The sequence below is a fragment of the Hyaena hyaena genome, unplaced genomic scaffold, assembly GCF_003009895.1.
Source record: "Hyaena hyaena isolate Hyena2069 unplaced genomic scaffold, ASM300989v1 scaffold_327, whole genome shotgun sequence".
NCBI classification, from domain to species: domain Eukaryota; kingdom Metazoa; phylum Chordata; class Mammalia; order Carnivora; family Hyaenidae; genus Hyaena; species Hyaena hyaena.
In genome coordinates, this window is record NW_024080962.1 from 1,265,920 (window position 1) to 1,410,098 (window position 144,179).

The 144,179-nt window shown below is 42.4% G+C and overlaps 1 protein-coding gene across 1 annotated transcript; it reads right to left on the reverse strand.

Annotated features, from left to right (window-relative positions):
* Positions 1–12,090: 12,090 nt before the first annotated feature.
* On the reverse strand, positions 12,091–98,195 carry RAB2A (RAB2A, member RAS oncogene family). The gene is made up of 8 exons (XM_039249125.1): positions 97,864–98,195; positions 63,463–63,534; positions 54,354–54,421; positions 43,894–43,976; positions 43,391–43,483; positions 34,810–34,921; positions 15,437–15,505; positions 12,091–13,419 (listed from the first exon to the last, which is right to left on the reverse strand). The coding sequence occupies exons 1-8, from the start codon at positions 97,907–97,909 to the stop codon at positions 13,324–13,326; spliced, it is 639 nt and encodes a 212-aa protein (XP_039105056.1). The 5' UTR covers positions 97,910–98,195; the 3' UTR covers positions 12,091–13,323.
* Between the last annotated feature and the right edge of the window lie 45,984 nt (positions 98,196–144,179).

Below are 144,179 nucleotides of genomic sequence, written 5' to 3' on the forward strand. Positions count from 1 at the left end.
GTACACTTCTGGTGCTTCATAAAAATGAACCCATTTCATCAACAATCTCATGGAGTAGGTATTACTGGCAGCCCCATTTTATCAAGGAAACAAAGTTACAGCAAGGTTAAGTACTTGCTCAAGATCGCACTGCTAGTCAGTTGCAGAGTAGATTAAAATTTTACTTGAAAATTCCCAAATTGATAGGCTTCAGGTGATTCCAATTTTTTGCTCTTTCACAGTGTGCCACAGTGAATGGCCCAGGGGACAGCAAGAAGCTTGAGGAAGGGCAGGGCAGGAAGTCAGGCCCAGAGGGGCTGAGAAGCTTCGAAGGAGGTAGCAAAACAGGCAGAAGGAGGCCCGGGGCACTAGTAGGCTGTCTATGGAAAGAACACGTCTTTACAGCTCTTCTAACAAAGGAATAGACCATCGAGCCAATCAAGTGCAATTTGTGTTGAGGCCGAGGTTAAAAGAAACCAAAAAGAGCCAGGCTGCTGCAAGGAATTCTACGTGGAAAACTTGATTATTAAGCCACAATCAAGAACTCTGATGCTCATTATTTTTCAATAATTTGGATGCTCCATTTGAAAGAGTATCACATTATGTTATTAAGTAGCATATTAATGTGACGTTACTCTACTTGGCAAATACTCAGTATTTGCTGAATGTTCACTCATATTGAATCGAATCAAATGCATTCAAATGGATGTTTATTTTTGGATGACATTTTATAGCTAAAAGAGAAAGGCTATTTTTTAGGATGAAGAACTAAGAGATGTGTAGAAGAGAAAATAAGCAGTGAAAAATAAAAGTCGATGAGAAATGATAAAAATTAGTGGAAATTGTGAAATGCTTTAGATTGGTCAAACAAATGGCAAGATGGGCAGAAATTTCCTCCCTAAATTGCAATGAATTTGAAAATGCAGAAGTGAGATTAATTTTAGATTTTGAAAACAAATTGAGCTCCTCAAAATTCTATTTCTAGAATGAATATCATTACCTTAAAAGTCCTTGTTAGGGGGCGTCTGTGTGGCTTAGTCGGTTAAGTGTCCAAGTTCGGCTCAGGTCATGATCTCGTGGTTAGTGTGTTCGAGCCCCACAAGGCTCTGTGCTGACAGTGAGGAGCCTGCCTCTGATCCTCTCTCTGCCTCTCCCCTGCTCGTGCTCTCTCTCTCTCAAAAGTAAACATTAAAAAAAAATGTCCTTGTTGCACAGATAGACATACCTTTTTCCTGAATGGGAGCATTAAATATCACGACAATATCAACTTTTCCCCAAACTAAACTCGACTAAGCACAGTTTTTAAAAATTCTTTTAGAATTTTGGAGGTTCTGAGAGGTGGTGCTAGCAGAAATGTATAAATCTGTAACACAATAAAAATGTCAGAAACAGGACTGAAAATGCACAAATTTTGCCATCTGAAATTAAAGTATTTCAATGCAATGAGGGGAAAAGAGGCTTAATAAATGACACTAAAAAAAAAAAAAAAAGATTTGAGAATGGCCCATCAAGTTGCAAAGAATGGTTTTAAAAAAACATTTCCGTTGCTGGTAATCCAGTACAGAAACCAGAATGCGCTCAAGGTCTAGTTGGATATAAAATGGTGCATTTCTGGAGGGAAATTACATATATAGAATCTTTAAAAATGCCTATCCTTTTTGAACCAGTACTTATACTTCTAACAATATATTCTAAAAAAATCATTGGTTACGTGTCCAAAGAATTAGCTGTAATAATGTTAACTGAGTCTCTCTGTCTTTTTTTTTGGGGGGGGGGGGAGAGAGAGAGAGCGAGCATGCTGAGTGGGGGAGGGGCAGAGACAGAGGGGGAGAGAATCACAAGCCGGCTCCATGTCCAGCTCAGGGCCCGACTCAGGGCTTGATCTCACAACTGTGAGATCATGACCGGAGCTGAAATCAAGACTCCGTCGCTTAACCTACTGAGCCACCCAGGTGCCCCTTAACTGAGTCTGGATTATTGTGTCGAAACTATTTATAAAGTGAGTCACCAGAAGGAGATGACGAGGTACATTTGAGCACATCCACACAATGAAGTGCTATACAGGATTCAAAATCATGTAGAAAATCAGTGAGGGTAACATTGATTGAGTATTCACCTTGTGCCAAGTAAATTTCTAAGAACTTGTAAGGCTTGTAATGGCGTATTTCACCCTCCCCACCAGCCTATGAGGAAGGGCAATTATTACTTCCATTTTATAGATGAGGATCCCAAATGAGGGGCTCCAATCCTTGGTGGTAAGTGGTGGAGCCGGCATCTGAAGAAGACAGTAAGGCCCCTGAGCTACACTCCTCATCACTACGACTAAGGAGGTCATGTAAGAACATTGGCACATTTATTGGAAAACAAGTGATGTGCACAGTGTGTTTCCATTTTCTTTTTTTTTTTTTTAGAATTTTTTAAAAATATTTTTATTTATTTCTAGGAGAGAGAGAGAGAGAGAGACAGCGTGAGCAGGGGAGGGTCAGAGAGAGAGGGAGTCACAGACTGAAACAGGCTCCAGGCTCAGAGCTGGCAGTCAGCACAGAGCCCGACGTGGGGCTCGAACCCACGAACCGTGAGATCATGACCAAAGCGAAAGTCGGACGCTTAACCGACTAAGCCACCCAGGCGCCCCAGTGTGTTTCCATTTTCATAAAAGAGCATACATCTATGTAACCAGAGAAAGAAGCTGAAAAGAAGTACTGCAGGATGCTAAGTTCTCTCTGGGTGCTAAGAAACTAGGTCATTGAGCAGATGCTTTTGGTGCCCTGGTCCCCACCCCCAGATCGTCACCTGCAGTCTTTTATCACAGGCCACAGGTTTCTGAGTGTCTCTGCCTAGTGAGAGACACACGCCTGCCTCTCCGCACTGCGAGGCCGGGCGCCAGTACTATTAGGCTTTCTGGAAACCATGTGCATACGTAACTTTAGTAATTTATTTAAAATGTTTTTTGTTTTTGAGAGAGAGCGAGAGCACAGCAGGGGTGCAGAGAGAGAGAGAGAGGGAGACAGAGGATCCGAAGCAGGCTCTGCGCTGACAGCGGAGAGCCTAATCCGGGGCTCGAACTCACAAGCTGTGAGATCATGACCTGAGCCGAAGTCAGATGCCTAACCGGCTGAGCCACCCAGGCGCCTTTGAGTAATTTTTAAGTAAAACACCAAAAGGATGTTTCTGTTACTTAAGTGTGGGGAAATCAGACCTAGGCTGCTGACAAGGACTCGTGGGTAACGAGCCTGATGCGCGTACACACTTGTTCGTAAGGGCTGTCGTCCTGATTGTCCAAACGTGGAAACAGGCCAGACGTCCGTCAGTGACTGAAAGAATAAGCAAAGTGTGGTAGCCACGTGCACCGGAGTGTTGCCACGTGGAAAGGAACGAAGTGCTGATATGCACTGCAGTGCGTAAGAACCTCGGAAACATTATGCTGAAATAAAAAACAAACCACACACAGAGGCCACGTATCATATGAGTCCGTTTATACGAGGCGCCCAGAGCGGGTGTGATCCACAGAGAAACAACCCGGGTCCGTGGTCGCCAGGGGCTGGGGGAGGGGCTCATGGGGAGGGGCTGCTGAATAGGTCTAGGTCTCCTTTGGGGCTTGAAACTAGATAGGGGGTGGTTGTATAGACTGTGAATGTACTAAATACTGCGGAAATGTTCACCTTCAGATGGCTAGTTTTATGCTATGTGAATGTCACTTCAGTGTAAAAGAAAGAAACAGGGGCACCTGGGAGGCTCAGTCAGTTAAAAAAATTTTCTTTTTTAAATTTATTATTTTGAGAGAGACAGAGACAGCAAGAGCAGGGGAGGGGCAGAGAGAGAGGGAGAGAGAGAGAGAATCCCAAGCAGGCTCTGCACTGTCAGCACAGAACCCGATGTGGGGCTCGAACTCATGAAACCATGAAATCAGGACCTGAGCTAACAATGAGAATCAGACACTTAACCAACACTGGACGTGGTGTTAAGTCTCCCTGAAAACAAAGAGAGGCGCCTGCGAGGCTCAGTCAGTTAAGCGTGTGGCTCTCCATTTCAGCTCAGATTATCATCTGGTTCATGAAATCAAGTCCCACATCCAGCTCTGCGCTGATAGCTCAGAGCCTGCTTGAGGTTCTCTCTCTCCCTCTCTCTCTGTCCCTCCCCCATTCTTGCTCTTTCTCTCTCTCAAAATAAATAAGTAAACTTAAAAAAAAAAAAAAGGGGGGCACCTGGGTGGCTCAGTTGCTTAAGCATCTGACCTCGGCTCAGGACATGATCTCAAGGTTCATGAGTTCGAGCCCCACATCGGGCTCTGCACTGGTGGGCAGATGCTGCTTGAGATTCTCTCTCTCTCCCTCTCTCTCTGCTCCTTCCCCACTTGTGCTTTCTCTCTTTCAAAATAAATAAATAGGGGCACCTGTGTGGCTCGGTCAGTTAATTGCCTGACTTCAGCTCAGGTCATGATCTCATGGTTTGTGGGTTCAAGTCCCGCGTCGGGCTCTGTGCTGACAGCTCAGAGCCTGGAGCCTGTTTCAGACTCTGTGTCTCCCTCTCTCTCTGACCCTCCCCTGCTCACGCTGTCTCTCTCTCTCTCTCTCTCAGAAATAAATAAAACATAAAATTAAAAAAAAAAGCAAACAAGGAAAAGGTATTCAGGCTGAGAAAGAGGTGGGAAGGCAAGGAGAGTGAGGGGGCACAGCACCACCACGGGTGCCATGTTCTGAGGAGTCTCGCTGTGCAGACAGGATGACCCCAGGCCCTCAGACCAGCCACCCCACAGAGGGAGACATACACATGCTGTGAAGTCGCGGAGGTTCAGGTGGCAAAGGGCCTTTTTTTTTTGGTGGGGGGTCAAATGGGTCTCTCTCTCTTTTTTTAAAGCTTATTCATTTATTTTGAGAGACAGAGGGAGAGCATGTACAGGAAGGAGTGGGGGGAGGGAGAAAGAGAGAGAGAGAATGAGAGAGAGAGAGAGAGAGAGAGAGAGAGAGAGTTCCAAGCTGACTCCATATTGTCAGTTCGAGGAGCCGACATGGGGCTCAAACTCCTGCACTGTGATATCATGACCTGAGCCAAAATCAGAGCCGGACGCCCAACCAACTGAACCACCCAGGCACCCCCCAATGGGTCTTGATTACGTAGTAAGATATTTGGAATTAGGAAGAGGATTACCCCATTTGCTGAGTTTTTCTCTAGATTTAGCAGCCACAGAGGAACACAAGGCACATTAAGGGACCGCTCTTTACAATCTCCTCACACCTAGCTTGTTCATGTCCTGTGTGGCGCTCCCCAAGTCCCAGCTTCGTCATAAACACGCACCGCGCTGATTGAGGAGCTGAGTGCTGGCTTACTCCCTAAATCCGTAATCCACAGCCGAGTGTGTTATGCTCCGAATTGTGGCCCCTCCTCCACCTTCCAAATTCGTCTGTTGGAGTTCGAAACTCCAGGGCAGCAAAGGGCGCCCCTTACTGGAGACAGACTCTCTACAGAGGTGATCCAGTTAACTCGCGGTCATCGGGGTAGGCTCTAGTCCAGTATGACTGCTGTCCTTACAAAGAAGGGGAAATTTGGATATGAAGCCACACGTAGAGGGAAGATGGTGTGAAGAGACACAGGGACAGATGGCCGTCCCCAAGCCAAGGAGGGAGGCCCGGAGAAGATCTCCTTCACGGCCCTCAGCAGGGGCCAGCCCGGCCAACACCTTGGTCTCAGATTTCCAGCCACCAGAACTGTGAGACGGTACATTTGTTGTTTGAACCACACAGGTTTTTTTTTTTGTTTGTTTGTTTTTTAAAGTAATCTCTATGCCCAACGTGGGGCTTGAACTCACAACCCTGAGATCAAGAGTCACACGCTGCACTGACTGAGCCAGCCAGGTGCCCCTAAGCCACACAGTTTTTCATACTTTGTATCTCAACCCTAGGAAACTAATACACCGTTGTGTATAATAACCCTTGCTTTTCATCCCTAACAGATCCATTGTCCGCATGAATATTTTACCCATCGTGCGGCGACTGGCCGTATGTAATAAGCTCCCTGTCCTTTTAGATTGTAAGTTTTTAATAGGACAGGTCCTAGGAAGGGAGAACTCTGTGGCCACAGCCCCTGACTGACCCGTCTATGAGGACAGTCCTCAGTAAGTACTTTAATGGTACTAATTGCAAAGAAGAGGTTGGGATATCAGTGTTTATCAGGAATCACGACCTGCTTGAGGGAAAGGTATACAGTGGAGTCCCGGGCACCTGGGTGGCTCAGTGGTTGAGAGTCCGACTTCGGTTCAGGTCACGATCTCACGGTTCATGAGTTCGAGCCCCGTGTCAGGCTCTGTGCTGACAGCTCGGAGCCTGGAGCCTGCTTCGGATTCTGTGTCTCCCTCTCTCACCGTCCCTCCCCACCCCACCCCCCCATAAATAAATATGTAAAAATTAAAAATAAATAAAAAAGACACAGCAGAGCCTGGCAAGCTTGTATGCCAGCCACTCCCAAATCACGTCCGGGCACATGTGAAAAGATGTAGCAGGGGCTGACTTTGTGGCCATTTACCAAGTTCCTCCCGGGGACTGGAATGTGGCTATTTTAATGCAAAATTAATTGTGAAATGTAGGACCGCAGCGGCCTGCTGTCTGGTGACAGTGTCTCCCTCCAGCCAGGTGCCTTCACTCTGTCCTCAGTGCCTTGCGGCTCGCTAGCAACGCTCAGCTTATCTTAAATGGTTTTGGGAGCTCAAACCCCAAACAACCGTCTCGGTCAGCTTCCACCCACTGTCCTTTCTGGACCTTGTCTCCACTTAGATCCCATCGTCATACTCATCAAGTCACGGTGTGATTCAATTTTGAGCTGAATTCTGGGGCTAAGTAACGATAACAATTCCATCTTTAATGTCATCTCGAGAAAGACCTGTATGTTGCCTCTGTGGTTTTTTCAGGAACTCTCTATGTACAAATAGCTCATATTCTGAATGGCCTCTTGATGTGGCAGTTAATTTGAGGCAGGAGAATGTAACAGCCGTAGAGACTAACTTTCCTCCTCTCAGGATGAGGCCTAAATGTGCCGGGCAGTGAGGTGGCCGTTACGCGCCCACAAGTCCCTGGCATCCATCACCACGCCCTTTCACTGAAGGTACACAGGCAGCCCATCAAAAAGTGTCTTTATTCATAGGATACAAGAAATGTATCCATTTTCTAGGGTGGCTGTAACAAAGGAACACAGACTGGGTGGCTTAAAATAGAAACTTAACTCTCTCACAGTTCTGGGGGCTAGACCAGCTCCGAGTCAAGATCTCAGCAGGGCTGTGCTCCCTCTGAAACCTGGACAAGAATCCTTGGCCTCATCCCAGCTTTTGGTGGTTGGCTGGCAAGCCTTTGGCATGCCTTGGTTCGAGGCTGCGTGACTCCAATCGGCCCTCATCATCACGTGGCCTCCGCCCCCCACGGGTCTCTGTCTTTGCATGGCTACTATCTTCTTACAAGGACACTGGTCATATCGACCGCATCTTTAACTGATTACATCAGAAACGGTCCTATTTCCAAATAAAGACATACTCTGAGGTGTCCGGAGTTAGGACTTCAGCATATTCTCTCGGGAGTTGGGCACAATTCAACCCAGTAGAAGGGGATCAAGGTAAACGTCACACATTTATGTTTTAAGAGCAGCTCACCAAGCAGCATTTTTGTTTAATGAGACAAATTCTTATTTACGAGAAAGTAGAAGTATAGTTTAAAAACCATAAGGCAAATGTCCATGTAACCCCCACCCAGGGTAAGAAACAGAGTCTTGCTAGTAGCAGAGAAGCCCTCTGTGCTCCCTCCTTGGTCAGAACCTCCTCCCAGGTCCACCTGGCCTCCCACATTGAATTTGGTGGTCACGTTTCCTTATCTCCTTCAATCTGTGATGGCTTCTCATTCTTTTATCTTTCATTACCTTGACATTTTTGAAGAGTATTGGTCACTTATTTTGTAGAACGTTCCTCAACTTGGACTTGCTGAGGGTTTCTAATGACTGGGTTGGGGGTGTACAGTTTTGGCAAGGACCTCGCAGGGCTATGCCCTTCTCAGCACGTCCTGGCAGTTGGTGCATGATGACCTCACATCTTATTATTTGACGCAGGTGGTGTCGGTTGGCTAGCCATCAAGTTAGTAGTTTTCCTTTTGTGAGAAGATCTTATGGGGATACACTTGTCATGCTTTTGCCCACTACATGTCGCATTCATTAAGGATTCCTGGGGCGCCAGGGTGGCTCAGTCGGTTAAGCGTCCGACTTTCGCTCAGGTCATGATCTCACGGTTTGTGGGTTCGAGCCCCGCCTTGGGCTCTGTGCTGACAGTTAGCTCAGAGCCTGGAGCCTCTTTCAGATTCTGTGTCTCCCTCTCTCTCTGACCCTCCCCTGCTCACGCTGTCTCTCTCTCTCAGAAATAAATGTTAAAAAAATTTAAAAAAGTATTCCTATCTTTAAAAATTACTGTGTTTTTAAGGATTTTCTGTTTACATCATGCCTTCTAGCTCTACTAACTGGTATTCTGCTGTAAAGAAAAGCTGTCTCTTTACCTCATGCAGTTTTTTATTTATATCATGGGTGTTTATTCCATGGTTTATAATCCATTACTAGCATGAGTTATTTTTTTTCAAATTGTTTCAGATTTGGCCATCAGAAGCATTAAATTGGTTCTAGAGTCCATTTTCATGGTACCCTTTCCATCCCCATTATTTTAAGAGCACTCTCTTAACTTTTTTTGGCATCACAGATGTTCTGAGCTTGTTTTATAACTTCCCTGTCCCAGCCCTGGGACCAACTCTTTCTCCTAGGAGCCATCGTTCCTTTTATAGAATGGCACTTAGAAACCAGTATCTGCATACAAGGTGTGCTCACTGCTGTGAGGGTGTTGCTTCCTTTCAGGCCCTGCCCTCAGTAGACAAAACTAGGAAGGCTCTGTATCTTTCTATCTGTATATTTCTCTATGCATCTGTACATACACAAACCATGAGTTCCTAACATCTCCAATTTCAATTCAACACCACGGGGTTCATTCTAGTCTTTCCCAACTTTTATTTGTAACTCCTTTTTAAAAATAATGAAAACCTTTGCTTTCATTATAGATCTTTCATTATCTGCAGTACACTTATTTGCTCAATCTAAATAGGCAAAAGGTTGTTTTTAGAATTGCTCACCCATACCCTTTTAGTAGTTTCGGTGTGTTTGTGTGTAGTTCATTATGTTCTTAGCCTTAGAGTGTAGAGTCAGATCCTGTTTTTCAAAGTTGCTGGTTGTCTGCACGTTTTCTTTCCCATCCCCTTCAGTATGGTACTGTCACTCATTTGTAATATAGGCAGGCTCATTCATTACTTTGTTATCTCGAATTCCCTGAACGTGTTCAATTCTAATGAATTTTGGAGTACTAGAAACATTACTATGGCTCTGAGTCAAGAGCTAAACAAAAATGTATACTCAAAGAGAGGCCACTTGTCCTGAATACCTCATTCCCAATCCTTACTTTACACACAAAACCCACTCATAACCCATCTCATTAGTTTCTAGTTTATTCTGTTTTTTGTTTTTGCACAAATGAGCAGACACCTGCATTTTTTTTAAGTTCACTTATTTTGAGAGAGTGCGCACATGTGAGCGGGTTGGGGATAGAGAGGGAGAGAGAATCCCAGGCAGGCTCCACACTGGGAGTGCAGAGCCTGACACTGGGCTTGAACCCACGAACCGTGAGATCATGAGCGGAGCCAAAATCAAGAGTTGGACGCTTAGCCAACTGAGCCACCCAGACGCTCCCATGCATATTTTCTTATATTGCCTCCTTACGTAATGGTAGCCTCTAGACTCTTACACTTTGCGCTTCTCAGTATGTCCTGGAAATGACATCAATTCATAGGGCTCTTCCTCATACTTATTTTTTTACATCTGTGTAGGCCTCCCTTGCATGGATGTCATAGTTTATTCACTCACTCTATGTGTAGACATTGAGGTCATCTCCGAGTATTTTGCAGTTACAACCAATGTTGCAGTGAGCAACTCTGTGCATATGTGCTTTTGCATTGTTGGAAGGGATCATCAGGGTTATTTTCCTAGAAGTGAGATTGCTGGGTCAACATTTTGGTGCATTTTGGTTTTAATAGTTATAGCCAAGTTCCTCTCCAGAAAGGCAATACGAGTGTGCACTTCCACCAGCAACATCTGAGAGTTTCACCAGTGGAATGTGTTGTCATATTTTTATTAAGTTTCTTCTAGCCTCCAACCTCATAGGTGAGAAATAGTAACAGAGAGAGAGAATATTGTACGTATGCACTGACCCTTTGAAGTTCCCCATCATGACTTCAACCAAGGAAGTACTATTATGTAGTAAATCCCGATATGAGATGCTCTACTACGGGGCTAGCTTCCATTTTCATTTGTGCACCAAAGCACATGTAAATTCCTATTTCTAAGAAACCCAGGTTAGATATATCTGTTTGGCTCTTTGTATAGTCAGACTTGAAATGGCTTTCTTTCATTGCATTATTTTGATTTACTTCTTGTATTTTATGGACTATAATCAAACCCTATGCTGTCAACCTTAGTACTGAGCTTCCATACGGTTTAACTAGCTATGAGAGAATGAGTATTTAATGTGTTCCAAAGCCAGACATAAATCATTGTTTGAATGACTGGACACAGTTTGGTATCATTTACATTCCCACCCTCCTGACTGTTACAAGATAAATAGGGACTATTTCCCTGTTAACAGGCTACTTTAAAATTAAAAACAACCTATGTATGAAGATCCAGTTCAGCTCCCATGTTGTTTGAATTATAGACCAAATTATATGCTACTTTTTCAAAAAGCTGCTCCTCATTCAGTGGTCTTTAATTCAGAAGAAAAACAGGAACACTGCCTGTATGAAGATTACAGCTTTGGAATGTTACAGAAAGTTGTGTTAATTTGTTAGTGACTGATTTTCTAGCTCTTAAGTGTATCCACAGTTGCTGCAAAAATCAGAGATCAATTAAAGACTCAATTATGGCATGAGACATTCAATGACAGGTGCCAATATCACATGTTAATGACAGGGAGAGGAAAATGAGTGAAGAGTAGAAGCCGGACACTAACACTGGTTTTGCTAATTAACGTAAAGGATTCATCACATAGATTATTTAAAATTTTCTTAAATGTTTTGGTTCTGAGAGAGAAGGAGGGGGAGAGAGAGCGGGAGACCCAGAATCCAAAGGGGGGCTCCAGGCTCTGAGCTGTCAGCACAGAGCCCGATGCGGGGCTCGAACTCATGGGCCGTGAGATCACGACCTGAGCTGAAGTCGGACGCTGAACCGCTGAGCCACCCCGGCGCCCCACATGTATTTCTTACAGTACACGAGGCTGGCAGAGAAAGAGGTAATGAACTATCGAAGTCCACTACTCACCCCTGCTTCCCAAGACTGAAGCGAGGAGGTTGCTGTGGTAGGGCTCCATGTTTTCTTAGGGCATTAAAATAGATGTGCTCATCTGCTGTCTGCTTGTTTCTACCATTAGTTTCCCCTCATATACTTAGGGGAGGCGGCATGGAAAAGAAGCACATTAAGCTTAAAAGTCACAGTTTCCAAGAACCGCCCGTCCTGGTGCGGAGCATCAGGAGTCCAAGCTGTCCTCCCTGCTCTGCCCTCATTCACGAGCGTGAGTTGTAAGGGCAGCAGATTTTATATGAGCACTTTAAGGAAACACGAGTTTCTAGTAACAATACTCCGGAAACTGGACTTTCTCTACCTGTCCGTCTGGCCTCCAGGAGCTGGTTAACACAAACCGAAGATAACACTAGGTGATTTCCCGCGAGATGATGTCAGAGCTTTGAATCTGCAGGGAAGACTGGCAGAAAGTGGTTGAAGTCACTGAGTGAATTCAAAGTAGCTTCATACTTAGAGCTTCCTTAGAAACCCTTCTTGTAGTTTGAGTGCGCTTTTGTGTTCACGGAGAAGCCAGAGATGCTTGCTCCCAGCATCAGCAACAGAAAGAATTTCAGTATCGAAAAGGGCGATCACATCAAAGCCAAATTTTTACAGACGGCGTTAAGCATGCTGACCCTTTAAAATATGTGTTGAAATACACGAAAAACCTGTGGACTGAGAAAAGACATTAAAAAACGATGTGGTCGTAATAAGAAAGGAACACTTTTATACATAGGATTTTATTTTGCACTGCTGTAACAATTTCATTATAGACCAAGGGAGAGGAAAAAAGAAAAGGATAAAACCACCACACTGAGTAAATTACTAAAGCTTTTTCTACGTTCAACAGGATTTTCCGTCCGGTAGATTTATGGTCATACCCCCTTCAAAACAGACAAGCTGCTTACCCTATTTTAAAGATTATAGGCTGTCACTGAAAGAAAAATGTTACACAGTCACTGTACATCAAGGTTGAAAAAACTGTCCTGCGTGAAAAATATACTTAGAAATCATGGGAATAAAAGCAAAAGAAAACATTATTGTGTCGAAGGAAAGGCTAAAGTCCTCGTAACGTGCCGTCTAAGTGCGGACGTTCACTCTCCTTGGAGCCGCTCAGGTGCAGGGGGCTCTTGCTTCTGCCCATCTCGCTCATCATACTGTGTTTTTACCCAACAGTGTTCATTAAGGCAAACAAACCCTTTTCCGAAGAGGTCTTTAAGAAATTGTGGACATAGAGCAAACTTTTGGCATTAAAACAGGTAAACACACACACAGCCTTTAGTGATGTACGTTAAGCACATTTTCTTGGACTAGTGACAAGAAAAGATGAACATGCTTGTTAACAATGTCAAAAAGTTTAAAATTCGGTGTCCAAGCAACTCCTAACAATGCTTCTGTAGCTTCAAGCTCTAAACAGTATAGAATTTATGCAAATGCATTAAAGAATTCAAGCTTGGCAAAGTACACCCAAGCAGGTGAAACTGTATGTACAGAAAGTAAGTGATAAATACAGAATTAAAAGAGTCCTTCTGGTTTTCCTTATAGCCTTGAAAATGGAAAAACTTTTTGAGGACAGTTCTAGGATATTAAACATTAGGTCACCGCGGGTGCTGGGAAACCTAAGCACACAAACTGATTGAAAATACTCAGGATGACTCTGTAGTGTTTAACACAGTTCAGTTCATAGGTAAGGGCACAAGACAACATTTAACAAAAATAATCACATCAATTGACCTAGAAATCAAATGCAAAGAGATATGAATACAATCTCCAAAATCTGTCTTTTTAAGTGAACATTAACCATTTATTCAAAGTTATACAAGAATCTGAAGGATGAAAGTCTCCTGGGACATGAAGCCATTTCAAACAGTTTCATGTCGCAGCTGAGCAGGAGGAGAGAGAGGAAGAGGGAGTGAGCGGCCACACGCGGGCAGCGAGACGGTAGAAACGGACTCAGCAGCAGCCGCCTCCCGCCTGCTGTCCTCCCTGATTGCCTGCGTGTGTGGCATTAGTAGCAGCGTGCTGAGGGCCGATCTTAATGCCGTTTGCCTGAAATAAAAGGGGGAGAGGGATTAAAACACGGGTGTTAACGGGAGCCAACCAGGTGACACGGCTTAACTACACTTCAAGAGCTCCGCGAAATTCTCACGACGCAACTTTACCCCACAACGCGGAAAAAAAGATGGGAAGCGGGTTTCCACGGTAATTAAAAACAGCATCTCTTGGGGGATGCTCCTTCCTTTTAAAAACAGTCGCGTGGAAATAATTCGGGAAGGAGCCCTTCATCCCGCCAGGCACTCGGGAGGGCTCCGGCGGCGAGGCGCTGTCTGAAAGCGGTACCGCCGGGCATCTTTAAAAGATCAAAACAGGCCAGGCCCGCGCTCCCCCCAACACAACGTAAAATCTTCTCTCGAGACGGCGTTTCTGTTCCATGTTGAATCAGCTGCGCAGGCTCAGGGCACACGAGTGTTCTGTGTCATCAATAATTTCTATGATCCCCGAAGACATGGCAGCTTGCCAAGAACCCACACACAGAGTAGTTCTTTCATTCATCAAACTCACACTTCTGTCTTAGCCCTCACTCCCTCAAGTGGGTTTTACCTAAAAATACAACACTCTGAGCAAAGTAATACAGTAGCTTCAGAAATTAAGCTCTTAAGGAAACTTCCCGTCACAGTAAATCTCAGATTTACGGGCCTGGCAGCCCCTCTGCGGCCCTGGCGGCCCTGGGGTTGCTGCCAGGAGCTCCGCACTGACAGCAGCTGATGTGGTTTCTTTTCGCTCTTTTGACTCCTCTTTAATAAAAAGCACGCCCTATGGCTCATTGGTTTCGCCCCCTCTGGGCTGCTAGCAACTTCTTGAGGAATCAAGGAGTCAGGCCTGGCACCAGGCCAAATAAATTGCACGGCCTGTTGGCTCCTGACAGCACGTTCGCCTCCGGGCCGCGGCGGCCCCGCAAAGCAGTCAGCTACTATATGACACCAGACAGCGACAGTGAACGCGCCCTTTGAAACAGAGGCCCAATTACTGTTCAATTTATACGGCATCGGTCTCCGAACGGTGTCGTCTTTAAATTAACTCCAAATCTACTGCCGCGTCAGCTCAGAAGGTGGGATTTAGAAAATATACTCCCCCCAGACTGAAAGAAATGAGAGGATCGAGTACTTTTTGGAAACCTTACGCAAATGGTTGCTTGTTTTGGCAAAGGACACTGAGGCCGATAATGAAGAGCCTGGTTTACGTGCAGGCCGAGGGCCACACGTGCAGCACAGGGTTTCTAACACAGTTTTCCCAATCGCAAGCGGGGCAATAAGAGGGGCTTCTCTCCTGAAGCACAGTGTCTTCATACGGGAATGGCGACAGTATTTATGTAAAAGTATAAAAGTAAATAACACACTATTTATCCACGTAAACTTGTGAAATAAATACGAACAAATGCACAGTGGGGATTTAGGCCAGAATGATGACCTTTGATAAACACTCTGAATCACATGCTTCGGGGCTTTATATTGTATCCTAATCATATTCATCAAAACTGGCTCAAAATAATTTCTACATAAAAGACAAAAACAAAACCTGAAACAAGGCTAACTGCCAATTACATAGATTAGTCTCCTGCAAACATCCTATGCTACACGGGGAGTCATTTCAAAACTGAATATGTCCCTCCTTCATACTAGACAGCAGACAGAGCACCTTGCATTAGTCACACAGTACGTGCATTTACACACTAGAAAATTATTCCCCAAAGCAGATGACACCATATGGACGTGTGGATGAAAGTGGAATTTCTCTCTTTGGAGGATTCATCTTATTCTGCACTGCTTGCAATAAATGGATAGGGTCACTTATTTTAATCCATTTTCAGACGATGATGCTCTATTAGAACATAAACATTTATCCATTATAAGCATATAACACATTTTCAGTTAGATGATTATGAACTTACTGTGTTAACTAACATACATTCATTTTAGGAAATAAAAAGAACAAAACTGTGAATCTGTGTAGTAACTAAAATTCAATCCTAAATTAGTATTAGTCAGCACTATGTATGTATATTTACCTCATTATTAATGTCAAAGACTCCTTCTTGGATTTTTTCATAAATTTCTTTTGCTGTATTAATAAATGCCTGAAATATAAAGTAGAGAAATTGATTCAAATCATTTAAAACCACAGCAGTAAAACATTACATAGAAACCCTGTAGAATATCATTATGTTCCCTATAAGAAAATCAACCGATGTAATACACCATATTAATCCAAAGAAGGAAAGATAAAACCCATACGATCACTTCAAAAAAGGCAGAAGCAGCATTTAACAAGATATAACAACCTTTCATGATAAAAACACTCAACAAAACAGGACCGCAAGGGGACTTCCTCAATCTGATAAACAACGTCTATGAAAAATTCACAGCTAACATCATACCAAGCGGTGGAGACTGAACGTTGTCCTAAAGATCAAGAACAAGGCAAGGATGTAAATTCTTGTTCGATATTTGCAGCAACAGCCAAAAAGTGGAAACAACATAAATGTTAGTCTACTGATGAATGAAAGCCAAAATGTGATATAACCTTATAATACAGTATTACGCGGCCATTAAAAAAAAAAGTGAGGTACTGATTCATACTATAATGTGGATGAACCTTGATGACATCACACTAAGTAAAAGCAGCCAGACAGAAAAGACCAAATGTAGTACGATTCCATTTACTGAAATGTCCAGACGAGGTCAATCCATGGAGAGAAAAAGTAGATTACTGGGATCAGGAAAAAGAGCAGAGGAGCTGCTCACACATACAGGGTTTCTATGGGGGTGATAAAAATGTCCTGGAATCAGACAGCAGTGATGGCTGTACCACTCTGTAAATACACTAAAACCACTGAATGGTGCCCTTTAAGAGGTTATATTTTATGGTGTACGGACTATATCCCAAAAGAAAAAATCATCACTGAGGGGGCGGGGGCACCGCAGAAATACCACAATGTGACAACAGCACACATGAGGAAAAGATGTCAGTTAGGATAAACTGCATGAAGTTCCAGGTTGAAACTAGCATTACTTGTAGAGGCCACTGTTCCACACAGGATCCTTTTCGCCAGGACAATGTATTAGTTAATACACAGCTTAAGAGGGAAAGAATCAAAGGAAACTTATGATAAAGAGATAAAAAGCAGCTCAACTCTTATGCCACATTGAATAAAGTTTCATCTTTTTTCCATATAGCACACTAAGTTGACAAAAAGAAATCAGTGTTAAAATACTAAACCAAATGAAGCCTCTAAATACCAAAATTAACCCACGAGCATTCTATATTTCTGTAAAATATTAACCTATTAGGGTGCAGTCGGTAGAGCATGCGACCCTTGATCCTGGATTTGTGAGTTCTAGCCCCACGCTGGGGGTAGAGATTACTTAAAGAAATATATAAATAAATACATATTAAGGCATTTTATATAAACATTGCCAATGCTACAGAAGGGGTTCATAAACTCACGCTTTAAACAATCGGATCCGAAAGATCACAGGCAATAGCATTAATATAAGTCAGGTCCTCACTGGGCAGTCTATGAAAATTCACGAAACCAGGCTATTCTCCACTAGCACTGATACAGATTTAAATCCACATTTAAAAAGTAAACAGGTTCACGGAGAGGACCAATCATACCTTTCGTCTTGTCTACACAGGAAACACTTTGACTGCTGAACTTGCCACCGGAGCTTTTGTTTCCTAATTAACAGGACTGATATGTTTTCACCTTTAAAGGCCTTACAGCTCCCCAGAGTAATCAATCTACTGCAGCTCAATTACTGCACCAAGAACACACCAGTCAGCGAAGGAGCTGTGAGCGACTGTAGCAGGAGCACAGAGATATGAATATGCATAAACTCTAAGTGGCTGATCGAATCATCAGAGAGGGTCATGAGAACTTGCAGCAGAATAATGAGAAGAATTAATCACTGCGGATTCACAAGGCACTCCGAAGCGAGCACGTTTTCGTGTGCGCGCTGGAGTTACAGTGAAGGAGAAACTGGCTTCCAGCCAACTGTGAATTGATTCACATTCTTCAAAATTGAAGTTAACCCTTATAAATAAGGAGAAACTTAACTTTATTTCCAATAACATGTCAATTATGGTGATGGCCTTAGAAGCCAGGCTAACTAAATATTGAAGTCAATAGATTCATAAATTCACAGGGCTGGAAATCCTTAAAAGGACACCCACACGTGTACACCTCCCCAGAACATCAGACAGAACTATAAGATCCCAGAAATGAGTTCAAGTATTTGTATACAAGTCATTAAATGTGCCAAATTATGTAATAAATTGACATTCTTTTGCTAATCTGTTGATGAATTATTTTAAAAACGGACAAGAGAGCTATGCTATATGAAGTTTCCTAAGTCACTTTTAGTTTTATTACGAATAGTACTTAATAATACTTTATTAAGCACTTTTAAGAACAGTTATATCCAATGAACCTAAGATGTATTTTGGATCTGAAAAAAAATGGAGTTAATTTTATTACAATCGAAATGTAACAAACGGTTAGATTTTCTTTCATGATTCCCATCACCTCAATGAAATCGTCTTCAGACAAGGCTACATCTACTTGCCTTCCAACTCACGGTTATACACTGAAAACACTGAAATATCTTCCACTCCCTCTAGGCATATATGATAAAAAGAACACTATATATGTATACATATATATATGTATGTATATATAGGTGTGTGATTATATATATCTATATTATCAGGATACACATATATATGGGTTGTTTTATCTACATGGCAGCAAAATTAACATTTAGTATGTATTAGTAAATGATTAAGGATCAATTTTAAGGAGACTTCAGTTTAAAACCCAATGTAATAAGTATAGATGTTAGTTCACGTGTTATAAGAGTCTGTAGCTACAGACAAGTTGCTGAATCCCCAAGTATAATGAAATTAACCAAACTTCTAGATAAGAGCCGTGGCCGTCACAGACACGGCTGTCCCCTAAAGCTGCCAGCCTGTGAGGAACTCGGAAAGACAAGCGGTACTTCTACAGTAACTGGCGAGTATTTTAATTGCCCACGTGGTTCTAGTCGCTAAAAAGCTGTCCCCACATATAGTTTTCAAGGTAGAGATGTAACAAGGCGAAAGACGCTGGAGCAGACGGAAGTGAGGAGAGGAGGAACAAATGAACCATGTGTGACAAAGCCTTTACAGGAAAACTCATCGTGCTTTTACAGGACAGCCTTAAACTTGAAATTCCTTCCAGTTTTAAACAAAATGTGAACCAGTTTCAGCTTTTTGCTACCCCAAGCTACAGAAACAAAGTCTGAGGTGGGGGGAGGAGAACGAAGAGGGGAGGATGGGAGGGCGTGTCGGGGGGCGGGAGGCGGGATGGGCTCGGCAGGCAGAGGCAGAGGCGGTGCGGGGGCTGCTGGGGGAGGCAGCTGTGGGCGAGGCCTGTGCACACGTCCCAGCTCCCGCCGGCGGCGGCGTTCAGTGCTAGTGACCATGGCTCATGTCATTAAGGAGGGAGGCTGTAACGTAGGGAATTAATCTGGAATACTTCCTTCTTTATCAGAAAAATGAAGCAAGCTGACGGCACACCTACAGAAAAATGTTAACGTTAGTTCGTGCAATACTTTCAAAGCATGACGACCCGAAGATCTCTGCAGGCTTTGTGACACGTCAGTCAGAGCTGTGAGCTGGACCACCACACAACTATAGTCAAATCTGAATATTAATAATGAGGTTGCAGAACAGGAAAAAACCCATTTGCTGAGAAACCCAGGTCAAAGGACTGCATTATCAGCACTGTGAAACAATCACTATCTGGGCAGATCCTCAGTTACGAGGCAGAAACAGATTTCCCGGTAGCCATGTGCATTTGGAGCCTCCTGCTTTCCCGTGTGGGACTCACTCCAGTACCAGAGGCCTGGCTCTCCCTCTCCGCCCTACTTTGATTAATTGCCATGGTCGGTCCTTTACCTTCATTAGCCATTAATTGCCTTCCACCTCTCACACTAATCTTTCAACCCTTGGCAGTAGTTATCTGAACGGTCCTAACACCTAAACTGAAGTAAAATTTCAGTGACTCCCATGGCAAAAATGAAAATAAACATAACCACAAAGAGCTATAAATGCATTCAATTCAAATAAATATTGAACACACACGCTGATGCATACCCTATCATTCACATTCACCCACGGGCACCTATTAAACTGTTGCCGTAGCCTCAGCACCTCGCTAGGTACTACGCAAGATGCAGGGAGGCCGGAGATGCAGCTGCTACTGCTGACGCACTAAACAGCCTGGGTGGGAGGGTCTGAGCGCAGGGGCTGAAACCTCTACCGAAGAGGCAGGAAAAGCACACGCACTGCAGAATGCGTACAGGGCAGGGCCGAAGCAGGCCTAGATGCAGGCCAAGGCCAAGGCGCTAGGAGGGCCTTTCTTTACAGCCGATGAGACAGAAGAGAGGCAAAGGGGAAAATATGTCATTTTTATTACGGTTTCACAGTTTTTAAAGCAAAATACTGAAAATAAATGGTCTACAACAGATTTAAATTACTTCCTTATGTAATGTGCTGCCATCTGGTGGCAAGAAAAATTGTGGACCATCTGTTAGGTAAGAATTCCAAATAAGTCAAAGTATCTTAGTTTCATTTAAATCTCTTGAACAGGTGCACTTGGCTGGCTCAGTCCGTGGAGCATGTGACTCGATCTCAGGGTTGTGAGTTCAAGCCCTATGTTCAGTGTAGCGATTACTTAAGAATAAAATCTTTAAAGAATGAAATAAAATAAAAATAAACATCTTGAACAGATGCTAGACAGTAAAGTATCCTGGGAAATCAGTGACTTTTTAGTATCCTTCTAAGAACTGGGCAACATGAAGTAACAAAAATGTTTAATTTTCTTCTCATTTCCTAATCAGTGCTATGAACATTACACGTAGGCGTCCATCTGATGAAGCCAATGACAAGCAATATTTACTTACTCACTCTGGGCCAGTCAATGCGTTAAGTAATTTGCATAGGTTTTCATTATTTCGGAAAGTAGTTCACAGTATGTAAAAAAAAAAAAACATATAAGGAAATTCATTTTTATTTTCTTTCATTTGCTTCTAAGAAAATCTGTGGGATGAAGGAGTGACGCCAGTAAGATGAGCAGAATGGCCATAGGTGGGGCTCTCGAACGAGACCATCCAGGTTCAAGTGCCAGGGCCACATCTTACTAGAGCTGTTGCCTTGGGCCCGCATGAGGACGAGAACGGTGCCCACTTCACAGAGCCGTCGGGAGGCTGAGCACAACCACTGCGAAGAGTGCTGGGCAAACAGGAAGCACTCACTTCCGGCTGGCTTTCGTCATCTGGGGTGCGGGCGGGCACTGGCGGGGGGAACAACACAAGGGTTCACACGCTAGATGTGAATGTGCCCCGAAACACCGCAGACTGAAGGGGAGAGACCGTGATTAATGCCCTTCGGTGAATTAAAACACCTTGATTAAATAAATGTTCAACATTTAAAACGTGAGAGGGGCGCCTGGGTGGCTCAGTCAGTTAAGCGTCCGACTCGATTTTGGCTCAGGTCATGATCTCACTCATGGTTTTGTGGGTTTGAGCTTTGCATCACACTCCGTGCTGACAGTGCAGAGCCTGCTTGGGATTCTCTCTCTCTCCCTTTCCCTCGGTTTCCCTCCTCCACTTGCTCTTGCTGTCTCTCAAAGTAGATAAACTTAAAAAATAAAGTGAGCAACATAAAACGTGTATGGTGAGTACTGAAGAATCAAATATACTGAGAGAAGACTTAAATATTATGCAAAGATGGGGAAATCCTGTGAAAAGAACATTAAACTAGAATTCAAGAGCAGGCAGTTTAAACACAAAGCTCCTTCAAATTCTGTGGCTTTAAAATGTTCTGATTCCAGGAGCGCCTGGGTGGCTCAGCTGGTTAAGCATCTGACTCTTGATTTTGGCTCAGGTCATGATCTCACTGCAAGACGGAGCCTCGCATCAGGCGCTGCGCTGACAGCACGGAGCCTGCTTGGGGTTCTCTCTCTTCCTCTCTGCCCCCCCCCCCACCCCCGGCTCTTTCGCTCAAAATAAATAAATAAAATAAAAAAAAAAGTTCTGATTCTATTTGATTTAGTTTCACTAAGAGAGAACTCATACATACATCACCCAACACAACGGCTTTCAAATTCTATTTCATGTGGGGGCTACCTCTGGGGATGAGGAAGGAAGTAGTGAGAGCACTATGAACCTCCTCTTTCCTCATTTTTCATGGCCTATCATTCTCTGCTTTCATTCATTTATTTTTTTTAAGTTTATTTATTTTGAGAGACAGAGTGTGGGCAGGGTAGGGGGAGCAAGAGAGAATCCCAAGCAGGCTCCGCACGGTCAGCACAGAGCTTGATGTGGGGCTCAAACTCACTAACCGTGAGATCATGACCTGAGCCAAAACCAAGAGTCGGACGCTTAACTGACTAAGCCACCTGGGCGCCCGTCTGCTTTTTTTTCTTTCATAGTTTTCTGTGTTTCATTAGAAGAAAGAGGGCCACTGCTAAAACTACCGATCTGCAGAAGCTCTCATTTTATAGAGCGAGGACTCTCTACTGAGCTGCAGGAGGAGAAATGACTTGCCCGAGACCACGCACAGCTGTAGCAGAAACAACATCAGGAGGATGAACGTTCTGTCCGTGATTCTCTTCCCTTTATGAGGATCACTTCTTCTCTTTAATACAACTCAAGGGAATTTTCATTTATTTTACATTCGCACTTCCTGATGGAGTTGAGGAAGAAAGGTTGGCTGGCAACAAGGAGACCAGGTCAGTCTAAATCAATGAACCGGGTAAGAACCGAAGGCCTGCAGAATCAACAGCGGTGACAAGAATAGGAAGCAGAGATCGGAAGTAACGGGACGTGGTAAGTAACCGGGCAAGAATGGTAAGGCGTTTAAGGACGATTCTGCTTTTGGCTGAAGGGACTGACACAGAAGTATGCTGTGAATGGAGATAAATAAAAAAGGAAAAAAAATCAGATTTCAAGGAGAGAATGCAGAGTTTGTTTTTAGAAACATGGGGTTCTAATGCTTATGTCATACACAAGTGGGAATTCTTGGTAGCTGATCTATATAACCGTGTGCCTATATGTGAATATGCACGATGAATGTGTGAGTATGTAAGTATGATATGCACTTATCAGCATGACTTTTTCCAGTATTGTTTAGCTACTTTGGTTTAGGAGAGGAAATGGTTAGAACTTTCAAAATTAGTTTGGCTTAGATGATCCTTCAAGTTCCCTAAGGGTGATGGCCAAATAAGGGGGCAAGTCAGCAAAATCTTCCAATCAGGGGATGAGAGTAATAAATATTTATTAAATTACTCCTCCAAGGATGCTGGAAGCCTCATAAGGTCAAGTCAAATTTCCAGTGGAGAGCTGTGTGGTATCCTCGACACTGAGAACAGGGTGAAGGGGAAAACAAAGCCTTCAGTCCACACCACGTTCCAGTCCTACAGCGAGACCATACCACCACTCATAATGCAGCGCAAGGCAAGGACGATGTCCTCTCAATGCAGATTAAGTCTGTTGGTGTTCAAGTACTGGGACAGGACAAAAATATTAGCAAAGGGCCTTGAAACTGTTTGTCTTCTTAGTTACACAAGTCATGTGTTTTCCCTACACATAGAAATCCACCTATCCTATCAGTGTAGACGGCTTGGCAAGTTGCTGCAATCTCTCTGAGGACCATTAGTTGACTGTGCTTTCAGCTATTATCTTGGCTCTATCTTTTAGAATGTTAGCAGCTAAGCCAGGAATTTCCAGTCCTGATTTTCCAATGTTTTATTTTTTTAATTTGATTTTTTTTTTACAGTTTTATTTAGGTCATCTCTACACCCAACATGGAGTTCAAACTCATGACCCCTTGATGAAGGGTCATGTGCTCTTCCAAGCCAGTCCTAAAGATTTTACTTTTAAGTCATCTCTCCATCCAAAGTGGGGCTCGAACAACCCCATGATGAAGAGTCACAGGCTCTACTGACTGGGCCATCTAGGTGCCCTAATAGTTTTAAGATATTTTATTTTAATTAATTAATTAAATTTTTAATTATTTATTTATTTTTGAGACAGAGAGAGAGTGCGAGCAGGGGAGGGGCAGAGAGAGAGGGAGACATGGAAGCTGAAGCAGGCTCCAGGCTCTGAATTGTCAGCACAGAGCCTGATGCCAGGGCTCAAACCCACAGACCTGAGCCGAAGTCAGATGCCCAACAGATTGAGCCAGGCAGAAGCCCCTAAGATATTTTAAATTCCTTAACAATTTTTGGTGTTTACACGCTTTCCTGGCTTCCATAAACTTTCAATTCTATGTAAAACTGATGAACATAGGGAAAAATTACCCATCAGATGGCTAAGAGAGTGAGAATATCTGATAAAGACACAACTGTTTAGAAAATGGCAGGTCTAACCATTATTCACACCACAATCACGTGTAGGTCCTAGAAGGAATATACTACTATGAGTTTGGGTAATGTACAACTCTGAGAAAATGAAATTTTACTTTACAGCAAAAATACACAGGGAAGGAATTACAGGTTTTTATACATGTATAGTTGTATATAAAACAATAATTTATAGTTATATATATATATACATACAATTATATACATAATTACATATATATAATTATAATATATCACTTCTGGGGTATTTTGCAATCATCAGAAAGTCAGTATGGGTCTTCTGGGAAGGGGTATTTTCCTAGCCTGCTCTAATCTCTGCTACATTTATCCCGGAGTCTAAAAAAAATCTTTTCAAAGTACAAAGACCCTAGGCAGCTACTGAAGGAAGCTCCTGATCAGAGGAGGAGCCAATCTGATCATCTGGGTTTTCAAAAATCACACAGGTTTTAGAACGCTTAGGGCAAAGAAGATTTGGGACAGAATTCCACCGACATGTTAACAAGTGGGACGAAGGCACGGTCTGATTAACGACCGAGGAGGAGGGCAGGGCTGAAGTAATGAAACTGGGGGTCGCGCGAACACGTGCCGCCTCCCGTGCCGGGGGGGGGGGGGGGGCTGTGCGAGGCGCGGGGGATGCAGAGATGAAAAGACAGCCTGGGTTTTCAAGGAGTGCGGCTGCCCTCACGCTGAAGCAACACGAGAAACAAGTGCCGTGACGGAGCGCTAAAGACAAACTCACGCTCAGGAGGGGCTGGAATGAGCGCAGAGAAGAGGGTATAACTGCGGAGCGCGCACGCGCGGACGTGGTGGCCGGGGGGGGGGGGGGGGGGGGGGGCAGGAGGGTGCGTCAGGGCATTCCAAGAGGAGGTCCCGGAAGGAAAGGGTAGGAGGAAAGGGCGTTCCAAGGGCAGGCAGAGAGCACTTTGCGTGCAGGTGGGCTTGAAGAGCGCCCCCCAGCGGATGAGCGCTTAGTGTAATACAGGGAGCACATCGCGTGGCGTTGGCAAATAAGCCGACCGGTCTTCCAGGCTAATGAGTTTGGTTCTGAAGCAGTGGGAAACCCACCACATGCTTTTAATAAAGTCGGGGAGTGACACTCAGTTTTCATTGTCAGGAAGACCTCAGAGGAACCAGTGCGGAGGGCTGCAAGATGCAGACGGGGTGTCAATCACAGAGGAGGGTAACTTGGAGAGATGTTCAGCAGCGGAAACAAGAAGACACAAGTGGAACGCAAGTTACATTAACCGAATAAGTGACCGTAAAGGGGTAGGAAAAAGGACAGAGGCTACTGAAGAGTCAAATTTCCTTAAGGGACTGTTTAACGTAAGAACAGATGGCTAGGATGGGCAACTGGGAGGTGCCGGGTGACCGTGGCCATGGGAGAGGAGTCGGCCTGTGAACCGAGGTGTCAAAAAGAATGAGGCAACGGAGACGGATCTTACCAGAGGGTGGAAGAGAACATACATATCCAGAACGGAGAATGATAGGTTTTTGTTTTTCAAATGGTTAAAATTTGATTATGTAATTACATGCCGAGAGCCAAGAATCACTAGAGAAAAGAGGAGGAAAACGTTTGAAGGAACGTCCCTGAGGATCAGGAAAGGACGGCAGCCAGCCAGGTCCTTCTGGGCAGGCAGGGTAGGTAACAGAGCTGAAGGAACTTCAGTCTCTACACCCCCCACAGCCTGCCCAGGGGCAGCACCGTGACAACACCGGACAGCCAGTTCCAAATGCAGCCTTTCAGGCCACACCCTGACCCACCGAACCGAATCTGCATTTTAACAGGATTCCCAGGCGATCTGAGTACACATTAATGTCTGAGAAGCACAGCTCTAAATACAACTGATTTGACAAAAAAAATTTCCTTTTTAGTTACTAAAAATTTTTTTGGGTAAATGTTTATTTCTGAGAGAGAGAGGGGGGAGCAAGTGGGGCAGGGGCAGAGAGAGGGAGACAGAGGATCTGAAGCAGCTCTGTGCTGACAGCCGAGAGCCCACTGTGGGCCTCGAACTCAGTGAGATCATGACCTGAGTTGAAACCCAGAGTCGGATGCTTAAGCGACTCAGCCACCCAGGGGCCCCTCGGATAGATGTCTCATTCTTTTAACTGCTCAAATGATCCACTTTCCCAGAAATGGGTCCTCCAAGGTCAGGCAGTAAGCTGAGAAGCAATTCCTGTCTGGGCCCAGAGCGTGAGGTTCAGCCCACCCTGTCCCACCTCCTCTCTCACGGAGGGCGGCATAATGAGGCGAATTCGCGTCTTACAGAGCAAAAACCAGAAGACGCAGTACTTCCAGCAAACTTCCTGAAACGAATTCCTATGTGCTCCAATGCCAAGTCTAAGCCACGAAGAATCTTTGGACCCTGTAAAACTAGCATATTTATCTCTTACGTTTCATCACGAATCCCCCTTGGATCTAATTCCAGTGGGCTAATTCCTGCTTAAATCCCGGTGATAACATGGGGCAATTTTGCGAGCTGTGCGCGTTCCCACTGAGGTGCCGGCTTTGCCGCAGGCACTGGCGCGAGCACCTGTCGGCAGGCCAACGCCGGACAAACGCTCAGCTCTCCCTGCCCACTTCTCACAGCAGACACAATCCCTGCTAGTCTTCTCTGACCTCAAAGAAACCAAGTACTTGTTTTCCAGCAGTAACTGCTGAATGCAAAGAAAAAGGGTGCCATTCGTACTCGATAGCAGTAGTATTATTAAGGAATTACTGCTGTTTGTTAGGTATAATCATGGTATCGCGTTATATGTTTTTAAATTACTGCCAATGAAATATTTATAGGTAAAATATTTCTGGAATTTGCTTAAAAAACAGAGGACATAATAAAACAAGATCATCAAAATGTCAAGATGGTGTTAACTTCTAACGCCTGGTGACAGATATACGGGTTTACTTTTTTAAATGGTGACAAGTGTTTAAATTGATTTAAAATAGCAGTGCCATCAATCTTAGTGTGAGCTGACCAAAATGCTTCAATACAGCTGATGTAGAAAAATAAACTAATGCATAAACATACACCGTCATAAAAATGCTCTTTACTTTAATGATATACCTAATTGGGTTTTAAAGGCAGACATGCACAAAGGTCATGAATGAACTCAGTTTAAATATTAATATAATTTCTTCTTCAGTTACTTCTGAGCAATCTTACTAAGAAAGTCTATGTATGCATAATAAAAATCCCACGTAACTTTATCATTTGTTAGGCATAAGCTAAAATGCAATATTTAACATGGAAGAATCTGGTTGTTTGTATAGAAATCTGCTCTGTGCAGAAATGAGACTCCGCAAAGAGACATATTTAACACAAAAATTAATAACTTAATTTGAAAAAGAAATTGTGCTCTTTGTAAATTCAAAAAATATCACTTAAGGTTTTATAACTTTTCCACCTTCTCACATTAGTATTTTTTCACACTACTGTAAGGCTTCTTAATTTTCTGTGTTAATTCTCACTATGATCTTTAAGAACAGGTTAACTTTAAAGTTGCCTGTATGTGGTTATTGTGTGTGTGTATTTTAATCAAACTTTTTGAGGTAATTATAGATTCACATGCAGATTTATGAGATAATACAAAGCCATCCTGTGTAACCTCTACCTGGTTTCCCCCAAGGGCAGTGCCTTGGAAATGTATATAGTACATTGTTACAATCCAAATGTTGAAAAGGGATACAGAACATTTCCATTATTGTAAGGTTCCCTCATGTTGTCTCTTTACAATCATGCACACTTCTGTTCCACCCTCCTTAAACTTGGCAGTGACTAATGCTCCCATTTCTCTAATTCTGTCATTTCAAAATCAAAATCCTATAAACAGAACCAGACAGTACGCAACCTTTTGGGACTGACTGTTCACTAAGCACAGTTTTCTGGAGACTCATCCAGGTGGCTGCATGTATCAATAGTTTCTCCCTTTTTACTTGTTGAGCAGTATTCCATGGTATGGGTGTACTATATTACTTAGTCTAACCCCTGGTCTGTTGAAGGGCATCTAGGTTGTTTCCAGTGTTTGGCTACTGTGAATAAAGATGCTATGAACATCTATGTACTGGCTTTTGGGTTAAACAGAAATCTTCATTTCTCTGGGATAAATGCTCAGAGATACAACCGGTAGGTAGTTGAATCTCTAGGTTTTTTTTTTAAAATTTTAAGTAATTTCTACACCCAACGTGGGGTTTGAACCCATAACCCTGAGATCAAGAGTTGCATGTTCCACTGACTGAGACAGCCAGGCACCCCTAGTTTTCTTTTTAATTTTAAACATATTATTATTATTTTTATTAAGTAAACTCTATCCCCAACAATGGGGCTCAAACTCAGGACTCCTGAGATCAAGAGTCGCTTGCTCTGTTGACTGAGCCAGCCAGGCACCCCTGAACTGTTTCCAGAGTGGCCGTATCATTTTACACTCCCACCAGTAACGGATGAGGGATCTAGTTGCTCCATATCCTTGTCAGCATTTGATGTTGTTGCTTTTTTATTTTAGCTGTTCTAATGGGTGTGTAGTGTGCTATCTCATGGAGGTTTTACACTGCATTTCCCTAACAGGTAATGATGCTGAATACCTTTTCAAGTGCTTCTTTTCCATTTACATATCCTTTGTGATGAATCTCTGGTCACATCTTTTGCCCATTTTCTATCTGGACTGATTTTTTTTTTTAACTATTGAGTTTTAAGAGTTTTTTTATTCTAGATACTAGTCTTTTGTTGGATATTCACAAGTATTTTCTCCCAGTCTGTAGACTGCCTTTTTGTTCTCTTACCATGATCATTCATAGAGCAGAAGTTTTAAAGGAGAACTTGCCAATTTTTCCTTCTATGGCTTATCCTTTTAGTTGACAAGCATGACTACCACCAGATGAAGATTTTCTCCTTTTTTCCCTACAAAAGATAAATATCTGAATGTTTTACATTGGACATATGATCTGTTTTGAGTTAGTTTTTGAATGTTTTTTCTTGTTCTTTCTTTCTTTTCTTTTTTTTGCCTAAGGAGTCCAATTGCTAGAACACCATTTATTGAAATGGCTATCTTCCTCTGTGAGTTGTTTCTGCACCTTTGTTAAATCAGCTGGGCATATCTGTGTGGGGTCTATTTATGGGTCCTCTATTCTGTCCTACTCCCGTACGGATCTATTCCTTTACTAGTATCACACAGTGTACATTAAGGTTTGAAATCAAAGAGGGACTCCCCTACTTCATTCTTCTCCAAAACTGTTTTCACTATTCTAGGTCCTCTGCCCTTCTACTTACATTTTAAAATAACGCTGTCAAATATCTACAGTAAAATCTTACTGGAATTTTGATAGGAATTGGGTTATATCTCTATGTCAATTTGTGAAGAAATGACATCTTTAGTAGGTAGGATACCCCAAACAATGAACATAGTACATCCCTCCATTTATTCAGATCTTTTTAAATTTCTTCCACCAACATTTTGCAGTTTAGAGCACACATGTCTTGTCCATGTTATTTTTAGATTTATGCTAGGTATTTCATTTTCTTTTGGTGTGATTATAGATGGTATTATATTTTAAATTTTGGTGTTCATTGCTATATACAGAAATACAACAGATTTTTTAAAAGTAAACTCTATGCTCAACATGGGGCTTGAACTCATGACTCCAAGGTCAAGAGTTGCATGTTCTTTTTTTTTTTTTTCTTTAAATGTTTTATTTATTTCTAGGAGAGAGAGCGCGCGACAGCGTGAGCAGGGGAGGGTCAGAGAGAGAGGGAGTCACAGACTGAAACAGGCTCCAGGCTCTGAGCTGGTAGTCAGCACAGAGCCCGACGCGGGGCTTGAACCCACGAACCGCGAGATCATGACCTAAGCGAAAGTCAGACGCTTAACCGACTAAGCCACCCAGGCGCCCCAAGAGTTGCATGTTCTACTGACTGAGCCAGCCATGCACCCCCCCCCAGAAACAGAGTATGTTTTATATATTTGTCTTATTATCTTGTAATTTTGCTGAACTCACTTATTAACTGTGCCTTTATCTGCCTTTCCTGCTTTATTGAACTAGCTATAGTTTTCACCAATATCTTAAGTAATGATGAGCACAAACAGCCTTGCCTTGTTCCTGATCTAAGGGATAAAACATTCAGCCTTTTATCATAATTACAATGTTAGCTGTGGGTTTTTGTAGATGCTTTTTAATAAGCTGCGAAGTGGTCTTCAATTCCTATTTGAGTATGTATGGTATGCTGCAGTTTCATTTTCATTCAGTTCAATGCAGTTTTAGATTTCCTTTAAGATGTCCCCTTGACCCAGATTATTCAGAAGTGTGTGTTGTTTAGTTTCCAGATCTCTGGACATGTTCTTTCCAGTTATCACTTACTGATAACCGGAACTAATAGAACTGAAGGGAGAAATAGACAAATCCATAATCATCATTGGAGACTTTTATTGACTTCTGGTTTAATTCCATTGTCTAGTTTATTTCCAGTTGCTTTACTGGTTTTTGCTTCAATTATCTGATAGGTCTGTTATTTGATACATCCATATTTAAGACTGCTAGGTTTTCCTGGCAGACTCTTTTGGTACTATGTAATGTCTGTCTCTGGCAATTTTCTTTGTTCTTAAGTCTAAACAGAGCCACTCTTGCCTTTCCCTGGTTAATGTTTGTATGCGTTATCTTTCCCATACATTCTATTTTCAACTTGCCTATATCATTATACTTGAAGTGAGTTTCTTGTAGACACTCAGATAGTTGCTCTTTAATTCTTTCTGCCAATTTCTTTTGATTTGTGTACATTTCATATAATTATTGCTATGTGAGGGCTTAAGTCTGCCATTTGGATTTTTGTTACTGTTTTTGGTGTTCTTTTTTCTGCCTGAGAGTTAACTGAACTTTTTGAAAAATTCCTCATTTATCTATGGTTTTTTAGATACTCATTTGCCTAGTGTATCCCTTTGGATATTTTTTAGTAGTTATTCCAGGTATTGCATTTATATGTATAAAACTTTATACATCCCAGTCTACTAGTGTTGTCATTTTACCAAATCAGATGAAGTATAGAAACCTCACCTCCCCTGATGTCCCCTTTCTCTGCCATGGTTTATGATATTTCCTCTATGTACAACATTATCTATACTTTTGCTTATCAAAGATTCCTTCTTTTATCATTTCATTTCTGTTAGATAACTTCCATTAGCCATTGTTTTAGAGTAGATCTTGTATTAACAAATTCTTAGTTACCTTTCACCTGATAATGTCTCCATTTTCGTTTATTCTTGAAAGGCATTCTTGGGGTGCCTGGGTGGCTCAGTCGGTTAGGCATCCGACTCTGGCTTGGGTCATGGCCTCACAGTTCGTGAGTTCAAGCCCCATGGCAGGTTCCGTGCTGACAGCTCAGAGTGTGGAGCCAGTTTCAGATTCTGCGTCTCCCTCTCTCTGCCCCTCCCCTGCTCATGCTAAGAATACATAAATATCTAAAAAAAGAGAAAATTATTTTTGCTAGTTCTGGCATCCTGAACATTATTCTCTTTCAGCTCTTGAAACTGCTGTGTATTTCTTTCTGACCTTCATCGTTTCTAATGAGAAATCTGTCATTGAACTGGGTAAGGTGTTTCTCACTGCTGTCAAAATTGTCTTTAGCTTTCAGAGATGTGACTACGGACAGAAGTTTGGCTTGGTGTGGATTCATTTGGGTTTATCCTGTTTGGAGTTGGCTCAGCCTCTTGAATCTAGAGGTTTATGTCTTCTGCCACATTTGGGAAGTTTTCAGTCTTTACTTCTTTCAGTACTTTTTAGGACATCTTTCTTCTCTCCTTCTAGGAATCTGATAACACAATGTCAGGGTTTGTGTTACAGCTCCACAGGTCCCTGAGCGCTGCTCATTTTTGTTTTCCAGTCCATTTTCTCTCTGTAGTTTAGACTGAGTGGTTTCTATTATTCTATCATCCAGTTCACTATTTCTTTCCTTTGTCCCCTTCATTCTGCTGTTGATCTCATCCACTGTGCTTTTTTATGTCAATTATTATATTTTTCAGTTCTAAAATTTCTATCTGGTCCTTTTTACCTATATCCTTTTTAAATGTTTATTATTATTATTATTATTTGAGAGAGGGAGAGAGAGGGAGGGAGGGGGAGAGAGAGGGAGGTGCACAGAGAGAGGAAGACAGAGAATCCCAAGCAGGCTTCGAGCTGTCAGCGCAGAGCCCTATGTAGGGCTCAAACTAACATACTGTGAGATCATGACCTGAGCCGAAATCAAGAATTAGATGCTTAACCGACTGAGCCCCCCTTACTTCTATTTGTATTGCTGAGACTATTTTTCACTTGTTTTAAGTGCTCCTAGTTGTTGAGGCATTTTTATGACGGCTGCCTAAAAAATCTTCTTAGATAGTTCCAACATCTCTGTCATTTTGCTATTAGTATCTACTGATTCTTTTTTTTTTTTTTTTTTTTTCTGTTCGGTGTGAGATCTTCCTGGTTCTGGATATGAGGAGTGATTTTCTAATGAAATCTGGCCATCTGGGCTTCTGTATTATGAGACTCTGGACCTTATTCAAACCTATACTTTTGCTGGCTTCCTCTGACCCCAATACCACAGGACAATGGTGAGTGTGGGAGAACCTTATTAGGGCAAGCTGATGGTAGAAGCAGCACCGTAATTTTCTGTCATGTTTGGCTGTAGTAGAATGGTTATCTTCTTCCTAATAGGCTTTGCTGGTCCTCTGACTAGAAGGCAGGCTTCTCTTTTTCCCCCAGCACCTGCTGGCCTTTCTGGATTGCCAGTTTCTCTAGCGCCTGATCTGAAGAAAACCAAGGAAAATCAGTGCTGGGTCACTTTCCCCAGACTCCACAGTCCCTAGCTGGTCCTCTCACCACCTTTCAGCCTTCCTGTGATTGTTTTACATACAATGTTCAGAGTTTTACCTCTAGTTGGCAGGTGGGAGAGGTGAGTAAGTCTACTCCATTTTTTCTACATGCTGAAGCCCTTTGGTTATTGCTTTGTTGGTCAGTAAGTTGCTAAGTCATGAGAGATTCAGGTTTGATTTTTCCCTTTGTGGATCACAGAACGGTCCTCTACCTTCTCAAAATACTTTATCATGAAAGATTGTTAGCTGTTAGGTAAAATCTCATGGATGATTATATTATGTAATGCTTGTCTGTAAGTCTTTTAAAATGAGATTTAAAAAGATTATTTCTTAATATCCCTGGCTTTTGAGAGGCAAATTAATTTACAAAGTTAAGTTCTCTCAAGAGTATGGGAAATTCCTGCCCAGATAAAATTTAAATAATTATTATTATTAACCACATATACAGGATTTCTGTAATACATGCGGCCAAAACATTAATGGAATTTATTTAAGTGGTCAGCCAAATGTCAATAGTAATTTGCTGCTTAGAAATAAAATACCTACTATTTCTGGCTAAGAATAAGGAAAATGAACACAACATCATCAGAAACAAAGCTAGAAATCCAGGATTACTTTATAGTAGTTGATGTTTTGTTATCTGACTTCAGAGTAGTTTTATTAACTTAAGTAATAATCTCTACGCCAAATGTGGGGCTCAAACTCACAACCCCGAGATCAAGAGCTGTATGTCTTCTGTGCCGGCCACATGCCTCACAGTATGGTTTTTCTTTTAATTAAAATGTAGACAGTTTTGGCTTCAGGGCTCTCAAAATCAGTAAGAAAATCAGAGATAACTAATAAGGATATGTTTTGTAAGTTCTGAAATCTCCACATTGGCCCTTACGGTTTCAAACGCAACACCTCTTAAAGGAGGAGCTCTCTCAAACAGGTAGCTTTACGTGTCTATTTTAAGTTGAACGAAGAGGCGGAATAAATTTCTCTCTGGGTCTGCTGTGCAAAGCGCAGTGTTACTCTTGCCTGTTAGCAAATTGTAATTCCTGGACACTGGTAAAGCATTAACTGGTGGCTGTAGGAAACGCATGAAGGACAGCCACAGAGCACATCTTCAAGTATAGACAAGTACAGTATCTTACCTAAGAACGAATTTTCCAGGGAAAATACCAACGCTGTTGAATAACTGTAGTCTACTTCTGGGTTCAAAAGTTAATGAGAAGAGCTCTAAGTACAGTCCTAATAAATATTTACTCACTGTTTACTAACATCAAAGGCATAGTGTTAGCTGCGACCTAGCACCTCATCTCTGCTATCCTCAGGAAAAGGAGATTTTAAAATCATTTACTCTTGAGAGTCCCTTTTTGCAGCTACTGCTAAGATTCTTACCCAGAAGGTGGCAGTACTCTAGGCAAACTACTTATCTTCTTGTTGTTGTTGTTGTTTTAAGATACTGTTTTTAAGCAATCTCCACACCAAACGTAACACTCAACCTCACAACCTCGAGATCAAGAGTCGCATGCTCCGCTGACTGAGCCAGCCAGGTGCCCCAGCCTTTTTCCTGCCTATTATAAACTAGAATGTAGCAATACTTTTACCTTAGAGAGAATTAACTGCCTGCTCATCTGTGTATATTATATAAATACCACATCCAAATACAAAAAGCATAAAAGAACATGATGTGTTCAGAAAACTGGTAGCAGTTCAGGCTGATCAATGAAAATAACGGAGATACTTTAAATTTTACTAAAGATGACAAAATTCCCATGCTTTTTTTTGTTACACAGCAATAATATAATATTTTCCTTATTTAAGAAAAAGTAGATACAAATAGCTACAAATGTTTATTGTCTTGATACATTTCCAATTTCATTAGTGCTATTTCCTTTTTCCCTCTCAGAATAATTACATACAAAGATGTGTTAAAGCATTTTGGCTTAGAGAGAAGGTTCAGGATATAATTTAAGAGTCTTTAAGAGATTTAAGATGAATGCTACAAGACAAGGCATTTCAAACAGAACTTATCCTACTCCATGATAATAAACACTAAAAAGGTTACGGGGGATAGACCAATAAATGAATATGAAAGCACATAATACGTTTCAATTAAGTAAAAAGATGAGAAACATTTAAAAGGGCCTTTTATTTACCTCTTCTACATTGGAAGCAGTCTTAGCAGAAGTTTCCATGAAGATAAGTCCATGTTCTCGTGCAAAAGCTTCACCTTCTTCTTTTTTTACTTCTCTTCTAGATTCTAAATCACTAAATATGGGAAATAAAAGGTCCTGTTATTAACAAACACAGTATAAACAGAGGCATCTGTGGAAAAGTGTACCATGAGATTCAAAGTTGTGATGACTATTCTTTCAATTAATTTTTAACACATAACCATCAACTGCATTATTCCGGGTCTTATGAAGGTCAAAATAGAGCACAGTGGTCAGTTTCAAAGAACAAACAACCCAACAGAAGAGAGACTCTGAGTTGGAGTCCTCGAACGCTACAAGTAAGAGAAACCTAAATGGAACGTCTACCCAACATTCTGCTTCTGAGTATAGTGGGTTCCCAAACAAGGGGATGGTTTTGTTCAAAATAATAACTCAACACAGTACAACGACACTAGTCTCATCATTCAGCCAGACTGAGTTTCTACGAATGTGATTAAAAAATAAATCACATAATTTTCAGAAGCTCTAGGAAAGAAACTGCTTAATAAAACCCAAAGTACTAAAGAAACATTAATTAGATTATTAATCTCATTTGGTTTCACTCCTAGTAAAACTGTTAACAGAAAAAGAGAGAAAGAAACAAAAGTCTAGCCAGAAGTTTTGGGGCAAGCACGATACTCATTTTATCCTACAGGAATCGTACTGGTAAGGTGGGGGTGGGGGGAAGTATCAGTGTCCTTTAAGTGTTTTATTGTGAATGTTTAATCTTTATTATAAAAGAGTTTAAACACATAGAAAAGGATGAAGACTAGACTAATCACGTACTTCCATCTAGCCCTGACATAGTATTTTGACATTTGTATCAAATTTCTTTACTGTTAAGAAATAAAGTCAAGTTACAGTTGATTCACCTCCTGTGTGCGTGTGTCTGTTCCTCATCTCATTCCTTTCCTTCTTCCTTCTGAGGGAACCACTTGTCTGTATTTGGTGTTTTCACTCTCATGCTGGTTATACAGGTACTTAATTTTAAAGCCATATAGTAAACTGGGTACTTTGCACATTAAAAAAAATTCGGATGTAGCTATCATTCAACAACTTGTTAATTTTGGTCAACATGATGTTTTCCAGATTTATCAATACAATATATGTAGATCTAGTTTCTTAATGTTTTCCTGCTGTATTATAAGTCCACTGAATGAAGGCAACACTATTTATTTTTTATTTTTTTTATTTTTTATTTTAATTGTTTTTTTAGGTTTTATTTATTTCTAGGAGAGAGAGAGAGACAGCGTGAGCAGGGGAGGGTCAGAGAGAGAGGGAGACACAGACTGAAACAGGCTCCAGGCTCCGAGCCGGCAGTCAGCACAGAGCCCGACGCGGGGCTCGAACCCACGAACCGCGAGATCATGACCTAAGCGAAAGTTGGACGCTTAACCGACTAAGCCACCCAGGCGCCCCCTATTTATTTTCTAAATATTTATTTTTGTGTGAGAGAGAGAGAGACAGTGTGCGTGGGGGAGGGGCAGAGAGGGAGGGAGACACAGAATCTGAAACAGGCTCCAGGCTCCGAGCTGTCAGCACAGAGCCCAACCTGGGGCTTGAACCCACAAACCCCGAGATCATGACCTGAGCCCAAGTCCGATGCTTACTCCGTTGAGCTGCCCAGACACTCTAACACAATTTATTTTTTAATTTTCCGTCTGACAAAGTTATTTATAATTTTTCATTATATATGAGAAAAATTTTTATACCTTCTGGTGTATATGTGCCAAAGCTTTTCAAAGGTAGTATTTCTCAAACTGTGCCGTGACTTAGTGAATAGTAAGGAATAAAGTAGAAAATATAAGTGCATCACCCATTGTTTCATGGAATTTCTGTTTTTTATGTAGGTATGCATGAAATTTGTGTATCAGGGGCATGATATAAAATGCATTTATTATAAGTCCAATTAAAAAGCTCAAAAGCCATTGTACTCGAACACATACTTGGTACAAAGTTGCTTCCAAAACCGTTATATAATTTACAGTCCTAGCCGCAGTGTTTGAAAGTTCCCATTGTATCACAATCCTCATCAACACGTGATAAATTCACACTTGTATTGTCTATTTCTTCCTATTGGAATATGTTCATACCCACTGTTGTATTTTGACTTTTTTTCACTTAATGTATATTGTGGATCATTTTCCCATGTAATTTTGCAGTCTTTCACAGTACTATTTTTACTGAGTGCACAGTAAAGAACGTTAGTATTTCATGCAAACTTACATCACACAAATTAGAGATGAAACAAAGATGGTAGAGCCTCAACTACCTAATGTTAATGCCACTGTTGCACCCTTACAAAATTCACCAGGAACTGGGTACCTTTATTAAAGCTGGCTGACCAGAATAAGCTGTCAATTATGTTTACAAAGTTGTCACTCAGGTCTTTATCAGTCACCGTTGTTTATGTAATTGAAATTTCTGAGTGACTTTGTAACTTTCACAGTTGTTACACTTTAAAAAATAATTTACAATTTATAAGCATCCAGTGGTGGAAGTGCTCAAAAAAATACTCAAAATCTGAAATGTTAGAAAGTCTGATACAGAACATCACAGAGGGAACCACAAGGATACGTCGTACTGTTCATTCAGACGCCCTTGCTGTGAAACATCAGCCGTAAGATGAGAACGAAAAAGGCAGGCAAACTAAGTTTACAAATATTTACAGCAGAAGCAACTATCCAGCTATAATCTGAGGGCCTCCTGTGTACCGAACCCTCTCCTACATTTGGGGACAGACCACTCAACAAAATAGACAAAAATCCAAACCCCTGGCCTCACGGAGCTTCCGTTCTAGTAGGAATAAAAAATGGGGGAAACACTAGCAATAGTGATATGGACACACATTAAGGGAATTCACTGTCCTTATCTGAAGATCATTCTTAAGGGCATATTATCTTTGAATTACACAAAATCTTCAAGGAAATACCTTTTCCCTCAAGTACCTTTGTCCCATTTTAGGCCTATGCCATATTTAAATAATACTTACTTTAGGATAAAATTACGGTTTTCCACTCCCACGATCTCTGATTATGTTTGCATTTGCAAATGGCGTCTTAGCAAAGAGGGTTAAAGACACGTACGTTTGAGGGATTGTTAAAAAAAAAAAAAAAAGGTGGCAATTTAGGATGCACGATCTTTTGGGGCACCTGGCTGGCTGACTCAGTAGAGCATCTGACTCAATCTCAGGATTGTGAGTTGTAGCCCCACGTTGGGCAAGGAGCTGACTAAAAAAATAAATAAATAAATAAATAAAGATAGGAAACCTAAAAGAATGCATGATCCTTCTTTTTTTTTATCATACCCTTCTTTACTTGTTTCCTCAGTTTTCCAGGTATAAAAATCATACTGTCGTCTGGCTCTTCATTCCCAATAATCCCATTTAAATGGTTTTCATTACTTAACTATCCTTCTTTCCTAAACCATAATTCATGCCCCCTTTTTGTTTAGCATTTGTGATATAATCCTTGACTATTAAGGATTTTTCATCTTTGTAGACTCTGCTTCCTATTTCTTGTGTAACCAATTTAAAATGCCAGAGTTCGAAAAACCGGTGTCATCTGTCACTCTGACTAGGTCACTGCCCTTCTCAAATCCCTTCACTGGCTCCCTACTGCTTAACTCATCTAATTCAAAAACTGCCTATTCCCTGTTTCCATGTCTACCCCAATTCACCTCATCTAATAATAATTACCTCATTTATCTCTGCTCCTTCCTATCACTCTTTGTACGTCATACATTCTTTGTCCCTTTCTCCTAGTTTCTTCCTTAAAATGCTTTTCCATCACTACTATACTTTTAATGATAAGGGCCACTCATCTATAGTCATGAGAAACACTTATTATTTGTAATATGCTTTTTCCTTTTCACAGTTAGACTATAAGCTGCTCATGGGCAGGAACAAAGTTTAAGCCGTCGGTAAGTGGCAGCCCACCGTGTCTGAGACACAAGGAAAACGCTGGTAAGATTAAAAGTACGAAAATACTCTTTATTCTCCAAGATCCTTCTCTTATTACTTCACACATCACCACTAAATGGTAATAAGAACACTTCCATATTCTAAGGACTAAAGTTTCCTGATAATAGCCTTCATCTTAAAACGTTTAGTGAGATAATTTCAATGAAGAAAGAAAACCCGAAAAGGTCTTGGGCAAAAGCCAAGACGATAAGGCACTTCTAGTCACAAAAAATAATAATTGGCCTTTTATAATTGAAATATCACGTAAATAACAGCAAACCTTGATTTCTACTAAAATAATTTTTTTCTAAAATTAAATCTATACAATATAATGCTATTTACTTTATTTTTTAAACAACTTTATTGTAGTATATAATTGACAGAAAAGAAACCACATATTTAATATAAAATGAGTTTCACAGGTTGACATGTGTACCATGAAGCCGTTCACCTCTCCTAAGTTCTCTCAGACCCCACAATAATCCATCCTTTCCTCCACTTTACCCTAGGCAACTCATGACCTGCTTTCTGCATTTTCCAGGATTTTATATAAATATATGTCTTGACTAAATGCCTTCATTTCTGTCTGGGTTTTTTTACTCAGAATAATTTTTTTTTAATGTTTACTTTTGAGAGAGAGCAAGTAGGGGTGAGGGGAGAGAGAGAGAGGCAGACAGACAAACAGACTCTGAAGCAGGCTCCAGGCTCTCAGCCATTGGCAAAGCGCCCGATGTGGGGCTGGAACCCACGAACCACAAGATCACGAGCTGAGCCTAAGTTGGACCCTTAGCCAACTGAGCCACCCAGGCGTCCCTCAGCATAATTACTTTGAGATCCATCTGCTTTGTTGCATGTATCAATGTCTCATTCTTCTTTATTGCTGAGTGGTACTCCACTGTAGGACTATATCACAATTTATCCATTTACTTAATTCTTTGAAACGTGTGTGGTTTTCACTTTGGGGCTTTTATAAATAAAGCTGCTAGAGTGTTTATGTATAATTCTTTGTGTGGCCCTATAAAAACATGTTTATGTTGGGTAAATACCTAGGAAAGGCATGCCTCGGTGTTTTGTCGGATGCATATTTACTTTCTAGAGAAACTACCAAGTTGTTCTGTAACTGGCTGTATCATTTTACATTCCCACCTGCAGTAAGAGTTTCAGTTCTTCTACATCCTTGCCAATACTTGTTATGTTAATCTTTTTGATTTTACCTATTTTAACGAGCGTGTAATGATAAATCATTGAGATTTTTTTAATGTCTATTTTCGAAAGAGAGTGAGCGAGCATGAGTGGGGGAAGGGCAGAGAGAGGGAGATATAGAATCTGAAGGAGGTTCCAGGCTCTGAGCTGTCAGCATAGAGCCTGTTGCGGGACTCAAACCCACGAACTGGGAGATCATGACCTGACTCGAAGTTGGACACTTAACCAACTGACTGAGGCACTGACCGACGGAGTCACCCAGGCGCCTTGATATATCACTGAGGTTTTAATTTGCATTTCCCCCATGATTAGTGGTGTTAAATATTTTTTATTTGCTTACTTGCCGACTATACATCTTCTTCAGTGAAGTGCTAGTTCAGATCTTTCACTCCTTTAAAAAATTGGGTTGTCTTTTTATTAATGAATTGTAACAATTCTTCATATATTGTAGATACAAATATTTTGCCATTATATATGTTTTATAAGGTTAATATTTTCTCCTAGCTTGTAGCTTGCCTTTCATTTTTGAAACTGTCTTTAAAACTCTTTTTATTTTTTAAATGTTTATTTTCGAGAGAGAGAAAAAGTGTGTGAGCAGGGAGGGGCAGAGAGAGAGACGAGCTCTGTGCTGACAGCACAAACTCGTGAATCCTGAGATGGTGACTTGAGCCAAAGCTGGCCGTTGAACTGACTGATCCACCCAGGTGCCCTGAAAATGTCTTTTGAAGAGCAAAAGTTTTCAATTTTGTTGAGTTGATCCTTAAACAACATGGGATTGAACTGTAGGGGTCCATTTACATGTGAATTTCTTTCAATAAATACAGTACAGTACTGTAAACATATTTTTCTTCATTGTGATTTTTTTAATAATTACCTTTTCTCTAGCTTACTTTATTATAAGAATACAGTATTTAAGATATAAAAAATACAAAATATGTGTTAATCAACTATTTGCTATCAGTATGGCTTCCAGTCAATAGTAAGCTATTAGCAGTTAAGTAGTTAGGGAATCGAATGTCTGACTGCACAGTGTTCACAAGGGTCAAATATATAGTTGTTTCTTTCCCTTTTATGTTTTTTGTACCATTTAAAATAGTTTGGACAAAACCAGAGTCACTCAATTTCTGTGTTTTCTTCTAGAATTTTAAAATATTTTTATCTCTTACATTTAGATCTATGATCCACTTCCAGTTAATTTTTGTTTAATTTTTTAATGTTTATTTATTTTTGAGAGAGAGACAGAGTGCGAGCAGGGGAGGTACAGAGAGAGAGGGAAGCACAGAATCTGGAGCAGGCTCCAAGCTGTCAGCAGAGCCTGATACAGAGCTCGAACTCATGAACTGCCAAATCATGACCTTAGCCAAAGTTTAACGAAGAACCGACTGAGCCACCTAGGTGCCCCGTCTTCCAGTTAATTAAAAAAAAGTGTTTGTTTATTTATTTATTTGTGTGTGTGAGAGAGAGAGCACGTGCATGTGCACTGGGCGGGTGGGGGGGTGTGGGCAGAGGAAGGGAATCCCAAGTAGGATCTGCACTGACAGCGCAGAGCCCAACATGGGGCTTGATCACACCAACTGTGAGATCATGACCTGAGTCGAAATCAAGAGTCAGACTCGGCCACCCAGTTGCCCCACTCCTAGTTAATTTCTGTATAAGGTGTGAGGTAAGGGTCAAGGTTCTCTCTCTTCCCCACATGGCTATCCAACTGTCTCAGCACCATGTCATGCTTCCCTCACCGATCCGTCTGGCACTCTTGTTAAAAAGTTACTGACAATACACATATGAATCTGCTTCTGGACTTCTCGCTCTCTTCCACTGATATATGTCTGTCTATGTCAGTACCAGACTAAACTGACTGTAGTACTTTTATAATAAATCTTGGAATCAGAACAGTGACACCAGTGGATCCTTCCAACTTTGGCTATTCTATGACCTCTGCATTTTTGTACATTTTAAAATAATGAGCTTGCTAATTTCTACTTTCTAAAAAAAGCCTAAACAACTTTGATTGGGATTACAATGAATCTTTAGGTCAGTGTGGGAAGACCTGCCCTCTCAAAAATGTTAGTTTTCCAATCAATGAATACAGTATATCTCTCCATTTATTTAGGTTTGGGGTTTTTGTTTTGTTTTTTTGTTTTATTTTGACTGAAGGACTCTAAGTATAAGAAAGTAATCACCTAATATAGGAAATTTAGGAAGATGATGGTAACTAGTTTAGAGCTGAGGGATCAAGTGGATATGAAGAAAATGCTTTCTTAAGAATTATTTAGGGATTATTTTTTTATTGAGGTATAATTGATATATAACACTGTGTAAGTTTAAGTTGTACCATGTATTAATTTGGTACACTTATATGACACACTATGATCACCACCACAGGTGTCAGCCGACACCTCCATAATTACAATTATTATTTCATTTTGTAGCGAGATCACCTTTGTGTGTATTACGCTTTTCCTTTGCATCCTGGGACCATTAGGTCCTCAGACACAGCAGTCAGATTTAAGCCATCAGTAAGTTGCCACTCACTGTGTTTCAGACACAAGGAAAACACTGGTGCAATAAAGGTATGAAAATTTAAAATACTACTTTTACTTGCTGCCACTGTAATTTTCTACTAAAATTAGTGAAAACTTTCCCACATTCTCTAAGTTTAGAGAAACTATGGTCAAAAAACCGTTTTCCCACATACTATTACGTTAAATGCATGGCATAAAGACACTGACTGCAAATAATGCTCCCTAGAGATATAAAACGAAATGAAACTAAAGAAATAACATTAGGATGACATGAATATAAAGCCTCAGAGGTAAGCATAAAAGAACTCATATGATTTCTACTAAAGAGCATTAAAGTGTTTCAGGGCTTTCAGCGAAAATACACCTGATTAATATATGTACTGTATGAACTTGTAATGCACATTAAGTTATTTAAAAAAAAAAAGAAAAAATATTTTTCTGAACTCTGCACACACTGTCTACTGTGAAGTATTTAAAATAATTTGGACCGTACTTAACAGTGACCTACTCCCCAAATATTTCAGTGTGATTTATTTCAAATGCTAATCAGATGAACTTCCTTCAGATTATTACTTAAAAGTTTACCTTCCAACAAAAACTATTTCTGATAATAATAATAACAACAACAACAATGACGATGATGATTTCCAACAACGCTCATCATCTGTATTTTAAAAACTGAAATCATCATCTTAGGATTTTCAAAATTCTGTAATTTAAGAAATCAATAACTTGCATTTGGGCACGCGTAGAAGATAAGCACCGCAACAGTTATCACACAACCTGCCATCCACAGTCTTCATCATTAATGCAAAGAAGCTTTAAATAATTATTTTACCTTTTGTTTCCAATAAGCATAATGACCATGTTGGAATTGGAATGCTGGCGGGCATCTTCTAACCAGGTTGTCAAGTGGTTGAATGTATCTCTCCTAAAAACAAGAGAAAATCTGTTTGCTGTTTTCAAAGTGTTTCCCCTCGTAGTGTGCAACAAACAGTAAACATTCCATTCAAGGTAACTATTTTCGGCCATATCCACTTATGTAATGAGAAGCAGATCTCAAGTACAGTATCTGGAAAACTAAAAGTAACCTCACTTTAGAAAATTCCAATGCATAAATAGTATTACCAAATTGATTAACTTAGGTGTTTATTTAGATAAGAAAACAATTTAGTTGCACATTTCTGTAGTAAATATAAGTTTGATTAAAGACAACTAAGTTTTAAAGTCAAATGGCCAGGGCATAAAGGCAAAAACCATACTATTAGAATGGGCAACCATATTTATGTAGAGAAAGTCTCTGCATTGACCAAATGAACGGACACATTTCCAAGTTCTCACCTTGTAATATCATACACTAGTAAAGCCCCTGCCGCACCTCTGTAATATGACCTTGTGATGGAACGAAAGGACTCCTGCCCTGCCTGTGAGGAAAGAAAAAGTGAGAGTTTGCTTTAATCAACTGTCTTCTATATTTTCTTTTTACGCATATACAGAATCTGGGCAGGTAGGGAATGAGTGGGCAAAGAAAAAGAAAACTTAACTTCCCCAGTCTTAGGAAAAAGTCACGAAATACTAACAGTAAGTCTCAAGTCAACCAGACGCACACACCCCCCCCCCCAACAACTGCCCCCAACAAGACCTCTAAACCTTTTTTGGCAATCCCTGACAACCCAATTTACTGAATGGCTTCACAATACATGAATCATTATTAGAACACAGAATGGACTCCTAGCAACTAAGCTCTGAAGACAAATTTGAAAGGAAGCAAATAACCCAGAGCCTCACATTTGAATTCAATAACCCACTCCCTGGGGCAGCTGTTGACACTAGAATAAATAAAGTCCATTGTAAATAAATGATGAATGACATCTTTACGCCCACCATCTGCTGGTGTAAAGGTTGTTGGAAGGCCAAGGATGCAGATTTTATCAGTTATATCATAAACTGCAGTGAGCTTTCAACAGTCATCAGATGGAATTCTTTGAGCCATCATTTTATTATGAAAAACAGAAAATGGTTCTGAATTTAATTTATATTTATATAATTTTTTTCTCCACACTTAATCAATTTCTTCTGTATTTGATATATAATGCTTGTCAGAAAGCAACAGGATGTAAAAGTCATCTTTTATCCACTTATGAAAACAGATTTCAGAGATTATGCAAAATTAGTTAATTTCTCTCTTCTACGGGAGGCACGAACGCTGGTAGGGATATACAGGACTGCCTCAGGGTTTAAAAGTGAGACAGTTCTGATCAAAAATACTTTTAGATTTTTAATCACTTTTCTACCTTTAAGAGAAAAGACGTAAGTAAAGTAAGGAAACACAAAGCCAGTTTCCCCAATTTTTTGTATTCAAAAATCTACTAAGCTGAAAAATATTCATGTTCGTTGGCTGAGTTCTTACCTTCCAATCAAACTACTAACTCCTTCCCACCCTCCGAAGTCCGAGGCTCAGGCTCCGCCTTGTTCTAACACTCTGCACTGCCGGTCCTGTTCCTCCCGGCCCTGGCGCTCCACCTGCGCCTCCAGTGCTCCCCAGCCCCAGGGCCTAGCTGCGGGTCTGGACCCCCAGGGCCTAGCTCTGGGTCTGGCACACCGCAGGCAGAGAAAGCCTTTCAAATGAGAGAATGCATCCTAATGTCTTAATCAAGTACACAAAGTGGTCATTACTCTGTTCCCCCTAAATAAGAGGACGCTGGTAAATCCTAACACCCTAAGATTCAGTAAAAGTCACTTCTCCTGTGTGAAAACTAAAAATGAGACCCTCTCTTGGTAACCTCCGAGCAATTCCGGCACTTTTAGAATAATGTCGTATGCTAAACTGCATCCTCAGAACTTTAAAGGAAGTGTACAGAGAGCCAACTCAATTCATACAGTTTGAGGTTAAAACATTAGATGATCCTAGCTGGAAGCAGGAAATTCATTAAAATTGTTTTCATATAATTTATTGAGATATATCTTTCCAAAGAAGTCCTTTCAAATCCAAGCTCAAATTGCAAGCATTATGGGAATTCCTTTTTCAACTGCTTAGTGTGGGAAAACTAAGGACTACATTTTTTAGAGAGTCATTTCACTATGAATTATATATGCCAACAAGAGTCTTGGTAAATAATACAAAAAAGATTTTTAGTCAAAGAGAAAACAGATTTTTAAAAAGAAGAAAAACCACATCTATACACCATTTCCATTCTTCCCGTATTGTTTTACCAAAAACAAACGTGACGATACGGAATTTTGTACATAATGCATCGCCTTACGCGGAATCCATTCAATCAGGTTTTGCCTACCATTACAAATTAAACCGAAATTCAAGCAAATGAAAACCCAAACATTCCAAGTGAGCACTATGAACACAACTATATATCTTAAAATCTACATTACTTTATAATAAGCAAAGATCAGTATTCAGAAGACTTCAAATTCTTGAGACCTGACTGGTAAGAAAGACATTCTACACACTGGTCTAATCTGTTAATGTCATTGACGGCCTTGAACTAAATCTTGCCCATTAAAGTTTTTTGTTTTTACTATGGCTTCCATAACTATTCACAAAATGTTAAACGACAATCACCTGCATAAAGCTAGTCCAATGGTTATCCTGAACATATTAAATCGAAGTAATCTAGTTTTTAAAAAATACATTAATAGGGGCACCTGGGTGGCTCAGTTGCTTAAGTGTCGGACTCTTGATTTCGGCTTAGGTCATGATTTCATGCTTCATGGGTTTGAGCCCCACATCGGGCTCTGTACTGACATGTGGGATTTTCTCCCTCCCTCTCTCTTTCTGCCCCTCCCCTGCTCATGTTCTCTCTCAAAATAAATAAACATTAAAAAAAAAAAATACATTAGTATAACCTGACCAAATGATGATTAACCTAAAACGTTTTACACAAAATTGAATGTCAACTTAGGAAATATAGATGTTATTTTGATCCTCTTCAATATAAGGTGTTGGCTTAAAAAATTTTTAGAAGCTTGAAACTGAACAGGATGTAGTAGTATTATTTGTAGAGGGATTCCTAATAGTAGCTGAAGGTGTTGAAGAGAAAAGCATTTAATGAAACTGGAAACTGGATGACTGGCTAAGTGCACAGCACCAAAAAAACCTGGTTAGGAGTCGCCATAAGCATATCAGCTCCCAATATAGCTGAGTGAGTTCTGTAAAAAATCAGCAAGATACCCAGACATGCAAAAAAGTAGAATAGAGCAAGTCAGCCTTGCTAGATAATGGACATGCTCATTTTCAGTGATGCTCAGTACATGAGTAGAGTCATAGGACATATGTGAAAATGAATCTGTACAGACCTTTGTTTTCCATGTGAGGATTGCTAAATCAAATAAACGGGATTCTTTAGCCCATTCATTTATTCATGTATTAATTTTAAGCGCAGTCTATCCCTCAATGTGGGGCTCGAACTCATGACCCCAAGATCAAGGGTTGCATGTTGTACCAACTGAGCCAGCCAGGTGCCTGTAGCCCATACCTTTAGAACTGACTTCCAGTTGACAGATAAGTATCCCCCAAACAGGCTTCTCCATGTGCCTTTCTGTCGCCAACAATTTTTGTAACCAGGCCAGGAACTTAATTCCTCCTCTCTTGTTACCTCTATAACATACAACTTTTCATCCAGTAAGCTACTGCTCAAACATTTCTAAATATCCTGATTTCAAGTCTTAAGTACTTGGGAAGCTGATCTGTTTCTCTAGAATTGTATCTTCTTATTTAGTAAGAGTCTTGTTCATACAGCCGACTTTTTTTCCTACTGGTACTCTGCCTATCTTCTGAATAGTCCTGCTTTTGTGCCTGGGTAACTCTGCCTGAAGAACTGCTTTCCTCCACTGACCCAATTTCCATTCCCTTTGAGGACCAGGGCAAGCCCCCAGGTTCTCTCACAAAGCTAAGAAGCTTGTCTACCACAGCCCACAGTTATCCATTTCTCCTAACCACCCAAAAGCACGTCCATGTGATCATTTGGTTCTAGTATTATTGATTATATAAAAGGTACACACTGTTCAAATGCTGGTCTTGTTTCCTCTCTAGTTCTCCTTGAGGGATAGATAGGCTAACTCAGAACACTGACGTATACATAGTAAGCTTTCAAATTATGTTATCTTGATTGATCCCGAAGGGCCGATACAGTTAGAAAAATAAGATTTGTGAGAATCACTATTAGAGTGATTCTCTGCTTTCACTATTAGTCATTTATCTAATAATTTCAGCTCTACAGAATCCAGCCAAGCTCCAAAACAAAGAAAAAAAGGATTTCTAAGTAGCCAAGTTGTCCATACCCAAGAATGAAATCTCAGGTACTTACTCAACAGACTCAACTTAAAAATCTACACCTGTGATCACAGAACTGCTGTCACTAAGGAAGAAGATTCTGAAATCTACATGCATAACCAGGCTTCTGTTTTGGATGACAACTACATTAGTAAAAATCAAAGTGATTTTTAGGCTGACTCAGTCTCCACAGCAAGGACCCAGAAAAAGGCAACCTGCACTATTTAAAGCTTTTTAAGGGAGTTTCCTACAGAAATGAAAGTAGATCATCCTGAAAAGAGAAACATGGTTGTGAATATCTAAAAAGTACAGCAATGTTAAATTCTTTAAAAAATTAAGAATATTTACTTTAAAAAAAAAAAAAAGAGGATTTCCGATTCTTACAACACTGCCATGCAGGAGAAAACGGAGACCGCAGATGTGAGGTACATATGAGAGCAGAATGACATGTCTAAGACATTTTCCTATCCATGCAGTTGTTCAAGAGAAGGCTGACGACAGCTGCTGAATGAGGCAGAAGCCTCTCCAGTCCTGGGGTGGGGGGAGGGGAGCCGAGGGCAGGGGCAGAGGCAGGACTGTGTCCCAGGGCCTGGTCCTAGGCCCTCGGCCCGGCCCCACTGAACTCTGGTCACCCATCCTTACCGCCACACTGACCTATACAAAACCCACACTTTTTGGTAAGAAGCTGAGTATAAAAGCACACATTTTACACAGGCCTAAAAAGTGCCTGTGATTTGCTAAAAAACAGTACACTTTAGCATGCAGACTGCACATGATTGTGCATGTGAACCAATAATACTAGTTCCAATACATTGTTTGATGGAAAAAGTATAAATTGAAAATATTTTGAGGGAGTTGAGAAGAAACATGGAGTTAAAACATCTACACTACAAATCTGGGGGGAGAGAATTAAATTTTTTTGGATATACTGGGAAGGCCATGGATAAAGAAGATGTGGTATACATATACAATGGAATACTACTTGGTGATCATAAAGAATGAAACCTTGCCATTTGCAAGATTTAGATTCCATCCAACATGGAGAGAACTAGAGCGTATTAGGCTAAGCGAGACAGGTCAGGCACAAAAAGACAAATACCATGTAATTTTACTCTTATGTGGAATTCAAGAAACAACAGATAAACACAGAGGAAGGGAAGGAAAAATAAGACAAAAACAGAGAAGGAGGCAAACCATAAGAGACTCTTAAATACAAAGAACAAACTGAGGGTGGTTAAAGGGGAGGTGGGTGGGGGGATGGGCTAAATGGGCGAAGGGAATTATGGAGGGCACTTGCTAGGATGAGCACCGGGTGTTATAAAGAAGTGATAAATCTCTACATTCTACTCCTGAGACCAATACTACACTGTAGCTAGTTGGCTTGACTTTAAATAAATAAATTTAATTTAAAAAAAATGCCTTTGATGCATTTTCCACCTATCAGACTGCAAAAAAGGAAACTGAGGATTCTGGCGGCTCAGTGTTGACAAGGCTATGGGAAAAGAGCACTTGGTACGTCCGTCAGTGGACACGCAATGGGGAAGAGCCATGGGGGTGGGGGTCATGTCCAGCAAAACCACCTACGCATTTATTTTCTGCCTGAACAATCCCACTTACGGGAACCTGACCCAGAGACATACTGGGTGAAATACAAGCTGGGGGAAACAAAACGACGAGGCTTCCTCAGAAGGTCTTCAGAAGGTCAACGGGGCTGGAGTGGGGGCTGTTTTACATTAAAAGAGACAAGACAACCAAATGCAAGGTAGATCTTGACTGAACCATGGAGTTTTTTTTAAAGTGAAAGTGCATTTTGAGAACAGCAGGGAATCTGAATATGGGGAATAAGGAGCCTTGTATATTAGAGAATTTTAGTGTCTTTGTTACATACCTGCGATGGGATAATGGTATTGTGTTTAGGTGGGAGAATATTCTTGGAGGATGGATGTTCAAGTATTAAGGATGCCTGCAACTCTGAAATATTTCACAACAGAACATGGTAAAAGAGATAAGGATAGAAGCCAGACTTGTACTAATATACATGGTTTCATATTTTGCACTCTGGAAACATCTAATTTTTCATAATTAAAAAAAATAAGAAAAAAGAAGTCCCTAAAAACTGAAAACAAATGAACCTAACTGTATCAAGTTGGTGGCATAACGGATTCAGATAAGAACTGCTCCAGGATACGGGTAAAACAGTACTTTCATGTGATACCTCAGCGGTACATGTAAAAAAATGCAATAAAATCTTCAACTACAAAATAAGAGAAAAAGAAAGAAAGAAAACTCCCACAAAATGTGACAAAAAACAAAAAGAAGAAGAGGACTAAAAAAAAAAGTGGGTAAAGGCTGGATGAGGGTGTGAAAGTGAGAATGGACTTCTTACCTCCTCCTTGCATCAGTCAAGGAATAAGAACTGGGTACAATTTGTTTTCTTCTTTGATTTAAGAAGGCTGACAGAGACTAAGAATATCACACACGTGACTTCTGATTTAAGAAAAAAAGTTACACAGGACCAGAGGAAAGCGCTTCAAAGGAGGGACCCCATCCACTGTTACCACTGCTGCCGGAAAGGGCCCCCCGGGAGTATCAGCTGGCAACTATATTACTGTTTTCACAAAAAAAGCAAAGATGGTGGATGTGGAAATTCTGCAAGGAAATCTCCGTATTTTGTGTGAATGGAAATGGACATACAATGCATGACAAACATCCTAAGATACTGAGTCACTGGGGGAAAAAAATCACTTCTTTAAAGCTGAAGAAACAAATAATAGCATTTGGCAAATGTTCCCTGAAGGCTCTAGGATGGTTTTGTAAATGTTCTGAGCCAGGGACAGACGTGATCTTTGCTACTAAAAATGTAGTTTCCTGCTCAAATGTATAAGCACACTGCAAAGCATTAATGATACGGACGCCATGTTCCATTCCGACGTAAAACTAAACGTGGAGCCAAGCATAGTGTGTGTAAGGTAGCATCGATTAAAACAGTCTTGGAAGTTAGGACGAAAGAAGAAAGCCAATGACGGTAAGAGGAAAACCTCTAAGGCAGAGACTCAAGAAGCGACTCTGGAAAGTAATAAGTTAACAAGAACTACACCAGTCGGTATTTACCCAAATGACACGACGACGGTGATGTGAAGGGCGCACCCCCCGCCCCAATGTTTATAGCAGCACCACTGACAACAGCCAGACTATGGAAAGAGCCCGAATGTCCATCGATGAATGGGTAAAGAAGATGTGGTAAATACACACATACATACAATGGAGTATTACTTGGCAACCAAAAAGAGTGAAATCTTGCCATCTGCAACAATGTGGATGGAACTAGAGGATATTAAGCTAAGTGAAAGAAGTCAGAGAAAGAAATATCATATGATGTCACTCATATGTAAAATTTAAGAAATAAAACAGATGAACGTAAGGGAAGGGAAGCAAAAATAACATAAAAAATATAGCGAGACAAACCACAAGATACTCCTGAGTACAGAGAAGAAACTGAGGGTTGCTGGCAGGGTGCTGGGTGGGGGATGGGCTACATGGGGGATGGGCATTAAGGAGGGCACTTGCTGGGATGAGCGCTGGGAGTTACATGTAAGTGGTAAATCATTAAATTCTATTCCTGAAATCATTATTACACTATGTTAACTAACTTGGGCTTAAATATATATATAAAAAAGTAGTAAGTCAGCAGAGTTTTCTGAACATTCTTTAAAATCTGAGACAGGGTACTGGTTCCTAGTACCTTCCCCGTGGGAGCCTGGGAAGTCTTTCCTGGGGGTCATGATGTTTTCAATAGTCCCAGTCTCTCCCTTTTGGATACAGAGGAAAGGAACTATGAACTCTAGTAATGACATCTCGCGACCACATCCAAGGATCCTACAGATTGTTTAGGATGAGATGCTTTACTTACTCATTCAGTAACATTTACCAAACACTGTTATCAGCCAGTACACTTTGAATGCAAGATTCAAAGATGAGTAGGATACAGATGGTCCTTTCCCTCACGGTTATGATGTGGCCGGTGAACAGACAACTATGAAAACAATAGGAGCAGAGCTGTAGCAGAAGTATACGTAAATTGTGGGGGTGGGCTATCTCACGGGTGTCACAGAGGCTCCCCGATGGCTGACACCTGAGCTGGTCTTAAGTGGATAAAGGGAGGAAAGCACTTCAAGCAAAGAAAGTATTCACGCAAAGTGCAAGGTATGAGAAGCACGCTTCCTACAGAACAGCAAGCATTTGGGTTTGCGCTACCCTACACGGCAGGATGTGTGCGGCGCGAGTTTGTTAGCTAAGAAAGCAACCTAGTTTATGCAAAACAACCGCTTCTGAAAAAGAAGAATCAACTCTTTTAACACAGGAAAGAATGCTTCCTTTTGGCCAGACAGCATTGATTTTAAACCTCTAGGAAGAAAGGGACTTCGCAGATTTCATTTTTTTCTTTCCTTCCCCTGCAGTCCTGAAATCATGTCGTCTGAGAGAATACAAATCAAAAAAGTGATGAGACACTACAGGCTTAGGGTGGGGGTCGGGAATGCTAAGAAACCGTAAAAGCATAAATCTGCACTTAAAAAGAAGAGATAAGAAACCACAAGAACCTAGAGTTCAATATATACTCTGGGACCGAGCGAGATGGAGATTTCGGGTGTTCCATCTCAGGATTTAAAAAAAACCTGTTTTTATAGTTTATTTTTGAGACAGAGAGAGAGAGACACAGCGTGAACAAGGGAGGGACAGAGAGAGGGAGACAGAATCCGAAGCAGGCTCCAGGCTCTGAGTTAGCTGTCAGCACAGAGCCCAACACGGGGCTCGAACTCACGAACTGTGAGATCATGACATGAGCGAAGTCGGATGCTTAACTGACTGAGCCCCCCAGGCGCCCATCTCAGGATCTGCTGCATGCTGTGCAGGCGGCATGGGGTGCCCTGGCCTCACAAGAGCCTGCAGCAGCTTGCTTGTCCTCGTGGGGTCTGATCTGTGAGACTGAATGTTCCCCGAGGTTCCTTTCTTCAATCACTGGGACAGGTGACATCTAAGAAACCAAGACTGAGTGACGGGAAAGAACAAACGGGAATATGATGATAAGCTTCCCCATCTTTTATACTTCACTTACTTTTCAGAGAATATGCTCTGTCATAACAGGCGACTTTCCGGGGCTTCTCAACTGGGACTCTGTAAGGATGAGGTCCCAGCTGCCCTACGGCGGTGGCTGTCAAGGTGGGATCCCGGACTCCCGGGGCCCCGACCCTGTTGAGGTCCAGGACGTCCTCTGTTTCCCAACTACTCGTCTCTGTGAGGTTGTATTTTCTTTTCTTTTCTTTTTTAATGTATTTATTTCTAAGAGAGAGTGCATCTTCGGGGTGGGGAGTGTTGAGGTGGGTGGACAGAGGTTCCTAGGTGGCTCTGTCTGCACTGACAGCTCTACATGGGGCTCGAACTCATGGACCAGGACATCATACCTGAGCCGAAGTGGGGCGCTTACCCGACTAATCCACCCAGGCACCCCGAGGTTATATTTTCTTCATATACTCCAGCTAAACAATACACATTAGACTCAACGCAGAAGCAGATACGAGAATTCAAGCTGTTTTCTATTAAGCAGACAGTGAAGAGTTTTCAAAATGTAACAAAATGACACTCTTCTCACTAGAAAAATAAAATTTTTGTTGTGGAAAAACACAGTCAATTCCCATAAAAATTGCTTTCTTGACCCTAACATACAATAAGTTTATTATACTTATTTTTAAATGAATTACTGATTAGATATTTAGTAAGTTTCTCAGTTTTGATTTCTAATTGGTAAATACTGATAGCTATTAGCCATATAAGCAAAGGCTCTTTGGGGTCCTCATTAATTTTTAGAAGTATAAAGAAAGGGATGTCGAGACCACAGAGTCTGAGAACCGTTACCTGAAGGTATCCGCTGTATGTAGCACAGGACCCTGACTACCGCGCTGCTTGGTTGGGAGGCGAGGGAAGACAGCACCCAGCTCTGTGCCTTCAATGACAAACCAGCGCTAAGAGCTCTAGCGCAGCACGGAGCGGCCGGCGGGAAGTGCGAGAACTCGGGCTGGGGGTAAGCCTCTGCATGGGGTTGGGACTGCACCAAATTTTTACTTTTTACATTTTAAACCTAACTTTTAAAATTAATAAATGGTCAGATCAAGTGACTCTAGGGGGTTTACATTCCTATTTTATTCCGTATGGGTACTTTAGATATGCTGCTTTATTTTCCTAAAAATACAGTTTCCAGAGGATTTCCATTTAGGCCACACCGCACGAGCACGTGTTCAGGTGCGGCCACCTGCACCCAAGGCCAGGGGTGAACCTGTGCAAAGCACTGCCCAAGAAACCCTCATCTTTTCTGGAGCCACATTTCATCTCATGGCTGCGCGGATGCTGGTGCCTAACAAACTGTGACTGGCATAAAATGACATTAAAACAAAACAAAAGATATACTGTACTTTCATAAAACAACTTTATTGAGGGCATACAATGTATCTGCTATACTTACCGTATCCCATATCTGAAGTTTTATCTGTTTCCCGTCGATAGTTATCATCCGAGCACCAAACTCTACACCTGAACAGACAAAAAAAACGATTTGTTACACAAACCAGTGGGGCCATCTTCCACATTTAAGGATTTTAAAACAAGGATGTTTATTTCCAGGACATACTACGCCAGGTGATACAAAGATAAACTCCAACAAACGTGGCTCCTGCCCTTAGAAAACAAACTAGGTAGAGGTGCTAAAAGGCGTAAGTTAAAGACACAATAAAAATACTAAGATATTCAAGTCTAGTATAGTTAGAAAACAAACTGTGGTCTTCATGTTTCACAGGCTCCATAATATAAAAACAACGAGAAATGAGATTCAAGAACCATAATTATTAGTAAAAAATATTAAAATTTCGTAAAAACTATTAATGTGGCATAGAAATCGCTAAAAGGGCTCATGCACTTCAACATCAGTTTTGGTTGCTAGCATGGATTATCAACTGGGAAAGAAACCTCCTAAGCTCCCCATTAGAGATAACTGTTTAAACATTCAACTGTTTAAACATTCTTCCAGACACTGCTCTCTAAGTGAAGATACACACAGAAGTGTGCAATTTATATAAACGGGAGCATATAAGTGATGTTCTGTAATTTATTTTTTACACATTAACAAACATCATTCTGTATCCCAAATCCATTACAAACCAATAAATATATAACTATGCCATTATTTTTGATGGTTGCGCGCGTGTGTGTATAAGTACACTTTACCAAGTTGGTACTCCATGGTTACAAATTCAGGTCATTGCCAAATTTGCAGTAAGTAGTTAAAACTGAAATGAACTTCCTGCATACATGTTTCAACTAAGGATTATAATTTCAGGCAAATTATATGATCTATTTCAAAAGGAGTACAAACTTTCTTTACACTTACAAGTTAACTACTTCGGCTTTTCTCCTTCATTGATCACCTTTTTTCCCCCCCTCCCCCCTTATCATCTTTTTTTTGAAAGTACTCAGTCAAGGTGGCTCAGCTGGTTAAGCAGCCCACTCTCGACTGTGGCTCATGTCAGGATCTCACAGTCCGTGGGATGGAGCCCCACGCTGTCAGTGTGGAACCTGCTTGGGATTCTCTCTTCTCTCTCCCTCTCTCTCTGCCCCTCTGCCACTCACATTCTCACTCAAAATAAATTAAAAAATTTTTTAAAAATAGGAGGAGAAAAAAAGGGAGAGTTTCAGAGCAGCAAAGAGCTGTGAAGGAGACTCTGAAAGAAGTCTGTCACGTCTATGTCACTGCGTCATTACTGCTCGGAGTGTGCTCTATCAGCATTTAGATCAAAGTCAGGGTGAAGGGAAGACACACATGGTCCTCAGAAACCAGATGTCATCTTGGCAGAAAAACAGCGTCTCGTTGCCCAGGGGAGGGCATAATGCCCGGGGTCAGGATTCCATTTCAGCATCTCCCATAATTCCTCCCACCATGATCAGGAAGATGGGAGAGACAGATAATTTGTTCTTTCATGATACATAATTTGGTGAAATTTTTACTCTGCATCTTAATACTGATTCCATCCTGTGGGCAGAGTCATTACCAGGAAACTAATGGTACATTTCTCAGACTCAGAAATAAACAAGAGCTGAAGAGACCCAGGAGTCATGATGTACTAGAATGAAAAATGCAAAGCTGCAAAATTATGCCATACAAAGCATGTTTTATACCTATGTACCTATCTATTCCTTACAAATATGTACATATATAAATATATATGTAACTACACACAGTCACATGTGCCCTGTGCCACAGGGTGGGAGACACACAAAACAACCATCCACCAGCTTGCCGTGAACATGAAAACGAGAGTAGCTGAGGCGAGAAACCGGTGGCTAAATATTACACAAACGTTCTTTGAAGTATCCGGTATTTAGAAGGAATGTACTAACGTACAATATTCTCCACAGCCAGGTATTTACCAAAGGGGAAGCTTTTTCTTGAATCTGCTGCTTCGTTTCTAGCAACACACTGCAGACAGAAATCCTAGCTTTCCTCTCATCACCACGGATGGGCCTTTAACCACAGCCCAAAAATGCTATCGCTCACTGGGACTAAGATTTCTTCAGTCTATTAATGGATAATGTCAAACTGGACAAAAAACAACTACAAACTAGAAACAAACCCTTGCCTGCTACTGGACCGGGGAGGCCCAGAGACTGGCATCTTGGGCAGGAGGACACAGACCTGAAACGGGACCGGCACGCGCGCTGTCCTTGGCTGAGAAGCTGAGGACGCGGGACCCCAGGCCTGACGCCAGGGCTCCTGCTCCCTGGCTCGAAGATGCTCCGTCCCGCCCACTCCCAAGTGCAGTCTTCACTCTCCTGAGGCTCCATGTTCACTCCAGGTATTCTAACATATCCCCCTTTGCTTAACTTAGCCACACCTGGGTTTTGGTACATGTATCTCTATATTCAAAGTAAGCAGAGAAAGATTTTGCCTGTAAAACATATCTAATTTTATTTTTATTTTATTCATTTTAATTTTTTTAAGTTTTATTTATTTTTGAGAGCACACGCATGAGAGAGGCAGAGACAGGCACAGAGACAGGGAGACACTGAATCTGAAGCAGGCTTCAGGCTCCAAGCTGTCAGCAAACGGCCCGACGCGAGGCTTGAACTCACGGACCGCGAGACCATGACCTGGGCTGAAGTCAGACACTTCACGGACTGAGCCAACCAGAAGCCCCAAAATATATCCAATTTTAAAGATGTTAAATGAAAATACTGTATGAAAATCAGGATTTGTTTCTAAAACAGGGAAATGTCATAATAAAATTAATGTTTTAATATGATTTATCAACAGGGTCAGGACAGAGAATTTGAAAACAAGAGGTAAAGAACAGTTACAAGACTACTGTATTAGCCAGGAACATGATAAAGAATGATGGTAGGAAGAAAAATATATTTTTTAAATTTTTTATTTTGGAGAGAGAGTATGCGAGTGAGGGAGAGGAGGGGCAGAGGGAAAGAGAGAACCTTAAGCAGGCTCCACTCTCAGAGCAAGATCTGATGAGGGGCTCGATCCCATGACCTGAGCTGAAATCAACTGACTGAGCCACCCAGGCACTCCCTTTTTCTTTTCTGGAAAACACACATCTTAAAGGAAAATCTGACAGCACTGCTGATTACTGAAAAACTATAATCTCTTTTCCTTCAAATGAAACAAAAACAGAATCTGATTTCAGTTTCAGAACTATAACCCTTTCTCATTTACCTAATTGTAATTGGGTTCAATGTAGTATATGTGACAAAAGAAAATACTGGAACTTAAATGTCCTATAAGACTTGGTTAAAAAAAAAAAACAACCCCTGAAACATGTCCTATCTTTTTTTCAAGGGATAAACTATCACCCCCTATGCCCTTGAGGCTCTCTTCCCAGATGCATTTTCAATTAACAGCCTATTTGGCTGCCAGAGAGACTGTCTGTGGAGCCAAATGCAAGAAAGCCTCATTTACCTGATGTTGTTAGGGAACGATGCTTATTTTTTCAGTTATGTTATTCACTTGCAACCTTCCAGAACAAAATAGTCTGAATGTAAATACACACTTTCTGACTGCCTCTAGATCATTATCATCCTTGCATAGTAAGAATGTGAAGCCTTGCAGGGTAACCATTTAATGAGCATTCAAAGATCGGTATCTACTAACTGTGGGGCCACGTGGGGCCATCTCTTCTGCATCATAGTTTCCTCATCTGTAAAATGAATTTGATGAAACCCACCTCCTAAGATGTTTTTCAAGATTAAAAGGGCTACTGCATAGTAGAGCAGTGCGTGGCATACAGAAGCACTCGGCATGTGAGAGCTATAGTGATTATTCCACACTGTACACGAGACTTTCTGCACCACCACTCACATAACTAATGGCGCCAGCCTGTTTGAGGAAGGGCCACTTGTCAGAGCCAGGTGACTGGGCTGCCACAGCAGAGAGCAGAGCTACAGCCACAGGGGACAAGGGACCTGTTCCGGGACCTAGACACTGTGAAGGTTCAAAACAGACTTGTGGGAAGAAAGCTTTATGTCCCTAGTTCTAGAAACAAAGGACACACTAGATTATTAAAGAGTAACTTCCCTAATTTTCCATGAAAAAATGAACAGCACCTTTAAGGTAAACCACTAGACGTTTCAAATTACAGAGAAAAAAGATTACAATGCCCTCAACTTGTAAATTATTTCAGGGATTTTGGTCATACAAAGGGACCAGTCTACCCAGAGCATGTAAAATAATTAATTGAACAAAAATAATGGTAAAAAGAAAAACCCTACCTGTCCACAATAGTAACAAAATAAAAAAGCACAAGGCCTGTATCACGAAAATTATAAAACTTTACTGTAGAGTTTTTAAAAACTTGGGAAAAAATGGGGCACCTGGGTGGCTCAGCTCAGTCAGTTAAGTGTCTGACTCTTGGTTTTGGCTCAGGTAATGAAACCCATGGTTTTGTGGGTTCGAGCCCCAAGAGTCGGGTTCTGTGCACTCACCGCACAGAGCCTGGTTGGGATTCTCTCTCTCCTCCTCTCTCTGCCCCTCCTCCACTTGAGCTCTCTCATTTTCTTTCAAAATAAACTTTAAAAAAATAATAAAAACAATGATCAAGAAAACTTCAAAAAGGAAAAATGCCAATCACATATTAATTATACTATGAAGTTATTATAAATATGTGATATTTTCTCATGAAATAGAGAAAAACCAAAACCAAAACCCCAAAACATAAATGGAATAGGTCTGAGAGTTCCCAAACAGACTTGCTTACATATGGAGACTTGGCATATGACAAAGGAGATAGTTCAAACAGGAAAGAAAGATGGATTATTTAATTAATGGTGTGGGGCCACACATTATATATGGATTAAAGAAAATCATATATGTGGCCATAGGCCAGACAGGGTACAAATTTATAATATTAGACAAACACTTATAGAGAACAGTATGTGATTTTTGTATTAGAGAGCCTTCCTTAGTAAGGCCTGAAAGCCATAATGAAAACCATCAATGGATTTGATTTAAAAAAAACACAAAAACAAACCAGCACTAGAGATAAAAACCAGGTAATTCAAAGAGAAAAGACACAGAGGTGGCTCTTATATGAAAAAAGCTCAGCCTCACTAAAAATTAAGGAGCCAGCAAGTAAAATAATCACTACTCTCTGGCCATTTCATGAAGAGTAAAAACATGACTGGTCCACAGTGGAGGCAGGGACCAGGAGAAACCGGCATTCAGTACACGGCCGGTGGAGGGAGTGCGCATCAGAACAGCTTTGTGTGCTTAAAACTCTAAAAAGGCGACATACACATCAGTGGTTGCTAGAGGGCCAGAGGCAAGTTACACAGGGAATTTAACTTTCTCTGGACTTTTCTACAATGCCTTCACAATAATCACACCCTGTCAAGGAAATACATTTACATTTTACCATCCCAGTAACATAGACTTTGAGATCTAAACTAGATGTTCACGGAGGTCTTTTAAGCTATCTTTCTAGTTCTTGGCAACGTTATCTCAGAAAAGTGAATCCCAAATAAATGAGGGGTATTTGTAACTGATCTGTGGGAAGTCTGATACAAGAAGTGATGCTTCAATTCTACAACCTTTACCCCCAAAGTATACTTTCAACTCCTCAGTCATTTCTGTGGGATGGCTGCTTTAAGGATGTGGGGGAGAGGCAGAAAGCTGACATCGACACATGCCTAGCCTCTAGATCTGTTTATCAAATTGTTCATTAATAGATAGTGAAATAAATGTAGTGGGCATTAGTGGGCTATAAGCAGAATTATTTCTACACAATATAATGAAACAGCATTAATCAAATGCATGCATCGAGCACCGTAATGCGAAATGTTTTTGAAACTTTCTCCCCAGAGAGATAGTATATTAATTTAGAAAACCGTTATAGTCTTTTTATGTACCAAGCACTGGAGAAATAGCCATGAACAAAACTGGTAACAGTGCTATTGTGAACTTTACTTTTTTGCTGGTGGGAGAAAATACTCATTTACAATCATTTGTATAAAAAGTTAAGGAGAAAAATAAGTCTAGACAAGAGGAAGAGTATGGGGGGGGGGGCTGTGTGTACACGTGCACTTGTGAAGACCTAGGAGGGAAAAAATCAGGAGCTATTTGAAACACGTTAAGTTTGAGATGCCTGATAGACATCTAAGAAAGGAGATGCTGAGTTAGCAGCTGGCTACGTACACATGGGGAGGAGAACACCTCGCTGCAGTGAGTTCAAAAAAGAATGAGGGGAGGAGAAAAATCAGAGAGAGAAACGATGAACAATTCTTTCTGAGGGCTTCCGCTAAAAGGAAGCAGAAGGCCCGAAAGCTGGAAAGGATTAAAAGTCATGAAAAATGACCATCAAATGGGGGGGAAATGAGGGACACTTGGGAGAAAGAACTGCCGCAGCAGTGTTCTGCGTGGCCTTCGCTGGCAACCTGGAGTCCATCCCCAGTAGCAGGAGAAGACGGAGTTCAAGGGCACATCGCAGGTAGGTGGGTCTATGTGGTGACGGAAACCTGTGAAAACGCTCTGCTGCTTGCCTCTATTTTCTGAAATAGAGACCAAGGCTCTCACATGAGATGGGAGACAGGGATGGCGGTGCCCGCTTGAAAAGCAAGCAGGCAGAACACAGCTGTACAGGGAGGGGCGAATGAATGGACTGGAAATAAAGTGTAGCTGTCAAGCGGTTAAGTGTCCAAGAAATTAACGAGACTAGTTAGCGTGGCTCTGTGTTTTCCGACCAGCAGGATGGAGTAGCCAGAGCTGACCTGTGGGTTAACCGCACAAGTGTGGTGAAGCGAGGGAGAGGCGGGGGGGGGGGGGGGGGGGGTGCATGCAGGGTGATCATAAACGGTTAGAATTAAAGCTGGTCAAGGAGGGCAGCAGGACGACACGAGGGGCGAGAGTAGAAAGACACTGGGACCGGAGGCCGAGAGGGCTGCTGGGACGAGCAAATTGTCAGTGCTGGCAACTGGAGGGTGTGAGCGTCTGGAGTGGTTCCAGGTACTGGTGATGACCAGGCCCTGGGTGTGACTACGGGGGGGAAGCAGCTGAAGTAGACAGGAAGCAAGATCGGAGAGGCCAGGATGGGGGGGGGGGGCGCTCGCTCGCACGTATGCACATGCCAACAATACAAAACTGGTGAAAACCACTGCTCCAACGCTTCCCGAACTTTTCGTAGAGTCACCTGGAGACCCTGCTCGCATGCAGAATGTGACTCAGTAGGCTCTTTAACAAGCTCCCAGAGAAGAATGCTGCTGCCGGTCCAGTGTAACAGCGCTTGCACACACCCTGTGAACAGCAGCCCTCCACTCTGGACCTTCAGTGCAATTACACCCGGGCAGCTCTCTGTGAACTGCTTCTTTGATTCCTACTGTTAACAATTCTCACTGAGGTGGTAGTCAAAGGGTAAGGAGTATTTCATAGACACATCCTTGTCTTTTACTTCCTCTGTTCCACCATTTAATACTTAGTCATGACCTGACCTTAGCATTTTCCCCTTCTTCTACTCATCAGGCAAAGCAAGCAGCAGAATCAAGATACTGTCTTCTACCTATCTGAGCACACACTCCAACGCTCCTTTAAAACAAATACATGCTAATGACCAGGAAAATAAATTGTCCTGATGAGTGTGATAAGGATGGAACCAGAAAAACAGAAACCGTATTTAAATATTTAAAACAGAGCGAATTTAATGTAGGGAGTTAGTTACAGGAAAGAAAAAGCGGAGAAGCTCAAAGAAGGGATGGTAAAGAAGCCGAGAGATTGGCAGCAGGAGGAAAGTGCTGGCATCTCTAGGCTGGGGGGACGAAGAGAGACACCGGGCTTGGCAGCGCTCTGGAGACAGGCCGTCAGTGGGCCTGTCCCCACCAGGGGCGGGCTGGCGGCTCTCTCCACAAGCACAGCCCATGCCGACTGAGGAGCTCACCCCGCCCTCAGGCGTGCCCCAACACCTCAGAAATGGACACGAAAGCCTCTTCTGTTTAGTCCCCTGTACTAAGAACAACTGTGTGGCTAGTTGTGTCAGGGCTGAATGACGCTTATGAGACTGCTACTGAGCTTCAGGCCTACCGGGCAAAGGGCAGATCGGCCACAACGCTGAGCCCCCCAAAGCTAAACTGTGAAATGAGGGCCAGCACGAAACAACAGCACCTGTTTTACCCTTCATTACCGGATACACTGAAAATGGAATTCAATTTCATCAATGAAAATGGAATCTGAATTTTCTTACTGACAGGATAGCCACTTGGGAAAATATTTCAACGTATCTACAAAATACATGCGGCTTGGTTGACAACTGCTAATTTATCTTATAATTCGATTAACAAACTCTGGGCCTGATTTGGTATTTTAAAAATACCCAGGACAGGAGACTCAACTTGCTTAATGGTGATGTAATGATCTCTGTGAAAAATAAGCAGACACTGGCTGAGAAGATACACCAACCTACAAGCTACAAAATTGAAGTATATTTCAGTCTAACAGCTACCGGCAAGGGTCTCATTTATTCTTTGCAACTTAGGACACTCAAAGGGCCTGCTGGCAGCTTTTCTCAATTCATAATGACTACATAGGTCAGCCTAGAGCGTGTACCGTGCTCCCGGGCACTGTTCCGATGCTTCACACTTCTAACTCCTCTATTGCTCAAGTAACTCTGTTAAGATTGGTACCACTATCATTCCCATTTTACAGACAGGAGAATCTGAGGCATGGGGTGGTAAAGCGGGTTCCCCAGGTAGTTCATGGCACCGCCTTGATCTGAACCCTGGCAAGCTGGTCCAGTCTCTGCTCTTATCCCAAGGTTCTCTTGTTTTGCAATCATTTGTTTCATCGTTAAACACAAATCAAAATCTTAAATATGTCTTCTTGCTGTTTTCTGACCATTTTTATAAAGTTGGATAAAATTACTTTTTACTATACTTGCAATTTTAAGAAGTGATGAAACCAACCTCTGTACAGCAACAAATCTGTTCCACTGATTCTTTCTGACTCATCACTAACAGGATGGGCCCTCTCCAGCATGTTCCATTTCCACTACCCAAACGTTTTGCATGTTTCTCATTTCTCGTATAAAACTTACCGATAGTAAGGTCATGCACTGGCTGAAACCTCTTGTCTGTAAACTGTAGCAATAAGCATGATTTACCAACACCTGAAAGTTAAAAAAAAAAAAAATTATGAGACAAAACTCACAAAATTGAGCCACTTTACAAAAGCACACAGGAAAGAGGCAGCTAGGGTTTCGGGGGCTCTGCAAACAATCTATCAGAACTTCTCGGTGTTACAATTTCTTGGGACATTACAGGACTGATGATTTATTTGAGAGAGAGAGAGAGGCAGAGAGAGAGATAGAGAGAGAGACTATCTTAAGCAGGCTCCATCTCAGTGTGGAGCCCTGTCAGGCTTGATCCCAGGACCTGGGGATCATGACCTGAGCCAAAATCAAGAGTTGGGAAGCTTAACCTACTGAGTACCCCCAGGTACGCCAGGGATTGCTGATTTAGGTGGAAGGTGTTAATTAATCCAAAACACCTTCTCATCCTTTGTTATTCATTTGATATTTTAATCTGAAAGATAAAAGTGGCAGGAAGCCTGTAAGACAACCTAGCCGGTGCCCCCCGCCCCCCAGCAGCCTCTACCACGGACTCCAGCGGATACTCCAGCCATTAGGGGTCCCGCACCTTGATTTTCGTGTTGCAGTGAAAATATTTAAACAAAGCAATCTCTTTTTGTAGTTTATCTTACTTACCTACAAACAAACAGTAAGTGTCTGGGATCTACTTCGCTCTACTTTCTGGCTAATTCATTTCAGATCAACTAATTTGAATTGTGTCCCTTCCCTCTACCACCAAATTTCACTTCATTACGGTCATGAATAACTTCCTCGGTCCTAAATTAAAGACAAATTTTCTGTATTCATCCTACCTGTCCTACGAGAACTGGATACTGAACACCACACCATTTTCCCACTTGTTTCCAGGCCCTTTCTTCACACAAGACGCCGCCTGCTTACTTGAGAGCATCCTGCACCTCCTTCACTCTTTCACTCCAAAGGCTTTACTGAATGCTGACTGTGCTGTGCACTTGGGATTGAAGATACAATCATGTGGAATGCCTCCTTCCTTCCTCAGAGTGGAGTACAGGCAGTGAAATTAAACAGGATGAATGCCAAATAATCCACATGAGCTGCAGTTTAGAATAATTACAACAACTGCCTTTTGAAACAAGAGACTACGATGAGGAAGAGTAACAAGATATTTAATTTAGACTGAAGGGCTGGAGAAGGCCTTTCTGAAGAAGGGACACTTGAACCAAGCTGTTCAATGTCTTCTAGACTATAAACTCAAGGAGGGAAGATGATGAATGTCTTACGGCAGAGATAAGGCAATTAAATGACTGGCTTAGTGTCAAATGTTACGAAGATTGTCAAAATGCCCAATAAACAAATCAAAGAAATTTGTGTGTGTGTATGGTTGTATTTTGGGAAATACTTTAGTCGTTCAATGTTTCTGGAATGCTTTAACCAAAAATAAACTGGAATTCCAAAACACTGGACCTGAGTTTTCTTCTCTTTTCTTTAATCTATGATTTCTTTTTTACATTACAAAAGGTATAAAGCCAAACTCATTTTATCAGATTTCTAGCTCCCTTGAAAAACCTTTCAGGTCTGAGACAGAAAGGAAAATTATTATTTTTTAAGTATGAAAGTACAAAATAAGTGAACATTTGAGATATGAATCTTCAGGGTTATTATTTTTTAAGATTTGAAAAAAAAATTTTAAGTACAATCTACACTCCAACACGGGACTTGGACTCACGACCCCAAGATCAAGAGTCACATGCTCTACCGAGTGGGCCAGCCAGGCAACCTGAAGGGATTTTTTCGTTTGTTTTTTAAAAAGCATTTTCAAGGGCAGTTACTCAGTTTCACAGCAAGGCTGAGCCGACAGTACAGCCAGCTCCCACCGACTCCCTGCCCCATGGGAGCGCACGTGCACCAGACCCGTAATACTGGCTGCAGCCCATGAACCTACACTGCCACATCATCGCCACTCCAAGTCCATGGTTTACATTCGGGGTCACTGTGGTCGTGGCCATCCTGTGGCTCTGGGCAAGCGTAGAATGTATTCTCCGTTACGGTATCACACAGAACAGTTTCACTGACCTAGAAACTCCCCACGCTCTTATTCCCTCTCTCCCCCCTCACCCCGGCAACTGCTAATCTCTTTCCGGTCTCTGTAGTTCTGCCTTGTTTCATAATGTCGTATAGCCAGAATCAGCCTTTCAGACCGGCTTCTTTCACTCAGTAATATGCATTTAAGATTCCTGTGTCTTTCCTTCATTTCTATTTTTAACATCCAAAATTTTCCCATATGGTATAGAAAAATGTGTAATGAATTAAAAACCAAAGATTTTATTACTGAGCGACCTCAAGAATCATCTAAGAGTCTGGTAAGCGTGTAAGTCATACAAGGGCCTGAAACCCCTCTCTGACCACACAACAGAACGTGCACTGCTTTGGTGCCAGTAACACTGCGTATCCTGACCAGGTGCTCGTTAAAGTATAGAAAAGGCTTGCTCTTTGGCTCTTCACTTTAAAGAGTCTGTATTCTTTCTTCAGGTAATCACAGTATCTTTCAAGTTAGGGGGTTCTGGTAATGTGTATACTTTGCTGGACATCCTTTATTTAATCTTTGTCCCTTTTATAATATAAAATTGGCAACAAGCTCCAACATTTCTTCCACCAATTTTCAAGAGCCTCTCCTAATCCTTGATATTCAGACAGTTCTTTAAAAGTACCCTCCCTATCCTATATTCAAGTGTTTATTTGTCTAAATGTCACATCCCCATTCATCAATGGCAAAACTGTGCTCCCATATTTTTACATACTTAGTGACACTCTATATATTTTGTGGCATTTTAACTGATTTATCTTTCATTTTCATAGAAAATAATAGTCAAATATGTTGATTTTTCCTGGAGGAAGACACTTAGAAAAATATAACTGGGGAGTAGTTTAAGTGGCCAATGAGTATTTTCATGTTATTATAACTGTACTGTCAAAAACTTTGAAATATTTAAAAATTATGATTCCCAACAATGGATAAACTTGTACAGAGCTTATCTCATGCCAGATATTGTTCTAAGCAATTTACATAAGTCAGCTCACTTAATGCTAGGGTTAGCATAGGGTTAGATTTCTGACCCCAAAGCTACACCACACTCGCTGGGTTCCAATCTCAGTCTTGACAATCACTATCAACAGAACCTCAAATGAGTTATCTTCTCAGTGCCTCACTTCCCGAATCTGTAAAAAGTAGGAGAATAATAGTACCTATCTCATATGTTTATTGGAAGTATTAAATGAGTTCATGCATTAAGTGCTTACAACAGTGCCTGGCACATAGTAAAATTCAATAAAGAACTCAACAAGCGTTTGTTACTATTATTACTACTACTATCATTTATTACTCTATGTATACTTTAAGCTCCCTAAAAACATGAAACACATTTTATTCATTTTCAGTGTAACCATATGTACTTCTAATGATTTTCCAAAATTCAATCTTTCTAGAAATACTCAGATATGTACTATGTTCTAAGGCTAAGCAAGTGGATTATATGGGTAAACAGTAAGATAAAGGCCGTTGATCCTCTGGAGTGAGAAGGGACAGTGAACAAACTTTATTTTTTTAAATGTGTGTGTGCAGGTTGTATGTATGTGCATATACCGGGGGAGGAGGGGAGTGTGATGGATGGATGGATGGATGGACGGATGGACGGACAGACGGACGGATGGACGAAGATGTGGTAGTGCGCAGTGTTATGTGGTACAGTACAGAGAAAAAGCAGAGCAGGGGCGCCTGGGTGGCTTAGTTGGTTAAGTGTCGACTTCAGCTCAGGTCATGATCTGCAGTCCATGAGTTTGAGCCCCGCATCGAGCTCTGTGTCTCTCTCTCTCTGCCCCTTCCCTACTCACACTCTGTTTCTCTCTCTCTCAAAAATAAACAAACATTAAAAAAATTATATAAGAAAAGAAAAAGCAAAGATATGAGACGTGCAAAGCCCGGGGGAAGGAACACTAGTGTGGTGTTTAAATGAGGCGGTCTCTCGCTGAGAAGGCGAGGTTTAAGTAACAACTTGAGGAGGGGGTGGACAGGCAGGCGGGTCACAGAGAGAAGACCACTGCAGGCTAAGGAACCGGCCAGAGGGAAAGCTGGAGGTGGGGTGTGGTGGAGAGGCTGCAGAGGCCAAGTACGGCCGCAGCTCAGTAGGCAGGGGCGAGGCCCGTCCCGAAGAGCGGAGGCTGCAGGCATCACAGAGGCCGGGTCACATAGACCCCACACACAGGACTTTTAACATTTACTTGAGATAAACTGGGCGACTCACTGGAGGGTCCTGAGCAAAGGAGTGATAGAATTTGACGTCAATTCTAAAATAATCGTTCTGGCTGCTGCAGTGAGAATAACCCGTGAGCACACGCAGACGGGAGCAGAAGCCGGGAGACCGGTTAAGGCGGCTGTCCTCAATCAGGCAAGAAACGGTATCGTGGGCCAGGGCAGCAGCAATGGAGGTCTGGAAGTGACTGAATTCTATGCACATTTTGAAGCAGAGCCAGGATAATTTGTTGTTAGTGTAGATGTGGGTTTTGAGAGAGGGAGAAATGCAGGAAGCACAGATCCAGTATTTTTGCCTGATCAAATGGGAGAATCCATGAGACAGGGAAATTCTAAGTAGAGCAAGGAAGACCATCCATTCCAGTTTAGTTATTTTGAGTTGGGATGAACAGGTAATAGAATACAGAAGTTTAGTGTGCACGTTTAGACTTGAGGGAAGATGCTGAGGACGGAGATATAAATGATAAGGAACTGTCATGGGACGCCTGTGTGGCTCAGTCAGGTTGAGCGTCTGACTTCGGCACAGATCATGATCTCACGGTTCGTGGGTTCAAACTCCGTGTCAGGCTCTGTGCTGACAGCTCAGAGCCTGAAGCCTGCTTCGGATTCTGTGTCTCCCTCTCTGCCTCTCCCCCGATTCGAGCTCAGTCTCTCAAAAAATAAATAAATGTAAAAAAAAAAAATAGAGAAAAAAGAACTGTCAGCATAAGATGGTATTTAAAGGCACAGAAAGAGAGGAACCAGCAAAAAGACATGTCTGTTTTATAAAAAGCGGCGCCTCCAAATCTGTCTACTACTGGTTTTCATTCTGTCTCTGGAAGCTGCAAGGCCTCCCTGCCTCCTCTTCGTGGAAACAGACACCCTCTCCAGGCAGACGGACTCCCATGGCTGCTTTCTCACCACCACAGATGCCTACTTCATTCTCTGTGAAGTAGCTTCCACTCCTAATCGCTTCCTATCCATTAAAAGTTTTTGATCTTTACCAAAAAACCCCCAAATCCGTACCGGGCCTCACGCCACAGGCTCGGACTGAAGTGTCCGCGTTACGCAGCAGTCACCAGCAGCACCTGGGTGGCCTGGATGGGCCTCCGCCCGCTGTGAGCCTGCCACGTAGAGGCTCTGTAGTTTCACGCAGTCCCGCTTGCTTACTTTTGATTTTGTTGCCTTTGCTTTTGGTGTCACATCCAAAAGTCATCTCCAAGACCACTGTCAAGAAGCTTATTGCCTACGTTTTCCTCTAGAAGCTTTACGGTTTCAGGACATTCAAGTCTTTAATCCATTTGAGTTAATTTCTGTGTATGATGTAAGCTAGTGGTCCAGTTTCACGCTTTTGTTTGTCGCTGTCCAGTTTTCCTAACATCTTTTATTAAAGTGACTGCTCTTTCCCCACTGTATATTCTTGGCTCCTTTGTCATAAATGAGTGGACCATCCGTGTGTGGTTAATTTCTGGGCTCTCTATTCTGTTCTATGGATCCCTGTGTCTGTTGTAATGCCAATACTGTACTGTTTCAATTACTACTGCTTTGAAACATAGTTTGAAATCAGAGAGCGTGATGCCTCCTGCTTTGTTCTTTCTCCAGACTGCTTTGGTTACTCTAATTACTCTAATTTGGTTCACAAATTAGTATACTTAATGCCACTGTTAGAGTTCCTACCGTGAAGTCACCTTAACCTTTTCTTTTACTTTGGGACCAACTCACCATCCTTGTGGTGAGGACTGAATACCCAAGTACTAGATGAATGCCAAACAAATACAACTATTACCCGCTAAAACGGCATTCCTAAAGCCTCACCCCAGAGGTTCTGATTCAGGAATAAGCCCCCTAGCGAGTTTTAGGCAATGTGTCCTCCACAAGAAACAATGCAACCGACTGCCAGGTATTCTACTGAGGTTTATTTTCTTAGTCCTAAATTGACTTTGCCAATTTCAAGATAATTTAAAAAAAAAAAAAACAGATAAGGGCTCTATTTTTAAAATCTTAAGGTACACAATTTATTTTAAAATAAAAATTAAAAAATTTAAGGGGCGCCTGGCTGGCTTGGTCAGTTGAGTGTCAGACTGGCTCAGGTCATGATCTCAGGGTTTGTGAGTTCAAGCCCCGCACCAGGCTCACTGCTGTCAGCGAGAATTCAGATCCTCTGTCCCTTTCTCTCTTTGCTTCTCCCCTGTTGGTGCTCTTTCTCTCTCTCAAAAGTAAACATTAAAATTTTTTTAAATTAAAAATTAAAAACGTAAAAGTCTGAAAAGTACCAGAACCAATTCCTAACCACTTCAGAAAAGTTTTGTCCAACTGTCATTCTGAAATCATGGCTGTCTATTTTCATCTACTATGCTTGCAAAGGTAACAAAATGTAACAAAAGTTCCATGAATTAATAAGGACCTATCTCATGACTAAAAGTAACCCACTGTGTTATTTTATTTTTCTGATTTTGTTTGAATCTCCTCTTTATTTTCTTTTTGATAAGTCTTGGCTAAATATTTATCAGTTCTTTGGTTTTTTTTTAGTTTATTCATTTATTTTGAGAGAGAGAGAATACATGTGAGCAGGGAAGGGGCAGAGAGTGAGGGAGAGAGAACCCCAAACCAAGCTCTAAGCTGACAGAAAGGAGCCTGATGCAGGGCTCAAACCCACAAACCATGAGACCATGACCTGAACTGAAATCAAGTGCTGAACATCTGATTGACTAAGCAACCCAGGCGAACTCCAATTTTGTTGATCTTTTCAAAGAACCAGCTCCTTTCACTTTTTTTTTTTTTTTAAAGAACTGTACGTTTTAAACTCATACCTAAAAACCGATAGATCTCCAACACAGATCATTTAGAGATGTGGTGAGCTGGCTGAAATATTTGTAGCTTCTTTTGCAAACAGAAAATTGCATTCTTCTCTGCACAACATTCCAAATTGAGAAACATGAAAAAACAAAAAAAGTCTGCTCTTTTTAAACAGAAAACTAATAAACTCAGCATGGTATATTAGAAAGAACAATCTTTACAGTTGAAACACCAGTGTTCAAATCCATCTGTATCATTTTATAACCTGTGACCTTGGACAAATTAGATATAGAAACTGAGCTCTATTTCCCGATCTATAAAATGGGAAAAAGAAACTAAAAACACAGTACTTCTACTTCAGAGGCATATCATAAAGCTTCAATGTGGAAACTTCCAAGTTTAAAAGTTCAAAGGTTTTAATAAAAATGCTATGTCGAGAATTCTTCAAGATGAATACAGCTGACGGGCAAATCTCCAACCAAATCCATCTGATCTTGGTTCAAAATTTTAAAAACATATTTTCTAAAATTGACTGAAAAAATATTCACAATCTATAACTTTCTTTTAAATAAAATGACTTCAGAGTTATTCTTATGCTACTGGTTTTCCAAACATTGTCTCCCCCGTCACAACTAAGATAGCAATTCTCTTGACTATTTCATTACATAACGATCTGGTCCCTTACTGTAACAGGTTCAAGAGTGGCCCGGGCCCCAAAGAGAGATGTCCAAGTGCTAACCCCCAGAACCTGTGAATGTGACCTTATTTAAGGATCTCTGCGGATATAATAAAGGATTGTGAGATCATTTCAGCCTGGATTTTGGCTGGGGCCTAAGCCCAACGACAAACGTACTTGGAAGAGAAAGGCAGGGGAGACAGACACACACACAGGTGACAGGCTATGTGAAGATGGAGGCAGGGACTGGAGTTACACTACCACAAGCCAAAGAACACTCACCAGAGACACGGAAGAATTTTCCCTGGAGCCTTCAGAGGGATAGCGGCCCTGAAGATACCTAGCCTCTGCACTTCAGCCTCCAGAACTATAAAAGAAGGGGTTTTTGTTGTTTTAAGTCCTACAGCAAGTTTGTGGGGATCTGTTACAGCAAGCCAGGAAAGCAACACACTTCTCAGGGGTCGTCCTTCATTCCTCCTCCTCTGGGACTTTTATGCGGTCACTCTAACAGGGATATGGACTCCACCTGTAATAATCTCTACTGTGATCAGCGAAGTGCTTCAAACACCAGAAGCCGTGAGGGCAGTAAGCGAAGGGGAAACAGGGAGTGTAGAGCCCTTATTTCAGTAATCTATCAGTGAGGGGCTAGCAGGAAAGGTGAGAGACGGCCACTCAGATACCTATGGAGTACTTACTATATTCCAGGCACTGGTAAAAATAAATAAAAATAATGGAATTAGAGAAAGTTTCCAAGAAGACGTAGCTTTCAAAACACAAGACATCTTTTCCTTGAAAAATGGACGGTAGGCTGACAAGGCTGAAAGAGCTGCTAAAGAATCAATGGAGTGAAAAGGAAAAAGGAAGTTGTGGGGACACGGCCCTCTTTCCCTTGAAGCAAATCATCCACCATGACTTCTGCATCTCTGGGTTACAATACCAAAGTACCCCAAGTACTTTAAACACTTCTGGGGTGAGACCAAAACCATGAAAATTGAGTAGGGCAGATCATGTCAGTATTTCTTATACATCTGGCCATTTGCATATCTTTATTTAGTATACTTTAAGTGTTCTTTCCCCAATACTCAGTGACTCTTTTCCATTTAGCTAACAGCTACTTATCTTTAGAACTTAACTCAAGTGCCTTCACCCCTAGGAAGCTTTCATGACCTCTCTTCACAAAGTGAGTTAGGTATTCTTCTGATTTTAAAGTACGGAGACTTTCTGGCTGTGTGTAAAACATAATCAATATAATTGTCTGGTTTCAGAAGAAAAAACAAGATCCTCTGCTATAAACATGGGAAAAGAAAGGAACAGTAATGGCCTTGTGAGATGATCTTGCCCACCTTGGGCGTGGCATGGACTCTAGGAAAGCAAATCTAGATCTGAACTCAAAGCCAAGAGGTGAAGAAGTCAGGCCTCACCGAGGGCAAAATTCACTTTAAAAAACAGGCTCATTAGGAAGAGCACAACCCTACTATTTGCCCAGCCGCTATTTGCGGAGGACCGACGACAGACACGTAACAGTGAGTGGAGAAGCCCTAACTTGATAGTTCATCCCTTACCCTGCATTCTTTATGAAACCTCTTCGCTTTGACCTCTCCCAAAGTTCTGATTCCCCCACCCCCTTAGTTTTCACCTAACGTCCTTTTCTGTCTCAGAATCCCATGGAGGATACCGTATTAACATCTGATGATGATGTCTCCTTAGACTCCTCTTGGCTAGGACAGTTTCTCAGAATCCTGTTTTTGACCTTGACGGTTTTGAGGAGTACTGGTTAGCGCACTGGAGAATGTCCCTCAGCTGGAAGCTGTCTGACTTTTCCCCTATGACTGACGTGAGTTACTGATGTGTGGGAGGAAGACTACAGAGATAAGAGTACATTTTCTCACCTCTACAAAGGTACCTACTGTCATAACGAGGGCACGTGCCATCAACATGACTGATTATTGCTGGTCCCCTGCCGGAGGTAGTCCGACAGGTTTCTCCACTGTGAAGTAACTGTTTCCTTCTCCTTCCACACTACACTCTTTGGAAGGACTGTCACGAGGCTTAGACCACCCCTGGGGAGTGGACCTTACCCAAGTTTTAACTACCGATCTGTTTCTCTTTGTATGTTGTCATCTTTCACCGCATCTCGCTGCTCCTAGCCAATCTTTCATAGTGCTTTAACATTACCATTGGATTTATACTTTTATATTGAAAAATAAATAAAAAGAGCCTGTGTTTGAAGTACTCTTCTGAAATAGAAGAGTGCCTGAAAATTACCTTCATCTTTAATTTTTTTTAAAGTTTATTTTTGAGAGAGACAGAGACAGTGCGAGTCGGGGAGGGGCAGAGAGTGAGGGAGAGAGAATCCCAAGCAGGCTCTGGACTGCCACGCAAAATTCGATGTGGGGCTCAAGCTCACAAAACTGTGAGATCATGACCAGAGCCAAAACCAAGAGCCAGACACTTAACTGAGTCACCCAGTCACCCCTTTAATTTTTCACTCCCTGCAACATCCTTCCCTAAATCCTGTTAATTCCAACTCTCACCAGTAACTACCCTTCAGTTTCACTATCATTGCCTTAGATGAGGCCTCATTACGGCCGACTTGGACTTTCGTAATAATCATCTAACTATAGTCCAGCTTCCTAATCTGCCCTATGTATGACTGCACCTGGGACGGATGAGGAAGGAGGGAAGGATTACATTTAACACCTAGTATGTCTCTGCCACTGTACAACAATATGAATATATACATGTGTGTATAGTTTCTTTTCTTTAATTTTTTTAATTAAAAAAATTTTTTATTATTTATTTTTTAGAGAGACAGAGGCAGAGAGAGAGTGGAAGACACAGAATCTGGAGCAGGCTCCAGGCTCTGAGCTGTCAGCACAGAGCCCGATGCAGGGCTCGAACCCACGGACTGTGAGATCATGACCTGAGCCGAAGAGAGATGCCTAACGGACTGAGCCACCCAGGCACCCCTTTAGTTTCTGATGTAATCATAATTCTAGTCCAGTATGCTTTTCTTTTCAAAAATTCCACCTTTTCTACTGTCTACAGAATAAAGTTCAAATTCAACCATACTCTATCACAACATAGGTTCCACGTTTAATGAATTTATCTTTCCAAAAGTCTTATTTCCAGTGAACTGACAGGAGACTATACTATACTTAAACCAGATGGTTTAGGGGCGCCCGGGTGGCTCAGTCAGTTAAGCGTCTGACTTCAGCCCAGGTCATGATGGTTCTCAAGCCCTGCATGGAGCTCTGTGCTGACAGCTCAGAGACCAGAGCCTGCTTCAGACTCTGCGTCTCCCTCTCTCTCTCTCACCCTCCCCTGCTCGTGCTCTATCTCTCTCAAAAATAACATTAAAAATAAAAAAAAATAATAATAAACTGGATGTTTATATTGAGGAACGAACATACAAGGTGTGGCACTTAACCAATGTATAATAAATGACAACTAACTGTATTTTCCTATTTGTACATTTTGATTATTTACCACTTCTTCTTGTCTACACCCTATCCATTTTTCAAGAGCCAGTTCAAATATTATCTTGTTTTTTTCTTTTCTTTCAAGGCTCAATTTTTTTTCCCCCTGAAATATCATCATACTCTAAGGTTTCCAAGAAGAAGGACCGGCATTCTAGATTCTGGAATTTCTTATGAAATTCCAAGTTCTTTCCAGTACCTTGGTCAGAGCCCTTCTCACATTCTATCAGCTGCGAGGCTACAGACTTCTTAAGGGCAAGGACATACCTAATTCACTTTTAAATCCTTCACAGTAGTACCTGGTCCTGTGCTTTCCATGTGGAAACTTCTACTATAATAGCTTTCTGCATTTCAATGTACACCACCAGTTTAAGAGAGAACAAATCTATGGGGCTAGATTTGGATCCTGTGCAGGACCCTGTAAGGAAAAGCTGTTTCAGGTCTCCAGGCCTTGTTCGCTTGTCAGTATAATGGTAATCCTACCACTTACCTTATTCATAAGGTTATTTTGAGCCACAGAAGACAGAGCACACAGATCCCAATTCTGTGCTTCTTTTCCCTCCCCCAGCGCCGAAAGGCAGGCTGACACTTTATCTCAGGCTAAGGCACAGTACTCTATATAAGTGCTTTATTAAGCACTGACTTCATTACACTTTTATTATTAGTTTACACATCTAGTTTCCTCCCTCAGGAGGACACTCACCTTTTTGTATTTTGTTTGTTTGTTTGGTTATTTTTGAGACAGAGACAGAGCACAAGTGGGGGAGGAGCAGAGAGAGAGAGGGAGGCACAGAATCTGAAGCAAGCTCTAGGCTCTGAACTGTCAGCACAGAACCCGATAAGGGGCTCGAACCCATGAACCACGGGATCATGACCTGAGCCAAAGTAGGACGCTCCACTGACTGAGCCACCCAGGCGATCCCACCGTTTTGTATTTTGAAAGCCACCGTGACCGTGGCCCAGCTTAGAAGGCAGATGCTTAGTGAAAGCTGCGTTAAGGAACCACACACTCACTGAAACGGTCACAAAGTGAGACTAGCCTTTGCTATGTAATGACAAACTCTACATACAAAACAAAACAAAAATAATCTCAAAATAATTTACTGATAATAAATAAAAACTTTTTATTCAACAGTGGATTTTTCAGAGAAGAAATGCTCGAGAACAAAAACTTTGCTGTGCTGCATTAGAATCCCGTCTCTGATCATCATCTGCCCCTAACTGCACTGTGATTTTCCTTTGAAAAGTTTGGCTTTTTAGCGTGCACACAAGTTATCACTTGTGGGGTAAGTGTGCACACAAGTGCCTCCTCGCTCCAAACCTTCCTGCCTGCTGGAGGCCAGAACGTCTCTCCCTCGCCAGCTGGCGTGACAGCAAGTGGTGTCGGCAGAAGGCAGCGCTCGCACCTCTCCCCGGCCAGCTGGCCCCAGCGCTCCTTCAGCCCGCTTCCCCCCGTGGTCCCGGCACCGCTCCTCCCCACGGGAGGTTCCCACAGCCCACGGCCTGATGGCAGCTTTCTAACCCACCGTGGCCCCTTGGTGAAATTCTCTGCCACCCAGCGGGCCTCAGCCTGCCCCTCCGAAAAGGCCCGGACTCCAGCCTGGCCCCTTCCGTGGCCGCCTGCGGGAGTGGCCGGGCCCTGTCTGCTGCGGCGGGATGCGTCGGAGCGGTCTGTACCTCCCGGCCAGCTCCCTGCTCCTCTAACCCCTGGTACAGTTAATGATTCTGGACATCAGACTTTGCCTGTTCAAATTCCTGTGCGGTTTCAGTCTCCTAGCTGTAGTCTGACTGACCCAACCTGGATGGTTAATGGAACCTTCATTAAGACAAATCAAATTTAATATGGTGAAGTTGAAGGTTTTTGAATATAAACCAAGTTTAGATTTTCTTAGGAAAGGCCTGGTTTGTCTTTCGGGCTGGGAGGGTTATATTTAAGAAAAATACTAAGCCAGATGCAATTTAAATTTTAAAAAACTGTAAAATAAAATGGAGCATTCACTAATTTCCATGGGGAATAAATGATAAAACATTAAATCTAATAGCAAGTAAGATAGCATGATGTGGTAAAAATAGCATACCTTTCCTTTCTTCTTCCCCAACTCCTGGAACCTTCCCCCACTCATGTTAATGGTGGAAAATGGCTAGGTGTCTGGGAAGAATCAGAACAAAGAAAACTTAAGTATAACCACCTCTCAGAATCTTACAAGTGTCACAATCTTCCAGAACCACAGAGGTCCTCTGCGCTCTGTTCTGTAAACAGCAGGCTGTAACCAGTTTGGTCATGGAATCAATGCAGTGGGTCACAACCAGCATAAAAAAAGAACTAGAAAATAGCAAACATTTGAATGTATGTGCTATACAAGGGTAAGTACTGTTTGGTGACAGCTATTTTATTTATTTATTTTTTTACAAATAGTTTATTGTCAAATTAGTTTCCACATAACACCCAGTGCTCATCCCCAAAGTGCCCTCCTCCATGCCCATTCCCCCCTCCCCCCCACATCCATCAGTCCTCAGTTTTTGTCAGCATTCAAGAGTCTCTCATGGTTTGCCTCTCTCCCTTTCCCCCACCATTTCCGCCCTTCTTCTCCCCCTTGTTCCTCCGTCGTTCCTCCTAATCCTCCTATACGTGCAAACATATGATATTTGTCCTTCTCTGCCTGACTTATTTCGCTCAGCATAACACCCTCAAGGTCCATCCATGTTGCTACACATGGCCAGATTGCATTGTTTCTCATTGCCATGTAGTATTCCATGGTATAGATAAACCACATCTTCTTGATCCATTCATCTGTTGATGGACACTTAGGCTCTTTCCATGTTTTAGCTATTGTGGAGAGTGCTGCTATGATCATTGGGGTACATGTGCTCCTATGCCTCAGCATTTCTGTATCCCTTGGGTAAATTCCTAGCAGTGCTATTGCTGGGTCATAAGGGAGTTCTATTGTTAGTTTCCTGAGGAACCTCCACACTGTTTTCCAGAGGGGCTGTACCAGTTTACATTCCCACCAACAGTGTAGGAGGGTGCCCGTTTCTCCACATCCTCGCCAGCATCTAGAGTTCTCTGATTTGCTCATTTTAGCCACTCTGACTGGCGTGAGGTGGTATCTCAGTGTGGTTTTGATTTGTATTTCCCTGATGAGGAGGGATGCTGAGCATCGTTTCATGTGTCTGTTGGCCATCTGGATGTCCTCTTTGGAGAAGTGTCTGTTCATGTCTTCTGCCCATTTCTTCACTGGGTTGTTTGTTTTTCGGGCGTGTAGTTTGGTGAGTTCCTTATAGATTCTGGATATTAACCCTTTATCTGATATGTCATTTGCAACTATCTTTTCCCATTCCGTTGGTTGCCTATTAATTTTCTGGGTTGTTTCCTTGGCTGTGCAGAAGCTTTTAATCTTGATGAGGTCCCAACAGTTTATTTTTGCTCTTGATTCCCTTGCTTTTGGGGATGTGTCAAGTAAGAAGTTGCTGCGGTGGAGGTCAAGGAGGTTGTTTCCTGCTTTCTCCTCTAGGGTGTTGATAGTTTCCTGTCTCACGTTCAGGTCCTTTATCCATTTTGAGTTGATTTTTGTGCATGGTGTGAGAAAATGATCTAGTTTCATTCTTCTGCATGTTGCTGTCCAGTTCTCCCAACACCATCTGTTAAAAAGGCTGTCTTTTTTCCATTGGATATTCTTTCCTGCTTTGTCAAAGATCAGTTGGCTGTATACTTTTGGGTCCACTTCTGAGTTCTCAATTCTGTTCCATTGGTCTATGTGTCTGTTTTTGTGCCAATACCATACTGTCTTGAGGATGACAGCTTTGTAGTAGAGGCTGAAGTCTGGGATGGTGATACCTCCCGTTTTGGTTTTATTTTTCAGTATTACTTTGGCTATTCGGGGTCTTTTGTGGTTCCATACAAATTTTTGGATAGTTTGTTCTAGTTTTGAGAAGTATGCTGGTGCAATTTTGATTGGAATTGCATTGAATGTGTAGAGTGCTTTAGGTAGTAATGACATCTTAACTATATTTATTCTTCCTATCCATGAGCATGGAATGTTTTTCCATTTCTTTGTGTCTTCTTCAATTTCCTTCATAAGTTTTCTATAGTTTTCATCATACAGATCTCTTGTATCCTTGGTTAGGTTTATTCCGAGGTATTTTATGGTTTTTTGTGCAATTGTGAATGGGATCAGTTTCTTGATTTCTCTTTCTGTTGCTTCATTATTGGTGTATAAAAATGCAACCGATTTCTGTACGTTGATTTTGTACCCTGCAACTTGGCTGAATTCTTGGATCAGTTCTAGTAGGCTTCTGGTGGAGTCTGTCGGGTTTTCTATGTAGAGTATCATGTCATCTGCGAAGAGTGAAAGTTTGACTTCCTCTTTGCCAATTCTGATGCCTTTGATTTCCTTTTGTTGTCTGATGGCTGATGCTAGGACTTCCAGCACTATGTTAAACAACAGTGGTGAGAGTGGACATCCCTGTCGTGTTCCTGATCTCAGGGGGAAAGCTCTCAGTTTTTCCCCGTTGAGGATGATGTTAGCTGAAGGCTTCTCATAGATGGCTTTGATGATGTTTAAGTAGGTTCCTTCTATCCCAACTTTCTCGAGAGTCTTTATTAAGAAGGGATGCTGTATTTTGTCAAATGCTTTTTCTGCATCTATTGACAGGATCATATGGTTTTTATCTTTTCTTTTATTGATATGATGGATCACATTGATTGATTTGCGAATGTTGAACCAGCCCTGTAACCCAGGAATGAATCCCACTTGATCTTGGTGGATGATTCTTTTGATATGCTGCTGGATTCGATTTGCAAGGATCTTGTTGAGAATTTTTGCATCCGTATTCATCAAGGATATTGGCCTATAGTTCTCTTTTTTTGCTGGATCTCTGTCTGGCTTGGGAATCAGAGTGATGCTGGCTTCATAAAATGAGTCCGGGAGTTTTCCTTCGACTTCTATTTTTTGGAATAGCTTGAGAAGAATTGGGATTAATTCTGTTTTAAATGTCTGGTAGAATTCCCCAGGGAAACCATCAGGTCCAGGGCTCTTATTTGTTGGGAGATTTTTGATCACTGATTCGATTTCTTCACTAGTTATGGGTCTGTTTAGGTTTTCTATTTCTTCCCGTGTGAATTTTGGTAGTGAGTGTGTGTTTAGGAATTTGTCCATTTCTTCTAAGTTGTCCAATTTGTTGGCATATAATTTTTCATAGTATTCCCTGATAACTGCTTGTATTTCTGAGGGGTTGGTGGTAATAAGTCCATTTTCATTCATAATTTTGTCTATTTGGGTGCTCTCTCTTTTCTTTTTGAGAAGCCTGGCTAGAGGTTTGTCAATTTTGTTTACTTTTTCAAAAAACCAACTCTTGGTTTCATTGATCTGTTCAATTGTTTCTTTGGTCTCTATGTTGTTTATTTCTGCTCTAATTTTTACTATTTCTCTTCTTCTACTGGGTTTAGGGCGTTCTTGTTGCTCTGCCTCTAGCTCCTTTAGGGGAGCTGTTAGATTTTGGACTTGCGCTTTTTCTAATCTCTTGAAACAGGCCTGGAGAGCAATGTACTTTCCTCTTAGGACTGCCTTGGCCGCATCCCATAGTTTTTGAATTGTTGTGTTTTCATTTTCATTTGTTTCCATATATTTTTTAATTTCATCTCTAATTGCCTGATTGGCCCATTCATTCTTTAGAAGGGTGTTCTTTAACCTCCATGTTTTTGGAGGTTTTCCAGACTTCTTCCTGTAACTGATTTCAAGTTTCAAAGCACTGTGGTCTGACAGTGTGCATGGTATGATCTCTATTCTTTTATATTTATTGAGGGCTACTTTATGTCCCAGTATGTGATCTATCTTGGAGAATGTGCCATGCGCACTTGAGAAGAAAGTAAATTCCCTGGCCTCAGGATGTAAAGTTCTAAATATATCCATCAGATCTATCTGGTCCAATGTGTCTTTCAAGTCCATTATTTCTTTAGTGATTTTCTGTCTGGGTGACCTATCCATTGGTGTAAGCGGAGTTGGTGACAGCTATTTTAAAGGGATGTATGCATTGGGTGCCTGGGTGGCTCAGTCAGTTAAGCATCTGACTCTTGATATCAGCTCGGGTCATGATTGTGAGATTGAGCCCCATGTTGGCTCCATGCTCAGTGTGGAGCCTGTTTAAAATTCTCTCTCTCCCTCTCCCTCTGCCCCTCCTCTGTGCATACACACACATGTGTACTCTTATTATTATTTTAAAAAGAGAGAGAGAGAGAGACAAAGACAGATGTACTTACACGTACATCTGACCCCTGGGCTGCAATAAAATATGTACCCATTACTGGGACTTACAAAAACCAACATCTACACAAATAAATCATACAATTCAGTATCATGAGTCATCTATCAGGTGATAGTTTTACTACAGAAACCTCTTTGTAAAGAGTTTTCCATTTAGTTTGGATGATCAATTATAATGGTTTCTCTAAGGCACTGATTCTCAAAGTACGGTCCACAGACCAGAAACTTCGACTTACAGACTCAGAAACTGTGAGGCAGAGCCCTGCAACCTATGTCTTACCACTCTGTCCCAGTGACGCGGATGTGCACCGAAACCTGACATCCGCAGCCCCAGGTATAACCAACTACCATACTGGTCTCAGTGTCCAGTGGTCTTCAGCTGAGTTTCCAGCGATAACTCACCTGAAGCCCCTACATGGTTGGTATAACTGCAAATCCTAGAGACGTCTCCCCACAGTCCAGGTGAAGTTCAAAACATGGTTAGCCTGGTTTCCACTCAGCACCTTCGGTGGCTGAGAATAGCTGGGCGACAGGCTACCTGTCAAATTACCCAAAGGACCCACTTCAATACAGATATTCTTCCTTCCTTTTCTATTGCCATCTATGGACTTCTGTAATCAAGTTATATGAATATACTTCTGCCTTACTTAAAATATCTGCATGGTTTTTGACAGTCTGCAGGTGAAAATAGGCTCCCTTCTCACACACAATCTTATTTGACCATAACAGTAAGCCTATGAAGTCAGTAAAAGCAGAAGGGATAACCTCATTTTAAAGATGAAGGAACGGAGGTTTAAGTGATATGCCTCAAGTAAGAGGCAGAACTGAAACTCCAAATCGGGTTTTCTGATTTTAAATCATATTTTCCCACTATGCCATCCAACCTCCTCAATTTGTTCTTCTCAGACACCTTGCAACTGACACCCTTCCTAACTAAAAATATTGTTATCTCGCTTTCCAGGTATTATTAGTAGCAATACTCAGAGGAAAAAGTGAATATTCTATAACCAAGTGACTCTGACAGGGTGGAAATTTAATGAAGAAAGCTTAAGAAAAATGAGTACTACTTCCTTGACAGGGACTTTACCCCAACAATAATGTTTCAGTTAATTTATCTGTTAAATAATTAATCTGACAATTAATTATACATATAAATATAAATTATATATATTATTATATAAACATATATATAATATGTACAATTATATATAATTAACTATAGTTAATATACTCTAATCTATTTTCCTAATTCTTTCATAAGCAAAGATTCCAAATAAGAACTGCAGCATCTCAAGAACACACTTCAGTGAAGTAGCTTGCAGAGAATACTTTTCCATGTTATGGAAGAAGGTGTTTAGGGATATAAATGTACACTATAATTATTACACAATAAATTTACTGTCTGTGGTCTCTAAGTAGTATGCTATGATACAAATGATATCAAAGCTAAAGGCTCTAAGAAAAGGGGAAAAAAAACCCTATTTCATGCAGTTGCTGCATGAAATTGGCAAGAGCTCAAGGAAGTACATGGTAACAGTAACTATATCAAACTGCTAAATTCCTAAACATAGACGAGGCATCAGTCAACACAGACAATGCTGAGATTTAAGATTTAATTTAAGTACACAAAATATTTATCAAGCTCAAAATTAGATATTCCAAGTCCATATTTTTAGTGAAAAGTGATTTGGCAGTATCCATCAAAATACAAATGTAAATCCTAGCCGGCCACAAATTCTACTTCTTACAAAAACCCACAATTGTGTTATACTGTGTATAGCAATATTCATCAACAGGTATAGGTGAACGTTTATTTCTGGCAACCAAGCATCAGAACACCTTTCTTTGAACTCCCCAGTAGCTAGGGCACAGACATGTGACCTAGACCCAGCCAGTCAGATGCTCTTGTGCAGAATCTGGACTCGAAGGAATGCTCCAATAGTAAGCATTATAAGGAGAGAATCCGTGGTGGCCACAGTGGAGAGGAGAGGCCACTCCCATATACCCAGCATCTTCCTCAGCAAGCTATACTGAGAGGAGAAGTTGGCTAATGCTTTGCCTTCCTTGGTTTTGCCATTTTCAAGCTTGGTTATATGGCTTTCCTATCAATTCTGTGAACATTCAATCTTTCTAATAAAATCTGCTTAAATTAACCATGGTAAGTTTCTGCTGTTTGCTATGACAGACCAGGAATAATAGAATCAGGAACTGAATAAATTATGGTTCAGCTATGCTAGTGTTTAGAAAGAATGAGATGGATTTACATATGTGATGTTATCTTAAGACACCTAAGATGTATCACCAAGAGAAAAAAAAAATGAAGGGGTAGAACAGTACTAATCGTATAATTCTATTGGTAAAATACGGGCACACAGAGACACACAAGCTTACCAATGTACAGAAAATTTCTGGAAGGATACACAAAACCACTGTTTACCATACTTGCATAAGGTAGTATTTAATTTTCAGTTTTCATTTTGAACATTTATCACTTCCACCATTAAAATATATATGTAAGTTTCTCAAAGGATCTACTTTAGCATCAAACACTATATAAGCAATACTTTTACCAGCCCCATCTAAGATCTCCATACTGACGTGGCTTTTAAATAACTAGCAAAACTTCTTGCGTAACCAAAAATAGGTACATTAAATGTTGGTCTGTGGAGAAAATTACAGGAGAGTCTGTGAGTCAAATAATGTGTGTGAAAAAGATTCTGATTTCCTTTTTTTAACTCTTAAAAGCCACAAAAGCATACTAATCAGTAGTACTTTTTAACCAGACTTACTCATAACTAAGACTGAAAATTCACATTCATGCTCAACTCCAACATGGTCTTTCCTTTTTTTTCTTTCTTTAATTAGAAACAGAGAAAGAAAGAGAGCAAGAAAGCACATGCGCCTGGGGGGTAGAAGCAGAGGGACAGAGAGAATCTTCAGCAGGCTCCATGCTCAGCGTGTGGAGTCCAACATGGAGCTGGATTCCGTGGCCCTGGGGTCATGACCTGAGTCAAAAATCCAAGAGTGAGATGCTCAACTGAGTCACCCAGTTTTTTCATTTCTTTCTTCCTTTCTTTTCTATATTTATTTATTTTTGGGAGAGTGCAAGTGGGGGAGGGGCAGGGAGAGGGGAATGAGGACACAATACGAAGCGGACTCTGCGATGACAGATGACAGCAGCAGGGAGCCCTACGTGGGCCTTGATCTCACCGTTGGTTCGTGAGATCATGACCTGAGCCAAGTCAGGAGCTGAACTGACTGAGCCACCTAGGCACCCCTGCTTTTTCATGTCTAAGGTAAATTTTCCAAGAAAGGAAACTTGAAGCCAGAAAGAATGGAGCAAAAAAAGGCCAAGAAAGAAGAAAGGATTAAAAGGTGGAACGGGATCACTAAATACTGTCAGAAATCTGAGTTAAGGGTAAAATTTTATCCCATATACTTGGTGCTGTCAGCACCGGGCCGGCTTCAGATCTGTTCCGCTCTCTTCTCTGTCTGTCCCCTGCTCACACTCTCTCAAAAATAAACATTAAAAAAAAAAAAAATTACCCCATTCAGAGACAGGGGCTAAGGCTTCTGTGAAGCTCGCCAGAGGATAAACAAACCAACTCTTTAAACTCTGCCACACAATGCCTCTCACTGTAGGGCCCCCAGACTCCTTTAGTCTGCAAGCCCCACAAAACCCTAACAAAACCCTTTCCCCGCCACACTCTGTATAGGCTTCCTGGCAAAATATAAGACTGTGGGGAGCTCAGCTCTGTTTTCCACATAAACAAATATAAAGCAGGAGCAAAAGCAGAGATTCTTTAGGACGGTTAGGTGAGGGGGCTGCTCAAATAAATGACATCATGTCTACCGGTATCACACCTGATATATCATCTGTAAAACAGAGTCAACAGATACCTAGGATTACTGTGGGTACATACATGGAAAGCCATTGCATAGCACTCAGCATACAGCTGGTGCTCAATAAATGTTTGCTGGAAACCTGAGTCTGCTATGAGCCATTCATTCCAGTTAGAATGAATCCTCTCCATACTCCTTCAGTACTTCGTACCTTCCGCCATGCCACTGCCTCGTAGTTATGGCAAACTGATTCCCCATAGGGAGGGACAGTCTCGTTCCTTTTTCTAACTCCAGCACAAGCAGTGCCCAAACAGGATCTTAAATTTCATTAAAAACAAAAATGAATCCAATTCTCTACTCTGCATAAATTCCATCTTCCAGGCCTTAATACGTGTTCATCAAACTTCTGTTTGAACAACTTCAGTAACAAACCAACTCACCACTTAAGCTTTTTCCATTTCTTTTTTTAAAATTTTTTTAGTAATCCCTACACCTAACGTGGGGCTTGAGCTCATGACCCCCAAATCAAGAGTCACATGCTCTTCCAGCTGAGCCAGGCAGGCATCCCACTCTTTTCCATTTCATAGGGAGTCCAAATCTCTCTTTTACTAATGGTCCTCGGGGCACATGGGTGGCTCAGTCGGTTAAACGTTTGACTCTGGGTTTCTGCTCAGGTCATGATCTCACGGTTCGTGAGTTCCAGCCCCTCACTGGGTTCTATGCTCACAGTGTAGAGCCTGCTTGGGATTCTCCCTCTCTCCCTTTCTGTCTGCCCCTCCACTGCTCACTCAAACATTCTTTCTCTTAAAGTACGTAAATAAACTTAAAACAAACAAAAAAACCCTAACAAACGGTCCTGGTTCTGCCCATGAAAAGCCAAAAAGGATAGGTTTAAGCCACTCTTATTTGACAGTCACCTAAGCATTTAAAAGTCATTATTATATTCTCCTTTAAGTCTTCTCTCTCTTTTTTTTTTTAGGTTAAACTGTTTCTGTTATTTCAGTGGGCAGGGGAATTAAAAAAATGTTTCTGTTATTTCAGTTGTTCCAACAATATCATGGTTGATATAGCCATCATACTACCCCAATTAGTCTTCCGAGCATGGACTTCAATGTGTAGATATCCCTCTGAAACAAGTTTCCAGGGGCGCCTGGGCGGTTCAGTCAGTTAAGTGTCCGACTTCGGCTCAGGTCTGATCTCACGGTTCATGGGGTCGAGCCCCGCGTAGGGCTCTGTGCTAACAGCTAGCTCAGAGTCTAGAGCCGGTTTCAGATTCTGCATCTCCCTCTCTCTCTGATACTCCCCTGCTCACGTTGTCTCTCTCTCTCAGAAATAAATAAAAAAGCAATTAAAAAAATTAAAAAACAAAAAACAAAAAAAGAAACAAGTTTCCATAACTGAACTGTAGTGGAGTTCTGACATGGAATTCTTACCTGCCTTGTCTGTACATTAGACCTAGAGTCACATATATTCCTTTGTTGGCTTTATTAGTCATGTGATTCATACTGAACCAAGTCATATAAAAATATCAAGTGTTTAGACATGTGCTATTTACCAGCTGACTTCCATCTTGTATTTGTATGGTTGTTTTTACAATAAATATAAGGCTTTACTTTCAATAATTTCCATTTCGCTAAATTTAGCCAATCATTCTGCCTGTCAAGGTCAGTTTGGATTCTGTCTGGTAGAATCCACACATTAGCTCTTTCAACCAAATTGGATTTTATCCAAGTTGTTACTAATGTGAAATGTTAAAAAACCCAGGACTGAATGGAACAGCGTGCTTCCCCTACTTGCCTACAAGGGCAGCCCTTTATGGATACAGTTATTCTACCAGTTAAAACCCCACCTAGCTGTGAAACCAGTAGAATTTCTTCACCTTATCCCAAAGGTTACATTGAAAAAGTGTAACAAATACCTTTACTTAAAGGACAGGTGAATCAATTTACCAAGTATACAATTATTACTGCCTTAAGGTATAACTAATAACTCATTTCCCTACTTATTAATTTCCATATCAAATTAAATAAAGCTTTGAGCATAAGTGATTTTGGAAATGTGTACTTTTACTCTGACCTTTGAGATGGTTAAAACTGAACTAACAATACTTTGCCCAAGAAGACAAAAAGATATTCTTTGGTCAACAGATTCGTTTATATCAGACTTCTGAAGATTTAAAAAAAAAAAAAAAAAAAAAAAAACTGCCCAAAGGGGTTCAAAATTGAGAGAACTCATTCAGGAGGTATCTCAGGTACCAAGAATGGGTGTAAGAGAAATCGAGGTGGAAGGTAACTATTAACCTTAATATCTCCTTCCTGGGGACTGCTGAAAGAGAGTGCCTCCTACTTCATCTTATTTCAATCTCAGGTGGCCTGTGAAGCTCTCTGACACAGGAAATGACTCTCCTTTATGGAGTCCACAGAAAATTTCAGGACGAAAGAATTGCCATTTTGCAGATTAACATGTGATCTTATTTCCCTCAACTCAAGTAATTACAGTTGGAAATAAGCAAACGAATAAGCGTTTGCTATATACACAAGACCTCCTCCACTAACTTAACTTTAGGATGCTCAACAGATTCAAAAAATTATCTCTAGGGGTGCCTGGCTGGCTCATTTGGAGGAGTGCACAACTCTTGATCTTGGGGTCGGGGTGTAGAGATTATTTAAATAAGTAAAACTTAAAAAAAATAAGAAAAAGAAAAATTATGTGTAAGGCATTACTATTAGGAAAGCACTTTGCAGCTTACAAGATACCTGCACACATTTTCTACTTCGAACCCAAAAACGCTGTGGGATAGCTACTAGCCAGGCAGTCCTACTGTCTTTTTCTAGATGAGAAAACTGAAGTGGAAGAGGTCTGAACCTCACCAAGGTAACAGGTACGCAGAGGAACCCCCTCCACGACTCAAGATACTGTAGTTACAAATACCAAGCTCTTGGAAAGTTTTCAAGAGTGCTGCCTAAGCTAAAATAACCAGAGAGGACTGAGACTAACAGTACAATTAACTCTTGAACATGAGTTCGAACGGCGCGTGTCCACTTATACACGGATTATTTTCAATACAGTATAGGACTATAAATGTATTCTCTCTTTATAGTTTTCTTAATAACATTCTTACCTGAGCTTCCTTTATCATAAGAATACAGTATATAATATATGTAACCTACATAATCTGTGTTAATTGGCTGTTTATGTTACTGGTAAAGCTTCCCATCAACAGTACACTATTTGTAATTAAATTTCTGAAAATCAAAAGGTAAATGTGATTTGACAGTGGCGGGGTTGGTTTAGCCTAACCGAGCTAAACCGAGCTCGGTTTAGCCGAGCCTAATCTTTATGTTATTCAAGGGTCAACTGTACTGGTCTCCTAGATGCATCTAATTATTGCTAAAGGTCGACAAATGCTAGAGGAGGAGCTCTTCATCAACATTAATAACACTGGGGGCAGAACAAGCATGAATCCACTGCTTACACTGACATATCAACTAAATAAATGAAACAAATCACTGACACATGAAATTCAAAGACAAGTATAAAGTTGCAGAAAAACCAAAATCAAAACCTACAGCACTGGTGAACAAGCCTATAGGGTGCACTCGGCAGGTTCTATACTCATTTCACAAACGGGGAACTCTGGAGTTTTAATTGTTCATTTGCACACGGAGGAGTTAGGGGCAGGTATCCTCCTTCCATTAGACTCTTTCTACGTTGTCGTATAAGGAAGAGACAACACTATACATGCTTGAAAAATGTGACCGCAGTATTGCTTCCTGTTGGGACACACTGGGATGCAGCAGGAAGCCCAGGGCAAATGGGCATGCCCGTGATCTGTGCCTTGATCCCTGCCCGTGCGACTGAACAACACTGGGGCCTCGTAGTATAAATTAATTCAAATTCCATCAATGATTAAATTCTCCTAGTAAAAGCCTCTCAGACTGAATTTTTTAATAACATAGCAATGGGATTTATAAAAAACACAGGTCTTTTAAAAAAAAGGCAATTGAGTAGGGCTGCAAGAACAAAAATGAGAGCTAACTACTCTGGAGAACGATTTAGATTCGCAGGCAAAGCAGAAGATGTGCATGCCTTGCACCCCAATTCCAGGCTAGCATACGTGTTCAAGGAGGCAGGCAGAGGAAGAACGCATACAGCGTACTGTCTTATAACACCACAAACGAGCCGAGCCTAAAATTTCCTCAAGGGAAAAGGATGAGAAAATTGTGGTATAGTCAAACAACACAACAGAATTAAAATGAAACCACCAGAATATAATTAAAACTAAACCAATCTAGCAATCTACTAACAAAATAGAGCAAAATATATTAAGACACATAAATCTCTCAAAATAATGCTGAACAAAAAGTTTGAGAGCAAGTACAGTAAAATTCCATTAATATAAAATTGAAAAAATACTTAAACTATTGTGCACTGTTTACAAGTGCTACACACATATGTAATAATCATTTGGAAACCTTCTTAGAAATAGAAAACACTAACGTCAAGAGAGTAGTTATCTCTAGGTACCAAAGGGAAGTAAAATATATACAAGGGGCTTCAACTATATCTGTAATATTCATTTCCTGCACAAAATAACAACAAAATAAACCCAATGCCAAAGAAAAAAGGAAAAATTATGAAAAAGTATCTACTAGGCAAATGTGAACCAAAAAATAATACTCAAAATTAATATCAAACACTTGAGTACCCAAAACTACACTACCAAATAAACAATATGTAAACAAAACCAAACAAACCACCCACAGCATGTAAAAAGTAGAGGGTGACTTAATGACCAAGAACAACTCGTCAGTGAGATGTAAAGACTTGAGCCATATATACCTCACACACTAGTAAAATTTAACGGGGGTTGAGGGCTGGGATCAATCTAACAGAACTAAAAAAAAAAAAAAAAAAAAGAAAGAAAGAAAGAAAGAAAAAGAAATCCATGGTCATACTATATGTTAACATCTACCTCAAGACTCAAGAAACTATTAAGAATATACGAATAGCAAGTCTGGTCTAATGAACGTGTAGGGAACCCTGAATGTACAATGTACACAATACACTTTTCAAGCACACACGGAAAATGTGTGCACACTGGCCAAGTACCTGGCTACAAAAATTAGCCTCAAAAACTGAAGAATCAACACACATAGTCTACAGGCTCTTTTCTTTATGAAACAAAGTCAGAAATCGATAAAAAGATTGTCAGGGTGCCTGGGGGGGCTCAGTCAGTTAGGAATTTGACTCTTGATTTCACCTCGGGTCATGATCTCACAAACCAGATCACATCGGGCTCTGCACTGACAACACGGATGGAGTCTACTTGGAATTCTCCCTGTCTCTCTCCCACTTGCACTCTCTCTCTGTCTCTCAAATTAATTAAATTTGGAGAAAAAAAAAGGGGGGGGTTTGGCTGGGTGGCTCAATCAGTTAAGCATACGACTTTTGATTTTGACTCAGGTCATGGGATCAAGCCCTGCACTGTGCTCTATGCTGAGCATGGAGCCTGCCTGAGATTCTCTCTCTCCCACTCATGTTCGCTTAGTCTCTCTCAAAATAAACTTAAATATACACATAATATATTAAAAAAATCAAAAACCAAAAAACTCACATCCTTAATTATCTCAAGGGTTGAAAGAAAAGCCATGAAAGGAAAACATTTCTAAGTGGCCCATTCTCTAAGACTTGTTTACAGGTTTTCTTAGATTCCTATGGACACTCTTTACATTATTACCAAAACCTCTTTTGTGGAGCCAGTTGGAGTAGGTCTCTGCTCCTTAAAATCAAACAGATCCTTCCAGAACAAAACTCTAGAGTCTTTTAAAATCATTACTAGACTTGAACAGTCATGTAGACTAAATTAAATAAAGCTGCTAAAAATACAGGTATCTGGAATAAAATGAATCTTGATAAACAGTTTTGGATCTTGTTAAAATAATGCTGATAAAGTAAGGAACTTTCCTTAAAATTTTTTTCTGTATACATGCAAACACATATAGTAAGTGCAAGAAAACACCAATAGAGGTTAGGAAAGAAAATTCAAGTCAAGGATAATAGACCCCTTGAAGTTATCAGCTGGCCACAAACCAGCAAGCTACACAGGGATATAAAGGAAAAAAGATCAACATATTAGGATACATGGAGGACAAAATAAATTATTTCTGCTATGAAGAGAATTACTCAAACACTATACAGGACTGGCCAAGTCTGTGTTATTTTTGCAATGCACATTGGAAAATTATGAGAACATGGAAAGAAGCAGGATGAAAAGATGAAACAGTAATCACTTTTTATTCAAGTCAGTATTATGTATACTTTTTATTCATTCCATTTTATAGATGAGGACACAAGGTAGATTAAAGATGCGGCCCAAAGTCACACAGCTGGTGAGGGGCACAGACAGGATTTTATGGTTGTTTTATCCTTCCTCCTTGTTCTGTATGAGTGGAGGCGGCATCTGTTTCAGTCAAGGGGACTGAGGGGCCATGTACTGCCACAGCAACTCAATAAGCCAAGAAGCTGGTAAGCCAGCAAGAGGTCTGATAGGTCATTTGTGGGAATCAAGAAATACATGTGATGTGGAAGAGCACAGACTTTGGAGTCAGAAAGACATGGGTTCAAATTCCAAATTCCAGCTTAGTCAGTTACTAGCTGTGCAATATGATAATCAGTCTCCCTTTCCTCACCTGTAATATGGAGCCTTCGTCATGGAAATTACTGCTCAGATTCAATGAGTTATACTGGAGAAGTCTTATATGTATAAATAAACTAACTTTATATTTACATCCTTCACATTACACTGTAGTCTTTTAAAGAGTCTTTTTTTTTTTTCTTCAAATAGTTTATTGTCAAGTTGGTTTCCATATAACACCCAGTGCTCATCCCCACAAGTGGCCCCCTCCATGCCCATCTCCCCCTTAAAGAGTCTTTTAAAATGCCTTCTAAGACGCACGACCAGAAATAATTCAATACACGCATACTACTTTTATAAAAAGCACTGCACACTATCACTAACATAAATGAGAAGGGTGCTCTCTTTGCACTGCTTGATACGGTGTCCACTTCAAAAAGGTGTACACAAAATCAGGTATTAATGTTGCCTCTGACTTCAATTTAATTTTCTCCTTAGCCCTCTCTGCTAGGCAGAAGAGTGCACACCTAAAGAACTGTACACCCTAGTCCCTAGACACCTGGAGTGAATAGGCACTCTACTGTGGCAAAGGGCACTTTGCAGATGTGATTAAAATCACAGACTTTGAGATGAGATTATCCTGGATTATCCAGCCAGATCCAATCTAATCACACAAGACTTTACAGGCAGAGAACCTTTCCCAGCTTTGGTCAGAGCAGAGGGATGGGGCGCCCCAGGAAGACTCAGAAAGGTGCAACCCTGGACGGGTGTGGCCTGCTGTTGCTGGGCTTGAAGGTGGAGGGAGGGGGTCAGGGGCCAAGGAATGTGGGTAGGTGGTGGGCTCCACAAGCCGGGAGAGGCCCTCAGAAGACAGCTAGCAAGAAATTGGAGATCTCAGCCCCACAGTTGCAAGAAGGGATATTCTACCAACAACCAGATGGAGCAAGACCCCAGAGAAGGGAACCCAGGCCTGCTGAAACCTTGATGTCAGACCTGTGACACGGACACGCACATGAACTCGCACGTGAACTCACACAGGACTTGAGAACCCTTAGACGAGGTTGTGCTGTCCGAGCTGCTTCGGTGTGTGGCAGTTTGTTACAGCAGCAACGCAAAGCTCATGTACCTTCTCTCTCCCATTTTAATGAATAAAACCATCCCAAATGTTAACCCTTTTGAAACAAAAATAAATTGCCCAATGTATGTAGCCCACCCAGTAGAGGCTGCCGAGCACACATTCATGATCTTCTGTGCCAGGCACTGTCTTGGGCCAAGACCTTCGCGGGAGCACGCATCCCGTCAATATTCATTTTCTTCCTGCCTTCCTCAGATTTGACCAGAAACACAGCAACTGTCAGCTACAGCTGAAAACAGGAACATTCTGAAGAGCAAAGTGGGAGAAACGTAAAGAGCTACATCACAGTTACGAAGACTAAACACTTATGAGAGGTGGAGGCATGGGAAGAAACACATAAATGACTTGCCCTGGACAATACAGCTGCTGCTTCCTTTATAAAGCGGTAACTGCATGTATCTCCTGACGGAATAGAAAATGGAGAACTTTTGATACAGTGTACAAACTATAAAAAGTGTGAAGGATTGCTCACGAGAATCTACTACGTTGACAGGGCCCAAAACTAACAGGATGAAGAATTCCATATAAATTCAGCCTGAATATACCTGAGGGATTAACTTAAAACTCCAGAAAGGGAAAAAATCTGACAACAACAACAAAAAATAAACTGCAGAAAAATAGACACAAAAGGCTCATGACAGACCTGCAGAGGAAATGTCACAGCACCACCACTAAAAACAGCCCCTTTAAAAAACTACAGATGTCCAGGGGCTCCCGGGTGGCCCAGCCGGTGGAGCGTCAGGTCATGAGTCCAGGGCTGTGGAACCGAGCCACACGCTGGGCTCTGTTCTCATCTTCCCCCTCTGCCCCCGCCCCCCCCCCCCCCCCGCCCCGGCTCGTGCTCTCTCTCTGACGCCCGGGACTCGCCGCAGGTCTGGTAAACTGGATGTCTGAGGGTGAGACAGGCCCACGTCGCCCGAGCTGAGGGACATGGCAGGGACTGCAATGGGGGCGCGCGCGCGCGGCAGCAGACGGGACCCGGCATCTTTCTGTCAGGTGACTTCTGTTTTCACGTGAGGAACAGGAGCGAGAACGTACAGTAAAACCTGCACACAAGCAAAGCTGACGAAATCAAACGGGACAGTTTCATGTGGAAAGTTAAAAAGGGGGACGAGAGAGGTGGGTCTGTGGCTGTATCTTCTGTAAGCGAGGGCACCGCCTCTCACACCGGGACGAGCAGAGCGTAACAAAATGGAGCGAGCACAGCTGGGCCCGAGAGAGAGCAAAACGGCTGAGCTGGCAAAACTGCGATCGGCTCAAAACACCAGCAAAATTACCGGCTGCTGCGGAGGTGGCGAGCTAGCAAGATAAAAGGAGGGAGAGGGAGCCGCGGGAGCGATAAAGGAGAACACGAATTTCACGTTGCATCAGGGGCGGGAAGAGAACGAGAACGAAAGGGACAAGAGCAGAGGAAGAAGAGGCCTGTATCTGGGGCCCGGAGGCAGCAGGCGCGGACAGCAGGACCGGGGCCTGTACGGTCCGACAAAAGGTCCCGGTGGCGATATGTCAGGCGAGCAAGGAGCAAGCAAACGAGTTAGGAGAGAAAAGGAAAGCGCTAGTCAAAAATCTTGGGAGACTACAAATAACATGTATAAGACAACAATTTAAGTAGGCCAAAATACACCGCCTAATTTCTAGATGCTTCCGAAAGGTATGTTTCAGCTCTCTCGTTTAATAAAACAACCAGCATATCTAAAAACAGGCAAAACTAAACAATACAGCGATGCAGAAGTTGCACAACTATGAAGACAGGCAAGGGAAGGGAAGCTAGTGAAAGCCTCGGGATAGAAAAGGTGGCTGATGACGGTCTGTACTTAGCATGCGTGCAGAACTTATTACTGTTCCTCAAAGCTATTAAACTGTGAGGGTGCCGGGGGGGCTCAGTCACTTAAGTGTCCAATTCTTGATTCTGGCTCAGGTCATGACCTCACGGTCGTGGGATCAAGTCCAACGTCAGGCTCCGCGCTGAGTGTGGAGCCTGCTTAGGATTCTCTCTCCCTCTTCACCCCTGTCCAGCTCCAGCTCATGCTCTCTCTCAATCTCTCTCTCCAAAAAAACGTATTGTGATCCCTGTGCAATATATACATATACAAAATCATTATGTTCTACACCGAAAACTAATACAATGTTACAGGTCAATTATATCTCAATTTAAAAAATACATTCAGATGACACTGACAATGTGCAACCAGGCCGCTCTTACGTCTTCTATAGCACTTGTCCTTACAAGATTTTAAGAAAAAGTAAAAAACATAGCGTGTGGATGGGGAGCAGGGGGAAGGAAGGGGGAAGGAAGAGCAGAGGGGAGGAGCGGACACAACAGGAGGCACCGGGCTCTTAACCGGCTTAGAGGAATGGAGGCCTGAGAGTCCATCGATCGATCGGGTGAAAAAGTGGTGACCTAACCTTTCTTTTCATCTGTTTGGGGGAAGGGGGAGGTACTTCAGACAGAACACCACTGGGTTTGTGTCTTGTGTGCCCAGCTGGTGGCGTGGAAGGGGTGGTTAGTGATGAGGTTAACAAGGTAGGCAGCTGCCGGGATTTTAGGGGCAACAATTACAGCCTTATTATAATTTTTTCTTTTTCCATATTTTGTAATTATCCGATTATGCTACTAGGTCAGGCTTGTTAAAAACCAATTTCCACTCTATACCTAGATTTAAATGACACATTTCCCTAAGTGACCTTGCAGGAACAAGACACTACCAACGAAAAGTTTTAAAGCTGTGTTTTAACTGCATTTGGCCACAGAGTAAGAAAACAAAAATTTCAACAGTGTCATCGTCATCATGATGTAAAAAGTTTTCAAAAATCTCTTCTGTGAAAGGGAATTCTGAAAGACAAAACGTGCATGGTGCTCTCCACCTGTCCTCATTTTATCTCCTTACACAAGGGAAGGCTAAAAATGTTTATTATAAACTAGGGAAAGTGAAAAACAGGAAAAGTAGCAATTTCCTTCATCCTAAGATGCATATTTTTCATACTATAACTTATATAAAAAACCAGGATGGATATCACACTACCGATTTAACATCTTTTTGTGGGGAGGGCCACAGTAAGTGTAGTTTATAGCTATGCATATATTTTCAATTAAGGAAACACAGTAAAGGATTTTGGCCAGAGTCAGTTAAAAAATGGGGCAGAATTGGGCAAAAAGAACCCTACAGTAAAGTTATTAATGTATATTGACATGAGCCTAGTGGCCTGTTTGGCTATTCTTCCACTAATTTAACTAAATGTACAGGGCCTTCCTTCTACTAGGCTCTTCCTGAAATGCAAAGCCATACTCGTCTGTGCCCTGGAGAACTACATAATCACGTACAGATGACTACAGAAGTATCTATGAAACAGTCGGCATTAACATCAGAAAAATATGAAGTGTGATGCATCCAGATAAGGAGTGGTCATCACTGCCAGCCAGGACACCAGACAAAAACCTGACACATCCAAAGAGCTGAATACATGTGAAAGCATCACGGAAGACCTGGGCCCGGCTTCGGAGGGCTGCTAGGATTTCCACAGAGAAGGCGCTCCAGGCAGGGGGAGCGTAGGGACCCGGGAAGAGCAGAGAAATCATCTGCTGGGCCTCCCTGGCGGAAGGTAAGAGCAGTGGGAAAGAAGGCCAGCACAGTAAAGGGAGGCTAAAATATGGAGTTCCTGGAAGGTCACCTAAGGAACGTGAGCAGGGAACAGTCCCTCCTACCAGCCAGGTTTCAGGAACAGTAACCTGACAGTAAACTATAGAGGCCGGAATGGGGAGAAAGTACCCCTGCATAGTCTACGGTCAAGTGTTCAGGGCCTGAAATCGGAGACAAAGTGGAGAAAGGAATGTCTTCCCTTGAAACTGCCTGGGGCAGTTTCTGAATGAGGGCAAATTCCAAGAGAACAGAGCACCAGCTTGGCTAGTATGTGCAGCTCACTCCTCCCAGCACAATACTCTCCCCATAGTAGATGCTCAATAAATGAGCTCAAAGAAGGCAACCTGCAAAGGCTAATCTGCTCACCTGCCGAATGTGCACACTCTTCTTTCTACTTCTCAGACACATTATATCTTAGCTATTCCCTCTCCAACTTGGGTTCACGGCCTAAATAAAAAATTTTCCAATACGTTTTGGACCCAATTCCGTCTCCTTCAAAATACGCCACAGCTTCTTTTTTAAGTATTCAAATTTGCTACTAAGCATTTGCAAAACACTGCTCTGGCCAGGACCTGACATAGAAAACCAGCCGGAACTCCATAAAGACACATATCAAAAAATCTTGCCCAAAAGCAGTATTTATCGCAGCAGGTTTTTTTCTTCTAGGCCACAGTCAACCTGCTTGTCTTCGTGAATTTGCTACATCCCTAGTCCAACCACAACGTGCTGCTTACATTTCCCAAGTTGTGCAAGGGGTGCAGAGTTGTGCAAGAGCTCTCACTGAAATCAGACTCTGGTGTATAAATAGTTATAACACCTGAACAAGCCTCGGTTTTATTATTAGATGCAGAGTAATGCCCAAATCACCAAGTATTAGAACATCCTGGACAATGGGTTTGTCTGTGAGATATCCTCGGATGTTATCGCACGTGGCAACAGCGGAGCTTCTCCCTGCTTCGAACGTACACCGCGTCACCCGGAAACTGGCAGTGGTGACCCTGTACCTGGTAGGTCCGAGAAATCACAGTGTCCCTGACACACGCGCACACGCGCACACGCCAGCACACGCCCAGAGCAGCGCGCGGCCTTGCATCACTCTCAGATAACGCCAGTTTACACGTGGCAAAAGTCGACACAACTTTCACGCCTCAATGACCTCGAGAGGGACTCCCTGGCCGCCCCAGGGACGAACGTGGCTTATGCTGCCTTGGGGTCTGCGGGGGTTCAGAAAGCGGTCTTTCAAACAAAGGTCGGCTCCCCCCTCGCAGGGGCCGTCCCACCCCAGCAGCGCTCTGCGCAGCCCCGTGACCGGCGCGCGTAGGCGAAGGCGGCGGGAGCGGCCTGGACGCCCCGGACCCTCCCGCCGCCGCCGGCGCGGCCTCCCTCTCCCGCTCTCTCCCGAGGGCGGCGTCCGCGTCCGGCCCGGACGGCCCCGGCGGCGCCCCGCGGCAGGGCGGCCCGGGCGGCGGGGGCGGAGCGGGCCCGGCCAGGCCGCAGCCGCTCGCGCTGCCCACGTCACCAGCTCCAGCACTGCGGAAACGGAGCGGCGCGGCCGCGAGGGGGGCGCCGGACGCCGTTTGCCCCCGGGCCGCGGCCCGCGGAGGCCGCCCACGCCCGCCCGGCCGCGCCCGGGCCCTCACCGGTGTCGCCGATGATGATGTACTTGAAGAGATAGGCGTACGCCATGGCCGCGGCCGCTCGGTGCCAGGGCTCACGGCTCCTCCTCCGGCGGCTGCTGCTCCTCCTCCTCCTGCGCGCCCCTCGCCCCGGCGCCGCTCGGCCCCGAAACGCCAGGCCCCGCCCGCCGCAGCCGTCGCCGTCAGCCGCCGGGAGACAGGGGCCGAGAGGAAGCCGGACAAACGGACACCCGCGGAGCCGACGGAGACGGCGCCCGGCCGAGCCCAGCCGAACAATAACAGCCGCCGCGGCGCCTCCGCCCCGCCTCCGCGCCGACCCGGAAGTGCTGCGGCCGCCGGCGCCACCGGAGGAAAGGGGCGGAGCCCCGCACGCCGCGCCGGCCGCGCCCCGCCGGCCGGAGCCCCGCCCCGCCCCGCCGGAGCCCCGCCCAGCGCCCCGCCGGCCGCGCCCGGCCTCCCCGCCCGCCCCGAGACGGGCGAGGCTCGTGGGAGCGGGCGGCCCCGGCGGCCGGAGGCGCGGGGGCGGGGCGGGGCGGGGCGGGTTCGTTCCGTCGCCGCGACGCGCCCGAGCGCCGCGTCCTTCCGCCCTGCGGCGGGCGCGGGGCGCGTCGTGTGGGGGCCTGCGGGGCGCCGTTTCGGGAACGCCGGGGCGGCCGGGGTGGCGTCAGGGGCGGCGGTGTCACTGTCGGGGTCGGGGGCTGGGCCGGGAAGTGGGACTCTGCAGATTGCAGGCGTGCAGTAGAGACCGAAGAAAACCACGGCAGGCCCCGGGCTGGAATGTTCCAGGACTCTTCAAAAAAGCCTTGCAGACGGGCGCCTGGGGGGCTCAGTCGGCTGAGCGTCCGACTTCGCTGAGGTCATGATCTCGCGGTTCGTGGGTTCGAGCCCCGCGTCGGGCTCTGTGCTGACTGCCAGCTCGGAGCCTGGAGCCTGTTTCAGTCTGTGCCTCCCTCTCTCTCTGACCCTCCCCTGCTCGCGCTGTCTCTCTCTCTCTCTCTGGTAGAAATAAATAAAACATTAAAGAAAAAAAAAGCCTTGCAGAAACAAGGCACAGAAATCGCCGGGTGCCTGTATACATTATATGTACTATTTACACAGAAGATACTCAGTGTAACAGTTAGGTGCTAAGTATGTCCGCGTATTTATAAAGTATATTTTGTTATATGGGTAGTATGTGTATTTTTACCATTGTTTTAAAAAAAAAAAAAAAAAGGACCAGGATACACTGAAATACCCGTATGTGGTAGTCCCGCTGCAAGGAACACCGACTGGAACACGGATGGGGATGGAGGAAAAAGCTGCTTTTCCCTGAGTTTTCCACGTGCAGTTTCAACTTTTTTGCAGCGTTCCGGAATTATTGAAGAGATTCGGGGTTTTAGAAGTTTATCCTGAGACAGAGCGTGCGCGAGTGGGAGAAGATCCCAGAGAGAATCCCCAGCGGATTCCGCACTGTCGGCCTCGAGCCAGATGCTGGGCTTGAACTCAGGAAGCGTGAGATGGTGACCTGGGCTGAAATCGAGAGCGGGACACTTAACTGACCGAGCCCCCCAGGCACCCCGAAAAAATCCACTTAAAGGAAAAAAGCGAAGTAACTTTTTTGTTGATTCAACTAATATTGAGTGTGTTCAATCAACCGACTCTGAGTGCCCGTTGCTTCTGCGTCGCTGGGCGTTGCGGCTGAACGCAGCAGGCGCTGGTCTAAAGGAGCGCGGTTTTGGAAGAAGAGGTGGTGGACGGAGCTGGTGTCAGGACTATGGCTGGTGAGTAAGAGCTTGTCAAAAGGACGAAATTTCGGGGATGGGAGCTGGAGGCACAAAGGACACGATCTGCAAAGTTCATGGCTCTGTTGAAAGCGTTTCAAGTTGCTGTTGGAAGCTCGTGTGCTCACCCATACCCTCTGATGTTGGCACTGGAAGGGCAGTCGTTGCTCGCAGAATATTCTCTCCCTTTTGGGGTCTCTCCTTCTGCAGTTCTCCCGACACCTTCGCGCCGAGGGGGCTGTGGCTGGTTACTTCCTACATACGTGGCTTGAAGGGCCTCATCGGGTATGAACTCACAGGTTGCTTCTGGAGTATTTGGAGGGGATTTTACCAAAGTTTCAGGGACAGCAGCCAAGAATTTGACGTGCGGAGCACCTGGGTGGCTCAGCAGGTTGGCTCGAGTCCAACGTTCCTGACTTTGAGCCCCACATCGTGCCCTCTGCGGTCTGTGCAGAGCCCACTTCAGATCCTCTGGCCCCCTCTCTCTCCGCCCCTCCCCCGTTCACAGCCTCTCTTTCAAAAATGAATAAATGTTAGAAAAGAATTTGACGTAAAAGTTACCCGGCATTGCATACACTGGTTCACTTATTTTTACGTTAGGGAAGGGGAGGTCCCTGCCCGGGGCCTCCGGGTCCCAGAGGCCATTTTGTCCTTCCTGCCTGAGCGTCAGGTCTTTCTTGAGTGATAGACATCTAGAATGGCCCCTCCTTACAGGAGAGGTTGCCTTCTACCCTCAGAGGTATGGCCTTTACAAATAGCCTCAGCAGGACAGCCTTGTCGGGGTGACACACAAAGTTCTGAAGTCCATACGGGTCAGAGGCAATCCCGTACTGTTGGAGGAGGTGAGTTGCTGGAGAAGTCACTGGTGCCAGGTCACACAGCGGCTTGTCGCCATGTCACTATGCATCTAGTACTTTACCAGAGGGACACGGACACTGAAGAGAAAGAAGATCAGGGCTGAGTATGTAAAAAAAAAAAAAATCATAGAAACGGATGTAGAGCTGTAGAGGCAGCACAGTGTAAAACAAAACAGAAAAACTTGAGGAAGCCTGGCTTGTGGCACTACCAGTAACTGGTTGGATGATTGTGAAAGATCATTTGGCCTCTTCGACCTTCAATGTGTCCATCTATAAAGGGAAGGAGTTAAGGCTTAAAGGGCTATTCCAAGGTCTGAAGTCTAATTTTATGTCCATCCGACCTCCAGGTCCGAAGCTACCTATAAAAGTATCCTCAATTCTTCTCTCATGACCATGTCAGGGCCGCATGAGTCCATGCGTATTGCTCTTGCACAGGACTGAAGTGCATTACTCCACTCCTGAGATATACAGAAGTTGTAACGATCGCTTGTACTTAGCAGTATAATCTGATGAAAAGAGCAAAGACTTGGTTTTCAAGTCTTTCTTTGAGCCTCATTTTCCTTTTCTGGAATATGTGGGTAATATTTGCCTAGTGAGGTCATTTTAGGATCAAATAAGATATTCTATGTGAAAATATTTTATAAATTATGAAAAATATATACTTAAAAATTTTTTTAATGTTTTACTTATTTCTGAGAGAGAGAGAGACAGCATGAGCAGGGGAGGGTCAGAGAGAGAGGGAGGTACAGAATCTGAAACAGGCTCCAGGCTCTGAGCTGTCAGCACAGAGCCCGATGCAGGGCTCGAACCCACGTACTGTGAGATGATGACCTGAGCCGAAGTCAGACGCTTAACTGACTGAGCCACCCAGGCGCCCCGAAAAATGTATACCTAACACATAACTCTTACTACCGCATAACTATTTAAAATTACCAGGAGGGAGTGAAGGCCTAGTCACTGTATAACTTCATATTTTAAAAATCAATTCCATTCCTGGCTCTATTTTATGTCTCTACCTTTATTTTTTTTTCCTACATGTAATTCATCATGTCTTGTTTTATTTTCTCTATGCCTATATGCTGTCTTGAATCCTCTTTGAAACAAGATGGGGTATAAATAAAAATAATAGAAACTTCATTTGAAACATTTTATTTAGCCCCCAAAAATTCGAAAACATTTTTCAAGAAAATTCCTCAGACAGAATGATATAAATAAATCTCTTTTCCCCCTAAGTGGTAGTATACTTTCTAGGATTTTCCATTCAGTTTATCAGCTATTTCACTCCCCTGGGGATGAATTCTGATAATGTCATCTCTCAGTCTTACATCATATATGGTTTGAAGGTCAAAGCTCTGAAATTTAACGGTTGTTAAACTACATCCTCTAAGGTCTCCTTATTGAAGTTCTCCCTGATATTTTAAAATACAGTGTTCTATTGGAATTTCGCATTTGCCATTCCCAACCACACTTTTCATGTGTTTACATTTTCTCTGGTTTTGATTGCTCTCAGACTGTGGAAGGAGGGGAGTGATGAAGTGGTCCGGATGGGTGAGGGGTGGTTAGAGATACTGTAATCCACAGGTCCTTCAGTTTCCCTGGTCCCTTAGCTAGTCCTTGATTGTACTCTGGGGACTCTGTGATCCTCAAGAAATAGTATGCAAAATGTATGTATTTGTATATGTGTAATTTCGTGAGAGAGATTCTTGCATAGGTTCATGACCCAGAAATAATTAAGAGCCACTGTGAAATATTTTCTTTTAGCCATTTTTAAATGCCATGATAGAACTAATTTTCCAGGGGTGCCTGGGTGGCTCAGGCAGTGAAGCGTCTGATTTTGGCTCAGGTCATGATCTCACGGTTCGTGGGTTCGAGTCCCACATCGGGCTCTGTGCTGTCAGCCAGCTCAGAGCCTGAAGCCTGTTTCAGATTCTGTATCTCTCTCTCTCTCTGACCCTCCCCTGCTCATGCTGTCTCCCCCCTCCTCAGAAATAAATAAAAACATTAAAAAAAAGAACTAATTTTCCAGCAAATGCTTAATATTTATTAAGAACTACTGAGCTTCAAAAGCTCAGTGCCAGTGTTGGAAAAAGAAAGAAGTAGGTTCAAATCCTGATTTTACCATTTATCAGTTGATAAATTGATAGATAAATTACTAAACGCTCCAAGCCTTGGTTGGGATGACACGAGGTGTCTAGCACTATGTCAAGTTCATAGTGGACATTAAATAAACACATTATTTTCCCTTTTCCTTTCATCCTCTCCCCATCTTCCACCTCCAGCCTGTCACTAAGAATGGTTAGGAGTCCATGAGCCCAAGAAAGATCCTGCCTTAAAGTAATTAGTGTCTCCTCGTGCTAAGTCATGGGTGGCTGTGGCCTACACAGTCTACAGGAGAGGTAATGTATCATTTTAGAGGACAGAATGTTGTTCTGGGAAATCAGAGTACGTTTTTACAGAGGGAGAGCCATCTAAGTTGGACCTCAGAGGACATCATCATCTTTCATAGTAATTGCTTTAACTGAGTCATTTCAGATGCTCCAACAGCCCTCTCCTTTGTACTTTGCTCACCGTATCCACCTCATCTGTCATTTGCATTCTAGTTGGGTAGCAGGCTTAACATTCCCTGTTTCATTTTCTGTTTGTGGCCTATTCCTGACCACTCGTCAAAGCCAGAAATGACTGTTTTCTCTCTTCCACTCCATTCTGCTCATCCGTCAAAAGCTCAATAGAAGAGTACATATTTAAGGATCACAGATTCGTATCCTTAGTCAATGCGTGTGTAGGTTTTTGAAGAAACTTTCTTTTATGTGTAGTCTATTCTTTTTACCAGTGGACTGATCATTTGTAATAGAAAGGACCTAATAAGTGCGCAGATGAGACAAACAGTGAATATTGGAATAAATAATAAGCCTATGTCATAAAATAGTAGATTTTTTAGTATAATATGTAAGTATTTTAATTCAATAATTAATCTTTAAGACACTGTAAAGTGAGTGAAAACTCAGGATAGTGTTCTGACTGAACTACTTTTCTAAATCCTTTACATTTGCCTCGTGCTTTCAGCGGAGAAAGCGGTCTAGAGAAAGGCCCAATGTTGAATTCCAGGAGGCCTCCATCACTGTCTTCCCTGCCGCTAACTGGCTGATTTTGAGAAAATTCCCTTCAAACTTTTCGTCCATCTGTTCAACAGAGATAATAATTCTGGTCGCTTACATAATGAAATTGCTGAGAGGTAGATGCGCGAGCACCCTGGAAAGCACGCCATTACCAGGAGGGAGCATATATACCAGATTGCAGGTGACTGATTTTTTGCAGATGTATATAAGTATAATAAAAGACCAACTCCCACAGAGCCTATACCATCAGCAGTTATTATCTGCAACGTTGGGTTTTTCTGTCAGCAGAGACTAGGGCATGAAATTGCCTCAAAGCCCTCTCTCCACTTACCGCTAATGTGTTCTAGGTCCTGTGTTAATTGGTAGGTGTTCCTTGTTGTGGAAAAGCTGGATTTGGAATGAGGATGGGGATGCATGCAGAGTTTGGCTCACGTTGGCTGAAGACAGAACCATTCCTTGTCCCATGAGTGCTTCAATTTCTTTTCCTCTTGATCCCTGAAGGTCTTCAAATTTTGATAAAGAGAAATCCATTTTCTCTCCATTGTTGAAGAGATGATAAGCTAGCTGTGTCCCACTGGGAGATGTGGACACAGGAAACCTTCTGTCGCTGATGTCTTTTGAGTGAGAAGGGATCTTAAAAATTAACTGGCGCAGGGAATTGTGAGATCACATTTCAACCCTCTGTGGTCCCCCGGCCACCTATGTAATTTTTATATCTGCTTCTCACAATCTCACTATTAGAAATTTTAACATATGGAGTGAGACAGAGGAAAATGATCACCACAGAATCATATTTCTTTTGTAATCGGGAGAAAACAGGAGTATATTTCCCCAAACTGTCTAGTTTTTAAAAATAAAAAGGGGCGCCTGGTGACTCACTTGGTTAAGCGTCCAACTTCGGCTTAGGTGATGATCTCACGGTTCGTGGGTTTGAGCCCTGTGTTACTCTCTGTGCTGAAAGCTCAGAGCCTGGAGCCTGCTTCAGATTCTGTGTCTCCCTGTATCTCTGCCCCTCCCCTGCTCATGCTCTGTCTCTCTCTTGCTCTCAAAATAAGTTTAAAAAACATTTTAAAAAGATAAAAAATTTAAAAAAATCGTTGTGGGTCGCCTGGCTGGCTCACTTGGAAGAGTGTGCAACTCTTCATCTCAGGGTTGTGATTTGAGCCCCACATTGGTGTAGAGAAGACTTAAATAAATAAGTAAACTTAAAAAAATAAAATAAAAGTTATTAAAAGAATAAATATGTTCTTCAAAACTTAGATGATACCTAAAGGCTCACATTAAAAAATCTGCAAGGCTATGGGGCCCCTGAGTGGCTCAGGCTGTTAAGTGGCCGACTCTTGGTTTCAGCTCACGTCATCATCTCACAAATGGGATTGAGCCCCACGTCAGGCTCTGCGCTAATAGTGTGGGAACTGCTGGACTTCTCTCTCTCTCTCCCTCTCTCCCTATCCCTCCCCCACCTTGTCTCTCTCAAATAAATAAATAAATAAACATGAAAAAATCTGCAAGGCTAATAATTTAGGTTTGTGCCAGGAATTACTGCTGGACTTCTGGTCTTTTAAATTCTCAATTTGAGGAATCTAGGGATTGATTCTCAAGAACCTTTTCAAATAAACATGTGAGAAAGTACGGCACAACCTTAAAACAGCAGTAAACTATTGTCATACAATTTTTGTGCGTTAGAAGTCTGGGAGCCACCTCGCTGGGTGGTTCTGGCTTGGGCTCTCACATGGGGTTGCAGGCAATCTTTCAAGCCAGGGCTGCAGTCTTCTGAAGGCTTGACTGGGGCTGGAGACCCACTTCCAAGATGGCTGCCGCGCTGTTGGCTGCTGGCAGAAGCCTTAGCTCTGCACTGCATGGACCTGTCCGCAGGACCGCCTGAGCATCCTCATCACATGGCAGGCAGCTGATCACAAGGCCAGAACCCCAGTGCCTTCTGTGACCTAGCCTCAGAAGTCACACACCGTCAACTTTCACTTCTGCTGTATTTTTTTGGTCCCATGGATGCACTATGATGCAACATAGGAAAGGACTACACAGGGGATTCACACCAGAGGCAGGGATCACTGAGAGTTATCTCAGAAGCCATACTAGAAACGGCACAACATGAAGAAATCAAGAAGTGAAACCAGGGATCTAATAAATGTCTCACCATCTAAAATCAGATAGTTTGGGATCAAATTTGGTCCATTTAACCTATCTACAATAAAATTTTACTCTGAATGGATGCGTCAGTAAAGAAGTTTATTCTGGTTTTGGCACTTCTAAATTATATGTGTGGGTGTGTGTGTGTGTATGTATGTATATATATATATGTGTATATATATATTTTTTTTTTTTTAAAGTAGCCTTTGTGCCCAGGGTGGAGCCCAATGCAGGGCTTGAACTCATGACCCTGAGACCAAGACCTGAACTGAGATCAAGAGTCAGATGCCCAACTGACTGACCCATGAGGCACCCCTAAAAATATTTTATTTATTTATTTTTTAATGTTTATTTATTTTTGAGAGAGAGAGAGCACGCACATGTGCAGGCATGGGGGAGGGGCAGAGAGAGAGGGGAACAGAGGATCTCAAGCAGGCTTCCCATTGACAGCAGAGAGCCCAACGTGGGGCTCAAACTCATGTACTAGGCCGTGAGATCACCACCTGAGCCATAGTCAAATGATTAACCAACTGAATCACCCAGGTGCCCCTAAATATATTTTAGATAAAAGTCCTGAAAAATAATAATTTTACAGTTGGAAAAGGTAGAGAAAACATATTTTTCAGTTTTTAAAAATTATATTTTGAAGCAATTGTTTTGAGGACAGAGTACAATGACACAGTAGCTGTCAAACAGGATTTTATTTTTATTTTCATTTTTAAATTTTATTTATTTACTTTAAAATTTTTTTAATGTTTTATTTATTTTTGAGAGAGATATAGAGACAGCATCAGCAGGGAGGGGTCAGAGAGAGAGGGAGACACAGAATCTGAAGAAAGGCTCCAGGCTCTGAGCTAGCTGTCAGCACAGAGCCCGACGTGGGGCTCGAACCCACAGACTGTGAAGTCATGACCTGAGCTGAAGTCGGACGCTTAACCAACTGAGCCGCCCAGGCACCCCAAGATTTTATTTTTAAAGTTGCTGTTTGCTTCTCTCCTAACTCCTTAAGGATTCGTGCGTTTCAACGGAAAAAGCAAGTTCTCTCTCTCTTCTCATTAACCTCTTTGCATAATTTTATGGGATCTCAATTATTTTTCTACCTATGAAAACTCTTGTATCCAAATATGACTGCAGTTGATTATGCGTTTGAGGTTTCAGGTTAAAAACGTTAGATTAAGCAGAGGTAGGGGAAGTCTTTAGTTAAGCAAGTTTAAGGTACAAACAAGTAGAAGTTTGACTATCATCTTATTCCCTAAAAGTAGTCTTTTCTGATACCATAGGTTAGTCATTTTCACTAGAAGAACTGCAGGCTCCCGTCAGTTTGGCATTTTATTTTGAAGTCTTCATTACTAGACAACGGAGAACAGTTTTTTTACTCTTAGTGAATAGGTAGTATTTAAATTTTCTTGATGCTGCATTTGATACAAATTACACAAAAATGTCTGCTAGAAATGCAGATTATTTGGCATTGATATACTATATTTTGAGTCAATTTTTCCTTTTGAAAAATCGATTACAGGCAAGCATCTCTTTGGAACTAGAGGGCTCCCCTCTTTGAATCAACTGAATGCAGTTCTGTAAGATTACGCTTTCATTTCACCCCAAATGACATTAAATACAAACAGGAAATATGAGATTTTTCATCTGAACCCAGAGATAAACCATTTTGCTTATTTATAAAAATACAGACTGATAACTAATTACTAATTGAACCTCCCAAACTGAATTACTTACCTTTTCTTTCTTGGAAACAAGCAGAGATGAGGAAGTAAGTATATATAATATGTTTTATTATGAGTGACCCAGGATACAGGAAATAGAAATTGGACTCAGTATATAGGCATCCCTCAATTAACATTTATTCACTTAAATTTTTGAAGTCACTAAGCCCCTAAAGTAAACAACTAATGATTACTTTTATACAGCTGTACAAGAAAGAATTATTTGAGACCTGCCATTTATATGCCAGGTACTAAGGATACAGAAAGAGGAAGAGATTTACTGTGAAGCTATAAAGCTTAAGTTCAGGGTCCCTCACTTGCATGAACCAAGGTGAATATGTTCACATGGATAAGCTTCTTTTTGGGGGGTAAAACTTGCAAAAGTAAAATATTTAAACCTTAGTCAGTGAATTCTGTTGTCACTCTCATCTCGGACTTCCTATTTATCACATTTGCCCTTGTGCTGGGGGGTGCTAGAGTATCCACAACTATCACTGTTTTTTGGGTGCTGACGAAGAGAGCTGAATTGAAACACATTTGGCCTCATAGCATACACTTTATTCAATCCCTTGTGTCTATAGCTGGATTATTGCAAGTTGTCCATTGTAGAAAAGGCTTCTAGGAATACCACGATCCCCGGCGTGCTGATTCATACCACATCATATGGTGTAGAGGTCATGTCTAATATACACAAGTCCTACCGGATTAGTATTTTATTACTGAGTAACAAATAAATAAAACCTAGTAGCCATTCCGCCTCGTAACACAGCTGCATGGTTGTGATGTGTTCTCTACTCAAGGTCTCAGGAGGCTAAAATCAAGATGTCAGCTTAGTTGCATTCCCGTGTAGGGTCCTTTTACAAGCTTATGTGGTGTGACAGAATTAACTTTCTTGCTGTTGTATGCTGTTATCCAGAAACTGCTCTCAGCAACTAGAGGCTGCCTACATCCATGGCTGACTCCATCTTCAAAGCCAGCAATCAAAAATCTGCTTTTCATTTTCAATCCCTTGTGCTTTGAATGTCTGTCAGGAAGGCCTCCGTCCTTTTAAGGACTCAGCTGATTAGGTCTGGCCCACCCAAGATATTGTCTTCTCTTAAAGTCAACTGACTTGAGACATTAATTACATCTGCAAAATCCCTTCACCGAGGCATCTAAGTTAGTATTTGACCGGATGACTGGAAGAAGGTCTGTGTATAGAAGGGAGTGGAGGGATTGGGGGCCATCTTAGATTTCTGTCTACCACACTTACTATGCCCAGCACTGGACATATGTGGTTAGTGGAAGGTGTACCTCTTATAAAGTTTTCCAAAACAGAATGTATATCTTCAAAGACTTGAAAGAAAAATTCAAGCATAAATAAAATGAAAATTTATTCAAAAAGTTTACATAGCTCTATATATCATTTTAACTGCACTGTTTTGATCAACACAAATACAAAGTTATAGACCTCTAATTTATTCATTAGAAATCTAAAGTTTTTTATTTCTTAAAAATACAAGCATTCGTAAAAAAATAAAACTGTGCAATAAAAATAACAAAGAGAAGTGAGAACATTACTAAACATCATATCACAGAGACTTGAATTGTAACAAAAGGTTTTACAGAACACACAAGTTGTTCATTATGAGGAAGAAATAAATTTGGGTAGCTCAGTCAGTTAAGCGTCCGCAGTTATGATCTCACAGCTTGTGAGTTTAAGCCCCGCGTCGGGCTCTGTGCTGACAGCTCAGAGCCTGGAGCCTGCTTTGGATTCTGTGTCTCCCTCTCTCTCTGCCCCTCCCCACTCCTGCTCCATCTCTCTCTCTCTCTCTCCCTCTCTCTCTCTGTGTCAAAAAATAAATAAACATTAAAAATAAAGAAATAAATTTTTAAAAGAGGCATTAAGTAGGTTCAGTGCTTGTCTTGGGCTCAGAGGAGAGGGGGTCCTGCTTTGATCCCTCTACTCGAGTGCACCTTGCACATTACAAATACTGAAGTACAGAGATCCTGAGCTTTCTTTCTGACGTCATGGGAAGGGTTGGTAACTGGCAGAGGACCAGAGATTATGGGAGGAGGAAGTGAAAGGAGGGCTGCCCTTGAGGCTAGAGGAGACAGACTGAGAGCAAGAAGAAAGTGTGAGTGAGGAAGAGAGCCCACGGAAGCCAGGGAATGGGGAGCTGCTTCAGGTTGGTCACCCCAAGTCACCTGGGTAGGTGTCTAAGCAGATCACTGTCTAGACACTTGTTCTTTTTTCCCTCTCTTCTGCTCAGCTGGGGGAGCTTGGAGAGGTGAACTTCCAAAAGGGAATGGATTTTTGTGAGATAAGAGAGAAGGCGGGTGCCCACCCTGGCTCCTTGAGGAACTTGGCTGGGCCACTCCTCTTCTGGTTCTTGGTGGGAAGGGTCCAAGGACCACCCGAGAGTCCAGGTCTAGCCGGCCCCAGCTCACTGGCTGTGTATACAGAAGGACTGGGAAAAAGAAAAACAAATTCCTAGGTATTTTGCCTGGGTATTTTGCCAGGGTAATGCAATTCATTGAGGTAGAAGACCAGCGTGGGAAAGAGGGAGAGAATCAGCGTTCTGTTCTGGGCATACTGAAATGCCAACAGACATTTAAGTGGAGATACCAAATGAGCCGTTTGAGTCTGGAGCATGTGGGGAGTGGTCTGAGCCAGAGACAGAAATACCATGTAGCTGGTACTATTGTTGCGGACAAATGCTTTTCCACGCGCTTGATAGACAATTGTAGTTTCTCCATGACATTATATATTTGTAGCATCTACGTATTCATCTATGAAGTCTCTGACAATTATTGTTAAACCTTTCCTATCAGCTTTATACAGTTGAAAATGTATGGCAAACCATGCCAAATCATCTAATCTTCACGACAAATCTGATAGTTTATTTTAAATCTGTATTTTATAGGGAAAGAGATGGAAGCTTAAAGAGATTAAATAATTTTCATGACATGACAGCTAGTAAGTGGCAGCTCTGGATATATGGGTCTAATGAGAGTTCTGACCTCCACACACAGATTTAGAAGTCATCAGCACGTAACACCTAAGAAACACGCATTTGCCCTCCACAGGGAGGTGATGAGTGAGTTCTGTTCACCAAGAAGGGATATATTGGGTCTCCCAAGAGAACTCACCGGATGGTGTGTATAGTAAATCAGGGTTAGAAGCCTGATTCCTCTGCACATCAAGAGTGAATCCATCTTTCAGGAATGGACTCCCATTAACCTAGTTTATGAGTCTGGTTTTTAAATGCAGAATGTCAAACTGCAAGGAAAAATCACTGTCCCAGAGAGACAGGAATATGTAAAATCCGTGCAACTAGTTTGCTTTTATTCTGGACAAAGAATAAAGTGTATGGAAACACTGAACGACTTGAAGCTAAGAGAACGTGAGACATCCATCTCACTTTGGGGATAACCGTTCCAGGGAAGAACATCTGGTTGATCAGCTCAATTGCTCTCTCGTTTTATCATCTGATTGTCTCCTTCTGACTTGCATGACGTATCCATTTGGCCTCTGACGGCGTCTATAACCCTGGCCCAATGGCCTTAACCAAGTACCAAACACTCTGATGCACTGAGAACTCCCCCAAGTAGTATTTCAATAGAGAATGCCAATTTTTATCTCCGAAGTCTTCCTTCTTCCAGCCTCTGAGACTGACCAACCTTCCTTCTGAGAGATAGCCACTTCAGATATGTGAACAAATTCAATCAAATTACCATCAAGCCATGGCCCTGGGATCCACTCCAGATCTTTAGGTCATTTCTGTAACTTTGTTTGGCAGTATATTAAGCCCTCAGTCTCATTAATTACCAATCAGGCGATGTAGCCAAGCCTCTGATTCCATCTACACTTCAGTTTCTTAATTTACAAAGTGAGGAAAATTGTATTGAAGTCTAGGGCTACTGTGCAGTTCCCAGGTAGTGGGAAGCTCTCAGCAGGTTTTCTGTTATTATCATCATTATGTATTGAATTTTACCGTTAACTGTCTCCAGCATGCAGCCCATTGCAGGGCTTGAACTTATGACCCTGAGATTAAGACCTGAGCTGAGATCAAGGGCCAGAAGCTTAGCTGACCAAGGCACCCAGACATCCTGAACAATAACTCTCAAGCTACAAATTTATTTCCAAGTTCTTGGGTGAGAGCTTGACTATGATGGCAGTCACAAGTGATTTCTAGGATAAAAAATATGGTAACATTAGCTTTAACCTTGATTGAAGAAACAATTATTCAGAGAAATTTTTAAAAATTAGGCATGAAACATTATGCCATGTTTTCTTTCTTTCTTTCTTTCTTTCTTTCTTTCTTTCTTTCTTTCTGTAATAGCCCCCCCCCCTTTTAGCAGTTTGATAAAGCTCATGGATACCTTCTCAAAATAATTTTAAAAGTATAAAGTAAAATATAGCAGATTATAAAAATTGAATTATGTTGGAATTATTATCCAAATATTCCCCAAATTTGTGTTAGAGTCATATATGAGCTTCTCTATTAACACATTAAATAAAAGGATCTAACAAGAGGTCTAATAATGACCATAATTTAGCAGTTGGGATGAGTGTATATAATATGACAAGGTATTTGTACCAATTATATTGTATAGGGAAAACATCTATATTTCTATGGGTAATAAAGCCATAAGTTCTGTTAGTACCACTATGTTTTGTTGACAACAATCATAATTGAAGAAAGTATTAAATTTCAGCTAGAGCTAAGAAAAATAAAGATGCAATTTCTCCATATCTATATGGTTCGTGGCCCTCAGATTAGGAAACTACGTATCAGAGGATGGTGGTACAGACACCAAAAGAAAAGAGAACTTTTGAGGGAAGAACCGATTAATGCACTCAGCAGAAAGGTTAGAAAGTATGAAGATGAAAATGCTGACTGGGTTTCTTATTTAGGAGATCATTGGCGAACAGTGACATTTCATTAGAGCAGTTGGGGGCATAAATCAGATAACAGCAGTTTAAGGATGAGTGGTGGAAGGGAGTATAAACATGAGGAAGTGGAGAAATAAACACAGACATCGCTTTCAAGGGGCTTGGCTGGGAAGGGCTTGAGAGCGAAGTACTGAAAGTATAAAGGGCATGAGCCTGAGGGAGGCTTTGGTTAGTAGGAGAGAGGTCTGTGTGCGCGCTTTGCACAAAGAGCCATAGAAAGGGAGAGGTTGGACAGTCAAGACGAAAGGAAAAGGCATGATGGAGAGAGACGTCTGATGAGGCAGAAGGCTTGGGGGCCAAGAGAGCAAGCAACAGAATCCGCCCTGGACTGAGAAAGGAGCCTTGCTTCTGCAGAGAGGAGGGAGCCACACGGCAGCTGACGCAAAGTAAAAGCTGGAGTAGCAGCCAGAAAGGAAAATTTCGAAATTGAAATCTATGCCTTTGTCCTGCTCTTTGCTGCCTTTAGCCCAAATGGGCATGTTCTCTACTCTAGGTAGAGCCAGCAGGATCTAAAAGCTTAAACAAGATATGTCAGGGTGGATGTTTACTTCTGTGAACAACAGAAAGCCCAGCATTTGGGATTTATTGTTTAACTTGATTGGCTTACGGAATAAAGGTGATTTATTGGTTTACTCAACTGAGGAAGTCCAGAGATAAGTGATCTGTCAGTTGTACCATAGCTGTCTTTCTAAGAGCCTTCAGTGCTGCTTGCCTCTAGTATTTGGCTTCATCTTAAGTGTGGGAGCTTAGGAATTCCACATGGCTCAGGAATTCCAGCGTCACCACCATACATGAAAAGTTCCAGGGCAAACAGCCTCTTTCCTCCAGGTGTGTTCTGTTCAGAGAACTCACGAGCAGACTTCCGTTTGCAGCCCATTGGTCCAAATTGCATTCCCTTTCCCGGACCATTCCCTGTGGCAGAGAAATCCCATTCCGTGGTTGTCTTACCGACCACTGGGTAAATTCCTGAACCATCACCAGCCCAAGGCACTGCACTCCCTAACACACAGCCAGTCTCAAGCAGAGCACTGACACATGCGAGTGTATGTTAGGTATTTTCAGTTGATAGAATGATTTCCGGCGGAAGCCAGAGATGTAAACCATGCTAAGATAGATGGCATTGTCCTGCAGAGTAAGGAACTGGCCTGAAACGGTAATTGTGCCTGATGCTAAGAAATACTGCTGTAGACAAAGAGACCCACCCTTGAATCTCACTGGCTTCGTAGGGAGGTGCGGTACCGTAAAAATATACTTGGTCCTTGCCCCTGATTCCTGGCACAGAGCTCCTAAAACCGTCAGAATTTCCTAAGCAACAGGAGTACCTTTTGTTTTTCATAAGGAGCTCCTTTCACCACACTTGATCATGCTAACTGATGTGAAATTTTGTGGTATGGGAGCAAAAATTCAATAAAGAATTCTTGAGCTGTCTTCCATGTATAAAAGTGTGGTGGGCAGGCCCCATGGGTAGAAAGAGGTGCACTGAGGCTGTGAGGAGTGACTGATTTTTTAAAAAATTATGTTTATTTATTTATTAACTTATTTTGAGAGAGAGAGTGAGAGTGAGAGAGAGAGCGAGAGCGAGTCAGTGGTGAGGGCAAAGAAAGAGAGAGAGCTAGAATCCCAAGCAGGCTCCAAGCTGTCAGCAATGGAGCACCATACAGGGCTTGAATGCATGAACCATGAAATTATGACCTGAGCTGAGATCATGACATGAGCCAAAATCAAGATCAGGATGCTTAACCCACCAAGCCACCCAGTGGCCCAGGAATGACTGATTGTATACTTCCAAGTTGGGAGGGGGTTAGGGATAGCCTAAGTCTCTAAGGATTAGGAAGCAAGGTTTCTAGGTCCTTGAGGGGTCATTTACTACTGTCTAGTAAAGTCTTAGCCATGAGGCACTTCAGATGTATATCAATGGGCCATACGCTTGGAGGATGGTTGCTAACCAGTCTCTCGGGGGTGTAGAGATAAGGGGAGTTTGCAAAGAGATTTTTATCTGTTAAAGAAGACTCACAGGATCCTGGAGGTCTGGCTAATGTCAAGCTAAGGTTGCCTTTTGACTCTAGCAAAGTACTAACTTTGAGGCCTTTGAGTTCCTGGAGGAAGGTCACTCAGCCCGTCTCAAGGTCTTGCCAATGGGCTGTAAGTTAATAAGAAGAAATCTGAAGGGCTTCTGGGTTGGTAGCACATGGACGGACTGGGAGGCTGGTATGTCCTGAAAGTGCGTCTCCTTCAACTGGCTGTTCCCAAGGAATATCCTTTTATAATAATAGGGTAAATGCAAGTGAATATTTCCCTGAGCTTTGTGAACAATTCTAGCAAATCCTCAGGCATGAAGAGGGGGTCCTGGCCAGCCAGCAATACAGGTGGCCCCTGGGATTTACCGCTGGTGTCTAAAGTGGCAGCAGTCTGGTAGGTCTGAAGCCTTCAAACTGTGAGATCTGATGGTGTCTCCAAATAGCGGTAGAATCGAGTTAGATTGGTAGGACACCCAGCTGATGCCTGCTGAGAATTGGAGAATTACTTGGTGGGGTTGGAAAACACCCTAGGAGGGTATGGATATCTGAACAAGAATCTGGAAGGAGGGGGTAAGCGGGTGCAGGGGAGGCAACCAACAGTAGCGATTATAGGTATCACAGACCTCAGAAGCTGAGAGCCTGGGGTTCAAATCGTGGCTCTATCTCTTTGCAGCTGTGCGATCGTGGTGACTTAATGAACCTTTGAAAGCCTTATTTTCTTTAATAAGAAAAAATAGACTAATAGCTTCCTCACAGGTTAGTGAGTGGATTAATGAGAGAACAGATACAAAGAGTCTTAAATATCCTGGCCCACAGAAGGGACCCAATGCATATTTCCTTCCTTTCTGTTCTTCAGTGCATTAGTTTACAGTATAGCCACTTGATAGTATCTGAAGGGATCAGCACTTTGCTGTTTCCGACAAATGTTTTTTCAGGCGCTAATATCTCCTAATGAGAGCATGAGCTATCATTGAAACCATTAGATCAGGAACATTACAGATGGTCCCTGTACAATGTGTTCATGTCACAGATGGTTCACAATAGCAAATCTGTATTAATAAGCATGAGTAGACATATCAGTTTTAGCTTTGGGCTTTCATTTCCTTCTTAGATATACTCTTGCTATATAAAATAAATAAAATATGCACACATATGGTTGTCTTTCTACATGTTTCACGATTAGGGGAAGATGTATAATTGATGTGGAGAACAAAGGCAAGAGAAATACAGAAAAACATGGTGCCTGGGTGGCTCAGTCGGTAAAGCATCCAACTTTTTATTTCAGCTCAAGTCTTAATCTCAAGCTCGTGTGTGAGTTCAAGCCCTGCATTGGGCTCCATATATATATTTCCTATACATAAGGAATTAATGAAAATTAATGGCAATTAATTAAAAATTAAACTTCCTTACAACTTACAGCCCATTGGCACGTACTTGAGACAGGCTGAGTAGGCTGAGTGACCTTCCTCCAGGAACTCAACGGCCTCAGAGTTAATACTTTGCTAGAGTCAAAAGGCAACCTTAGCTTTAGCCGGACCTCCAGGATCCTGTGAGTCTTCTTTAACAGATAAAAATCCCATTGGGAACTTCCTTTATCTCTACACCCCCAAGAGAGATGTTAGAAATCACCTCGAGGCATATGGCCTCCTGATATACATTTGAAGGGTCTCATGGCTAAGGTTTTGCTAGAGAGAAGTAAATGACCCTTCAAGGTCCTGAAAACCTTTCTTCTAGATTCCTTAGAGACTTATGCTGTTCCCTAACCCCCTTCCAGCCTGGAAGTATATAATCAGTCACTCCTCATAACCTCAGTGCAGCTCTTTCTGCCCTAGGTCCTGTCCCCGTGCCTTAAAAAAAAATCACCTTTTTTGCACCAAAGACATCTCAAGAGTTCTTTCTTGACCATTTGCTCTGTGGCCCTAAAATTTCACCTCAGAATGACCCTCATTCTCATGCATCTTCTTGCCTTCAAACACAGGCTTTTGTGCTTTCTGTTCTCTCTGTCTGGAAGATAACCCTTAGTTTCCTTTCAGAGTCCATGTAAATCATCAATTTTTCTGGAAGGCCTCTCAATTTTCCAGACAACATAGGACCTTTTGTTTTTGTTTTCAAAGCTTCGTGTTTTTGTTATCTATTGCCGTTACTAGCCACCCCAAAATTCAATGGTTTAAATACTAATGGTATTATTTCCCAGGATTCTTTTGAACAGATGGTTCTTCTGCTTCCAGTAGTCTTTACTGGGGTGCTAAGGAAGCTGAAAGGTCACCAGCATGGCGTATCATGCTGACCACCTGCTGGGAGTTCAGCTGGAGTTGTTATGTTTGCAATATCCCAATAGTTAATGGCCAAACCAATGTCAACACGGAAGAGGATGGTACACAGGGGAAAATACCAGGAGGCATAATTCTGTGAGGGCCACCCAAATCTAACCCATCCAGTGAGCCTTTCCTTCTTAGTACTCATCATTGTTTACAATTATATATGTGTGGTTTTAACAAAATTTTTAGGTTTATTTATTTTTTAGAGAGGGAGTGAGACAGAGAGGCAGAGCAGGAGTGGGAGAAGGGGAGAGAGAGAGAGAGAGAGAGAGAGAGAGAGAGAGGATCCAAAGCAGGCTCCAGGCTCTGAGCTATCAGCATGCTGTGGGTCTTGAACCGCAAACTGCCAGATCATGACCTAAGCCAAAGCCCAATGTTTAACTGACTGAGCCACCCAGCACCCCTACAATTATATATTTGTATGTGTTTTTATGTTCTCTCTCTCAACAAACTCCAAGACCCATGCAAACAGGGGTATTTGGGGGTTTCACTAACCACTGCGGAACACGCCGTTACATGCACTTTATTTTTGATTTCTAAATTTAATTTTACTTTGTTTTTGGCGCTTGAAAGGTTTTGAAGAAACACGACTGAGTGAGAACTTAGCCGCAGGTGCCCCCATGCAGGGCTTGCAAAAGAGATTGGTCCAAGAGTGATCTGACCATTGCTAGTTGATTCCCCACCTCCATATCATTCTGGAGAGAGATGCGGGCGTCCTGTGCTCCCTCCCCTTCATGGCTGAGGGGTCGGGGGTGCTTCCCTCTCACCCCAAGTCCAGTGAGAGGGATTTCAAGAACTATTCGGAGAACTTAACATGTGGTCCCTGGATTCTGATGCACCATCCCTGCTAACCTCTCATTGCTTGCGGGCACCAGCATTGTTCACGGGCACCAGCTCCAGCAAGGGGACTGCCTCAGGAAACCCGTGCCAGGCATTCCCTCTGGATGCAGGAATCTCTCCGTGTCCTGAGTAGACACCCAATGGTGGCCAGAGGGCTAAATAACATGAGCCCCATTTACTGAGTTCCGTCCACGTACTGCAGACATCACGTGCATCATTTCCAATTCCTATGACAGCCCTGCAAGGTTGGTAGGTTTCACCTCCCTTTCCCGGGTGAGAAGACAGGTTGATTGCATATCCAAGATCACACAGCTAATAAGTAGCAGAGTGTGCTTTTTTTTTTTTTTTTCAAAAAAAGTTTCTAATGTTTATTTATTTTGAGAGACAGAGAGAGAGAGAGAGAATGAGCAAGGGAGGGGCAGAGAGAGAGGGAGACACAGAATCCTTAGCAGGCTCCAGGCTCTGAGCTGTCAGCACAGAGCCCGACGTAGGACTCGAACTCACAAACCATGAGATCATGACCTAAGCTGAAATTGGAAACTTAATCGACTGAGCCACCCAGGCGCCCCAGAGTGTGCTTTGAACCCGGGTCGATCTGTCAGCAAAATCCATGTCCTTTGACTAGGGCCCTACTGTCACAGCTCAGGCAGATGTGGAGAAGAGGTCTTTGGGGGAAGACCCAAAGACCCAGTTTGGGGTGCAAGATATTTACTAGGAATCAACACTCATGAAAGAAAGCAGGGAAAGCAATACGAGGCAGGTGGGGAGGCTGTGCAGCATTGCAGGCCTTAGCTACCCTGTGGAAATTCTGGAACAAATTAGTGGTCTCCCTTCAGGCGGGAGGCTGAGCTTTATGGCACGGAACTCAGGCTGCCCTGATTTGATGGTTTGTTTTTGCGTTAACTTGATTGGGAGTTAACTTGTGTTAACTTGTATCTGTGGGAGTGTTTCTGGATGAGGTTAGTATTTGAATTGGTAGAGTGAGTGAAGCAGACCGTCCTCATCAGTGGCAATGGCATCATCTCGTCAGCTGATGGCCTGAATAGAATGAAAAAAGAGGGATATATATACATACTTATATATACATACATATTATATATAATATACGTGTATTCTATTGGTTGTGTTTCCCCGGAGAATACTATACCCAGGAAGTGCATGTCCTCGGGCAGGATGGCTCTCTGCAGCTGAGACCAGCTCCAAAGTGACTGACGGCGAGAGGCCCTCTGGTGACTGCACAGCCCGCAGCTGGGCAGCCTGTCGTTCCTTGAAGGGCTCTTGGCAGTATACATCCTCACGTCAATTGCACACCACTGAGCTGTTCATTTTAAGTTTTCTTGCAGTATTTTTATTTAACACATCACACTTTGTTATTATTTGTTTTAATAATATTATCTCGAGGGGCCCCCGGGTGGCTCAGTCAGTTAAGCATCCTCCTCTTGATTTCAGCTCAGGTCATGATCTCACGGTTCCTGAGTTTGAGCCCCACATCGGGCTCTGCGCTGACAGTGTGGAGCCTGCTTGGGGTTCTCTCTTTCCCTCTCTCTCCCTCTGCCCCTCCCCTGCTCATGCGCACGTGCTGTCTCTCACGCTCTCCCTCAAAATAAACCATTTAAAAAATTTTTCAAAAAAATAATATTATTATCTTGAGATTCATTTACCAGCTTATCAGATTTGGGTATGTGACTTCTTTGTTTAAAATCTGACGCCTGGTTAAAAAATGAAAAATTTTATGTTATGTATATTTTATCACAGTAAAAATAAAATATCTAGGGCTGCTAGATATTACCTATGTGAGAGTCTAAATCCCTTATGGTCCGCTAAACCTATCAGAATCAGTCTTAAACTGCATTTACAAGCTTCTACTATTGATCACTCTTCCCTCATTCTCAGCTTTCCATCACTGACTCCCTCACTTCTGGACAATGCCTCGGCAATATGGAACTTCTCACTGATTCCAGAATATTCCGTCTTCTATAACTATTCAACATTTTTGCACTTCCCAGATTATCTGCATCATGCTTCTCTGACTTCTCTCTCTGACGAAATCCTACTGATCCTTCAAGATAAAGTGTAAATATTACTTGACTCTCCTAGGAATTTTTTTTTTCTCGTATTCCTGATTTTCTCATTATGTAGCTTCGAAAGTATTCTTGGTTTATATATACATGCATGCGTATGATTTGGTTATACATACATGTTCACCACTGCATTGTACGGGGACCGTTTTGGCTGCAGGTAACAAAAAAATAGGTCTTGCCTCTCATTGGCTCCATCCCATTAGCCTGTCATTCTGATTAATGTAGACATCGCAAAATCCAGTGGATATGTTTCAGTTCTTAATTTACTTGACTTCAGTTCTAGTTGTCTATTGCTGTGTGTGGTATAATAACAAATTTGGTTTTTGTTGCGGGTTCCCAGCAAAGAGCTTCACAAATCCTTGGAATTTCCTGTGTGATAAGGAGTGCCTTTGTTCTGCTCATGAGATGAGTCCTGGTCAGCCCATAGAGAGCTTCTGGATGGGGGCAGGCACCAGAAAGAGCAGCCACATGACCAGAGGACTGGGGCATTCAGCAGCCTCTAGGGAGGGGGCTGGAGACTGAGTTCAGACACATGGCCAATGATTTAATCAGCCTTGCCTGTGTAATGAAACCCCAATAAAACCTCAGGACACAGAGTTTGGAGGCACTTACTGGCTGGTGGACATATTGCTACGCCAGGAAGGTGATGTGCCCTCATTCCACGGGGACAGGACATAGAAGCTATGCGTCTGGGACCCTCCCACACATTGTATTATGTGTATCCATTATAATAAAACTGTAATAATAAGTATAGCACTTTCCTGAGTGCAGTGAGTCACTCTAGTGAATTACTGAACTTGAGGGGGTCATGAGAACCTCTGAATTTGTATTCAGTTATTCAGCAGTGAGTGTGGCCTGGGGACCTCTTGAGACTTGCAGCTAGCATCTGAAGTGGGGGCTGTCTTATGGAGGACTTTGCCCTTAACCTTTGGGGTCTGTGCTATCTCTGGAGGTACAGTGCCAGTATACCAGCTGGAATTGAAACGAACTACTGTATAATAAAACATATAAACACAAATTTAAAAATCACTATTTTTCACAGCTCTGTGGGTTGACTGAACTCAGCTGAGTGGTCCTCACCCGAGGTCTCCCGTGCACGTGCAGGGAGAATGGCAGCTGTGGCTTGGGCAGATGATGCCTGGGCTAGGAGGGCTAGAGCAGTCAAGGCTGGTTGGGCATGTGTCTCTCTGGGTAACGTGGGCTTTCTCACAGTGCAGTGATCTCAGGGAAGTCAGACTTCCTGCACGTTGGTTGGCTTTCCCTGATGGAGCATTACAAGAGACAGGAATTGGAAGGTCCTGGTCTCTTAAGATCGAGGCCAGAAAATGGGCAGAGATCCATGTCCATTGTATTCATTTGAGGAAATAGTCACAAAACCCACCCAGACTGAAGGAGGGGGTACATAGAACCCTACTTCTTGGTCGAAGGAGCATCATACATAATTTGTCACCATCTTTGATCTGCATCATCTTGGGCATTTGGTACTGTTCACCACAAATGATATGACACGTCCCCTGGTTTTTCTTTGATCTCTGACTCATTTTCTCTAGCCTTTTTCAGGGCTAACTTCTTTCCCCTACTATCACTTGAATATCCTCTCCCCATTCTCTCTGCTCATTTACCCTTGACGATTATATCTACTTTTATGACTTCAATCACCACCAAATGGCTGATTGATCATGCTGATGACTCCCCAAATCTCTAAAGGGGGCCACTCTAATCTTCTGATTCATATAGCTAAGAAACCTTTACAGCACCTGTGGTAGGTGTCCAAACAGGTTCTGTGCCTTTATTAGGGCTCTCACCCAATCACGGGCAGAGCCATGGTTTTGATCCTGGAGCTGGTTGGATCTTCCTTGTTTCCCTTTCCTGAGAGTCTCCTGCTTCCATCCAACTGTAACTCATTCATGGCAACCTCTACATTTCCAAAATGACCCAGGTAGAAGGCAGTAGAACCCCTAAATATCCAAAAGATATGGGAAGAATGACTAGCTGTATGAATAAGAATGATTGACATGAAACTTTAAAATATTTCACCGTAGAATGTGCATTTAGTGATTTCCAGGTCTTTCAGCTATAAGAAGCATAGATATAGTTTGCATGATTCTATTAATTGCGTTTTGTCATAATTACACTTTTATAGTTAAGAAATGAACCATTCAGTTGGCCAATTCATGATCCATAGCACCTTTTCCTATAAAAACAATGTCCAGCTAGATCTTTTCTCACAGAGCATGTAGCTATGACATTCAATCATAAAAACAAGCTGTTAGTTGCCCCTGAAGAGGCACTTAAAAACTGATACAGATCTGAAAGATGTATTTTTGAAAAAAAAGAAAAAAATGGACTATATATTGTTTCAATGAATCCTAATTTTGTTTTATTTATGCAACAATTTTTGTTAACTTTCCTATTACTTAAGTTTTGTGTTAGAAGATCATTTCTGCATCATAACACTTATTAGGTTCAAGGTGTAAGGACTTATGTGCCATCAGTGTAGTTTCTTCCCTATAACAGGTGCAAATCCGGGGCTGATCTTAGTAGTGAGTCCACGGTACAAGTATTCCAGTTTATGGTTGTACCAAACTTTGGCACCCTTAATTTTATGCCACAACACTTAGCAAGCATTTATAGAGCACTGTGTTCCATGTTATAGAGCCTAAGGAATTAAGATCAATGAGGGAGAGAGGAGTCACAGACAAGTGACAAGACAATATACCTGTCTTGTATACCATTCAGATGAGAATGTCAATGAGGAACAGGCTTACTGTAGTGTGCAGGAAATTAACTCTTGTCTTCCACTGGAGCCAAGAGAGGGTAAGCATTCTAGACAGAAGGAACAGAGTGGAGGCATGGATCAGGGAAGTTCAGGCTGTGGTTGGGCTAAGGCACAGAGTATGTGAAACTGGGTACCAGTGAGAAAGATTGAATGAAAAACTAGGGTGGCATCATGGAAAGCTTCATTCAGAAAGAGGAGCATCAATGAGGCTTTTTAGCATAATTGGGATTTGCTCCTAACACTGTTCCATGACTGTGTCTCTGACTGTAGCACGTCAGTGCTTGACTGTACAGGTGTCTTGTTCTCACTCTTCCCTGTCAGGAAAAGAATCAGCTTAAAAGAAGAAGCAAAACACAACAAAAAATCCTATCCTTGAAGTCAGCTCCTTTCTGAGAACTTTCTCCCTAAACAGCAAAGCCTATCAGAATAGGCTACAATCTGTATCTGGATCCGCCCCCTGATTCGGTTTTTAAAAATCTTCAACCCATCACCATCAACAAAAATCCTCTTTAAAAAAAAATTACATGAGATATATACTTCCTGAAGAAAATTTAGAAAATATATATGACCAAAAATATAAGATTAAAACTCATCATGAATCAATACTTCCAAAACAACTGTAGTTGGAATGTTGGTATATGTTCTTCTGTTCTATGTACTATGTATTATCTCTCTATGATTTATAAAAATGAATACAGTTTATTTTATAATCTTCTTTCTTTGCTCATTAGTACTCAGTGACCACCATTCCTTCATCATTAAATATTTTTCTACCACTTCAATTTTTTAGGTCAGATTTATTGAGATATAATTTACATGCAGAAAAAACCCTTTTTAAGTGCTTAGTTTGATGATTTTGAAAAATATATACTGAGCCCCACAAAACTAAGATACAGAACATTTCTGTCATCCCCAAGTTTCCTTTCCCAACTCCAGTCCCTGGCAACTACAGATCTGATTTCTATTTTGATAGCCTGATTTTTTTTTCCAGAGTGTCATATAAATGGAATCCTACAGTACATAGCCTTTTATGTATGTGGCTTCTTTCACTTAAAATAAGGCCTTTGAGATTCATTCATGTTGTTGAATGCATCATTAGTTTCTGTTTATTATTGAGTAGTATTCCATTGTATGGGTATTATCCGTTCACCCGCTGATGGACATCTGAGTTGCTTCCAGTTTTTAGTGATCTTTTGTAAAGCTTCTGTAAACATTCTCGTGCAGGTCTTTGGGTAAACCCACATCTTCGTTTATCTTAGATAAGTTCTTAGGAGTGAGGTTGCTGAGTCATATGGTTGGTATACATTTCACTCCATAAGAAGTTGACAAACTGGTTTACAAAGTAGTGCTACCATTTTGCATTCCCAGCAGGGAGGAGGAAGAGCTCTATTTGCTCTACATTCTCACCAGCATTTAAAAACATGTAGCCATTCTAGTAGGTGGGAAGTGATATCTTATTGTGATTGTTCTCTGCATTTCCTTGACCATCAATATTTCTTTTTTAACTTTTAAAAAATATTTATTTTTGAGAGAGAGAATCACAGTGCGAGCAGGGGAGGGACAGAAAGAGAGGAAGACACAGAACCTGAAGCAGGCTCCAGGCTCCAAGCTGTCAGCACAGAGCCTGGTGCGGGGCTTGAACTCATGGACTACGAGATCATGACTTGAGCCGAAACTGGACGCTTAACTGACTGAGCTACCCAGGCACCCCATTATTGGTATCTCTTTTGTGATGAAATGCCCATTCGAATTACTTGCCCATCTGTGGGAAAATTTTTTGTCTTATTGAATGCGAGTTTATTTTTATAACTACATGAAGACACCCAAAGTAGATCTGGTTTTGGAGGGGCCTAAAGCATACAATTTGCAGAGCCCTATTTAAGGAAAAGACTATAAAATTATTCATCCAAAACTATAAGTGCCTTTTCCAGTGTTTTAAAGGAGTCCATGCAAATGGGGGGTCCAAAGCTTCACCTTCGTTATCTTGGCTGTAAATCTGAGCTAGATAGGACATAACTGCTTTACTTAATACTATATTATTATACATTTACGTTCTTTAAAAAAATAAAAACATTGAAAACCATATTCAAATGAACATCTTACAGCTGAATCTTAGCATGGATATATTTTCATTTCCTTTGTGTAATTTTATTTTATTTTATTTTTTTAAGTGTTTTATTTATTTCTAGGAGAGAGAGAGAGAGACAGCATGAGCAGGGGAGGGTCAGAGAGAGAGGGAGTCACAGACTGAAACAGGCTCCAGGCTCTGAGCTGGCAGTCAGCACAGAGCCCGACGCGGGGCCCGAACCCACGAACCGCGAGATCATGACCTAAGCGAAAGTCGGACGCTTAACCGCTTAACCGACTAAGCCACCCAGGCGCCCCAATCCTTTGTGTAATTTTAAAGAAGTAAAATAGTTTGGTCAAATGGTATGATCCTATTGAAAACTTTTAATACAAGAATTGATACTGTTTATACTTCTAACTATATAAACATCCTCTCCACCATCACCAATTATGGTTGGAATCTTTGCTTTTTTTTTTTTAATGTTTATTTATTTATTTTGAGAGAGAGAGAGAGAGAGAGAGAGAGAGAGAGAGAGCGCAAGGGAGGGGCAGAGAGAAGGAGAGAGAGAATCCCAAGCAGGCTTCCTGCTGTCAGTGCAGTGTGTGACCCGGGGCTCAAATTCACCAAGTGAGGCCATGACCAGGGCTGAAATCAAGAGTAGGATGCTCCACTGACTGAGCCCCCCAGGCACACCTTTTTGCTTTTGTTTTTTAACGATTCCTTCCCCATTTAACTTCAATCCAGTTTCTACCTCCTCTGTGTCCCTGAACCTGGTACATCACCAAAGATCTGTTTCTTAAACCCAGTGAATTCTTTTCACTTTTCATCTTCTTGTATCTTCTTGATTTTCCCATGTCATTTAACATTGTTGAACATTTCAGGGTTTTGTTTTTTGTTTTTTGTTTTTGTTTTTTTGGTCTTCTGCGGCACATTTCCTTCAGTTCTCCTGACGTCTCAATGGCCAGTCGTCTTGTCCGTCTCTGCCCTGGACCTCATTTGCTTTGCCCAGCCCTTCGGTGTTGCCCATTAGGGTTCTTTCCTCAGCTCCCTTCCCTGTCCTTTTCTTCTCTTCCCGCCTGTGATGGTTAATTTCATGTGTTCACCAAGCCACAGTACCCAGATACTTGAGCGAACATAATGCTAGATGTTTCTGAGAAGGCATTTATTAGAGGAGATTAACATTTAAATCAGTAGACTTTGAGTAAAGCATCTTACCTTCATAACGAGGTGGGCCACATCCAGTTAGCTGAAGGCCTTAATAGAAGAAAGATTGATCACCATCAAAGAAGAAGGAATTCTGCCAGCAGAATGCCTTTGAACTCTGGCTGTATCACCAACTTTTCCCTGGGTCTCCAGCCTGCCAGGCTGCCTTGCAGATTTTGGACTTGCCAGTCTTCAAAATCACATGTGCCAATTTCTTAAAATCAATCAATCTGATATATGTAGATATACATATAGACAGCCATATCTATGTATATTGGTAGATAATCTATATATGTGTCTACACATGTGTGTGCACACACATGTGTGTATTCTACTTGTTCTTTCCCTCTGCACAACCTTGAGCAATATACGCCCATGTATCAGTGGATTGCAAACCCTAGTTGCATCAGAATCACTGAAGGCGTTTTGTTCAGAATTCAGAAAACCCAGTCAGTCTCTTCCTCACAATTCGGCTTCCATAAGTCTGGAACTGGGCCTGAATTCACATTTTTCACAGTCTCCTCAGGTGATTCTAATGCGTGTGGTGAGAGATTCACACTGAGAAACATTGGTTAGTGTCCTCCTTCTCACCAATCCTGCAGTCATTATCTATTATCTATTACTTATTTAACTATTATCTATAGGGTGATTGCTCCTGAATCAATATCTCTAGGCCAGAACTCCCTTGACTTCCAGATCCTTGTAACTGTCTGCTAAACGTTTCACCTGCTTGTTTCTTAGGCAACGGATCTCACTACTTCCCCTTTAACATCTTCAATTTTCATTTTAGAGACTGACACCGACATCCATCCATTCACTCAAAGGAGAAAGCTGGGCTCCTTACCAAACTTGTTCCTCCTACTTCTCCACCTCCTTACTATCGTTCATATCTTCTCTACCTTTCCACCTCATGGCCAGCCCCACGATCTGAACCAGCCCACCCTCTGGAGCCTGGGTATTTGGAATGAACTCCACCCCTTGTCTATTGCCCTCTACCTTCCCAATCCAATTCCCACTGCTTTGCTAGGTCCATTTTCTAAATTGCAAATCCAATCATACTTAATCCCTTTCATTGCTCCCTGCTGCTCACAGGACTGAGTCTAAATTCAGGATGATACAGAAGCCCTCTGTGCCTCACCCTGCTCTACCTCAACTGCGATACCTCCCTCCCCAGATAGGCTTTAGCTACACCCAGGTATTTGTAGCTACTTAGGCCCATCAGGCTATTTTTTGCATATTTAGCGTACTGTTAGACTAGTCTGTCTCCTAGAATGTGTTCTCTGCCATCCTCACCCAGAATACCCAGCCAGTGATCACTCAAGGTGACTCAAGAATCATGTCTGCTGCTAAGCCCTTCGTAGTTTTCCCAAGTAGGATACATTTTTCCCAGTTTTGCTCTCACCTTGATCAGGGCACTGAAATATTTTATTGCGTTTATTTCCTACTAGATTGGGAATTAATTTTTCACTTTTATGTTTTAGGTATCTAGCATCGAACCCAGCATATAGCATAGATGAATGTTTGTGCCATTGAATAAATAAATGCATTAATAAATTAATTAAATAATTAATGCATTAATCATGGTGGAATCATTGTTCTAAATAGGATCTGAGGATCTGTTGTATAACATGGTGACTACAGTTGATAGCACTCTATTGTATAATTGAAATTTGCTAAAAGACTAGAATTTAAATGGTCTCTCATACAAATATATACTTGTAGATATATGTATTCATATAGACATGGTGATGTGTTAATTAACTAGATGGGCAGAATCCTTTCACAATGGATACTCTATCAAATCATCACGATGTACACTTTAAATATCTCACAATTTTGCCAATTATGCCTCAATAAAGCTGGAGGGAAAAAAAGAAAGAACATTGTTCTAGGAGTTAAGTTACATGAATCTACTGCTGGCTCAACCGCTCACTTGTTGATTTACCTTGGGAAAGTCACTAACCATCTCATAGCACAGGCAGCTTTGGGATTTGCTGGAAAAGAAACAGTAAAAGCAGCAAATGATGACAGAATGGCTTGTCATGAGACCCTCTAATAATGATTTGTTACCATAAAGGAATTGAGACAAGAATCGAGGCAAAGAGTATCTCATGTGGCAAAAGTAACACGGATCTCCTGCCTGCCAGTCCAGAAGGCATGAAGACAGAAAGCCTGGGGAGATAGGAGTCAGTCAGTGATGACCAGCGAGGGGTGGGGCTGCCGTGAACCTCCAGACCACATGATTTGGCAACTGTTATAGGACTGAGAAGAGACCCCCCTCCCCCACTGGCTTATGGTATCATCCCTCCCACCGTAACCCCCATACTGTGAGGATACCTGATCGTTTTCCATTGAAATCATAAGGTCTTTGAGTTACAGAAAAAGATTAAGCTCTTTCTCTGCCTGAACACTGCATCGGTAGAGATAGAGACAATTCAGCTAAAAGGACCTGGCTGGATGTGTAAACCCTAAGGGCCAGTTATTACTCCTCAGTTTTGGGAATCAGAATTAATACCTCCAGGTTGCAGACAGTGTTGACTCACCTTTATCCCCTTGAAATTGGTAGCCACATTCCAGACGGCTGCCATCCATGACTGCCTCAGAATTCCCACAGGACACAACCACAGAAATCGCCCCCAAGCAGAGTCCTCGCTAGCAGTTTTGACACTTGGAGCCAGGAGGGTAAAACTTTCTTCAAGTCAGCTTTGTGCTTTTAACTCGTCATTCTTACTGATGAGGCACTAACATTTAAAATTTTTAAAAAATATTTATTTTTTAGAGAGAAAGAGAGGGAGATAGAGCATGAGTGGGGATGGGGGGGGAGGGGAGGGACAGAGAGAGAGAGGGAGACACAGAATCTGAAGCAGCTCCAGGTTCTCAGCCCTACTCGGGGCTCGAACTCATGAGCCATGAGATCATGACCTGAGCTGAAGTAGGACGCTTAACTGACTGAGCCACCCAGGCGCCCCTAGGTGCTAACATTTATAAAACTCATTATTAAATTTGTGGGGCCTGAGACACCTTGTCACCCCCCACCCCCATCACTGCTTGTGTGTCCCTGTGCTCGCTGTGCCAGTCCCCTTGCAGAAAGAAGAGGTTTGTGTCCAGGGCTGTCTTCAGCCAGCCCTCTGCTCTCAGCCCCTTCAGGAACTGCCTCAGCTGAAGAGAAGGTGGCTTGCCGAAGATCTTGCTCCATCCTAGCGTGGTATGCATCTAGTGACTAATGGATTGCAGGCTATGAAGGCAGCTCACCCCTCCTTGAGACTACTCTGAAGGCCCACCTTGGGTCCAAGGCTCCCATGGTGGTGGTGGTGGTGGTGCTGGTGGTGGTGGAGTTCTCAGCCCAGGCTGCCACTGGGACTAGTTACAATCTGATGTCTTCCTTTGCTCTCTCCTGCTCCTAACCCCTCCCTTCCTCAGTGCTGATTCCTTAGATATTCCCTAACAAACACCCAGGCAACCCAACCCACAGCAGTCCCTAAGCATCAGCCTCTGCCTTATGCCTGAGGATGGCACACTGATTGAAGCAAAGTAGCCGCCTATTCCGGTGATAAGAGACCAGTCAAGGAAAACGTACACCAGAGACACACTGGCGCGTGTGGTTGCACCTGTTCAGCACCCATCCCGTGTCCAGTGTCTCTTGCGGATTTGCCTACTTCCGCTTCCTGTGCATGTGCTCCGGGCGGGCTGATTCCACCCCAGGCTCAGGTATCACTTAGGGCCAGTTAATTCGATCTTGTGTCCATCCTCTCAGGCCATAGCCCGGGGCATGTAACACCAAGTGGCCTAATATGCAGGATTCCAGGCCTTTCCTTTGAGCCGTGTGGAAGATAGCTCACGTGTTTACAGTGTGCTGGGGAGAGGTGAGCCGGGAGCCACCGGCGTCCAACTGAGCAAAGCCTGCTGGAGACTGAAGATGGAAGGAAGCGGAGCCAAGACGTGGGGAGACAGCAAGCCCTGAGGACGCCAGTCCAGGATCCAGCCGCGCCAAAGACTTCTCATTTGTGTGAAAATTAGCAGTTGTCTTCCTTAAGCCAGTGTTGAGTTTACTAACACTTTTTCAAGTGCTTACTATGTGCCATGCACTGTTCTTAGCGCTTTGGATGCAGTAGGTCACTTAATCCTATGAGAGAGGTACCGTTATTATTCCCATTTAACGGAGAAGGAAACTCAAGGATGATGAGGCTACCCAACTTCCTTAAGACTGTAAGATCAGTAAACAGGATGTTGGAATTCCAATCCAGGCCATTAAAAAAAATTTTTTTTAATGTTTATTTATTCTTGAGAGAGAGAGATAGACAGAGAGACAGAGTGAGGCAGAGAGAGAGAGACAGAGCGTGAGTGGGGGCGGGGCAGAGAGAAAGAAGGAGACACAGAACCTGACGCTGGCTCCAGACTCCAAGCTGTCAGCATAGAGCCCGACACGGGGTCTGAACCCACAAACTGCGAGATCATGACCTCAGCTAAAGTCGGAGGCTCAACCGACTGAGCCACCCAGGCACCCCAAACCCAGGACATTTGACTTTGAGCTCAAGCACCTGAACACTCAACTGAAAAAGAAAAAAAACTAACTACAAAAATGCCCAGGTGTTTGGCTCTGTTTCTTAGAATGTAAAGACTCTGTGCGCAGAGAATACAAAATATGGAAACTGCATAGTTTCTGGTACCATTCAAAGCAACCAGAGAGGCTGGTAACAGGATGGTAAAACACCACACCACATCCTCCTTGAAAATCCAGACTGATGCAGCCTCCGTACCTTCCTAAATATGTGCTTCTCTTCTCTAAGATATGCCCTTTCTGCCAGTTAGTTTAAATTTTCAACCCCATTCTCTATTGTATCCAAGATCACTGTTCTCTAGAAAAGCTGTTGTTACAATTTTGAAGGCTATGAAATCAATTTCAACTGGAACGTTGCTGTGAGAATTCTACTTTCTCAAGAGGTATGTAGTGCAACTCTCAAATTTCCTAACAAGGAAAAGAAACGTGTATGTAGCATTAAAACTTAGGTTTGAAACAATCTTAAAGTTAAAAAAAATTTATTAGTGTTTTAATGTTTTTATTTATTTTTCAGAGAGAGAGACAGACAGACAGAGTGCAAGGTGGGGAGGGGCAGAGAACGAGGGAGACACAGAATCAGAAGCAGGCCCCAGGTTCCAACCTGTCAGCATTGAGCCTGACACAGGGCTCGACTCATGAACCGTGAGATCATGACTTGAGCTGAAATCAGACCCTTATCCGACTGAGTCACCCAGGGCCCCTTAAACAACTTAAATCTCTGGACTTTGTGAATGTTAGAACAAGTCACACAAGAAACAGCCATTGTCCCTTATTGATTTTAACGGTCAAAACAGCCTTATATTTCCATGCTCTTGTTATATACAATGGCTACTGTATTATTGGTCAGGAATCTTTGGTTGCAAGTAACAGAACAGAACAAGGAGCGTGTGACTGAATAGTACAAGGACTCTACTCTCATTAAGCCATGGCTTCTCTTTCCAACCGTAACTTCTGCTTTTCTTTTCTTTTCTTTTTTTCCTTTTCTTTTCTTTTTTCTTTTCTTTTCATGTTTTATTTATTTCTAGGAGAGAGAGAGACAGCGTGAGCAGAGAGAGACGAGTCACAGACTCTGAAACAGGCTCCGGGCTCTGAGCTGGCAGTCAGCACAGAGCCCAACGCGGGGCTTGAACCCACAAACTGTGAGATCATGACCTAAGTGAAAGTCGGACGCTTAACCGACTAAGCCACCCAGGCTCCCCAGCTTCTGTTTTTCTTAACGTTGGCTCCATCCCTCTCTCTCTCTCTCTCTCTCTCTCGATGCATGCACAAGCAAGGGAGGGGCAGAGAGAGAGAGAGAGAGAGAGAGAGAATCTTAAACAGGCTCCATGCTCATTGCAGAGCCTGATGCGGGGCTGGATCCCACGACCCTGGGATCACGACTTGAGCCAAAATCAAGAGTCAGCCACTGAAGTCACCGAGCCACACAGGCACCCCCTGGACAGCCTCCCTCTTGCAGGGGCTGGAGGGCTGTTATGTCTTCTCAGTAACCCCAGCAGGGGACTGCGGGAAAACAAAGGTGTTCTCTTCCCCTTAATTCCATTGGAAGTCCCAGAACTGGGCGTCATGGATGTGACTGTACTTCGTATGTCCCAGTTCCCGACCCATTGGGTAAACAGGGAATTATGATGCTCTGATTCTGCGTTTGGTCAGGCCAGGCCGCTGCCTGTTGTAAGGGAGTGGGATCAGCCTAGTTAGGCCACAAGGACTGAATTCAGACACTGTAATTCCAAAAGGAAGACTGGGAATTCTGTTAACTGGAAAGGGGGAATTGACCACTGGGCAGGCCTCGAGCAGCGATGTCGAACGTAGACTACAAAAGAAAGATTGCGGAGACTGTGACTTCTTTTATTTATTTATTTATTTATTTATTTATTTATTTAATTTTTTAAAAAATATTTTATTTATTTCTGAGAGAGAGACAGCATGAGCAGGGGAGGGTCAGAGGGAGAGAGAGACACAGAATCTGAAACAGGCTCCAGGATCTGAGCTGTCAGCACAGAGCCTGATGCGGGACTCAAACCCACAAACTGTGAGATCATGACCTGAGCCGAAGTCGGAAGCTTAACTGACTGAGCCACCCAGGCGCCCCTGTGACTTCTTTTAAAGTTCATATTCCACCTAGTTCCAAAGCATATATTGATCGATTGATTATAGCACTAAACAAACAAACAAACAAATAGAAAAAGAAAAGAAAAGCAAACAGTGAAATAAAACTAAGGGTGAAGTTGTCATTCAAAACGAGGCAGTGTCAGGAGGCACCTGGGTAGCTCAGTTGGTTGGGCGCCCAGGTTAGATTCAGGTCATGACCTCATGGTTTGTGGGTTCAAGCTCTGTGTTAGGCTTTGCGCAGACAGTGCAGAGCCTACTTGGATTCTCTATCTTCCTCTCTTTGTGCCACTCCTCTGCTCATGCTCTCACTCTCTTAAAATACATAAACACTTTAAAAAATTAAATAAAAAAATAGACAGTGTAGGGACACCGGGTGGCTCAGTGAGTTAAATGTCTAACTTTTGATCTCGGCTCAGGTCTTGATCTTAGTGTTGTGAGTTTAAGCCCCATGTCAGGCTACAGGCAGGGCATGGAGCCGGCTTAAAAAAAAAAAAAGGTAGTGTAAAACAAAACAGAACAAAAATAGGTAACATAGTACAGTTTCCTAATAGAAACGGTTAGGAAATTTGGTTCTGATTCATGGCAAACAAAGTAAAGAGGAGAGTACTCTCAGGAGACCGATAGGGGTAGTAAGATAAAAAACGAAGAGCTTACTTTGAAGGAACATAATGTTTCCTGGCATTGAGGCCTGAGAGAAAAATCTCCTCCACACCCTCAGCATACCGTGTTAGTATCTGATTAAATGGCTGTCTTAGCTTGGGTTCCTTCGAGGTGGAATCCAAGATGGGGTTTCCCCTCACGAATCATTTAGGAGGGAGAGCCTCTCAGGAGAAAGCTGGGAAGTGGGGTGCAGCAGAGGAAGAATCTGGCACAGATGTGATTTCATCTGAGGACAGCCTGGTCCCATAAGGGGCTCTGGAGCTGTGGAGGCACCACGAGCTGTCTGCTTGGCTTCTGTAGCTTTACGTGAGTCAGTCATTGGCTGTGGTCGGCCACCAGAGTGGGGTGTGGTCTGCTGCCTCACAGACAGTTCCAGGTGAGGAGCACCTGCTAGTCGAGAACACTTTTCTGGAGAAGGGTTTTGACAAGCATAGCAGCTGGGGATGGAATATGTTGGCGGACATGCCAGACTGGTGAAGGGCTCTGTGTGTGGTGGAAACAGCGTCCCCAAGAGCAAACAACACCCCACTAGCATCCCTAGTGAACACACAGGGACAGTCTGAATAACCGTTTCTTAAAGGGTCTGTCTCAGCAAGGTAGTGCCATGGGACAAGCAGAATTCCATAAAAGCAATTCTATGAAGTGCCAAGACTATATGAAAAAGTATACATCTCAGTGGAGGCGAATTGTAGCTCAGAGGCATAATTTAGACTATCTAAGAAATGGATGGACCACTTAGTCTTTTTTTTTTTAATTTATTTTTGAGAAACAGAGAAGAGTGTGAACGGGGGAGGGTCAGAGAGAGAGGGAGACACAGAATCTGAAGCAGGCTCAGGCTCTGAGCTGTTAGCATGTGAGGTTCCGACCCACGAACCTTGAGACCATGACCTGAGCCGAAGTTTGATGCTTAACCTACTGAGCCATCCAGGTGCCCCTGGACCGCTTAGGCTTTAGACAAGCTCCCTTGAACACAAAATCTTACAGGTACGTTTTTAATATGAAGTGAAAGTTTCTCCAAAACTTCAATTACATATATTTAACAATGTAGACTAGAGTAAATCCATAGTCTTCGAAAATAAAGCCAAAGATTTTACTTATTCATGACTTCTGCACCATCTACTTTGTGCCAGGCACTAGTCTAAGTGCTGTACAAATATTAATTCATTCAATTATAACAAGTCTCTGTGGTGGGTTTTATTACCATTCCTATTTTATAAATGAAGAAATTGAGGCACAGAGTTTAATAGCTCAAAGCGCACAGTTAATAAATGGTTTAGGCCATTTACTATGTAAGGTAAAATCTAATTATGACTGTTAAGATGGTTAATTAGGAGTAAAATCAATTAAACTTTGCATTTCCAGATCAATTTGAAACTGATCCATCATGACTATGTCGAGGCACTCAGAGACCTCAAGGAATACGGAAGCCATAGTCTGTGACCAATGGAACCGTGTCACCTGGTTAACACAGTTTGTTCATCTTTGTGATTTTAACAATTTTGACCTTTAAAGTGATAGCCAACTCTCAATTACGTGAGTAATGATAGGTCATAGATAAACTGAGAATGTAATTAGAACAAATTTAGAGGAAATCTTTAAGTCCCAGGGCCACATGACAGACTAATGAAAGTTCTAGATTTCCTCCCCCTCAAAATGCATATGAAGACATAAAATATTTTTCCATGCAGTTTCAGGTAGTTCATAGATTCCTTGACACCTCTGGGATTTTAGAAAGGATCCTTAAAAATGGAATGATTGGCCATTTTGGTGACATCAGAACTTTCTGGGACAAACCAGGACAGTGACATTCCCCTTCACACTGGCCCCAGGAAACTTGCATGTGTGTATGGTGGACTTGAGATTTGTTGAACTGATGGGACTCGCTGAGATCATATGACTCAATTGATCCTCTGAGTTTCATTCCCAGGGAGAACAGTTAATTATATATCTGCCTATACAACCTTACTCTATTTTAAGCCTCTTGGTGATGGGGACAAAGCTTGCTTATCTTTATAGAATCCATAAGAGCTTATCAGCAGCTCACAGAGTAAGGGATCAGAATGAAAACATGACATTTTGATGCAGAAGTTTTGAAATGGGGGAACATCTGGATGCATCAAATGTGAATATGACTTTTTTTTTTTTAACAAGTAACATTTGGAGCAAATATCACTGACTTTCATGTTCTCATCCCATTCTTGAGTCTTGTAACATCCTCCAGGGAGTGGATACCTATTATGCACAATTCTTGGCAAATAATGACACTCGGAAAGTTAGATGCTTGATATCTACCAAAACAACTGCATCAAAATTGACAGAAAAATGTGTATTCTTCTTTATACATTGAATTGACTCCTCGACTTTAGGCATGATAAGGGTTCTATTTATTTGTATGTTCCAGTTTCCATAATTGCCTACCTATACTCAGATAGGCTTGGTGTGAGGTACTAATTTGAGAATTTCCCGCTTTGCAGGCATAACCTATCTCTAGCAGTCAAGAAATAGTTGAATAGCAACACTCTGGGCAGTCATTTAAGTTCTAGTTCTAATTGGGGGAGATATTTACAAGTGCAAGATAGTTTATTACTACCACTGTAACTGTGTATTGAAAATGTACCAGGAGGGGTGTCTGGGTGGCTCAGTTGGTCAAGCATCATACTCTTGATTTTGGCTCAGGTCATGATCTCATGGTTTGTGAGACTGAGCCCTGCATCAGGCTCTGCGCTCACAGGTCGGAGCCTGCTTGGGATTCTCTCTCTCCTTCTCTCTCTCAGAATAAATATATAACATTAAAAAAAAAAGGTAAATGTACTATGAACCAAGTGTTTATATCTTACTTAGATTTGCCAATAAGCCCATGACATAGGATCTTGGTTGATTTTATTAGAAATTTTCCATGTTCTGAAGTGGTCATACTATTTTATACTCCCTACCACAGTGCATGAGAGTTCGAGTTCCTCCACATCCTGACCCTTGATAATATCAGTCTTTCTAATTTTAGCCTTTCTGCTAAGTGTATAAAAGAATGACATGGGGGCTTTGATTCGCATTTCCCCGCTAACTAATATTGAGTGCCTTTCTTTATGTTTATTGGCCATTCAGACATCTTCTTTTGGCAGTGTCTACTGTAGACTTTTGCACATGATCTTACTAGTTGTTTGATTTCTTTTTATGGATTCATAGGAGTTCTTTATGTACCATATCTTCTGGATATGAATCTGTGGGTGTATATGTGTGTATGTGTGTGTATACATGTGGCTTATCATTTCATTTTCTTAATGGTGTCTTATAAGAAGATGTTTTAAATTTTGTTGAAATCCAATGTGATGCTTTATCCTTTTTTTTTTTATGGCTGAATGAGAAGTTCATTGCATGGATATATCACTTTTTTTTTTTTTTTTTTTTACTGATTCACCAGTTGATGAACATTTGGATTGCTTCTGCTTTGAGGCTTCAATGAATAATACTGTTATGAACAGGCTTGTGTTTTTGTGCGGACATTCGTTTTCAGCTCTCTTGGGTATGTATCTAGGATTGGAGCTGCTGGGTCATATATTAACTCTATGTTCAGCTTTCTGAGGAACTGCCGAACTTGCCACACCACTTTTAATTCTCACCAGCAATTTCTCCATATGCCTTGCAACCCTTGTAATTATCTAAGTATCTGTCATTTTGATTAATAGACCATCTAATCAGAGTTAAGTAGTATCTCATTGTGGTTTTGATGATGTTGAACATCTTTTAGCATGTTTACTAGCCTTTGTATGTCTTCTCTGGAGGAATGTCTATTCAAATCCTTTGCCTGTATTTCAGTGAGTGAGATTATATGTCATTTTTATTATTGAGATATGAGTTCTTTTTTTTTTTTAGAGAGAGAGTGTGCAAGGTGGTGGCAGTGAGAGGGAGGGGGGGAGAGAGAGAGAGATAGAAGGAGGGAGAAACTTAAGCAGGCTCCACATCCAGTGTGGAGCCCGATGCTGGGCTTGATCCAATGCCCCCGGGATCATGATCTGAGCCGAAATCAAGAGTCAGATGCTCAATCAACTGAGCCACCCAGGCACCCCAGGAGAGTCCTTTGTATAAACTTGATACTAGTTTCTGATGAGATATAAAATTTTCAAATGTTTTCTCCCATCCTGGGGGCTGTCTTTTCCCACTGATGGAAAGCAAAGAAGACTATCTTAGTTTGGAGTTTTTCCAGACTCTCACCCATCACGGCACCATATGTGATCAAAATTTATCCACGGTCTCCCCGTCCCAGCAGCTCCCCTCCCCCCTCCCTGGTTCAGCCACGTGTGGACTAGACAAATGCACCTACAGATGAAAGCAACTGATCTCAGCTCACCTAGAAATGGTCACCCTAGTCTGGGATTGAGTTATTTTATACTTTGTTTCATTCGCAGCTCTTCAGTAGTTTTTTTTTTTTTTTAATGTTTATTTATTTTGAGAGAGAGAGCATGAGCAGGGGAGGGGCAGAGAGAGGGAGAGAGAGAACTCCAAACAGGCTCTACGCTGGGCTCAATCTCACCAACTGTGAGATCATGACCTGAGGTGAAATCAAGAGTCGGACACTTAACCCACTGAGCCACTCAGGCACCCCAGCTCTTCAGTAGTTTTAATGAAAAAAAAAATACATAGGGTTTTTTGCTTTAAGAAAATATTTCCTTATTGTTTTTGTGACCTTTCCCCCCTTTTCTTCTAGTCTTAATTGGAGGCAGAATGCAAGCCTTAGATAGATATTTCATTATTATTTCACATATAAAAAATAACTAATACTGTTTCCAAAGTCATTCTTATTTTAGTGGCAAATTTAAGATTTGGACCAAATCTGTCTGACCGCAAATCTCTTGCACTTCAATGTTTAAGTATACTGTCCTCACAGAAGAAAGGATTTCTGCATATTCAGAACAGTCTTTGGGGCTATACGCAATCTGAAAAAAATACTTTATTTCATTTTCTTAAAAAGTAGGGTGTCTTATAGAATCTTTCATATCAGCCACATAGAGCGTTTGCAAAAGCTGTTTGTAGATGGAGGGGCTTTCCTCAGAACCCTCTTATCTGAGTGAAGCTTCCTGTTTAGCATTTGTTGCCTGGCGCAGACTTGTACAATGATAATAGAGCCGAAATAGACTCACGTGGAACACAGTTGTAAGTGAGAGAGAGTGAAAAATCAGGCTGGGAAGGAGGAAGATCTGGCCCCAAATCAGAAGAGACTCTCGTGCCACCGCTCCTGGGTAGGAAATTACACCTCTTTGTCACTTGTATTTTCGCGATGCATATGTATTGAAGTTAACTGTTTAATATTATTTCACTCGTTCATCTGGTCATTTAACAAATACGTATTTTACGCCTGCTACGTGCCAGTAGGAGCTGGCTAGAGGGTAGTCAATAAAATAGTCTTGGGAATGTCTTCCTGAACCTTAGCATAGATAAGCCTCATTCATAGTGAATTGTTACTTTTTTTTTTTTTTTTTTAGTTAGACCTTGTACTTTCTATATAACCCCCGAGTCGTTACTGTGCTATCTTCCTAGCCAGACTGCAAACTCTTTGAGGGTAGGTATCTGATACTTGCCATTTTGTCAGCAAAATGTGCTACTCTTGGTAGCTTCTCAAGACACGTTTGTTGATGGGACTCAGTCTCTGTTAGGATGATTTAGGAGTCACCTAAACGGGCTATGGCTGACATTTATAGCAGGCAGACCGTAAGTCATGTTGCTTGAGAAATTGGTGCGCTAGGGGACAGGCGTGCTTCGGGAATAGGTAATGTCCTATTATATGCGCCACAAGAGGCCCCAGCACTGTCGTGTCCCCATGGGATGTCCTTTACATCACAGTGCATGAAAATGCAACGCACAGCCTGTTGGCTGTATTCTGAGAAGCAACTCGTCTGACCATGATCACGTCGGGATTCCTTCCTGCCCAAGCCAGATGCTCCCCACCAGCCACCCTCCTGTGATTATGCAGCGGTCTTTGCCCTTGACTCTCTTTTTATTCCCAAGACCAACTATTCAAAACTTTGTTCTTCTTAAGCTCCTGCCTGCGCTTCTGTTTATTCCACGCTTTATCAGCATAGTGCCTTGGGTAAAGAACTACTTTACACAAAGAGAGGTTTGGCCTCTACCCTCAGCTGCTGGAAGGTGATCTGTAGACCCTTGGAATGTCATACCTGATGGGAGTGTCTTTGTTTTTCCAGGAGCCTAAACCACCAGATACTCTAATGACGTGATTTACTTTGGGGACATTGGGCCATGGCACATCAGTTTTGTTTCTAAAGGGGACTGGAGACTAATGGTAATAGCCTGACCTCCAAGAAGCACTGGACTAAAGGCCATCCACATGGGCACTATGTGGGGGGTCCCCAATGAAATCAAACATCAGTGGCTTGGGTGAGTGTCCCTGGTAGGTGATACTCTGTATTGTCCACACGTGTATGTTGGCGGTATAGCTTGTCCATGCCTCAATGGGAAGAAGACAACCTGAGTTCCATGTTTAAGCTCTCTTCAGCTCTGCCCTACATGTCTCTTCCCTTGGCTGATTTTAATCTGTATCCTTTCATTGTAATAAACTGTAACCAGGAGTATAGCAGCTTTCAGTGAATTCTGTGAGTCCTTCCGGTGAATTCTTTGAGTGGTGTTTGGAATTCTCCATACTTGTCATTAGTGTCAGAAGTGAGAGTGGCCTCTTGTGAGGACTGGTCTCTCTAAACTTTGTAGTGAGTCTGGGGCACCTGGGTGGCTCAGTCTGTTAAGCATCCGACTTCAGCTCAGGTCATGATCTCGTGGTTTGTGAGTTCGAGCCCCACATCAGGCTCTGTGCTGTCAGCTCAGAGCCTGGAGCCTGCTTCAGATTCTACGTCTCCTTTGCTCTCTGCCTCTCCCCTGCTCATGCTTCATCTCTCTCTCCTTCAAAAATAAATAAATATTAAAAAATAAAACAACACAAACTTAGTAGTTAGCCTCAATTCCTGCACCTTCTCTTCTATAGTATAGATAAAATTAAGTATAGGGAAAATGAATTCCCACCATTTTTTGCAGTTTCATCTACAAACTTACCTTTTTCTTCTACAGAAACCTCTCTCCCTCAAGCCTCAGGGCTTTTCTTTAGTTCACCAGTATTCCTTCTGTTTGATCTCTTGATTCCACCCCTCCGGTCTTTTCTGGGACCCTGCTCCGTGATTTCCTCTCTCCTCAGTTTTTTATTCATCCCCCTCTCCAGGCCTTTACTCTCTGAAGGAAGATGCTCAAGTCCAGTCTTCTAAACAAAGAGAAACAAACAAACAAACAAAAATGACGAGCAACCTAGACATGAGAGCACCGTGTCCTTCCCGTCCTCCTCCGAGGAAAGTTAGATGCTGGATTTCTCCATTTTCTCACGTCTCATTCACATTACAGCTGACTGCGGTGGGGCCAGATCCCGCCATTCCACTGCCAAGTGCTCCGGCAAAAATCATGAAAGGCTGCTTATTTGCAGCTCAGCCATCCGTTTGGTAATTGAATAAATATTTATTTAATGCCACTAGGGGTCAAGCATAATGTTGAGCCCTTTGGTCTGTAATGCTGGACCCAAATAGACACAATTCTTGGCCTCATGGCATTTACAGTTCATTGGGGGTGGAGGTTTAGACGAGTATCCTAAACAAACATGGTAAGAGTTCTATTACAGGAAACACAGGGAGCTATAGCAACTTACAGGGCCTCTCTCTGCAGCATTTTTTTAAAAGTTTATTTTGAAGGAGACAGAAAGGGGGAGAGGGGTTGAGAGAGAGAGAGAGAGAGAGAGAGAGAGAGAATCCTAAGCGGGCTCCACACTGTCAGTGCAGACCCCGAAGCGAGGCTTCATGAACCATGAAATCAAGCGAAAATCAGGAGTCAGATGTTTAACCAACGGAGCCACCCAGGCGCCCCTCTTTGTTGCACGTGACACTATTGACCAGGCTCTTGTCTGTTTGTTTGTTAGTTAGTTTCTCCCTCCTGTTTTTCTAACTATTTCTTTATATTGCCTTCGCCTGGTTCTTTGTGTCTGCCCACACCTTAAACCTTGGTGTTCTCCAGCATCTGAGCTCTGAAATCTTCCCTCTTCCCTCTCTACCCTTTTGTATTAGATCTCCTCGCTATTACAGCTGTAATTACCACCTGCGTGCCTGTGAGCCCACGTCTGCACCTCTGGATGAGGCCATACTGCTGAGCTCTACGCAGAGACCATCATCGACTCCCTACTGGACACACGTCGCATGACTGAACTGGGATTTCACACCTTTCCCTTCACACCTGTTCTGTGCTTCTTATGTTGAGGAATAAATAATGGCACTGCCTACCCAGCCCCCGCTGCCAGAGCCCCGGCCATCCCCTACACTTCCTCTCTCCTGCCCCGTTTCTTCACCAAGTCCTTTGAGTCTACTGCATTGTGGACATTTGTCATTTCAGCATCTGACTCCCCTTTCTGCTTGTGGGGGGAGGGCTCTGCAATCATATGAGACTTGCTGGAGTCAGGACCGTGCCTACCACTTTGGCAACCAGATTCTTGCTCTTTGCAGCCCCAGCAGCTGTGGGTCAGGCACGCGACCTGCGTTCTGCTAGCTGGTTGCCCTCTGGGATTTCAAATTCCGTGTCTCATTCCACCCTTGCCCCTCAGTTCCTTTTCCATCAATGGATCATTTGAAAATATAAGTCAGATCAAGGCGCCAGGGTGGCTCAGTCGGTTCAGCACCTGACTCTTGATCTCGGCTCAGGTCATAATCTCACGGTTGGTGAGATAGAGCCCCTCACCCAGCTCTGTGCTCTGCCCCTCCTCTCTCCTTTCTGCCCCTCCTCTGCTTGAATTTTCTCTCTCTCTCAAAACAAATAAAATTTAAAAATATATAGAAGTCAGATCATGTCACTCTCAGCTCAAAGTCTTAATACCTTCCCATCATATTTAACATAGAACTCAAAGTCTTTATGGTGACCCACAAGGTCCTACATCATCTACTACTGGATGATACTCCGTCTCCACTGCCTGGCACCCTTCCCCTTGCTTATCCTGTTCCAGCCTCCTCCTGGTTCCTACAAGCTGCCTCAGAGACTTTGCACCCGCTGTTCCTTTGACCTGAAATGCTCTCTGCACCGATTCATACATGGTTCACTCTCTGACCTAATACAAGTCTTCATTCAAATGCTTGCAGAGAGCCTTTCTCTGACCATCCCGTAAAATAGTCGCCCTTCTCCTTCCTTTCTTTTTCTCACAGCACCTCCTACCCCCTGATGTTATATTGTTTACCTATTTGTTTACTGGTCTGCTTTCTACCTCCTCCAACAGAATGTAGCCCTCAAGAGCTCCCTCGCCCCTTTCACTATTCAGGGCTGCAGAGGGACGTCAACAACCAGGAGAGGGCCCGACCGTGCTGGCACCCTCATCTTGGACTTCCCATTTCCAGAACTGCAAGACAAGAATTTCCACTGTTTGTAAGCCCCCAGTCTGGGGTTTTTGTTAGAGCAGCCCTAATAGGCGAAGACATCTGACAACCAAAATTATGCAATGCATTTCTAAGTGTCCCTTGGAGGGAAGGTGCAGCATGGCCCGCTGAGAACCAGTGTTAGAGGAAGTGAGGCGGAAATAGAGGAGGGCGGAAGTAGAGAGCTGGACACTCCCATTTCCATCATGGCCTGCTCTCGTGTCCACACAGCATGCTGTGTTTCAGCTATTCGTTCCACGTCAGTCTCCCTCTACTGGCCTGTGAGCTCTCTGAGGGTAGGAACTATAATTTGTCCTGCCTGAATACATGAATGTGTATGTTTGTGTATATATATATACACACACACATATATATGCAATGTATATCTATATGTATTATATATGTGTCTATATGTATGTATACATATTGCATATGTATATGTATGTATATGCATTGTACGTGTATATATATTATATGTATATATGTATTGTATATGCATATGCATATGTGTATTGTATATATGTATGCACATGCATACATGCATGTATATGTGTATATGTATGTGTATATATTGTATATGTATATGTATGTATACGTATTGTATATGTATATGTATTGCATGTGTACTTGTATTATATATGTATTGTATATGCATATGTATATGTGTATTGTATATGTGTATATATGTATGTAAATGTATGTATATGTATACATATGTGTATATGTATGTGTTTATATTGAATATGTATATGTATTGTACGTATGAATATGTATGTATGTATTGTATATGTATGTATATATGTATGCATGTATATGTATATGTGTGCATATATGTGTACGTATATGTTTTATATGTCTATGTATTATATATGTATATGTATGTCTATGTATTGTATATGTATATGTATGTATGTATATGCGTATGTGTATGTATATGTATATATTTTCCTTATTGGACTGCCTAGCCTCCAAAGCCATATTCTTTTCTGACCCACCCACCTCTGACCCACCAAGTGTCACTCAGGCAGGTGTAGTGAGACAAAGCTGGGACTTCTGACATCACGCATGCTGGCCCTTGTGTGACTGTCTGGCCTGGCCCTGAGCCAGAATCTACTCCTGTCACTACAGGTAGGATTAGCTCCATGTTACAGACGAGGAAATTGAAGTCCGCATTCTTCTCCTGCAACCCATTGATTGGTAACCAATCAACAACCAGCTCCAAAAGCTCTGTGCTCAGACTTAGGTCATGATTCTAAAGCGCAGGCTCCCCAGGTGTTGAGACGGTGTCGTTGTGGCAGATCAGGTTGCCAGTGTCCCCTGGCTCCGTGCTGAGGGAGAGCGCCCTTTGAATTACGGCAGCCTGCAGTCATTTGTCACTCACCCTGCTGCTTGGCCTCATGAGACATTACATGACCTACTTGGATCGACTGAACTGATTAGGGACCTAGCTGCGACTGGAGCTGAATATTTCTTTTTCCATGTCACTAGGGTCCCTCTATGCTAAGCGTCCTCTTGACTTTGAATAGCCTTACCTGAAGGGCCCCGAATCTTCGTAACCTTCATCGGCCCAGTGCCTCTCTGGGTACACGGAGCACAAAGGACAATCCCAGCAAATCTTACCCCAGGGCGCTTCGCTGCCCACTGGGACTTTCGTCCTCACACTATTCTGTCCTGGTGACTTGGGCTGGAGGACACATGGACTCCTTTAGTTTA

Coding starts and splice junctions, on each gene's coding strand:
- RAB2A (XM_039249125.1), bottom strand. CDS start 97,909: ATGGCGTACGCCTATCTCTTCAAGTACATCATCATCGGCGACACCG. Junction 63,535..97,863: donor CATCATCATCGGCGACACCG/GTGAGGGCCCGG, acceptor TTTAACTTTCAG/GTGTTGGTAAATCATGCTTA. Junction 13,420..15,436: donor TCTTTGACATTAATAATGAG/GTAAATATACAT, acceptor CTTTTATTTCAG/GCAAACGGCATTAAGATCGG.